The sequence below is a fragment of the Lacerta agilis genome, chromosome 3 (assembly GCF_009819535.1).
Source record: "Lacerta agilis isolate rLacAgi1 chromosome 3, rLacAgi1.pri, whole genome shotgun sequence".
In the NCBI taxonomy this organism is placed as follows: Eukaryota; Metazoa; Chordata; class Lepidosauria; order Squamata; family Lacertidae; genus Lacerta; species Lacerta agilis.
This window is the reverse complement of record NC_046314.1, coordinates 15,169,536-15,313,714: the sequence shown is the minus strand read 5'-3', so window position 1 is coordinate 15,313,714 and position 144,179 is coordinate 15,169,536. Positions and strand designations below refer to the sequence as shown.

Here is a 144,179-nt window from a genome sequence, read left to right as displayed (position 1 = left end):
ATTATGGCCTCCTTTAACTCAAGCATCTGTTTTGATCTGATCGTTACCCAGCCCTTGTTTTGGGATCAACCATGATGCGCCTGCACCACAAATCACAAGCACTGGATCCAGATATATTTGTGTGCTCGCATTCTGATCCACATCACAAGATGCATGCGGCTAGATCGGTGGGTCTCGAATGAGTTTTGCTATGTGGCTGCATCTGAAGCCACTGTCAGAGATGCTGTTGCTCTGTGTGTGGCTTTCTTTTGCTGGATGAGGATGTTGGTTCATGAGAAGGAACTCAGATTATCCTGATATGTAAAGTATCTTAAACAAATGACACTGGCACACTGACTGCTTCCCCCACCCCAAGCCAAAATCTACTTCATTCTATATCAAAGCTTGCACTTATAGGTAGTGTCTGCCTCCATTTCCCTACATTATTTATTATTATTATTATTATTATTATTATTATTATTATTATTATTACTACTACTACTACTACTACTACCCCACCCATCTGGCAGGGTTTCCCTAGCCACTCTGGGCAGCACCCAACAGAATATTAAAAACACGATAAAACATCAAACATTAAAAACTTCCCTAAATAGGGTTGTCTTCAGACGTCTTCTAGAAGTCAGATAGTTGTTTATTTCCTTGACATCTGATGGGAGGGCATTCCACAGGGCGGGCGCCACTACCGAGAAGGCCCTGTGCCTGGTTCCCTGTAACCTCACTTCTCACAGGGAGGGAACCGCCAAAAGGCCCTCAGAGCCGGACCTCAGAGCTGAATGATGGAGGTGGAAACACTCCTTCAGGTATACTGGGCCGAGCCATTTAGGGCTTTAAAGGTCAGCACCAACACTTTGAATTGTGCTCAGAAATGTACTGGGAACCAATGTAGGTCTTTCAGGACTGGTGTTATATGGTCTCGGCGGCCACTCCCAGTCACCAGTCTAGCTGCCGCATTCTGGATTAATTGTAGTTTCCGGTTCACCTTCAAAGGTAGCCCCATGTAGAGCACATTGCAATAATCCAAGCGGGAGATAAGAAGAACATGCATCACTCTGGCGAAACAGTGAGCAGGCAGGTAGAGTCTCAGCCAGCGTACCAGATGGAGCTGGTAGACCGCTGCCCTGGACACAGAATTGACCTGTGTCTCCATGGACAGCTGTGAGTCCAAAATGACTCCCAGGGTGCACACCTGATCCTTCAGGGGCACAGTTACCCCATTCAGGCCCAGGGAGTCCTCCACACCCACCTGCACCCTGTCCCCAAAAACAGTACTTCAGTCTTGTCAGGATTCAACCTTAATCTGTTAGCCACCATCCATCCTCCAACCTTCTCCAGACAGGACATTCACCACCTTCACTGGTTCTGATTTAAAAGAAAGGTAGAGCTGGGTATCATCCGCATACTGATGAACACCCAGCCCAACTCCCCTGATTACCTCTCCCAGTGGCTTCGTATAGATGTCCATATAGTGCCAGTGGGCTCATGAGTTCACTATTTTGCTGCTGATTCATCTCTCAAAAAGTGATCGAAAAGAACGCAGAAATGTTGAGCAAATGGCTGGTCGCTGGCTTAGAATGTTCTGGTTGTGGTCTGTATTAATCTCATTCGCTCACAGTGCAGATAACAAGGCCCAGAGCAAAAGCCCATGCTAAGTTTTTATCTTTATCATTCCTGGCACATCAGCAGACCTGGCCAGTTCTGCATTCTGTGATATAATGGAAAGAGCAAGCATCTACACATTTTTGAACAGCACAGCAGACGCTTTGGATTAGCTTGTTGGGCCATGTCACAAAAGCAGTTCTCTTTGAATGGCTCCCCATCACATGTCCTTGCCAGGAATGTCACTGTTTTGCAACCCGTAAATATGATGGTTCTGTCTGAGCACTGGCAGCTGAGCGTTTGAGGCAGATAGCACATCTTGGGACAATGCTTGCCGCATGTGATTGGCTGTGCATGTGTAAAACTGGAACAGTCATTGATGGGTTGATTTTACTTACATGCAACTTTTCTACAGCAAGCTGTGCCCAAAGTGGTTCACAGCAAACATTCAAAACATTAAAACAGGGAACACTGGAAATACAGTGGTACCTCAGGTTACATATGCTTCAGGTTACATACGCTTCAGGTTACAGACTCCGCTAACCCAGAAATAACGCTTCAGGTTAAGAACTTTGCTTCAGGATAAGAACAGGAGGTCCCATTAGCTAAAGTGGTGCTTCAGGTTAAGAACAGTTTCAGGTTAAGAACGGACCTCCAGAACGAATTACCGGTAAGTACGTAACCCGAGGTACCACTGTACAAATATACAAAATACAGAATGTGATGGTAAATTCAAAATAACAAAAAGAAATGTTTTTATTACAGGAAGCCGATGAAGCTTTGCTGTGTAATCTGGAACTACAGATTGAATCACAGTTCTTGCAGGATGATGTTAATGCTGCAAAGGACAGATACAAAAAGGTAATTTCTGTGAGCTAACAGGGGAGCTTTGATTTCTTCTGAGTTTTCTTTGCCTGCCAAGACGTGTAGACAACAGAGAGTAGGCTCTTGACTTCTGGCTGACAAGGGACCTTCAGCCAATGAACAAAGTTCTATCTCCCGTTTTCTTCCCCCTCTATTTAGGGCACCTTCACAGTAGAGTGGTATGATACAGTGGAAGTTGATCTACCTTCTGGGGCTACAGAGCTGTGGCTATAAATAGAAAATCTTGGTGGAGAAACCCTAATGGGGGGAGGGGGGCAAAACAAGTCAATGGGGACTATGAATGGTCAGTGGCCAAAGAATGCAAGATGACTGATGAAGGAGGGGAGTGGAAAACCAGAAGGATAGATATCTGACAAAAGGTATTCCACAGCGCAATGTTTTGTTGCAGGTCTCACATGTCTAGAACAATTCCTTAATTACCTAGGATGGATCTACACACAGGTGTGTGTGTGTGTTTGTGTGTGTGTGTGCTATACATAAGTCAGAAATTAAATGGTTATAACAAAAGAAAAAAAACCGCTATGTGAAAATCGCTTAGATTTTTCCCCCCTCTTCAGCACTATCCGGTGTTTGCATGTTTATAACGCATTCAAAATTGAGCTTTTTGATTAATGTAGCTGAGTCCCTAGAAACTGCAAGGCTTTTCCTTGGCTTTAAAGGTCTGCAATCCTATTGCAGGTGTGGTGGTGATCTTTGAAACCAAACAGAGCAGATGTCAAGCACAAGCTGTAATGTCAATGTTGGAAAAGCATTGTTGTCTCCCTAGCCCTTTAAGTGAAAGAAACTAAGCAAAGCAATAAGGCCTTTATTGCAAGCAGGACAGATGGATACCCATCTACAAGATGGTGTGTGTGTGTGTGTGTGTGTGTGTGTGTGTGTGTGTGTAAAAATAATAATAATAGGCCACTACTTGCCTCAGACAATACTGAAGTACTACTGTCAGCAAACTACTTCAGCCTAACAGTTGTGTGAAAGAGGCCATTGCATCAGGTACTTCATTGCAAAACACCCTCCTACCCAAAACACAACTACCAAGTATACAGGATCCCAGTCCTGAGTGCCTACTTTTCCATCCTACAGTCAACTCACTCTCCTTGTTTGCATTTGTGGATACACGGTTGTGGCTGGTCAGGCCAGGACATTTGGCTACCTGAAGCAAAGGAGAAGATGTAGAGGTCAACCAGATCAGCATTTGAAAATTGCCTCAACACTGGGTGATGAGACCTGTGGGCAGCAGGCTAGTTTAGAGGATAAAAGGCAGGCACACACAGCTCTGTCTCCCAGCGGAAAGGAACCACTGACATTCTCAGTAGCAAAGGTGGAAGGATCGCCATTTCTTCCCCATATACTGCTTGAGGCAGCTGCCTCACTCTGCCTAATAGTCGGGCTGTCCCACCATTGCGTGCCAAGGCCCTGTGACCCACAGTTCCCTTATGAACAATAATTACATGGACACAATTATTTTGGCTTATGGGTTCAAATAGGCCACAACTTTATTGGTTTCAAATGTGAGCTGTTTGGCTTAGGCCAGGGGTCAGCAAGGTTTATCTTGCCTGGGCTGGATCAGTCCTGCAGAGATCCCTGCATGGGGCAGATGGCGCTCGCATGAGCATGCCCCCCCCCTGCGATTTCTGGCACTGCAGAAGCAATTTTTGGCACTGCGCTGTGGCGGTTTGCCGCCGTGCGAGAACGGGCAGCTCGATTCGTGGGCGGCTCGTGGGCTGGTCAAGCCCCATTGGGGTTGTGGCATGGACCTAGCCCACGTATGGGCATCAGACAGAATCCACACCCCCAGATCCCTTAAACTGGATACCCTTACTGAGGAGGGGCAGGCGAAGGCTACAACCTCCCATCCATCCAAACAAAGGCTTACCCAATGCCTAACCTTACAAAGCTTTGATGATTGCTACCAGGTAGGCGAAAATCAAATGTCTGGTGCCAATTTGCCAAGTGGAAAAAAACTCCTGCCTGGCCCCAACAATATGGCGGCCAACAGCCATCCATAGCAAGGTCATATCAGAGCAGAGCATGAAAAGAGGGTGGGTGAATCAGGAGATCCGGCAAAAGGGTGAGAGAGGAGGTCCTGCCCGGCTGTGCCATGGTTAAAACTCCCACGACCACGCCCCCTCCCGGTGCTGATTGGCCAGCGGGGCCAAACAGAGTGTGGCCCCGCCCAGCACCAGTGATGCAGCTGGGACGACATGGCCGAGGGCATCAGCTCTCTGCCCCCTCTGCCGGATCACAGTTGGATCTTGGATGCCTGTCCCCAATGTAACCCACCAGGAAAGGTGAGCAGACCTAGCCAATAGCAATCTCTGATGATACAGTAGTCTAAACTTTCCCTCATGGCTTTCTAAAGGAGGGGAGGGGAAGAGTTGAGAGGTCGAACGGAGATCCTGCCTTTGATTCTTTCGAATTTAAATCATTTTTGCTCTGCCACAGAACCTCATGGAAATACAGACCTATGTCAGTATTTTACAACAGATCATGCAAACGACTCCTCGCGTATCCACCATTGCAGCTGGAGCCAGCGAGGTAAGTGTTTTATTTCACTGACAATGTTTGTGGCACGTTAAAAGAAATGAGCAGAAGGATCCGATTTTCAAATAGTAGTAAAAGGGTAGAAGAAAAATGGGGTGATCGAGGATTGGTGAAGCAACGTTTGGAGGATGGTTATTCTTGGCGGACAACCATTGCACAGCAGTATATTGCTGTTCTTTTTAAAATAAATTTATTTTTGCATTTTACTCCCTTTTGACTCCCCCACCCCCAATTGTGGATCTTAATGTACTGATTTTCCCTTCTGCATCTCTTTCATAACTCTGTTTGTATAAATCCATAGCTCAACTTTTTACTACAAGTTTTCCACCAACCCTACCAATGTACATTATAGTTTACAGTAGCTTTTTCAAAAAAATTATAGACTTTCCCCGTTCTTTATTAATGACCTCCTCTTCCTGGTTTCTCATCCTGTAAGTTTTGCCACCTCGGCATAATTCGTCAATTCTGTCTGCCACTCTTCTTTAGTCGGAGTTGTACCATCTTTCCATTTCTGGGCTAAGAGAGTCCGTGTAGCCGTGGTCACATACATAAATAGTTTTGTCTGGTCCTTCAGAATCTCTGGTCCTACAATACCTAAAAGAAAAGATTCTGGTTTGTTAGAATATTGTATATGTATATTGCTGTGCTTTTACCTCAGTGCCATCGTCTTTCCCTGCCTTCATCTCCCCTCTGAGTTGAGCTCGCAAATGGGCAGCATCCACCCAATGGCGGAGGAAGGGGGTGGGGGGCGGTCCACCCCAGGTGCCATCCCTGGGGGGTGACATCAACTTTGCCCCCCTGGGACACTCGCCATGGGCGGCACCCCCTGGGCACTAGCCCCACCCCCACGGGCGGCAAGCCACGCCCCCAGGTGCACAGCATGTGCGCCGCTCCAGGTGCCAGAGCAGCTAGCTCCGCCTCTGCTTCCACCAGTCCGAGGAAAGTGACACACAGCCAATGTCTCCCAACCCACACCCACCAGCTCCCACCTTATCCATACAAAAATCAGGTTGATGCAATCCACACGCCACACCACTGAACATATTGGGGATCCATCTGGATCTTCACAAAAGTGTGTACACTATTCTGAAATACGAGCTGCATAATGGCAACGTTGTGTGGCGGCATGCAAAAAAAAAAAATCAAAATAAAATTCAAAAGAACAGCAACCCAGAAATTGTAAATGGCAAGCCTGGAAAGGCCCCAAGCTTGCATTACTTGGCTTTTTCTCTGGCTTCACCTACTGTTGGCCTCTCTGCCTTCCACCTTACGAGTCTGAAGGGGCATTCGCCACCACTATTCATGACAGAGTGATGGAGATCCTAGCCAAACAACTGCTTGCAGGGATTATCTGAAGCAAAGGTGCTCAGATATGTGAACACCCTTGCTCAAATTAGGGGGCCTCTCTTATGCTAAGTGACCCATCCGCCACAGTGTCATCCTTCCCCAGGCTTATTTATTTGTATCCCCCCTTTTCTCCAAGGAGTGCAAGGTTAGGCTGAGAGACAGTGACTGGTCAAGGCCACCCTGTGAGTTTCATGGCTGTGTGGGGACCAGAACCCCTGTCTCCCAGGTCGGTCTGTCCAGCACTCGAATCACTGCAACATACAGAGGAAGTGAGTAGCAGCGAAGGACGAGTTGTGGCATTTTCAAGGACATTTTGTCAATTGGTCAAATATCCCTTCTAGGTTTCCCAAGTTATTGATACGACCAATTGGAAATAAGGCAGTTCCGTGCATCTAAATATGTCCTTCCATGAAATCAACCTCGTTCTGATTCACTTTTTAAGAGCTGCCCTTTGAAATCCTGTAAATATTTCTTGCTTGTACATTAATGGTCTTTTGCTATTCATCATTTCACCATAATGTATATCCCTTCAAATCAAGTGCAATTTCTGAAAACCGTATGACTTTGATGGCACTCCTGCTGGAAGCACATGGCCTAGTCGTGCTTTTTTCACGTCCCTTTCCATGCATAATCAGATTTTCTGTGGTACTTGCACACAATCCAATTCCCTTCCCTCTTTCTGCTTTCATCTTAGGAGAAGCTGATAACTGAGAGGAGGATACCGATTCTTCAAAGCCAGTTGGAAGAATACAAGAGCATCCTATGCCAGCTCCAGGCTCAGAAAATTAAACTGCAGACTGAGGTACTTCCCCCAGAAATACTGTTGTGTTAAGCCTGTGTACACACTCCTGTTTAAACCACTGAGCCTCTTGGGCTTTCCGATCAGAAGGTTGGCGGTTCAAATCCCCACGACAGGGTGAGCTCCCATTGCTCTGTCCCAGCTCCTGCCAACCTAGCAGTTAGAAAGCATGCCAGTGCAAGTAGATAAATAGGTACTGCTGCAGTGGGAAGGAAAACGGCGTTTGTGTGCACTCTAGTTTCCATCACGGTGTTCCGCTGTGCCAGAAGCGGTTTAGTCATGCTGGCCACATGACCTGAAAGCTGTCTGTGGATAAACACCGGCTCCCTCGGACTGAAAGCGAGATGAGCGCCACACCCCATAGTTGCTTTTGACTGGACTTAACTGTCCAGGGGACCTTTACCTTTTTACCTACACACTCCTGTTTACTCTGCATCCAGTATGCCACCAAAACTGGTTTGGGAACCTGTGTACACATGCTGTTAGCCACAAACCATGTCTTCAAGCTCTTTGATCTCCTACTTTTAAGGCTTGCCAGGTTTTGGGAGATGGAGGGTCTGGAATGCTTTCTAGTGACAACGTGTAAGCCAGCTGTTGCTCTGGCTCTGCCTGCTCCTCCTCTCCCATGATTTCCCAACTTTTCCCCTCGTCTGCCTCTGTGCTGTGATAGGGAGGGCTATCAGTGGCCTTTTGCTATTATGGCTGTGCTCTGCCTCCGCCATGCTTTTTGTACACCAGTTTTGGGGAAATCACAAGCGATTGTGCATTGGCATCTGACTGATCTGACTGATCCAGGCTCAATGGGCCACTGGACTGATTTGGCAGGACTGTTTGTATGTTCTTATGATCTATGAGGGTCCTTTGCTTTGCTTTTCGTTTGTGTTTCTTTTTTGGGGGGCGGGGGTACCCAGCCTCATCCAGTCTGGTGTTTGAAAATATATTCCAAGGTTTTAAGGAGGTACACCTTAAAGTGAAATTAAAAGTGGTTTCATCTATAATTTACTCTTCAAGGCTACCTGAGTGGTGCCCATAGAACCTTTTTTTTAAAAAAAGTGTTCTTGCAGCAATAAGAAAGGAATAAAATGTGTTCACAGCAGGCAAAGTCTTTGCTTTTCAAGTGATTGATCGCCACCTGGTGGCAAATTTATATTCCACAAAAAAATGCTTTTTGGCGAAGGATTTTTGCTTCACCAGATTGTCACGTAACCTAATCTGCAAAATACTTGCTTCCTTGTCTCTGAAATTACTACAGAGTGCTTAAATTTTATCAAGCTTCTATACTCATTAAAACAATCTTTAAAAGATAAAATCAGAGAGCTCACGCTGATGCCGTTCGCCATCTTGCCGTTCCGGAAGTCCAAAACTCAAGCATAACCTGTTTAGTGTAAATAGGCAAAGCACAGCCCTGGCTTAAAGTCAGTGAACTTATGACTGAAACAGGCCGACAGTGACCAGCTGAGAGGGTACCAGTGCAAAGTTTTCCAGGTGATAAATGCTCAAAGCCCTCTCTTTCATTTCTTTCTTCTTCTTTTAAACAGACAACAATGCTGGAACAGGCTATTAAAAACACCCAGGAAAGCTATGACGATGAGATTCAGTTGTACAATGAGCAGATCGACACTCTGAGAAAGGGCATCGAAGATGCTGAGAGGACCTTGGAAAAATACACCAACGACTGCCGCCAGCTCTCCATTTATAAGCAGTCTCTGGAGAGTGAACTGGAGCGCTACAAACGTATTATTGAAAATGAAGAAAGCAGGTGAGAGATTTGGGGGGCGCTGGAGATGTTCATGGGTTCAGTATATTGCTGTGTCTTTAAGAAGCCTCTTTCAAACAAACCAACAAACCAAAAAGTTTCCTATGAATTTGATGGTACCTTGGTTAATATTAACACCAAAGCTGGACCGCTCCTGCTATTAGGCAGTTATGTGGCTGCCTCATAGAGATGATGCAAAGAGCAATGGGCAGAGCTGCATCTAGCATGTGCTTTAGGTAAAGGTAAAAGGTAAAGGCAACTATGAGGTTGTGGCACTCATTTTGCTTTCAGGCTGAGGGAGCTGCCGTTTGTCCACAGACAGCATGACTAAACCGCTTCTGGCACAATGGAACAATGACAGAGACCAGAGTGCACAGAAACGCCATTTACCTTACCTGTTTATCTACTTGCACTGGTGTGCTTTTGAACTGCTAGGTTGGCAGAAGCTGGGACAGAGCAACGGGAGCTCACCCCGTTGCGGGGATTCGAACCGCCAACCTTCTGATCGGCAAGCCCAAGAGGCTCAGTGGTTTAGACCACAACGCCACCCGCGTCCCATGTGCTTTACTCATTAACACATCCACAGACTCAAGTGAGTCTGCTGCCCTCAGGTGTGCAGTCAGCTTCTTTGTGCAGAATGGTATTCCATGAGATCTATTCAAAATAAGTGAGGGTTGCCATATTTCGAATAGCAAAAAAGAGGACACATTTGAGCATTTCTACTTTCAACTATGGATCGCTATGCCGAGACTCTAATTTTACATACCCATGAAAAAGAGGACGTGTCTGGAGAAAAGAGGACATGGTGGCAACCCTAAAATCAGTAGGACTGCTTCTGTAACCTGTGAAATATTGCTGTGACGAAAGCATCCTCCTCTGTTTCTAATAATTCTAGCCAGCAAGGTGCTCAGGGAAGTGGGCATTGGAGAACGTGATGTCATAATACTCTCCATGCATTCAGCTTGAGGCAACACAAAAGAATAAAAATAACTTATTTGGAAGATGCCCATACATTATGTAGAGAAATAAACATCCATAATTATGCAGATGCTGTACCTGTTTTGTTTGACTTTGCATAGCCTTCATTCTTTTTCAAGGCGTTATTTCGCTACGCATTTATTATAAGTTGTTTCCCTCTGTTCCAGGTTGAATTCTGCCATTGTTGGAACCCCCGTGACACTATTTTCACAAAGCTACAAAATCACACAGACCCCAACTCTTGGAAGGAAAGGTAATGACCTAAGGCTAGGAATGGGGAAGGAATTAGATTCAGGTGCCTTTCAGGGCAAGCCTATTTATTTATTTATTATTATTAATTTTATTTAAGATTTTCAGTTTTATACATTTCAATAATTTTACAATCATTTTAACATTTCAAAACTCAACTTCCTTCCCCCTCTTTCTGCAGTTCTTTAAATTTGTTTTTTTTAATATATATATTCTGCATATTCCAAATTAGCTTAATTTACTCATATATTAATCTACTTTAAATATATACTCTTATATAACTGCAGGCTATTACAATAATCCTGCCAACATTCCTATCTGTTTACAGTTTATTTGTAAATATTCCATAAAACATTTCCATTCTTTCATAAAAAGTTTGTTATCTTGATTTCTTATTTTTCTGGTCAGTTTCGTCATTTCTGCATATTTTGTGTCCATTCTTCTTTAACTGGGACATATTCTTTCCATTTTGGAGCAAGTAACATTCCTGCCACTGTAGTCACATACATGAATAAATTTCTATACAGTTTGGGTAGTTCTGTCCCTATAATTTCCAAAGTCAGGGCAAACCTATTTAATGGAGTTTCCCTCTCACAGTTGTCCAAATCTCTACCCCTTCACTGCACATGCATTAAACAAACTGCAGAGCATGACAATTGCCTTGGATTTTTTATATATGTAGGAAGGTGCATATTTATGTATAGTGCAATGAATGCTTATGTTATTTGAAATGACAACTGAACATTATTACGGCCTCAGCCCAGTATATCTGAAGGAGCATCTCCACCCCCATCATTCAGCCTGGACACTGAGGTCCAGTTCAGAGGGCCTTCTGGTGGTTCCCTCAATGCGAGAAGTGAGGTTACAGGGAACCAGGCAGAGGGCCTTCTCAGTAGTGGCGCCTGCCTTGTGGAACGCCCTCCCATCAGATGTCAAGGAAATAAACAACTATCTGACTTTTAGAAGACATTTGAAGGCAGCCCTGTTTAGGGAAGTTTTTAATGTTTGATGTTTTATCGTGTTTTTAATATTCTATTGGGAGCTGTCCAGAGTGGCTATTATTATTATTATTATTATTATTATTATTATTATTATTATTATTATTATTTTCTGTTGGATCTCACACAATGGCTCTGTCCATTTCCCCTCCTTTCCCCTTCTCCACAGACATTACGTTGGTTGCTCAAGACATCACCAGTGCAAAGACCAGACAAAGAAGTCTGCCGAAGAAGTTCTCAAGGAGGAAGGAGATCACCACTAAAGACCTCGCCAATGGTGCTCCATCGGAAAAAATGTATGACCGGCCTTTGGAAGGCCTTGATCACGATCAGCTGGATTTCAAGCACGAGGGATTAATGATCACAAGCGAACACAGGCAGGATGAAGTTGAAGATGTGGAGCAAGAGAGGGCTGCAGAGGATGTGCCTGATGGAGCACAGATAAGCAAAGCTTTTGATAAACTGTGCAACATTGTGAGAGAGAGGATCAGATGCTACCAGAGACCGGAACCCAAAAGTGACTTCTATACTAAAGGGCGGTATGTACTTGTCACCGGAGAGGGAAGTTATGATGACCCCTGCTTCTACTCTTCACCCATCCCTTCTGGAGGTGGAATCACTGTCTCTGACAGCGAAGGTACGATGCCCAGTGGAGGTATTGTAGAACCAATATCAGAGCTACCAGAACCTCTTGAGAGCGACAAAGGTGAACTCGAAGCCCAAGAAACACAAGAGGGGCCCAAGATGCCGGAAGACCTGAAATATGAGTATAAACCAGAAGAAGACAAAGCAAAGGAAGATGTCTTTGAACAGTGGGGAAAGCCTGAAGGGAAACATGAAGAGCCAGCAAAACAGCTGGGGATCGAGGAACATGGGCCAGTGACCCCAATGGGTCCGAGTGACCGAACTGAAGCAGGCGTATACATAGGCAAGGAGTATGGCAGGGCAGGTGGCCTCTCTTTCAAGGAGCTGAGCCCACCAAGCACCATGAGTTATGAGAAAGTGGAAGTGGTGGAATCCATCGAGAAATTCTCGGATGACAAAATTCAGACGTACGAAGAAACTGCCATGATTGTAGAGACCATGATTGAGAAGACCAACAAGAAGAAGCTGGGAGACAAAAGCTCTTAATGAGCATCTCCAAAGCAGCCAGTTTGTCCAGCTGTCAGTCATTAATGTGGTGTGCTCCTCAAGGCTTCTTGCTGCTTAAAGTTATCACTAATAAGGTCAATGAAACTATTCCAGAGTGAGTGGGTTTGAGGACTGTAGCCTAAAGGCTATATTTTGCTTGAGTTCTTCCCAACCCCTTTCCGTCTTTGGATGGAATGATAAAAATAGTGGGTTTTGTTGCTTGGAATGAAGCCGGCTTGTCCATTAACAGCAAAATATTGAATTACATTGTTACACTTCTGAGATCTTAAACCTGATTCATGAATTGCCTGCTCTGGTGTGATCTGCTTAGAACAGACCCAATTATTAGCCATGATGGTGAAACATGTACACTGCCAGTTGCACAATGACTTCTCATGCTAACCCTCAATAACAAGAATGGCTCTAACCACAGGAGAAGACAGCCACACCACAGAATGCAAGGTATGAACCCCAAACAACTGGGTCTATTTAACTACCACTGCCACCCAGGTCCTAAACAGTTGTTTTGAATTTAGGTCTAGTACTTTTAATTTCAAGCCAAGTTGCCCCCAATCCAGTATGGGAGAACCAAATGTATCAAGATGGTTATAATCAAAATGTATAATCAAGGTGCCCACCTAGACTCCAGTGAAGTGGATGAATGCAAGGGATGCAGTGAGGCAAGCACAATCTCTTCTATGGATGCCACCAGACTTCTGCAACTGATCTGCACTGGGGCCAGTGTCTTCGATGTCATGGCATCTGTGTGACTGTGTCAAATGTCATTATTGGAATCAATTAACTTCCCTAGTGAAGTGTTTCTTGCGCCATACTGATATCTGTCTTTCTAATTATATGGTACTCCAACGATGTACAGTAGATGGGGACGTGTAGCTGATTTTCATTTAATAAATATTTTGCCTTCCATAGACAGTGTTTTTCAGAGGATGGGTGTTGACATTTAACCACAAAATCAGTATACAATAAGCAGCACAAAAACGGCGCACACAAATCTACCAAACCACTCCACGTATTGAATTCTATATTGGTAGTCCAATCAAAAAGTGAGCAATACAAGAAGACGAACAAAGAAGCCACAAACAGAAAACTCATTCAAGTTAGTACAACAGGACAATTTCAGTCTTTAAATGTCTTTAGCCAGGCTTCTATAGATATTGATGAAAATAGGTCCAGTCAGATGATACGCACAGATGTTAATAGATGAAAGCATCACATCTTCAATATTCCATCTGATTGGACTTGTTTTCATCTATTAACATCTGTGCGTATCATCTGACTGGACTTATTTTCATCAATATCTACAGGAGCCTGGCTAAAGACATTTAAAGACTGAAAGTGTCCTGTTGTACTAACTTGAATGAGCTTTCTGTTTGTGGCTTCTTTGTTTGTCTTCTTGTATTGCTCACTTTTTGATTGGACTACCAATATAGAATTCAATACGTGGAGTGGTTTGGTAGATTTGTGTGTGCCATTTTTGTGCTGCTTAATGTATACTGATTTACCATGAGTATTGGCAGCATAGGTTTATTTTTTCAGATTTAACCACAAAAGGCAGATTGGGGGGGGGGTGCATTGAAACTTATTAAAGCCACAACTAGGCTTCAAACGGCCTTTGTAAATGTTGTTAAGAGACACCTAAAATGTAATCACTGGATATGGATAGAGATGTAATACATTCAGGGGAAGGGGACAGGGCTCCTCTTTTTTCTAGGAGAGGGGCACTCAAATATTTTCAGCTTTAACTAGATGTGGGGGTGGGGGTGTCATACAAACGAGACTGACGTATGTACATCAAAATAGACTCAGATAGACTCACAGCCCTGGTCCAGAGGTGTTCTCACACAATATTGGTGAGGATCTCCCCACACTGAGCAGAGAATTGGTGCTATGAGCAGTGAAGGGAGAAGAGAACTTGGATTCAGTTCTTCCTCCTACCTCTTACCTGCCAAACAAGTGATCGGCACACTTAGACAGCATCAATGGACTGTTCAGCATCGATGATGCAGGAACATCTCTTGCCTATAGGTGGGTTCTAAATTTAGGATTCTTACCAGTGCAAGCATCATGAGTCAGTTTACCAATAGGGGCCACTCCTGATCCTACGTAACACAGCTGTAACAACTGGATTGTGCTGTGTAGCAGTGCAAGGATTAGGTTCCTATTTCCCTGTGTAATGGTGAAAGGATTGGGTCCTCCTGGCAGCACAAGCAAACCATGGGGGTCCACTCTGGTGTGGACACTGTGCCATGCTGCCACTTACAGCAGTGACTGCTTTTGAGTTTGAGTTGAGTAGTTCAAAACAGTTTGTTTGTCCTCTGGATGTGTGAGGTGAGAGCTGAAGAGTCCTGTGCCTTGATATAAGTTCTTACTGGAGGCAAAGTGTTGTGCACACCATTTGGGGTTAATTGTGGAGCACAAGGGGCAAAATGGGCAATAGCTTCACATGGCAGTTCTCAAATGGTGGATCCAATTTCACCCAGGAATATGTGGCCAAGTTGCTAGCAATAAACATAAGAAACTGCCACATATAATCAATCTAGCTCAGCCTTGTTTACACAATGACTGGCCGTGGTTCTCCATGGTTTCAAACAGGGAATCTTTCCCAGCCCTTTCTGGAGATGCCAGGGATTGGGACCATCTGTATGCAAAACAAGTAATCTACCCCTGAGCGATCACCCTTCCCACGGGGCTAAGGAGCCTTCTGTCAGCAAGTAAAATTGACAGGTGGGTCCTGGCTCCTGAGCAGACAAAACGGTTGTGGCGATTTCCCTAGAAAAGATTGCAGAATTCTTACAATTGTCAGGTTGCATTTCACAGGATTGGACTTGTCCCAAAGCTGCACCCCACAGAGTACAATGGCTAGAAGACTGCTCCCATCTTACCCAATGGTCTAATCTAAGGCTTATTAGTGGACAGGGAAGCTCTGATGGCATTTCCTGCCTGCAAAAACCTTCTCCACTTCTAGGGAGGCAGTGCATTTGAATGTGTTTATGAAAAGGGCAGTCCACACATGCAAGAACACTGTGCATGTATCTAATCAAATACAGCCCATGCACACAGCCCAAGGAAGTCAATGGGAAAACTTGACTCAATATGAATGCATGGAGATTTTGCCCATGTCTTGCCCTTCCAGGTGCTCATATACAGGTGAAACTTGAAAAATTAGAATATCGTGGAAAAGTCCATTTATGTAAGCAATTGTTTTCATTAGCTACTGGAGTTTAATGTATGAGATAGACTCATGACATGCAAAGTGAGATATGTCAAGCCTTTATTTGTTATAATTGTGATGATTATGGCATACAGCTGATGAAAACCCCAAAGTTGAAATTGTTAATTTGGGGTTCTCATCAGCTGTACACCATAACCATCACAATTATAACAAATAAAGGCTCGACATATCTCACTTTGCATGTCATGAGTCTATCTCATATATTAGTTTCACCTTTTAAGTTGAATTACTGAAAGAAATGAACTTTTCCACGATATTCTAATTTTTTGAGTTTCACCTGTACGAATGAATTATTGAGAAATTCTGAAAACCTGGTCATAGCATTTGCAAGATCACACCATTCGTATTTTGGGTTAACTAGTTACAGTGCTTGGTTTGCCCATTGGATGTTGTTCTCAATCACTCATTTAACCTGTTTTCTAATCCTTCCAAAATCTTATAAGAACTATGCAGCTGAGGATTGCTAGGATTGCTCCCTGTGTTATTTCCTGATCTATAGGTGCCCTCCATTAGGCAATGATGTACTAACAGGGACCTCAATGAAGCTGCCTATTGTGTTTCTTCTACTACTACTGCTTAGACAGAGTTGTCTGTCTGATTTACATTGAAATATATGTCAACAGTGTCTTCAGTGGAAATTAAAAGACTGCATAAAGAACCTGCTAGTTCTCATTTACATTTTTCAGATTCTTTTCCTACATGCATGAAACTTTGCTCTGAAATAGGGCCAGATCAAAGCTGGTTCAAACACTACACAGTAGCAAACTTGGGTTTGTGACCATATATTCTTGACCAGGGGTTATAGCCAGGAGAGAGATTTTCTGGATCTGACCTAAGGCAGCATCCTGTTTCACAAAATGGTCCACCAAATGAGGACAATAGCCTTCTTCCACTGTTGGGATTCAGAAGCATGCTTTTTTCTGATCCTGAAGGTATCATACAGTCATCATGACTAATAGTCATTGGTAACCTTGAATTTTTATGCCATTCAACTTGCTGGCTGTCACCACATTTTATAGAAGGAAACTCCATAGACTAACCATGTGCAGACTCTCCCGACTCCCTGGCAAGTCCACATGTGTTTGTTGCAGTCACACCTCGGGTGAACTACATATTACACAAGGCAATCCCAACATAGCCCTTAGTGGTATAGCTGGTCTAAAATTAAATTGCTTTTGCACTCAAACTTCTAATGCAAAATATATAACAGTTTCACCACAGAGATACCAAGACAGATGCTGCTCTATATACATTGACAACAGTGACCAATGATGGATTTTGATGATCCACAGAGGCTTCATATGTATATTTTAAAAACCCATAAAGGATGAAATTGAGCCCTCTAGAAATGCATAGGCAAGTGCCATGAGCTCAAGCAGAAACTTCATTGCCACCCTCTGGAACCAACCCTGGAGATAGGAGTGGCATCAATGTATCACTGTGCCTCCTGAATCTTTCCCACTGAGTTTGTCCAGCAAGTGATCATGGCTGATGGTAGTAAATGCTGCTGAGAGATCAAGAAGAATCAAAGGGGCCACATACCTCCCAGCTGTCTCCCAGCAGAGGCCACCCTACTGCAGGGATAGTCAACTTAGTGGTCTCCAGATATTGTTGGACTACAACTCCCATCACCCTTGATCGTTGGCCATGCTGGCTGGGAATCATGGTAACTGTAGTCCAATAACATTGGGGGGGGGCATCACATTGCCTACCTCTGTGTTTGGGTGATCAAGGTTGTTTCAGTTTGGACTCAAACTGAAATGGATCCACATAATCAATTTGTATTTAAGTTATGATCAACAGATTTTTTTTCAAGGAATCTGGGGACACTTTTAAAAAAAATAATTCATGCTTTATTTTAGAAAAGGGTTGCCCAGAGTTCTTGACCTTTTTTGGGGGGGAGAAGCTCATCTACAAACACACAAATGCCCCAAAAAAAAGAGGTTGGGGGGAGAAATCAAGTAAAGGCACTCACTGGGAAAACATGCATTAAAACACACACACAAGGCACTGGCTTCCCATAACCGGGAGACCGCTGGAGGGTGAGTGCAGTCTCTATGGAGATTTAACTGGTGGTGGTGGTGTGTTGTTACCAGAGGTGAACAAACAGCGGACTCACACACAGCCCTACTCACAAGAGAGGCTGCTGGTGCCTGAGGAGGTGTGGAGGGAGGGAGGGAGACTCTGTCTCATGAGAATGCTTCAACCCCCACTCCCAGCAGGAAGGCAGCGCAGCACCACCAGTGACAAGGGGCACCCCAGAGCCTTCCTTGCCCCCCGTTAAACTCACCATCTCCGCAGTGGCTGTTGGAGGGAGAGGAGGGAGAGAAAGCAAAGGAGCCCACCCGCCTGTCTGCCCCCCCCCCCCGTTTTCCCCTCAGCCTTCGTTTTCGCACCTCTTTGTTCCCATGAGAAGCTGGCGCGATGCTCCATCTCCAGTGCTGTCAAGTATCCCGTTTTCCCCGGGAATCTCCCTTATTTCAAGTAGTTTCCCACGGCTATCCCTTATTTTTTATATCCCTTTAATTTCCTGTTTTTTTCAACGGAAGCAGCTCCTCTCCTTCCCCCTGCTGGCCAGGGACTGGGAAGACCTCGCCTCCTTGCAGCCTCAAAGCAAGCGGGAGCCATTTCCTGCGCTTACAGGCGTCGTAGCCCACAGGCAGTGTTTCCAAAATACAGTAAGCCTACTGCGCGCGTTCATACCAGTGCCGCCCACTTTTGCTTCTGGCTCTGCCCACCACTGCCATGTGACTGTCCCCGGGATAGGTGAGGCTGCTGATCCCTTATTTTCAAATCCGAAACTTGACAGCTATGTCCATCTCTCTTTCTCTCTGTCTCACAACGCGGCACAGCTCTTTTCTATGCTTCTCCTCCTCTTCTTCACCACCTCAGCGCCTCACTCACGCGCGCTCCCCAACTCGGACATGCAGAGCCCACAGCAGAAGAGCACCACGGGCTCTTCTGCTGCAGGAGGCTCTGAGCAAGTTCGGAGCAAGCATTGATTGAGGAAGCGAACCGGAAAGGAGCTTTCTGGCTCACGCCTTTGTTTAAATAGTGCCCCAACAGCCAGCGAATTGGCCGCCTGGAACTTTGACATAGCCGGGACCTCCAGTGCTGCTCGCTGCCATGGCGCCCACCATGTTGCCTCACCAGAAGTCCCCAGGCATAAATCCTGGGACATTAATTAAAATCCGGGGACATTTCAGGGACAGATTTTGTCCTGGGACAGATTGGTGAATCTGGGGACTGTGGGGCATCTGGTAACCCTAATTTAAGTGCCTGGAGTGGGACCCACCATATTGTCTCTGTCTCTCCAGGAGCAGAATTTGGTGAACTTTTGTAATATGGCAATGTGTGAGGCCAACATTTGGATCTTCTCCATTAGGGATCTTCTCAATTTTGCACCCCCTCAGCTCAGCACCCTGCTCTCTCTCATACCTTGCCACAAAAGGGAATAGTTGTACTTGAATGTTATTATTACAATACTCTGGGTGCAAATAAGTGTTTTATAAGGAGTAGGTGTACCACCACCTCCTTTAAGACATTGAGGACCACTCCCTGTTTCAAGGAGTCATTAGTCATTGGTTAAGACCCCCTGGCTTGCTGGGCAAGGACTGAGAATCCAGGTGTCTGACCAGACCACCTTTTGCATGATATCTACAGCCCCAGGCCAGATCAACCGCATCTGATCCCAGACCACACAATTAGGCTCCGGAACTTCAGTTTTAGATATTGTTTGCTTGATAGACTTGAAGAGATTGTCTCTGAGCACAGGGAAAGTTTGATAAAGCTTGACTTCCAAACAACCAAAACCAGTACTCATGCATCTGGGCTTCCACACAGCAACTTGCATTCTACAAAGTTAACAAGTGCGATACCACATAGTTTGTGACAAGCAACAATTATGGGATATGCTGCTGTACAACATCTTTTTTTATTTTACTCATATTATAAAACGTTTGCACGAGGCTTTAGAAGTTAACAATGTTCACTGCCTGTAAACAAGCCTAGGACACCCCACTTTAAAATAAATAAATTAGAATAAATGATTATTCTTTTGCATCAGCGATACAACAATAGGTACGCAATTTATTCTCGGTTTCTACTGTGGTGCAAATAATAAAACAAAAAAACCCATCGAATTAAGTCTGTCATATTATATACCATTGTTAGTAATAATATCAAAATTTGCTGTCCCTCCTTAGAGTTATCTTTCAGTTCAGGTTATGAAAATATGTACAGCCATTTAGTAATTTTGCTGCTATATAGGACATTTAATGTTCGAACGGAAAAGGGGAAAGTTACATCAAAGCAATGGCATCTATACATTTTCTTAAATGAAGATCCACTTCATTTAACATTTTGAAGACCATCTAAGATGTAAATGTGATCTTTGCTTTTATCATAAGTACATGTATCTTAGATTATATATATATATATATATATATATATATATATATATATATATATATTTTCTTACTCTTATATACAATTGGGTATGTATATATAAATATATAACATATAATGGGTTGACGTGATATATTACACGTATATACTATAGCTATTGTTGGTTATTTTAGTTTATATATTTAAATATATATGGCCTCGACCAGCAAGGGAGATCAGAACAACTGATGCATCACAATGCTGATCTAGAGGTCTGTCCCACTAAACTTGATGGAGATGCATGAATCTGATGGGGATGAACATCTCCGTGTGGGGTCTCTGCTTTTGTGCGGAAAAGTAGCACTAGAAGCTGGTCAAAGGCCATAACAGCAGAAGCACATTATGCTCTCAGATATGCATGTCCATATGCTCATTTAGGTTTGCTTTGGTTTTCCCCCGGTTTCAGATCAAAATAATAGGCTGACCTCAAAGGAAGTCTTTCATTTACTGGCTCTGGATTCAGCCTATAACCATTTAACTCAAGAACCCCCTATCTACACAAAGGCTTTGTCTTGTTTTCCATCAGGGCTTTGAGCATGTGATTAGAAATAGTCATATGTGAATGGCTGGTGAAGAGGATGGACTACGCCGAAATGGCAAAATTGACTGGGAAAATCAGAAACCAGGAAGAGAAGAACTTTAAAAAGGAATGGGGAAAAATTATAATGTACCTAAGAGAATGCTGTAAACAACTAAAAACTTTGGCAGGATTCGAGTGACGTTTGTAATGTACTAAAAAACAAAAAAAACTAAGGTAAAATTGGATTATATAAGAAAAATAGAGAAAATAAGTGAAGCAGTGGGAATGACCGTTCCCCACATCAAATGGGGTGTACATTTTGCGTGGTCGCATGTAGCCACCTGAGTTCCCAGGGCAGCTCCTGGCAGTTGGGTCTGGCACCACCTTCCCGGGCTGGATACCTGTGGTCTCCACCTACTTCAGCAGCCACCCAATCCTGCCTGGGGAGGTGTTGCCAGGGGGATTGGCCAGGTAGAAGGAGGGAATACACAGTGCACACAATAGAAGTTGAGTCACACCTGGGAAGCGGCCGTTGGCTTCAGAGCTTCCCCACCCTCCGCTCCCCCAATCAACGTTCATTTTGCAGGTTAACCTTTCCTTTTCCACAGCCACACAGGCACGCAGGCGCTGCTATGTCAAGGTCGCTGTTGAAGGGCTGGAAAGGACTTTACTTGCATTGGCAGGTTTCGCCTTTCCTGTAGCAATTTGTCACAACTTTGGCGGTGGCAGGCCTTGGGCGGAATCCTTTAGTCATCTACCTAAAATGGGGGAGGCGTGGGGCAGTGACACCCGCCCCGATTGCGGCGGTGATACCAGGGTTCCCGTTAAAGGGGTATTAGGGGGAGGCATTGGCCCATACGCCCAGAGGTCGTCATTGCCCTCCCCCCTCCAGCGGCGGCGAACAGGGGGATGGGCTATCTGCTTGAACATATGTTCTCCAGAGCTAGCCCAATCCCCACACATGCTGGATAACCCTGAAATTACCCAGAACCCTGGCTGGGGGCTGGGAAGGAAAATGCCCAATGCCTATGCCAAGGTCTCCCTACATCTGAATCTTAACAAAGTTGTGTCCAATTTTAATCCCATAGAATGTAGTCCCGTGTCGTTATTTCCCCCAGGGGCTGCCTGGGGTTTGTGGGGACTCAGCCTGACCACGCAAAAGATTGAAAATGGTAACCATAGAAGTGTGGAGGGGAGTCAAAGGATTCCGGGAATCCTAAAGGAGGATGAGGATGTTTATTGTTTGAATTTAAATTTGCAATGTAAAACTCAATAATTTTTTTTAAAAAAAGAAATATTCATATATATGAAATGCAAATCCGCTCATAGAAGGGACCGGCAGCCTTTTTATTCAAGGTGTTCTGGGTTGTTGATAAGAAGAGTTTTCCTGTGGTTCTTCATGGAACATGGACTGCAGTTATTAAACCTTGAATGTCCATGCATATATCTGAGGTTAGAATTAGCCTCATATTATCCTTTGGTTTGTTTTAAGCTTACCAGCTTAAAACGTTTATACATATCTATCTATCTATCTATCTATCTATCTATCTATCTATCTATGCTTTACCTCTGTAAATGAACAAACAAAAAACCCAGAAGCACTCAAGCAAGCACAGCTCCTGTCAGTCAGTATACATTTCTGAAACTTAATGTGTTCCTCGCTTGTGAAACTCTTTATTACATTCCATGTATCTCCAATGGCTCCAAGACTTTCACAGAGCTCTGTGCATGCAGGGACTTTCCTTTTATTTCTGAGGCATGGGAGAATTTTCACTGTAGAATGTTCAGTGAACACAATGGACATTGTTACACATCACACAAAAAAAGAAAAAAAGAATGAGAAGCTTCTATGCACCGGTTATGTGCGATTTCTTCAGCACAAGTAACTGATATGTTTCTTATATTATCTTCCTGACTAGGTTTAAGCTGCACATTTTTACATATCCCATAAAGAAACAGCAGAACTGCCACTCCGAGTAATTCCAAATTTTCTGGTGTACGTATTCCCTGAACACATGTCTCCACTTATCCTAACCTGGGATCCACAGCCTTCCTAATTTATTCAGACATATATTTAGAGACACCTTTTTAGATATCCAATATTGTACTAAGATGAATTAGACTGTACTAGAACACATTCTGAAGACTTGAAAGAGAAAAAAGGAGCCACGGTTAACAGCAGTGCTATTTTTCTAGAAAAATAGGTGCCGGAACTCACCATGAACACCTCCCTTAGAATGGCAATGGTGCCCATCTGAGAGGTGCCGGAATTGAGTTCCAGTGAGTTCCAGCTGAAAAAAAAGCCCTGGTTAACAGTTACGAGAAAATAATTCATCAAAAACATGCTTAAACTCGTGTGATGAGAAATATGCACACAGTTCCTTTTGACTCTGAGATATGCCTCTGCATCACACCTAAAGCGGGCAAGAAACAGATGTAGGTTTTGCTGGAGTCAAGGCAAATCTCAATTAAGCAATGAGACAACTGGTTTATTGTCAAGATTGCTCCCCCCCCCTTTATGACACATTGGGCAATAGATATAGGACATAATATAGATTTGAATCTCTGGGGGAAACTTTGGAAGAGCGATCTGAAGTTCACAACATGTTATTCTTCGAAGGAGAACTACCTGAAAATGATTTACAGATGGTATTTAACTCTGAGCAGACTTGCTAAAATGTATAAGTCCGAATCAGATAAGTGCTGGAGATGTAACAAGGTTGAGAGTACGTTTTATCATATGTGGTGGATTTGTAAAAGGGTAAGAGTATTGGGAAATGATATATAATGAACTGAAAAAAATGTTTTAAAGTACCTTTCAAAAAAAACACAAAAAACCCAGAGTCCTTTTTGTTGAGGATAATTCAGTGGGAAATTCTCAGGTGTCAAAAAAGACTATTTAAGTATGCTACTACAGCGGCCCGTGTTTTGTTAGCCCCAAAATGGAAAATGAGCGAGGTCCCAACCAAAGAAGGATGGCAACTTAAACTGATGGAATATGCGGAGCTTGCAGATTTAACATCTAGAATAAGAAAACAAGAAGAACATACATTTAAAGAAGACTGGGAAATGTTTACTGAATATATGGAGCAAAATTGCATTCATTTAAAAACACTGGTAGCATTAAGATAAATTCAACAGTGTAAATAAGTTTTGATGGATGTAACAATGGATTACTGAATGGTTTAGTTCATGTAAAATATGCAGGGATGTATGGTATGCAAAATGAACCACGAAAAGGGGAGAAGAGAAGCCATTGATTTAAGGTTGTCTAAATGAATATTTTGAAATGTTATTTGGAAAATTTAATAAAAATTATAGAAAGATTGCTCACCCCAGTTACTACCACATTTTCGGTAAAATACTTTCTGCTGAATCACATCTCTTTGCAGAAGTCTGTTTAAAAGCTAAACTCGAGGAGAGCAAGGATGTGCTTACAGGCCCTACTTCTTCATTGTGTCTCTGTCACCCTCCAAAGACTGAAGGAGAAAACATGCAGTGGGGAGCTGGTGAAGTTTTGGCTTTCTGGAGGTTTTAGAGGAGGGGAAATTCCATTGTCCAAGCAGAAGTCCTTGCATGAATAGGATGACTTTGTTGGATGCAACCAAATGAGCATAGGCTCAGGATGAAAAAGGCAGAAATTTGCCACCTGGTAATGTACAGATTTGAAAATTCGGCTGTTTCAGAGCAGCTCTTACAAGTTGCTCTTTGCTGGAGTCACCCACCACCGTGGTGACATCTGTGTTTAACTTGCTTTTCTAGAAAGGCCAGAGATTTTAGATGATTCAAGTCAGGCTCTTATAAACCGCAAACACTAATATAAGTGGCTGCATGATTTTAATTCCAAGGTCACGTTGCAGCCAAAACTATGAACTTTTAAGTCTGCTTTGTCTCCATGGGAGACATTTAAGCACACGTGTCACTTTTCCCATTTAAATTAATAAGACCCCAAAGAGCTTAAATTTTGGTTGAAGGGTGCCCCAATTATCCCCTCAAGTTAAAAATGAGTTCCCTAATATATATCCCAATCAAAAAGCAACGTTATGAGATGCATCATGATCATGAAATAATGACAGACAGACAGCCTCTTCATCAGTGAAGTGTGTCTGTCTCTCTCATTATTAACATTCAGGTGGAATTTAAACACCTTCCTGTCCACTTTCCTGTCCCTTGATGGCTGAAATATACAGTTTCAGTGGCAACCCTGGCCTTTTTCAGCTCTGAGGATATTTGATTTAAATGTTTTGTATTGTTTTGCTGCTTTATTGGATTATTCCTTCGGCAGCAAAGACATTTATTGACTGTATGGATAACCAAATATGTTATCATTTTTAAATTGCTTTGTCGTACTGAAGCATCTTTGACCATGCTTTTGGGATTGGGTGGCTCCCATTCATTATTCAGTTCCAAAAATTCAGATGAAGTTGTGACTTCATGATAATTCCTAGAATGCAGCACACCAGGGATTGTGAGGCTGCTAAGGACACACAGTCCAATACAAAAGCAGGAGGGTGTGGTTTAAACACCTCTCCACACTGGTATACCAAGAGCTATTGGGATGGGGGAAGGGTATGGCACAGACCACCAAGCTTTGCTAGGATCTCCACACACACACACCGCTGTCGCCACCTACGAAGGTACGGTTGGGCAGTGAGGGGCTGTGCTTTACCTGCTCCCATTCTGGAGCTGCCCTGCAATACCCTAGTAATGCCCAGGGGCTGGGGTAAGAAGGTAAAGGACCCCTGGATGGTTAAGTCCAGTCAAAGGCGACTATGGCGTTGCAGCACTCATCTCGCTTTCAGGCCGAGGCAGCCGGCATTTGTCCACAGACAGCTTTCTGGTTCATGTGGCCAGCATGACTAAACCGCTTCTGGCACAACAGGACACAGTGATGGAAACCAGAGCGCACAGAAACACCGTTTCCCTTCCCGCCGCAGAGGTACCTATTTATCTACTTGCACTGGCATGCTTTTGAACTGCTAGGTTGGCAGGAGCTGGGACAGAGCAATGGGAGCTCACCCTGTTGCGGGGATTCAAACCGAAGACCTTCTTATTGGCCCACAGCCCCATACAGATGTAGAACCGGAGTACCTCAACACCACCCTCTCTGCACCATTCTGGAGCTTTTGTGGAGTGGGCAGTGGCGGACCTACATTTTTGGGGCTCTGAAGCTTGAACTGTTATGGAGCCCTCCTTGCAACCAGCAACGAGGTCTGGGTAACCATTGTTATCTTCTTCATTGAGGTTGTTTCTTGGCAGATCACCAAACCTTTACAACATCTGTGCTACTGAGTCTCAAACTTTGGGATTGTTGAAATATATACAAAAAAATAATTAATTTATGTTGTGCGACTTAAATTGGGTCTACTAGACTCAAAGTTTTTAAGCAATGTGGACTAAAGTTGCTTCTGAGGCCCCTCCAGGATTAGGGGCCCTGAAGCTTAAGGTTCATCATTTTCATAGTAGACCTGCTCCTGGGATTGGGATGGCTTCATAGTTACTCAGCAGTTTCAATCTGACAGCAATTTTGCTTCAAAACTCCCCACTTTGCTCCAATCAATGTGATTATTCTAGAGACAGTTGCTTAATGATTGTGGCTTCTCTTTATTGCACATGCCTTCCTCCCTTCTTCCTAGGAAACTATTCAAAATGCTAGTCTTAAAGGCATTGAGTTGTATTGATATTGGCGATCTTTTGCACAACCTGATCTACCCAAGAGAGCTATGATGAAGCAGGAGAAGACATTTATTCTTTACCAGCCCTGCCCCTCAAATGCAGATGGATGGATTTCTCCAGCTGACAGTGCCACTAAAATACATACAAGGATCTGGGAGGAGAATAAGGATTGGGAAACATATTAGAACTCTGGCTTTGTCCTCAGGTTCCAAACTTTTTTTCCAGTGAATATTCAAAAGTAAGTCCCACTGAGTGTAATGGGACTTAGTCTCGGGAAATCAAGTAGTTGTACCTTGGATCCCTAACATTTTGGTAACCGGATGTTTTGGCTCCCGAACGCCACAAACCCGAAAGTGAATGTTCCAGTTTGTGAACGTTCTTTGGAACCAAACGTTCAACGGAGGTTCCATGGCTTCTGATTGACTATAGGAGCTTCCTGCAGCCATTCAGAAGCCATGCTTTGGTTTCCAAACGTTTTGGAAGTAGGACAGACTTCCAGAACGGATTCCATTCAACTTCCAGGGTACAACTGTACCGGAGTCTTAAGTGCAAAATAGCATAAGGCAGGACCTACACTCTGTAACCTCCTTCAGCTTATGAATCTGTTTTGTTTTGTTTTTGGAACATGTATTGGAACATATATTGGGCCCAACTACGCTATTCACACTTTTTTAAATAAAAAAAAGCATGCTTAAATTACCCACTTTGGGGGGGAAGGAAACAAAGCCACCATGAGGCCCCAACCAGCACCTTTGAGGGCAAATGTTTCTCAGCAGAAAATTGCTATGGGTCCCCAATCTGAATCAGAACCTCACCATTGCTATTCCTCTCAGTCAAAAGTGGTGAATTAAAGCATGCTATTCTTTTTTAAAAAAGCACGAACAATATTGCAGGTAATTTGGTCCTGTGACAACTGGTTTTGTTTTGCCACAATTACAGCTGCCATGGCAGTATTTCAGCAAGTCAGAACTGCCTGTTTTGAACATTCAGCTATCTAAGCAGATAAATAAAATGCCAAGTGATATGTTCTCTGCAAAAACAGTAAGAGGAAAAGGGTCACAGCTTGGTTGGTTGGATACATTTCACATGACATGTGAAACCCCAAATCAAAGATAGTTTAGTTACAGTCATTCACACTTACAAAGTAATTGGCAGATAATAATAATAATAATAATAATAATAATAATAATAATAATAATAATAATAATAATAATATATTTGTGGCTCAGAATTCAAAAGTTTTCACTGTAATTAAGTTATACAATGCAGATAATTGGGGCGGGGGAACCAGGGAGTTAGGATAATGTTCTAAAGACAATAACTGGAATATGCCTAATGTTTAGGGAAGGAAATGGGGGAAAGGATGCTGTCTGACATGCAAAGCAGAGCTAGTTCTTGTTCAATATACTCTTCAAGCTTCTCTCTACAGCTTCATCTAATTCTTCTTCCAACTCTTCCTTCTTGGACATGGCCAATTTAGACTGGTAATCTTTTACTATTTGGTCTATGTAGGGTGCACTTTGAGTTCCGTGTAGCATTAATGTCCACTCCTTGAGGACTCCCTTCTGAGGCAGGAGACCAACAAACCCAACTTCCAGAACCCAAGTACCCCTGGGGTCTTCTCCCCAAGAATGTGTTGTCATGAAAGGCCATTTGTCGAAGCCCACCTTGGAATCATCATCTCTGGGACGCCGACTCAGCAAAATGGATTTCGTCCCCATCGGGGATGTCATGTTGACATTCAAGTCCCCTCTCCTGGTAGAGTTCACTGTTATGACGGCCTGGACGTGTTCAAGGTAACGGACGAAGTTCTCCTTCCCCTCGCAAGCATCAGTCGTAAGAGTCAGAACCAACTTGCCACTGGATGGTATTTTCCTGGGGTGTACAAATAAATGAAATGGTTTTGAATGCCATGTTTTTCGTAGCACGTCTGTTTACCAGAACATATTCAGTACAGTTTTGTGCATGAATACAGAAAGTATTTCAACAAGATCATTATCAACCAGAGAGTGGCACATTTCCATATAGCTAATGGTTAAATGTTGGTTTTTTAAGACTTCAAAACAGATGAGGTTATGTAATGAAAGGGAATATAATTCCTCCTCCCATACTGGGGCATGGCTCTTGCCAACCCCTAAAAGTCATCCATGAATCTTTGACTTTGATTCAGCTACCCACCCTACACACACACACACACACACACACTGTGGGTGTGGGTGGTTGTCATCTTTGGAACAGGTTTTAGCCCCCTAGCCTAGCCTAGCACCATGGGCCAAAGTCTGGGTACAGTTGTGGGATTGTGTCACCGGCCTGACTGGTTGTCAGAATGCTTGGTATGTGTGTGTGTTGTAGGATAATTAATTTTGCCATTTGCTTTCTCAAAACTTACTTAATAAATTTTCTTGTTTCCAGACATAGCACCCTAGGTGGCTAACCCAAAAAAGCAAGAAAACAGAGATAGATGGCTGATAGATGTAGGCCAATAAGATTTAAAAAAAACTTATTCAAATCAAACAGCAATAAAATACCAGAGAGAGAGACCACATTGAAATATTTGAAGATGAGCCATAAATATATCAGGTCAGCTTGACAAGACTGAGGCATGATGGCAAATGGTCATTAGAGGTGAGGCTATTTAATTCATCCTTAGTGCCTGGTGAGCACTGAAACCACCATGATGGTTTATTAGGACAAGCCTGTGCAATAACTTTCCTTCTTCCCACTTAGGGAAAAACATTGCTTGTATGTTTCGTTGTCAATGATGTAATCACACAATCAAATTTGGTTTGCGACCTGGAACCATAATGTAACCATGCTTAATATAGGATCCCTGATTGGTTGAAATCAGGACTCCCTGGTCCTGAATGAGGTAACTGTGCCCCTGAAGGACCAGGTGCACAGCCTGGGAGACATTTTGGACTCACAGCTGTCCATGGAGGCGCAGGTTAATTCTGTGTCCAGGGCAGCTGACTGGGAGTGGCCACCAAGACAATATGACACTGGTCCTGAAAAACCTACATTGGCTCCCAGTACAATTCCAAGCACAATTCAAAGTGTTGGGGCTGACCTTTAAAGCCCTAAATGGCCTCGGTCCAGTATACCTGAAGGTGCGCCTCCACCCCCTTCGTTCAGCCTGGACACTGAGGTCCAGTGCTGTTGGCCTTCTGGCGGTTCCCTCCCTGTGAGAAGTGAGGTTACAGGGAACCAGGCAGAGGGCTTTCTTGGTAGTGATGCCCACCCTGTGGAACACCCTTCCATCAGATGTCAAGGAAATAAACAACTATCTGACTTTTAGAAGACATCTGAAGGCAGCCCTGTTTAGGGAAGTTTTTAATGCTTGATTGCTTGATTGCTTTTTATTAATAATAATATTCTGTTGGGAGCTGCCCAGAGTGGCTGGGGAAACCCAGCCGGATGGGTGGGGTATAAATAATAAATGATGATGATGATGCAATAATGAAGTGGGAGGGAGGGAGGGAAGGAGATACAGAGCAGCATCAGATCACAAAAAAACAATAGCTGAGAACAGATGTGGGAAAATGAATGTCAAGGGGGAATGTAAGCTTTCCCTGCCACATGGGGGATGTTTTCATCCTCTGTCCCACCTCACAAAATGACACTCTACACATCAGAAGCAGAACCACTTGAAAACTCAGCACAACTCTAATTCTTACTATTGTAAACTTAAGGGCACATCTTTAACAGTTCTTACTTTCATAATATACATGGAAACCCCTAATGAATTCTATATAAATAAAATAAAGTAGCATGCTAATCAAACTTTTGCAAACCATTAACAGCTTCATTCTAGAGCTAGATCTCTTTTGTTTCCTATAAAGCACAACCACTTTGGGAAATAACACTGAAAAGGTGAATTGCAGCTGTTAGAGGCATAAATTGTCCATCATTAGGTTAGTATTTCAAATAACTCAATTGAACTTTAGCTGTTGCAGTCAATTAGCATTAATTGATTTGCTTGTTGACTCATTCTGTTTACTGCATGAGGATAATCAGAAAATAATTGGACTGCCTGGCCCTTAATTGGAGATTTAGCGAACACTGAGCAAACAAAATATTTAGTGCTGCGATGGTACAGCATTCAAACACCTTGTATGGCGTTCTTTGAAGTGTTTTGGAGTTATCACCAAATGGCATAATAAATCAATGAAGGATCTAATGAGGTAGGCCCTGTGATCCATTGCCCCCTGTAAAAGAGTCCCAGGGGCCCTTGGATGCATCAGACGTTAAAAAGAGAGGCCTCAGAGTGGGAGATCTACAGTTCCTTCCCCCACAACTGCAGAAACATCTACAGCCCTGGCATGTGAGCTTGTCATGGGCCCCGATCCAGCACTAGTCTCAGGCAACTATTAGTTTATCACCACTGCTTAGCCACCCTGAGTGGTACATGCACACCAGGTCAGGACGGAGATCTTTATATAAATGATGTTGCCAACATTTCAATTTACGGGGCTGAAAACACATACTGTTCCATCTTGAAATGTTCAACTGTTTTATGGATTGGGTTATCTTAGTATGTTCTTGTCCAGCTCAGAAAGCAAACTGAGCATTTGGGCATGTGCTGTGAGCAATGAGCTCTGAGTCAGGTAGTTTTCCATGTTGCCTCAGCACTCCATAGGGAAAGCAAGTTCTTGACAAAATCTTCAGGCATAAGAAACAACTGGGCATGTTGTTTCCAGGGCACCTGTTGCTTTTACTGAGTGCTAAGGTGCCCTGGAAAAGTACATGTCCCTGGGGACTGGGGCACTGCAGTTTCAGTGCAAAGAGGAGAGGAGAGGAGGCTCCACAGAAATGCTTCCCAGTTGCTGCTTCTGCTTCTGCTTCTGTTGCTACAGCCACTGTCGCCATCAGTTTAAAAGCTGCCCTTTGAAACTGATATGGCAGAAAGTATTAAAGACATAAAAGTATGATATGCATAAAATGTAATGTTTGTATGCATTGTGTTTGAAAGCACTTTGCAAAGATAGGTTTGCGTTAGGCACGGGAGGTTTCACTCTGGCGAATGCGGAAGAAAAGGTTGGATGTTTCTGTTAAATCCCAGAAGCCCGAACTGCAAATCTGCAGAACAAGCAAGTTACTTAGGCATCAGGAAACTGCCTTATGTTTTGTCTGCCACCTGACAACCCTGGTTTCATACCTGAAGAAAACTGTCATGTAACTCAAAACCTCGTTACAATATCCACTCCCTTCAAAACAGCTAAAGGTGTCTTCTGAACCACTTTGGACAATATTTTTTGTTCCGAGACAATATGGCAGGTAAGCTTATATTCTGTAGTGACACAATCCCGCCGATTATAGCGAGGCTACACCTGAACTGAGCCCCTCATGTTTGTTATCACTTACTGAGGCTCTTGTATCGACCCACCAACACAGTGAAATCTTTCTGGAACTGTCTTCCAGTCTTTAGCCATCTTAACCATTGCCCCAGCATCAAGGACGCCATAGCCGAACAGGTGGTTGAATTCTAGGCCAACACCGTTTCTTCGCCAGTGGTGAACCTCGTCATGAAGTTGATTCCTTTTGGAGGTGAGCACTGTCAAATGCTGCATGTCTCTCCATGTCAAATCCAGGCTGCAAGAGAGCAATACGGTAAGAGATGAAATCTCTAGGAACGGCTTTTAAGCTCTCTTAATCAATGAAAAACTCCCAGAGAGCTGTCTGGAGAAATCCACAAGTAATATGTTATGTTTATGAGAATCACAGAGGTAATATGTTATATGTTTATGAGGATCACAGAGAGGTGAGCAAGCTTTGGAGATCATCAGATCTGCCCCTGAATATCTGCTGGCTCTCATATTTCCACAAGGACAGCAGGCATTGCTTTTGCATCCCAGAATGCCTTGCTGCAACCTAAGGTCCTTTTTGCACCAAGCATAGCACTGTTCCATTATTACCAGCCATGGCATGAGCAGTGGGACAGAGGTGGGGAGTCCCTCTCCCAACATGGACCTGGCTAATGCTTACTCGGATGGGGCTAGGGTCAAGCAGGGGCCCGGCCAGGACCCTGAAGTTGTACCAAGAGCAACAAGTTGGTGATGAGAAAGGAATGATCATTCCATCTGGCAAGCTGGATTTCATGCCCTGGCAGAACAATTGACATTGTGTGACATTGAATTCAACATCATGCTATGGTTTTAAAAAGGGGTGGGGGGTGGGACCACTGGACAGTTAAGTCCAGTCAAATGAGACTATGTAGTTGCAGCACTTATCTCACTTTCAGGCCAAGGGAGCCACTGTTTCTCCACAGACAGCTTTCTAGGTCATGTGGCCAGCATGACTAAACCGCTTCTGGCACAACAGAACATCATGACGGAAACCAGAGCACTTGGAAATGCCATTTCCCTTCCTGCCACAGTGGTACTTACTTATCTACTTGCACTGGCATGTGTTTTTTCGAACTGCTAGGTTGGCAGGCGCTAGGACAGAGTAACAGGAGATCACTCTGTTGTGGGGATTCGAACCGCCGACCTTCAGATTGGCAAGCCCAAGAGGCTTAGTGGTTTAGAACATAGTGCCACCCACATCCCTGCACATCATACGATGACACTCATTCCATCAGGACAAGCATTTCAGCTTTCCTAATGGAAATTTGCATTTATTTATATGCATCACCAACATATGCAAATTTCATGCAAATCTGTGTTGTCTGGTTTGATGATGCATAAATGGCCAGGGGGAAAAAAAGAGCAACAGAAGATGGTGAGGAAGATGCCGAGTGCATTTACATTAGTAAAATTAATACCTATTCAAGAATAAGCCATTTAATGTAACATGGAATTTTGCGTTTTGGCTCATGCAGCTTAAGAGGTTTGTTTATAGCCATAAATAGGAGTAATTTAAATTCGTAACAGTATAATTGATGGCTGTTTTCACTCACTTTGCCTCCAGTGCCAGTGCAAACACTCCTGCAGCCTCTGGTGCGGCTGCAGATGTTCCAGAGTGGCGCAGAGTACAGTTGCCATATAAATCTGTCGTAGCCTGCAACAAGAATATAGAAAAATTAACCTGGGGGAGGGAGAACATTCCATTCTCCTACAAGCTGGATAGGCAGAAGAAAATGGTATGAAATGTTTTTGCTTAAAGGGGGGGGGGGTTATTTTAATATACTTCAGTTCTTTTCATTTAAAGAACAGCAGCAGAAAGTTAAAATATATATTTTTTAAAAAAAATAGGAAAATGTAATTAACCAGTAAATGATAACCATTTCAGATTCATTCACCAGTTATTCAAAATTCAGTTAGATTATTTGCTTAATAACAGAGACACTGAGGTTCCCACTAGGAGACTAGAGGGTGGGGTGGGGAGGGGAGGCCATGTTTGCTCATTTCCCTTTCCCCCTGAAGACCCCAGTGCTAGCTCTCATACAGTTCCAGAGGGTCCCCCAACGCAATATGAACTCTGGATCCAACCCATCAGGAGCCAACCTAGGGCTATCAATTTCCATTGGCTCACCATCGTAGAAGGCTGAGAAGCTTTCTGTAACACAGTCACTAAAGGTTAACTATAAGCCACTAACAACAACAACAACAACAAATGACACAGAATAACACTTCAAACATTAAAAACTTCCCTAAACAGGGCTGCCTTCAGATCACTTCTAAAAGTCAGATAGTTGTGTATTTCCTTGACATCTGGTAGGAGGGTGTTGCACAGAGCAGGCACCACTACCGAGAATGCCCTCTGCCTGGTTCCCTGTAACCTCACTTCTTGCAGGGAGGGGACTGCCAGAAGACCCTCAGCACTGGAACGATGGGGGTGGAGATGCTCCTTCAGGTATACTGGACCAAGGCCGTTTAGGACTTTAAAGGTCAGCACCAACACTATGAATTGTGCTCAGAAACTTACTGGGAGCCAATGTAGGTCTTTCAAACCGGTGTTATGTGGTCTCGGCAGCCACTCCTAGTCACCAGTCTAGCTGCCGCATTCTGGATTAGTTGTAGTTTCCGAGTCACCTTCAAAGGTAGCCCCACATAGAGCACATTGCAGTAGTCCAAGCGAGAGATAACTAGAGCATGCACCACTCTGGCGAGACAGTCTGCGGGCAGGTAGGGTCTCAGCCAGCGTACCAGATGGAGCTGGTAGACCGTTGCCTTGGACACAGAATTGACCTGCGCCTCCATGGACAGCTGTGAGTCCAAAATGATTCCCAGGCTGTGCATCTGGTCCTTCAGGGGCACAGTTACCCCATTCAGGCCCAGGGAGTCCTCACACCAGCTCACTGCCTATCCCCCAAAAACAGTACTTCTGTCTTGTCAGGATTCAGCCTCAACCTGTTAGCCGTCATCCATCCTCCAACTGCCAATTTGATGGTCTGGATGCCACGTCAAGCTGTGTTTCAGGAACAATGGAAGTGAACATTTTGAACTCCTTGCAGCTGCACAGGAAGGCAGGAGGCAGGCTGCAGCTTCTTCATGTCATGCTAAGCTATGGTTTCTATGATTTTAATGATTGATTGATTGATTGATTGATTGGATTTCTATACCACCCTTCATCCAAGGATCACAGAGCGGTTTTCAATATAAAGTACAAAAATATACACCATAGTAACAAACAAAAAAGAATAACTCCCTGCTCCCACAGTTTAAAAGGCTAAATGCGGCCAAAGCATACCTTTCCAGGCCAGTTTTCCTATAATGAGTCAGTTTTGCAATGATCATAAAAGCAACATAGTCCCAGTCTTCTTACGACCATGTCAATGAAAACATTTTCAGTTACACCAGTTACCATGGGATTATCACTGAAGGCTGATCCCAAGGAAGTTTTTTTTTCTTTTTTCGGCTGGGCAAAAAGTAAAAGTTGGTTTCACCAGATAATAAACATGAAATCGTGTTTTCTGTTTTGTTTTTAAGATACTTCCAAATCAGAACTCACTAGGTCATTTTGAAAATATGGTTTGCCGCTACATGGTGAAGTCTGAACAATGGTAAACTGAACAAGACCAGGGTATAACTTGAGACGAAATATACCGAGAAGTTTGTCTATCTTAGGTCAGGCCTAAACAGGGTAAAAGCTGTTTCAAAACCACTTTTCTCTCCAGGTCCTCTAGGGGTTAAATATCTGCTCTAGTCATTAGATGCTTGCTAGGAACATTTAGCAAGGCCCAGCTGCTCAAAAGATGTAAAGGGGCGTTCCTTCTTGGAAAGGAAGACCCCCTAATGTTGTGAAAAGACAACACTACAATTTGTGATTTCTCTACTTACCACACCAGCTTCGGGATTTCTCTTCCTCCCATTGCTAAAAGTAGAAGCCAAGGTTGAGGAGCAGCTTTCATCATACAAAGCCGTCCGGCCGTCGTTAATAGCCGAATTGATGGAGATGGTCCACATGCTTGATGCATAACCGTCACAGTTGCAGTCATCATAGCTTCCTCCATCTCCAGAGGCCCACACATAGATGCTTCCCTTGCCGCCTCGGCCCTGTGGGAAAGGGGAACTCAGACTTGAACTCAGACTTGTCAGGTTCAGGCTATATACATAGGCTTATGTTATTGTGGAGCTATATTGTGGACACGGGTGGTGCAGTGGTCTAAACCATTGAGCCTCTTGGGCTTGCTGATCAGAAGGTCAGCAGTTCAAATCCCCGCAACGGGGTGAGCTTCCGTTGCTCTGTCCCAGCTCCTGCCAACCTAGCAGTTTGAAAGCATGGCAGTGCAAGTAGATAAATAGGTACCGCTGCAGCAGGAAGGTAAACAGTGTTTCTGTGTGCTCTGGTTTCCATCACGGCATCCCAATACGCCAGAAGTGGTTTATTCATGCTAGCCACATGACCCATGTGAAAGCGAGATGAGTGCCACAACCCCATAGTCGCCTTTGACTGGACTTAACCGTCCAGGGGTCCTTTACCTTTTTTACCTTTTGTATTAATATGGGAAAATGCAGATAAATTCACAGCTACCCAAAGTGACAAGTGCATTGAGTCCTAACACACCTTTGTTTGGGGCAAATCACAGCCATTATTTTGTGCTCAGGATGTTCCCCTTTAAATCTCTATTTTCTCAGTACACAAAAGAATTTCCCAGCAGTTAATAAGACACACATGAGAGAGAATCGATTCCAGGGATAATAGGAAGAGTGTTTTGTTGTGATGGACACAAGTCCACTTAACCTGCTCAGCCCTTTGGTTATCTGGCAGTCAGGCGCAATTAGAGAGTTTATGCTCGAAAGCATCCCTGACTTGTTAAGAAGGCTGAGTAGCTTTGACACACACATGTCTGTTTTGAAAAAGAAAAGAGATGTGATAAAATAACTCTACAATAGACCAGGAGTGGGGAGCTGGATCTGGCTGCCCATCTATTAGCAATCTGACTTCATGCTGATGTTTGCTGGCCTATTTTCATCCACACATTGAAATTCAACTATGTTGGGTGAGTGACACTTTGAAGCTGTGACAATCAGCTGATCATCAAGGCTTCACAGCCCAACTGACAGCTCTATGCAAGCACTGATGATCAGCTGTAACTAAGCCTGCAGCCAGACGTTCCCCAGTGTTGCAAAAGACAAAAATGATGGGGCTCTTTAAACTAGGAGGGGTCCCACAAGGTCTGAGGGACAGTGGACCACCCCCCTGCTGAAAAAGTTTGCTGACCCCTGCTGTAAAGCATGTATGTTCAAATATTTCTCGCTGTCTGGTTTCTGTGACCATTCACCAAACTTTCCGGTCACAGCTTGCATTAGGTTGCCGCTGGACTTGAAACATATATAAATAATTTTGGGTTGATGTGTAGAGAAACTGCATTGAGTTCAACAACACTTAATCCCAGGTGAGTGTGTAGAGAACTGCCATATGAATTCATTTTCATCCTTGCTTCTCAGTGACTTATTCAGTCACTTGCATAGTTCTATGACATTGCTATTCATATTTCCCTACTGCATTTTTGTTCACCTTCTAACAATGACAAATCCAGTTGCTCATAACTACATATAAAGGAAAATGAGAACAGCCATTTATATTGGGTTTTTCCTTCCACTGGAGAACCCAATTACAATGCCTTGATTAGAACATAAATTCTTAATACTTCCCTCCAGGCAATTTCCACCTTTGCAGAATTTTTTTGTGTGCCTTAGGCACAGCCATGTTACTAAGGCAATATAACATTCACTGGCAATGCAGGAAGGAAGGTACAGATGACATATTGCAAATTGTGATGAAGCTCAGACCACAGCCTTAGTTTAAAAAAAAAAAAAAGCTTGGTCTTTTTCCAAGAGTGACTTCATTTTGAAAACCTACTGATATAAAAAGCTAACCACACACACACAGCAATTGGCTGGTTGAGAACTTTTCTCCTTTAAACAAGGATAAGTTGAAACTGGATAAACACTGTTCATGAAGCCACAAATATACAAACCAAGACAATATAAGCAAGTTCAAAGATCTTGGGTGTAACGTTAAAATGGGAACAAAGTTGAAGAATCATAATGCTTACAAGGCATGGTTATCTTCATTCTTACAGAGCATCCTCCTCTAACTTGGTGCCCTATAGATGTTTTAGATCAGGCATAGGCAAACTCGGCCCTCCAGCTGTTTTGGGACTACAACTCCCATCATCCCTAGCTAACAGGACCATCAGGGATGATGGGAATTGTAGTCTCAAAACAGCTGGAGGGCCGAGTTTGCCTATGCCTGTTTTAGATCACAACACCCAGGAATGATGGGAGCTGTCCAAAATATCTGGAGCACAACTTGGCTGAACCGTGGCTTCTTCTGAGCCCCTTCTCGAATACTGAGAAGTATCACTTTCAGTTTAGCAGTGCATTAACATTCCCGATGTGTCTCTCTTGCTCAGCCAACATTTCAGTTCTCATTATTTATTCATGAGTAATCTCCTTTGTATATTAAATTCAAGCTCTGGTTGGCAAAGGAAGAGTCCCCAATGTTTATTCATGTTGGAGTTGTATTAAAGATCCATGACATTTCTGTAGACTAATTACTTTCCTATTCTGAAAATAGTCCTAAATTGGATTTATATTATGCATGTAACAGAGATTTCAGCTCTGCAGAGAGGGAGAAAGAAAGGGGGGGATCACATAAAATTAGAATGTGAAGGGATACGGTTCTTAAAATAATAATAAACTTCATAAAAATACACTACTTCAAAAGTGTGCAAAAAAATACTTGTTTTCAATTATTTTTCTTCTCCAAGGATGCTAAGTGAACTCACCAAAGCTAGATTCCAAAAAAAAGAATAGGACTATTTTTTTTTATCCTATGCAGACAAACATATTCAACATTATACATAGATGGTAAGGTATATATCCTAAGAAGTTGTGGTATTATCCAAAGGTCTACCTACTTCAGCATCCTACTCCCAAATGAGACCAACCAGATGATTTTGGGAATCCTACAAACTGATGCCGTTTGCACCCCCACCCCCGTCCTGCCTTTCCCCCAGCAGCTGCTATTTATCAGCCTACTGTATCCTTTACATATAGAGTTCCCGATGTTTCCTGTCCCCTCCCGTTCTTTGAGAGCATAAACAAGCATGCAGAGGGAAGTGACCCAGTTGACATTGTGTACTCAGACTTTCAACAAGGTACCTCACCAATGACTCCTGAGTAAGCTTTAACAGGAATGGAGGAAGAGGAGAGGAATTAGTTAAGCAGCAGGGAGCAGAGAGGAGGAATAAATGGAGAGTTATCCAAATGGAGAGATGAAGAAAGTGGAGCCCCTCAAGGACTGGTATTTGGCTTTTTAATTGATTCATAAATATTCCACAGTTAGGGGTGAGCAGTGAGGTGGGCAAGTTTTCTGAGAATACTGAATTGTTCAGAGTCGCAAAGAAATCACAATGAGAGATTGTGAAGAGTTCCAATGGGGCCTCTAAAAAGTGAGTGAATGGGCACTAAACTGACTTGGACCTGGTAGTCTGATCCATGAAGCTCACTAAGCCAGTCAGAGTCTCTCAGCCCAACATATCTTACAAAGGATAATGTGAGGATACGGGGAGGTGGAGAAACATGCATGACAGCTTGAGCTCCTTAGAGGAAAGGTGGGGTATGAATGTAAGAAGAAAATAACGAGTTAAGTTCGAGAACCAAGGTACTTAACTCGTTCCGGAAGTCCGTTTGACTCCTGAAACCATTCAAAAACCAAGGCACGGCTTTCGATTGGCTGCAGGAGCTTCCTACATTTAACTGGAAGCCATGTCAGACATTTGGCTTCCGGAAAAAAAACGCTTGAAAACACTTACTTTCGTGTTTTTGACGTTCGGGAGCGAAAACATCCGAGTACCAAGGCGTTTGAGAACCAAGGTACGACTGTAAGGAAAGATGTTTGATTTGGCTGCCAAAACAGGTCACAAGAATCATAAAAGATTTCAGCTGACTAGTTTGTATTCCAGACAATGTTGAGCCCTACTCAAACAGTTGCCTGTATGCTCTACAAAATGGGAGGACAAGACGAGAGGATTGAAATGGTCTTTTCTATGGAATCCTGCACAAAATCTTTGTAATCCAAAAGTTGCTGAGTAAAGCTCTTTCAAAATGGACTGGAGTCCAGAAAGGTTTAGATTAGCTTGCCTTTTAATACAATTTGCAACAAGCGACTTGGGGGAGTTCACGCTGTGGAAGTTGCCTATGCTTCATCCCTGAACCCTCCTTTGTCCTCCTCATGCCCTTGTGGGCTATGTCAGTACAAAACCCAACAACGAGATCATCAAGGAGCATGGAATGGGCTAAGATTTACGACTCATTAGGGCCAAGCTATTAAATATATTTCTGCCATGCTTCGATACTATTCGCAGGTTAAGTTCACCGGGATAGATGTGAAAAGATTGTTAGTGAGAAATCATCACAGACAATAAAAAGAAATTATTCAGGAGGAAAATGAGGAATTGTAAAACAGTTCTGCTAGATCTCCCTAAATTTACTGTGCAGCCTAAATAAGTTGATATACTATCACTGTGACAATTGCAGGGAGAGAAGCTACTCTTAACAGCATCCTAAGGACCAAACCAGAATAACACAATTAGCAACCACATCTCATAATAATAATAATAATAATAATAATAATAATAATAATAATGCCAGGCACAGTCCCTGTCCCACCCAGTTTTCATTTGTTGTTGTTGTTCAGTCGTTCAGTCGTGTCCGACTCTTCGTGACCCCATGGACCAGAGCACACCAGGCACGCCTATCCTTCACTGCCTCTCGCAGTTTGGCCAAACTCATGTTAGTAGCTTCGAGAACACTGTCCAACCATCTCATCCTCTGTCGTCCCCTTCTCCTTGTGCCCTCCATCTTTCCCAACATCAGGGTCTTTTCCAGGGAGTCTTCTCTTCTCATGAGGTGGCCAAAGTACTGGACCTCAACTTCAGGATCTGTCCTTCTAGTGAGCACTCAGGGCCGATTTCCTTGAGAATGGATAGGTTTGATCTTCTTGCAGTCCATGGGACTCTCAAGAGTCTCCTCCAGCACCATAATTCAAAAGCATCAGTTTTCATTAGGAGCACATAAAACAGGCAAAAATCCTCCTGTGTGGAAATTAGAATTACAAAAGAGTTCCCATTTGCACCAATGGTATGGGTTTTTATGTATAATTTACTTTTACTGTATGTTTTAGTGTAAACCCCTCTGAGTTGTCTCAGGTTTTTAAAATTTGTATGGATGATTGTGTTCTGACTGACGGTCGAATAAATTGTTATTGATTGCACCAATGGGAGCTTTCCCCCTCATATGTGCCCATGGGAGCTTTTCTCTCAGTGCTGTCATTCATGGTGGTGGTGTGATTGTTTTTCAGGATTGCAGCCATGAAGGGTTAAACTTCCCCTCCCTGTGTGTTGCAATCTTAATACAAATTAGGGGTCCTATTTTAATATTTTGATGTAAAACAGATGTAATTGCTAATTGTGCTATTAATGTAGCACTTGTTTTAACACTAAGCAAGCAAGCTAATCGTTCTAACGTCATTTTGGTTACCCTTGTGATGGCAATTGCAATGAAGAAGGAAGGGTGAAAGGGAAAGCAGAAAAATCACTAACCAAATTAGTGGAGCAAAAATTCTCAGTGATTCTGAGGGTTGGGTTTATTTGGAGCGGCAACGGCAATCCCTCTCCCTCTCCCTCTCCCTCTCCTTCAACGGCATAGACTTAAATGGAATAAAGAATTAAGTAGGGAAGATCCTTCAGCCAATTTAGTGATATATAAGTTCAAACACAGAGAAGTTCCAGGTTTGATCTTCTCCATTAGTGAATTGGTTAAAGGACCTTCCCTGCTGATGCTTTGTCCCGTTTGAGCTCTTTTGATCACAAAAGGTCAGACATCACAGGGACACGATCAAACCATTTTAAACCAGACACATTACCTTATTCACACCATCTGCCATGGCTTGTAAGGTGAGCTCTCTTGGTCCATCCACAGTCTTACCATTATCGGTGGGGCCCCAGCTGGCACTGTAGATATCTATTATTTGAGGCATGTGGCTGATCGAGGAAGCTTCTATGATGTCTGTCATGAACGGCTGATCCAGCATTCGGATGCCTGTAGATTTAAGCAACGTAAATGTGGACAATGAGCGAAGGAAAGAGGTCTCAAGGTCACAAAGGTCTCTTGACACATGTAAACCCTGCAACACCAAACTTGGCAGAGGCGGGACTTAGTTCTTCTCAATTTTCTGAATGCAAAACTTTGCAATTAAAAAAAAAAAAGGTAATCCAAAAGCCTGGCTGGGTCTTAATGGAAGGTAAGGTAAAGGTAAAGGATCCCTGCACAGTTAAGTCCAGTCAAAGGCGACTATAGAGTGCAGTGCTCATCTCACTTCAGGCTAAGGGAGCCAGCGTTTGTCCACAGACAGCTTTCCAGGTCATGTGGCCAGCATGACTAAACTGCTTCTGGTGCAATGGAACACCGTGACGGAAACCAGAGCGTACGGAAACACCGTTTACCTTCCCGCCACCTATTTATCTACCTGCACTGGCGTGCTTTTTAACTGCTAGGTTGTCAGGAGCTGGGACAGAGCAACGGAAACTCACCCTGTTGTGGGGATTTGAACCACCAACCTTCTGATCAGCAAGCCCAAGACACTCAGTGGTTTAGGCCACAGAGCCACCCACGTCCTTAATGGAGCAGCATAGCCATGACTCCATCCACAGGCCCATCACTGCACTATTTAGGCAGCTGGTGTGGGGTGCAATGTGAGGAGGGGGGAAATGCTTCTTTGCTATGGCAGATCCCAGGCTGGTGCAGGAAAGAGGATCAGATTGAGCTTACTGCTGTCAAATGTCTGAAGCAGAGTTAGCTCAAGATCCATTGGATCTTTGTGCTAGTTACGAGAGAGAGAGAGAGAGAGAGAGAGAGAGAGAGACCACACACACCCATTTGTTTCCCACTGGCTACTCTGGCTGCTGATATTGTTGGAGGTAGCTTCTTCCTACCCTTGGATGGGCAAATTGGGGAGTTCCTCACAGGGAGGGCTCCCTTGCTGGTCCCCTGCTGGCAGAGGCTGGCAGATCCGGGCACCTTTTCTTCCACCCCCTAGCATGGCAGATGGGATGTTTGGATTGCTCTGCCCAGAATATTCTGTATTTTTTAAAACAAAACAAAACAATTTTGATGCACATGTTTTACTTCAGATCGATTACAGCTGTAACAGTAGATCAGCTTCATGTCGAAATGTGTAAAGTTGGAAAGGAGATGGTCTCTGTTGAAGCTGTTAGACTTCAACAGATGATCTGAAATGCAGGGAAGCCCATTCAACTTGAGGATGGAATTGGAAAGAGCCCAGCTTCCTAGCTGTCTACTGCCATGCTTCTAACTCATTGAACTGATCTATGTAGAAGCAGTCAATGGACCAAGGTGACAGGATTCTGGGCTATACCATTTCAGACTCGATAAGTGGAGGTTCTCTTACCTAGAAACCTGTCTGCATGTAGCAGCACATCAGAAACAAGGTTCCACTCAAACTCTGATGTGCTCCCTTCCTAAAGGGGTTCCAGCTCTTTTGCTGCCCTCTTCCCTTTGAAATGAGCCTTTCCAGCTTCCTTCAAGAGATCACTGCAAACTTTTGCCATTACTGTACAGGTCTGACTGGAAAGAGGGCGAATCATTTGCTACCACCCCGAAACTGACTTGGAAAAAAATCTTTCTTTTTCAGACTTTAGCTGGCCACTTGATGGTGCTGTAGACCTCAACAATAACCTAGTTTGCTAAATGGTGAGCTTGTATGTGGCTGCAGTCATTTCCGTCTGACACATTATCACTCCATCAAAGGGGCAAACGGAGCTGTATTTTATAAATAAAATAGGAAACAGCTGCCTGCACTTACTGGCAGCAGTTTTCCAGGGTTACAGCCAAGGCCCCTACCTGGAGAGGCTAGGGTTCGAACCTGGGATCTTCTGCAAGCAAAGAAAATTCTCTACCACTGAGCTACTGTCTCCATTCTAGATGAAAAATGCCTGTCAATAATTGAAGCCCAAACATAGCTGTCAACCTTTCCCTTTTTTGCAGGAAATCCCCTTTTTATAGCATTGGGAAACAGCAAGGAGGGTTGACAGCTATGTATATAGCCGTGGGGAACAGCAGGGAGAGTTGACAGCTTTGACCCCAAAGCTATTTGTTTTGGATACATTTTAAAGCAGTGGGGGCCTACGTTTGAGGCAGGTGTGCCACACAACTCGACTCCACAGCGTGAGACAATGCCACCACTCGGTTCCACAAACTGCTACTGCCATTTGTGCTGCTGGTGAGATGGAGAAACCTGGTTTACAGCAGAGAAACTTGCAACCTTCCAGAAATTGTAGGACTACAACTCCCATCATCCCTCACTATGGTCCTAGCTGGCTGGGGCAGGGAAGGCGAGGCTTATAGAGAAAGTTTGCAAGGTATTTATCAGGCTGCATCTTTCAAGTAACAATGAGAGATGTTGGTCACTTTGAGCAACGATGTGCAATAGGAGAGCAAGACATATGGTTTTCACGTATCCAGGGCTGCCTTAAGCATATGTGGTGCTGGGATGCAAAGATCCATCCAGTGCCCCTCCCCCCCAGGTTGTCCAGTCCCAGGCGTGCAGGAGGGCGGAGCCGGCCATCCACCTCAGCGTCTCGCTGGCTCGGTCACCCCTGAACTCACAGTGCAGAGCCGCCTGCAGCAGAAGAGCCCGGCACGGTGCTCTAACTGACAGGCAGGCTCTTCCCTGGACTCAACTCTGGCCCCAGACTCTCAGCCTGGCGCCCCTGAGAACCCAGTGCCCGGGTGCCCCACACCCCTATCACCTATGGGTAAGACGGCCCTGCATGTATCATGGGAGGAAGGAAGTGCAGGGTGGAAAAACTGGCATGAAGACTGAAACAACTAGTTATGTTGTGTACACACGCACACACACACACACACACACACACACGGGGATGCACCCCTGCTCCATTCACCAACCCTCTGCCATTCCCCCCGGCATGAACACCCTAGTTTCCCCTTCCCAAACCACATAATTACGAAGCTCGTTTTTCACCTTCCCAATCACTTTTCTGAAAACAGTTCTCTTTTCTATTGTTTAGTTCTGCTTTGCCGCCCTGTTTTCACTTTCACATCCATGCCACACACCCCGCTCCTTCTTGTACACACAAGTCGCCCCCATGGTACCCCCTTGCACCTTCCTCCTCTCACATATTGTGAGTGTTAAGCACTTTTCTCACTTTCCACCCAATTCTGAAGACACCATCACCTCCCACCCCATAGTTCCTTTCATGCCCTTGGTTTGATCCCCACACCTCATGTATCTGCTCCTGCCCCTTGCCCCGTTTTTAGATAAAATTGCACTTTTGCCTCTGAGAGAAACCTCAGTTGTGTGTTCCCCGGTTTATCCCATACCTGCCACTTTTGAATTATATGCCACTCCAACACCACAGATATTGTTGTTTGCTGCAGCAGATACTTCCCCAGCACATCTGGTTCCATGACTGCAGAGAAAGACAGAGATTCCAGTCAAGGCTTCGTATTAGCGTCAGAATCCACAAAAGGCACTGTGTAAAGCTTTTTAGATCAAACAACAATCAAGAAAATGACTTTTTGTTGTGTTTCCTTGAGCCAGAGATCATGATGCACATTTGGACTGAGCACAGTGAGGGCACTTGCAAACTGACCCCACTGCATCTCACCCATTATATAATGAAAACTGTGCTACGGTAATGAAAGATGTACACTTGTCTGTTTCTAGTTCCTTGCTTTGCTTTGCTTTGGTTTCTAGGAAATGCGTGTGCTTTTTCACCTTCCAACGAAGCAACGGGGCAAGGGCCAAACCAGCTTTTTTCCTATTTTGTTTTGCAGGAGAAATTTCCCTTGACAACTCTGGGCTTTATGGTAACTCTATTAAAGAACTGTTGGAGAGGCTTCTATGTTGCTAGGCACCTGCGGTCTAGCATCTGTGGACTGCCTGTTAAGCATAACACAGGTTATACTATTGCCTATCATCTTCTATAGATCCTAGGGCAGGAAGACTGCTGACATCTCAGATGATTTTTGTCTCCCCCAGATGAGTCATCTATTCAGTATGCACAAAATTTACGGCAAGGTTAGGCTACGTCCAGTCTTGATCAAACATTAATTCTGATAGGTTTACGGGGTAGTTGTATGACAATGAGAGTTCGTGCTGATTTTCTTGTGGGGTGTTTGCATGTCTTCTTGTTACAGGTAGGTAGCCGTGTTGGTCTGCCATAGTCAAAACAAAATAAATTTAAAAATTCCTTCCAGTAGCACCTTAGAGACCAACTAAGTTTGTTCTTGGTATGAGCTTTCGTGTGCGTGCACACTTCTTCTTGTTAATCATTCATTCAACCCACATTTTTCAGGACATTTCCCCATTACTTTCCAATAATAATAATAATAATAATAATAATAATAATAATAATAATTTTATTATCCATATCCCGCCCATCTGGCTGGGTTTCCCCAGCCATTCTAGGTGGCTTACAGCACATTAAGAATGCTAAAACAATTGACATTAAAAAAATATCCCGATACAGGGTTGCCTTCAGATTTCTTCTAAAAGTCAGATAGTTGTTTATTTCCTTGCCATGGGCCAGGTTTCAGGAGACTGGAGGTTGTGTCTAACTTTATCCAAATAATTTAAATGTAAGCCAAGGGTAAATGGGATAGGTAAAAAGGTAAAGGACTGCTGGGCAGTTAAGGTCCAGTCAAAGGCGACTATGGGGTGTGGTGCTTGTCTTGCTTTCAGGCTTAGGGATCCAGCGTTTGAACACAGACAGTTTCTGGGTCAAGGACCGCCTCTTCCCATATGAACCTACCTAGACCCTGAGATCATCTTCTGAGGCCCTCCTTCGTGTGCCTCCTCCTTGAGAGGTCCAGAAAGTGGCAACATGAGAACGGGCCTTCTCTGCAGTGGCTCCCCACCTGTGGAATGCTCTCCCCAGAGAAGTTTGCCTGGCACCTTCATTACACACCCTTAGGCTCCAGCCAAAAACGTTCATTTTTAACCAGGCCTTTGGCTGATCTTATTGACATCCAACGCCCTTTTAGAATGTGATGGTGGGGTTTGGGGGAGGGAGTTATAGGGTTAGTGCTTTTGGTTTGATTTTATATGTTGTGGTCTTGTTGTGAACCACCCTGAGAACTCTGGGTATAGGGCAGTGTATAAGTTGAAATAATAATAATAATAATAATAATAATAATAATAATAATAATAATAATAATGTGGCCATCATTACTAAACTGCTTCTGGTGCTTCTGGCACAACGGGACACCGTGACAAATGCCAGAGATCACAGAAACACCGTTTACCTTCCCGTTGCAGCAGTACCTAATTATCTACTTGCACTGGCGTGTTTTCGAACTGCTAGGTTGGCAGGAGCTGGGACAGAGCAACGGGAGCTCACCCCATCACACGGATTCAAACCGCTGACCTTCCGATCATCAAGCCCAAGAGGCTCAGTGGTTTAGATCACAGCGCCACCTGCGTCCCACAAGGGGCTCAGGTGCAAAACAAGTTAGTCTGGTGAGATGCTTGCCCATCCTTTCCCACACCTTTCTGGCTCCACCTATCCAAGTGGGCAAGGACTGGCTCAGCACCTGAATAGAAATTTGTTAGGAGCTCCATATGAGCAATTCTGTGCTTTGTACAGAAAAGACAGGCTGTAAACAAAGGCTAAGAGCTAAAGGACCAACACGCGTTTCAATAATAATAATAATAATAAATATTATTTATTTATTTATTATTTATTATTTATTTATACCCCGCCCATCTGGAAGGGTTTCCCCAGCCACTCTGGGCAGCTTTCAACTGAATATTAAAAACAATACAGCATCAAACATTAAAAACTTCCCTAAACAGGGCCACCTTCAGCGCAAGTCTTGTTGAGCCCCTACTCAGCAATGGCATGCAGGAATCTACTCCAAGCAGAAATATGTCTCATTGCTAGGTGAATATGAGCTTCTGAACTAAAATGGTAAACATTTACTAAGCATAAGTGTCTTTCTTACATGTGCTGTTCCAGACTTCTCTCCTAGACATCTAATTTACTGAATTAGGGCATATAATAGAAATACAGAAGCCCAATGATCTTTGAAGTCCCAGAGTTGTGCAACTCTTCACTAATTAATTACAGCACATTAGCTAAATGTCAGGTGTCATCTCATCTGCAAATATATGAAAACTTCCATGTTATCCTATGCTTCTGGCAGAAATGGCACAAGTACTAACGAGAATGTGCTGACACGTCAGTCATTCTCAAGAGCAACTGCAGGAAGCTGTGAATGCACATACCGAAGTATATATTTCCTTTCATCCTTCCAACGGACATGGAAATGCAACATGTCACTGTGGCCCTGGGAATGAACTGTGTTGGGAAATCTGTCACAAACATCTCTATAAAGATCACGAATTTCGGGGAAGTGGCAATTCTGAAGGGTAGTTGCATTTCGGTTTATGAATTAGGTCCGTTTGCATCAAAATGTGAGCAGGACCACAATTTCCCCTATCCTTACTTTGAACACAATCCAGCCAAAGTTAAGCATTTAAACTAATTCCACTGAGAGAGTTGAGCATTTGCACAAACCTTTTGGCCAGAAATGAATGTGCCTATGTGCCTGAACAGCGCTTAACTTTGGCTGAGAGAAGCCTGGTTCTTCACTCGTTCTCTAAGACAGCAAAGGTCATTGTGCAGAAGAACTTTCATCATGCCAATAATGTCACATTAGACATGCGCTCTCCACATGGATGCCCAATTGTGCAACTGTTTCATGCACTTGATCTTCCGCCTCCTCCTTTTTCTTTTTGGAAGGGAAGAATCGTGAGGACTGGGAGTTCGCTTGGAGCACCTTCATCACCATTTTGAATCTGCTTTCGTTTAAGTCCAGTTGCCACAGCAACTGCAATCCAAAAGTGCATTATTTTCAAATGTATTTTACATAAAATACGCATGCCATCCAAAATACATACTTTTAGATACATTTTAAAAAAAATAAAAAACCAAGAATGATAAGGCAAAATTTGGTGACTTGCACAAACCAAAGAATGATTACTTTCTGATCAGCTTATTCGGACAGGGAGTGAAAATCAGGTTGTTTCATCCGAAGATGTGGACGAAGCAAACTGGCAGAAGACTGAATTGTAAATTCCCAACAAGGAAAAGGATTAGATGTGCTTCTCACCTGTTAAACCAATCATCTGTATAGCGGGGGTACGGATAGGGGTCGTTGCTGCTGAAATCATAGCTGGCTTGAGCATTCTGGAAAACACAAAAAGTAGGACAAATAAGCATTAATAGATATATAGAGAAATTAATGCACATCAGCCATGTTTATTCATTTATTATCTATTCATTTAAATTTATATCACACGCTTCCTTCACACAAAAAATGCCAGAGTGCCAAACACATCTGTCAGGGGGGAAATACAATTAATGTGTTTAAAATAAATAAATAAATAAATAAATAAAAATGTTAAAAACATATTTGAAACAGGAATTTCTGGAACAACAATGGGATATCAGCTCTGTGCAAGGCATGATGGATAACAGCAACAACTGGGGGAAAGAAAGGCATAACATTTTACAAGGGCAGGAAGAAACACCACAGACATCATAATTGCCACACACAGGAAGAACAAGGATATAGTTTGAGTTCCTCACTTGTGGCTTTAATGTGTCAACATGAATAGAAGTTATTAATATTGCCAGTTGTTGTATAAAGGATTATTATTATGACTGGATGTACCTTTGAAGGTGACCCGAAAACTACAACTAATCCAGACTGCGGCAGCTAGACCGGTGACTGAGAGTGGCCACCGAGACCATATAAACACAAGTCCTGAAAGACCTACATTGGCTCCTGGTATGTTTCCGAGCACAATTCAAAGTGTTGGTGCTGACCTTTAAAGCCCTAAAAAAACCTCACCCCAGTATACCTGAAGGAGCGTCTCCACTCCCAGCATTCAGCCTGGACACTGAGGTTCCCACACAGTGAGAAGTGAAGCTACAGGGAACCAGGCAGAGGGCCTTCTCGGTAGTGGCACCTGCCCTGTGGAACACCCTCCCATCAGATGTCAAGGAGATGGGTAACTATGTAACCTTTAGAAGACATCTGAAGGCAGCCCTGTTTACCTGAAGGAGCGTCTCCACCCCATCGTTCAGCCCAGACACTGAGGTCCAGCTCTGAGGGCCTTCTGGCTGTTCCCTCACTGCAAGAAGTGAGTTTACAGGGAACCAAGCAGAGGGCCTTCTCAGTGGTGGCACCTGCCCTGTGAAACGCCCTCCCATCAGATGTCAAAGAAATAAACAACTATCTGACTTTTAGAAGACATCTGAAGGCAGCCCTGTTTAGGGAAGTTTTTAATGTTTGATGTTTTATTGTGTTTTTAATATTCTGCTCAGAGCCACCCAGAGTGGCTGGGAAACCTAGCTAGATGTGCAGGGTATAAGTAGTAGTAGTAGTAGCAGTAGAAGGTCCAGGGATCAATCTCTGCCATGTCTGTCTGAGATCCTGGACAGTTGCTGCTAGTCAGAGCAGACAATACTAATCTCAACGGACAAGCAGTCTGATCTGCTTTCAGGGAGCTTCCGATTAGACTGGAAAGATTAGACAGAAAGAATATCCTTCAGCTGTTTAAATATGTCTGAGGTGCAGACCAAGAGTAGCTGTCTTTTAGACCTGCTGCCTTCTTTTGCCTGAGGCAGGGAAGATGCCGATCTTTGCCTCCTCCTTTTGCAGTGCTCTTGAGAAGCAACCTTGCCAAAAGAAGATCAGAGCTTCCCCTAACCTTTTATGAAAATATTGCGCCATGGTGTGACCAGTAAGCCCAGCTGCTTCTCCACTGTGGCAGTGATGGCACACGCGAAACAAATGACCAAATGTGGATAATTAAATTTATACATTTGCTTTCTCCAGAGGGAGAAGTGTTTCTGAATAAAGAATTAAAAGGAACCCATGTATTATTCATAGGAAGGATTTGAGCAGATTTGAGAGGAAATTAAATCCAGCCTCTAATTCACCGAAATCCCTTTCTCTTAACAAATAGCAGATTTTCACCAAATGTCAGACTCCTTGCCTAACACATCACCTTCAGGTGTACCTCTTCCAAGATGTGTTGCACCCATTATTTCTATCGGTTGTAAGAGGTCCCTTTGCATCACCCTCCACATGTGAATGAGACCTATTGCAGTGGTGGGAAAACTGTGGCTACCCCAGATGTTGTTGTTGTTGTTGTTATTTTATTTGTACCCCGCCCATCTGGCTAGGTCCCCCAAGCCACTCTGGGTGGCTTCCAACAAATATTAAAATACATTAAAATATCACAGATCAAAAAACAGGGCTGCCTTCAGGTATTTTCTGAATGTCAAGTAGTTGCTTATCTCTTTGATCTCTGATGGGAGGGCATTCCACAGGATGGGTGCCACTACCGAGAAGGCCCTCTGCCTGGTTCCCTGTAGCTTTGCTTCTCGCAATGAGGGAACCGCCAGAAGACCCTCGGCGCTGGATCTCAGTGTCCGGGCTGAACGATGGGGGTGGAGACGCTCCTTCAGGAATACAGGGCGGAGGCTGTTTAGGGCTTTAAAGGTCAGCACCAACACTTTGAATTGTGCTCAGAAATGTTTTTGGACCTCAACTCCCATCACTCCCAGCCAGCAAGTCCAATGGTCTGAGATGATGGGGCAGTATCTGGGGGATCTGGAATGGGGCAAGGGTAGGGCAGAGCAGCAGCAAGGGCAGGGTTATGTGACTACACTGGCAGGAATATCAGACTGGCTTCACGAGTGTGCCTTCACGAGTGACCGCCCCCCTTCCACAGTACAGGTAAGCCCCCATGACCCCACTGTCGAGAGGGCAGTGTTTTGGCATTTCCCACCACATCAGCCACTGCTATGGAGGACCACAGGTTCCCTACCCATACTCTATGTTAAGCCTTTGGAATTTGCTTACAACTGCACACTCAACTTGGGAGTGTCTTACTGGGACTTTCTTCTGGGTATAAGTAAACTTTCCAAGGATTCCCCTTCATTTGATGCATTATTGCTTAAATGTCTTCTGCTTGATCTGGATGTATGTCCTAAAATATCAGACCACTGGACTATAGCCCACAAATGCCTGTTCCTGGACTTTGAAGATGCTCAAACTCAGGACGAAAGGGAGAAACGTCACTTGGGAAGACAGGCGAACTAATGTCAGTGTACTGGAAGAAGGAAAGATCACTAGTGTCGAAGCAATGATTCTTCAGCATCAACTTTGTTGGACTGGTCAAGATGTTCAGATGCCTGATTGTCGTCTTCCAAAGCAACTACTGTACAGTCATACCTTGGAAGTCGAACGGAATCTGTTCCGGAAGTCCGTTCAACTTCCAAAACATTTGAAAACCAAAGCGCAGCTTCTGATTGGCTGCAGGAAGCTCCAGCACCCAATCAGAAGCCGAAGAAGCCCCGTCGGATGTTCAGCTTCCAAAAATAGTTCGCAAACCGGAACAGTCACTTCCGGGTTTGCGATGTTCAGAAGCCAAAACATTCGAGAACTAAGCTGTTCAAAAACCAAGGTACGACTATACAGTATTCCGAACTTAAACATGGAAAGCATAATGCTGGTGGTCAACAAAAGAGGTTTAAAGGCTCTCTCAAGGTAAATCTTTAAAAAATGTAGTATAATCACCGACAATTGGGAAACACTGGCCTGCAAGCGCACAATTTGGAGAACAGCCTTTACCAAAGGTGTCATGGACTTTGAAGACACTTAAACTCAGGACGAAAGGGAGAAACATGCTAAGAGGAAGACACGCTTGGCAAACACTCATCGTGACCAACTCCCACCAGGAAACCTATGTCCCCACTGTGGAAGGACGTGTGGATCCAGAATTGGCCTCCACAGTCACTTACAGACTCACTGTTAAAACCGTGTTCACAGTTTGAGTGATCACCAAAGAAGATTCCTGGGGTCCTGCAACAGGGTACTGACAGTCCACCAAGGCCTTCCATGGGCCCCACAAGAGATTGTGAACCCAATGAAACAACAACAACAAATGGATATATGCAGGCCACACACACACACACACACACACACACACACACACATTCTTCATGCCCAGAGCAGTTCCTCCTCACTCTCTGACCTCTTCACAAAATTTAGACATAACCCCTGCACCTCTGATAGGATGCTGTACCTTCACTGCTCAATTCTAGGTGGAGAAAAGGAGACAATGAGCTGGAATGGATGTGCTTATGAGGAATAGAAAGGTGGGAAAAGGAGATGTGTGAAAGTGGCAGTGCAGACAGAGGAGGCCTTTGGGGGGCACAAAGGAGGGCAGTGCCACCATAACACGAAAACATGGGTCCAAGGCTTGGATGTTCATTGTGTTTGACAAGGGATGACTCCCAAGCCACCATTAAATTAAAGCTGAGATTAGCTTCCATGGATTGCAAAGTAGATACTGCCTATTCCTCGCTTGCCATGGTCACCATGGCACTTGGATTCATTCCAAAGAATTCATATTTTGTGTCACTGGCAATAATGGATCTGTAATTTTTACAGGCCACTCCACGGAGGCAGATGTGATCTGCAATTTGATGGCAGCTTGGGAGAATGTCATGTAAAAACCATGCAAATGGTACAAGAAGATACATATTCTATTTTATTTTTAGTTTTAATGTATTTAGAGTGGGAGCTTGGTTCTCAAATGCCTTGGTACTCAAACAACTTGGAACCCAAACACTGCGAACCCGGAAGTAAGTGTTCCAGTTTGTGAACATTTTTCAGAAGTCGAATGTGTTCCATTTTGAGTGTTATGCTTACGTTTTGAGTGCTTCACTGAGCTCTGTCAGTTTTTGCTATTTATTTTGCGTTTATGTTTCTGCAGCTCTTTTTTGTGTGTGACTGTGTGGAACCCAGTTCAGCTATTGATTGATTGATTGATTGATTGATTGTGTGACTGCAGTACATTGTTTATTGCTTTCATTTTATGGATCAATGGTCTCGTTAGATAGTAAAATTCATGTTAAATTGCTGTTTTAGGGGTTGTTTTTAAAAGTCTGGAACAGATTAGTCCATTTTGCATTACTTTCTATGGGAAAGTGTGCCATGGTTTTGGAACGCTTTGGTTTTGGAAAGGACTTCCATAATGAATTAAGTTTGAGAACCAAGGTACCACTGTACTTAGTTTACATTGCATACCTCAAACAAAACAGTTAACAATAACAATTCCAAAACAACCGAGGTGCTGAGTGGGTTGCATGGATTATTTTAGGGGGTGTAAATATAAGTATGGTTACAAATCATGATTTTGAAATTTCCTTTTGCGGTTCAAATAGTCTTGTTTCCATGTATATGATATGAAGTACCACTGTGTGGCGTTGCAGTGACTCTTCTCCTCTGGTTTCTGCATTCTTCCTTTTCCATGCCCTGTGGCAGCCATTTTGTGACTGGCTCCCAAACCACTTTTTTTAGAATTCCACATGTGCCCACCAGCTTCAAAAGTTAATTGATTCCAATTGGCTTTTTTGTGTTAAACACCAACAGTATAATAATATTGGAGCAGCAGCTGTGGGAGGTGAGGGGGAAATCCTGGAGATGGAAAGGCACCAAAAACAACAACTGCTTAATGGCATACTCTTAACTTAATGGCATACTCATTAATCACCAACATTTTCAGAATCTTCCTGAAGTTAACAAGATTTGCAACCCTGGTTGCTTGTTTTTCACAAAACTCAAAACAAACTAAAAGACGAAAGCCGACTGCTAAGCTCTGATTTTTAATGTGACCCTGACTAATCTGGAAACATGACTTTTCAGAACAGAAAGGAGAACTGATGGTAAAAATGAAGGGGTTTATTGTTAAGTACTCGCTGTGAGATCTTTACTTATTCATTCTAATTGCAAAATTTCTCTATGCCAATTTCTTTGCAAGCTGGTTCAGTTATGCAGGTTCTTTCATGCCCCTCTAATCACCCTTGTCCAAACGCAGGGCTGCCAATACTGTATGCATTTACTTAGGCTGTTACAGTGCATACCTGCTGTTTCCTGAAAGCTCAGAGCAGATCACTCCAGCTTTTCAACTGCCCTTACAAAAAATACAAAAACCCTGTGTCCTTATCCATCTCTGGACCCCCCCCCCCCCCCGCCAAAGCCATCTCCCCACAAAAGGTATGACCTGAAGGTACATGAGGCCACTGCTTTGCTAGCTGTAGGTCTGGTCAGTTCCTTGGATGAGTGAGTGACTGCTTGAAAATCATATGCTCACTTCCTAAAATAGATTCAGTGATGGAAGAAAGGCAGGATATAAATCAGGCGTGGGAACATTGGGCCCTACAGGTGTTGGTGAACTCTGACTCCCATCATTCCTGGCCCCTGGCCATCTTTGGTAGGGCAAATGGGGCTTGTATTTCAGCAACATCCAGACCAAACGTTCCCCACATCTAACACAGATGTAAGAACAAAGTAAGATATTTAATGAAGAGCAGCAGCATGGTCCAGAACTGACATTCATTTAGCATTGTTTCCTTGCTGCCGAGAGCACATTATCATTTCTATTTCTTCGATGAGATGCTCTCGGCAAGATTGTGGCCAACATTTCACCAGCAATTTACTGAATGTGTAAACTGACGGAATCCCTGCTACCATTAGCTGACTCGATAAGAGCTCCAGAATTACGTTAATCAGATACAGTGGTTTCTGCAACTGATTCGAGCATCATTCAGCTCCTCTTCTGGGGAAAGGTTAAGAAAACTCATCCATCATTTGGATAAGAAATGTGCAGAAACAGCAGCAAAAACCCTATCAAAGTGGCACTTGTCAACTGAGGCCAGACTGCATGATACCAGGGGCGTACCCAGGATCAAAACTAAGGGGGGGGGCAAGCCATGGTCGTTCAGGTTCAAAAACAAAAACAGCTTCAAAAAACCAAAACAGCTTCAAAAAACAGAAAAACTCCCCCCCCCCAAACAGAAAGCCCCAAATGGCTGAAAAACTCAGTTTCCCAGGATCCACAGTCCTCGCATAGGAACTACTCACCATGCAAAGGAACTCAGTTTGCCAAGCTCCCTTGCAACAATGAATTCGCCCCCTGACACTGCCCAAGTCTCAGCCTGCATCCCCATTTGACTAAGCAGGGTGCAGGCTAGGATCCGGTCTCTGATAGGCATGCCAGCTCTTTGTTGGCATGAGGGAGGGGGAAACAGCCGGCGCAACACACACACACACACACACACACACACACACACACATATAGTGGCCAACTGCCTTGGCAAGAGCGGAAGAGCTCAATTGTTATTGAGATTTTGGGAGGGGGAGAAAGACCAGTCTTGAGCTTTTTTTTTCTTTTTAGTCTGCCGATAACCATTAATATATATATATTTTTTTGCTTCTAGTGGGGGGGCAGCTGCCCCCCCTGCCCCCCGCCCCCGGGTACGCCCATGCATGGTACCCACTGACGATTGGCCCTTTTATTTTAGCGTATGCTGCATCTATTTTGTATTGATGTTTTAATTGGTTTTCTAAATGTGCACAGATGTGTGTTAGTTTGTTTGTTGCCTGCCAACAGGGCCAAGGTAAAGATTGCCAAAGGCTGGCTATTTGCTTCACACCTACATGCTGCAGCGTATTTAGATTTCCTCAAATATAAATTTGGCTATCACAACACCTCCATCAAGTGCTGGAAAGGAATGAGCATTTTTCATGTCTGCAGCGGGCAAGTTAAGACCTGCTTGAGGAGGAATATAAGTGATGAAGCCCTAAGTAACATTTCTATACAGTACTGGTAATTGAAAAGGAACTATTAAAAGCCCTCGACCTTGAGACCTTTGTCAATCATTTTGAAATATCTCCTTGAAATATGCTAAAACATGCAAAACAAAACAAAAACCCCACTCAGAGTATACTCTGGCTAAAACTCTGGACTTAGTTACTCAGTTACTAGTTTAATTTACTGGTTGAAGGATCCTGGTCCAGTCACTATGTGAAGTAGAACTATGGGGATAAAGACTAATCACCATGATTCCATTCATTGTCCTCTCCCAAATATTCCCCCCCTCTCTTTTACACTTTTTCCCTCTTCCACAATTTGTAAACACGAAATCCACAGCTGTTCTCCTCATATTCATCTTTTCAATAGACATCTCTCTCACATTGTGGTATAGCTTTATTATTCCTTCCAGAAGGTCTTTTATCCTGGAGAAGTTTTGCCTGGCAAAATTACCGGCTTTGTGTGTGGAGTCTGAGCTGTGTAGCAAACTGTGGAATACATTATGCTTCGTATTTTAATTATCAGCTCAGAATGAAAGATCCTCTTGACGGAGAAAAATAATAATAATAATTCCATGAAAGTCAAAGCTCCGTGGAGTTTCAGGCTCGGAGAAGAACATTACTTCTTATGTCAAACAAAGCCTTCCCTCTGCTCCATCTTGGAGGAAAGGTAGGATATAAATCTATCCAATCAATAAATAGATCTCTACTCTTACTTTGTAGAAATGAGAACTTTAGGTCTTTGAGCAAATTAAGGTGGTGCGTACTTTTCAGCATGCCCAGCAACCTTGCAGCGAAGTTTTAAAAAAACATAATAAGGGGGAGAAGGGGCAGAAGTTCTGGGGCCCAGTACAAATATCTTGGGGGGTTACCCTCTAACCATGGTCCTAGGAATCCCTATTAGAAAACAAGAGATATAACTCAAAACAATGAGGCTTTCTTTATGAACATGAAAAATGTAATACTACAAGGAGAGTAACTATTATGATGGTGCCAATGTAACCACGCCGGACCTTAATTACCACCCGCACCCAGGCAGCAGTATTCCTTTCCAGCAGAAAATGGACACTGGCATTTAAACCGAACAGCCAAGTGACAAGTTAATGGTTTGATTTAAGTATTAATGATCCAGATGCCACTGCAAAAGACCAATTTCTTTACCAACCTCTGAGCCATTGTGCTGGTCCTTTTGTTACGTTCTTCAAACAAGAGGACAGAACAGAAGCCATCTGTCTAAGGCACCAGGTTACAACTCTGTAAGTCACGACGAGGTTTCAATGAAGTAATTATACAGGTTTGGATTCCGGTTTTATACATTTCCACCCCCACCCATACATACTTGGGGGAAAGTACGTAAGTTGGATAGAACTGAACAGATGGTTGGTTTGGTATAATTGCACTAATGGGGGTACAATATCTGCTTCAGAAATGAAACCTATGTGATAGCCAGAGTATCCTCAGCGTCAGGGAACCAGCAGATTCCTCTCTAAGAATCCTTATGCACTGGGTAGGATGCATGGAGACTTGCTACTTAAGGTAACCTAAATGCAGTCAGGTGCTATTCTGGTCCTGAATTGCTTCTTAGTTCATTCTCAGGCAATGTGAAAGGGTTCCCATGGAATATGGAGGTGGCATCAAAAACCTTCAGGTTTCAGAGGTTCCTGTCTCTGAGCTGAGCAAGAAACTTTGAGCAATTCAGAAGTTTGAATGGTCATTACACATTCACCCTGGGGTCACCAGGCACTGAGAGTGTCAATGGCAAGATCAGGATATTTTGGAAGAAGTTCCTGAGATCTTCAACCACTGATGATTTCTTAGTTTCCTTTGCTATCTAGGAGCTGAATGCTGAGAACCTTGGGAGAAAGCTTCCTTGTTTGAATAAAAGAGTATCATGTAAATAACACACCCCAGCTTGCAGCTTGTCTACAGCAGACCAAACAGCCTGTTAAAATGTGTACCTGTGGCCAAAACCCTCAATTTCACCTAGACTTTGTCATACTTTCTGTGTTTTCAGACACCTCTTCCTCTCTTCTCCTCTTTCCTCCCAATCCGTCCATCCTCCCTGGACTATCTCCACTTTATACAAGCAACAGTGATAAGCCCTTTGATATTCGAGTTTAGATGCATCTATTGCCACCCAATAAACAGAAAGCCAAAAGTCTTTCCCAACAGCTAGGCATCTCTCCTTGTTGGATGGAAAATGCCAAAGAAAGAGAACACTAAGAACTTCTGCTCTCCTTCAGCTCTGGAATGGTGGTTGTGCAACAACAGCTGCATCCATTTGTGGTTGTTGTTGCCTTAGGGTAGCCAACTGTCATGGACTTCCCCCAAGGGAAGAAAGCTAAGAGTTGGGGGGTTGGTGGTGGGATAACCATGAGTGGTCAGAGGGAGAAGAAGAAGCTAACTGGGAGGAGCAGGTGTCAGAAGCTGAAGAGCTAACAGGGTTTAGTCTGTGGCAGAGGAAAGTCCAGAATCAGAGGCAGAAACCGAGGTTTGGGGGTGGGGGCAAGAGGCAGAGATGAGGCAGGCTGCTGAAGAAGCCAGGGGGTCTCCCTGTCCTGCTGTGACCAGCTCCCCCCCCCCCGCCCCGGTCTCCCAGAATCTGCAGAGGTATGGAGAGGGCAGAGCAAATGCAGGCAAGATGAAGGAGCCTCATATTGCTTGGAAAGGAACTGGGGAAGGAGAAGACTTACTGAGCTGTGGGATGGCGGGGACCTTCAGTCCTCACAGCTGTCTCATTGGGGCAAGATGATGATGATGATGATGATGATGATAATAATAATAATAATAATAATAATAATAATAATAATAATAATTTATTATTTATACCCTGCCCATTTGGCTGAGCCTCCCCAGCCACTCTGGGTGGCTTCCAACACAATATTAAAATACAATAATTCATCAGACATTAAAAGCTTCCCTAAACAGGGCTGCCTTAAGATGTCTTCTAAAAGTCTGGTAGTTGTTTATCTCCTTGACCTGTGATGGGAGGGCATTCCACAGGGCAGGTGCTACTACCGAGAAGGCCCTCTGTCTGGTTCCCTGTAGCTTGGCTTCTCATAATGAGGGAACTGCCAGAAGGCCCTCGGCACTGGACCTCAGTGTTTGGGTAGATCGATGGGGGTGGAGACGCTCCTTCAGATCTATTGGGAAGAGTTGCTGTGCTCACTAGGCCTAAGTTGTTTTGTTTTTTGAATAGAGTTGATTTCACTGACACCTTGCGAGTTCATGCTGACCTGCTCCTGATACCCACCCTGACACCAACATATGCTCTCCATGTGTTGTCAAATCCATTCCTGGCCATTTGCCATGCTAACTGGGGCTGATGGGAGAACACCACTCCATAGAGCAATCCCTGCCTTACACCACATTGTAGATCACCACACTGGCAACACCTGCCTTGACCAAGCTGGGCTTTAGGTCCATCTAGCTCCATAATGTCTAGTTTCATGACAGTAACACTGCCTCACATAGGGGTCCTTCCCAACTGCCTGAGATATTTTGACCAGACATCTCAGGGACTTGAGCCAGAACTTTCAACATGGGAAACATGCCTTTGACCACTGAATTATGCTTTTCAAGAGTTAGAATATATCCCAGTGGCTACTGAATGCTCTCAGCCACTGGTACCTGTTGTAAGAATTCCATTCTATGCATCTCCCGAGTATAATTAAAAGCCATCTTTACATTACTACATTCTCCTGTCATCTTTATTTAGAACAACCTATTATACATCTTGGCACACCTCCGGTGTTGCTAGAGGGAATTCAAAAGGGCAATTCTAAATGTCACCCATCCTGTACAATATTTCACCAGCTCTATTTCCAATTTTCTTCTCTTGGCTGTGTGCGCCTTTTCTTCCCACTCAACAGAAGGTTTCTCATGGGGCGACTTCGGAGCTGTGTTAAATCATGGCAAGCATGACTCCATCTATCCTCAGCCTGACTCATTGCAGCAGAGAGCCCTACTGTGCAGCTGACATCAAGTTTGGGAGGCTTATATATGGGAATTCATAAACTTTACAAACTGCTGGACCATCTATCATAGATGAGAGGGTAACTTAATCATGACAGACCATCTCCCTTTTCTAGGTACGTTTCTTATCTGTTCTATATATTCTGATCGCTTGCCGATCAGAAGGTTGGCAGTTCAAATCCCTGCAATGGAGCAAGTTCCTGTTGCTCTGTCCCAGTTTCTGCCAACCCAACAGTTCAAAAGCACACCAGTGCAAGTAGAGAAATAGGTACCGCTGTGGTGGGAAGGTAAATGGCGTTTCCGTGCGCTCTGGCTTCCGTCACAGTGTCCCATTGTGCCAGAAGCTGTTTAGTCATGCTGGCCACATGACCCGGAAAGCTGTCTGTGGACAAATGCTGGCTCCCTCGGCCTGAAAGCCCCATTGTCGCCTTTGACTGGACTTAACTGTCCAGGGGTCCTTTTTACCTATCCCATTTACTGTACCCTTGGCTTACATTTTACTTCTTCAGATAAAGTTAGACACAACCTCTAGTCTCCTCAAGCCCAGCCCATGGTATAATATTTCCTTCCCTAATGTGAAAAAAATCTTGAAATTGCTCCTATGCAACAGGCGATTATTCTGCAAGTATGTATGAACTGTTGCAAGTTGGCATAGTTCTCTGCTGTATTCCAGTCCACATATGACTCCACATCTAAAATCAAAACAATCACACTCTCCAAAGCCTATATACTACCGGTAATCTGCTCCTCCAATCTCTTCCCTGGCATCAATCTAAAGCAGTCAGACTTCGCTCGGTATACTTCTGCTCTTGCCTGCAATTACTCAGACTCCAACACTGTTTTGAAGGACTCTTTTGTGATGTCCGTATGCCTTAATTTCCCAAAGTAAACAAAAGCCCTGCATCCCTGTGGGATGAATCCATATCTAGACGCCTCGTTCATTGTGTGCTTGGTCTGAAGCCAAGCTATGCAAGCAGAATGACACAGATTGACTCTTTTTTGCTTTCCTCCCCACCTCCCTTTTAGCTCAAAAGGCTTTGAAACGGGTTGTTATGTGCCTCAGTCTTGTTATCAATGTTATCAGGCCATTCACACTGTAAGACCTATCGCCAAGAAGGCCTTGCTTGGTATTTCATGCAAGAAGAAATGGCACTGTTGCATCTCAACTAATGATTTAGGAGAATGAAAAATGGACCGTCCTGTATCGTAAGTGCATTTGAATTCCCCTCATAAATATCTATATGCCATTTTAATAATTATTATTTTTTAATTGCCAGGATATTGCCAACTGACAAGAAGGTGTTGGTTTGAGGTGCTCTTGTTTTTTTAACAGAAGCTTAATTTGAGGAAATCAACTTTTCATGTATGAGAGCATGATTACTTGTAACATCTGTAGACTTAGCATCAGTTGGCAACCCTACCCATATTCCCTTTTTGATGCATAATTTCATTCACTTTCTGAGATTATATCTGCAGCTATTTTGTGCCAAATCATGCCATGGATTCATTTATACCTTCTTCCACCAAAAAGGCTTCCAGAGCAGATGGGGAGGCTTGTGGCCATCCAAATGTTGTTGGACTACAGCTCTCATCATTCCTCACCATAGTCCACGCTGACTGAGACTGATGGGAACTGGAGTCCTAAAAAACATCTGGAGGACCACAAACTCCCCACCCCTGTATTAGATCAATAACCAATCTCTGCCCACAGGCTTGCAATCTAAAAGACACAACCTCCCCACCCCACCCCACCCAAAAAATGGTGGTGGAATTGTTGCATACAGTAAACTTGTTTCAACAAAAAGGGTATCTGATGGCAAATATGAAGAAGCAGAAACTGATAGTGATAGCTCAGGAAATTATATATATGTATTTCCATGTAGTAGTCATAGAGTCTTAGATCATAGAGCATAGAACTGCAGAGCTAGAAGGGGCACTGCTGGTTATCTAGTATAACCCCCTGCAATACAGAAATAACCACATCCAAAATAAGCTGTTTACCTAATTCCACTCCTCTTTTTACCATCACTGCAGGTCCATTGAGGACACGTGTCTTTGGCTCCCCAGGAGAGAGACCCTCATCAATTTTCCAGGTTTCTTTCAGATTCCTCACATTTTCAAATTATTATTCTACCATAGCTTCCCAGTCATCCTCCACTCTCCTTATTTCTTCCAATTCATATCACACATTTTGGGGGACTATCACGCTTGCAACCACATCATGAAAGCTGAATTAGGAAATAGTTGCGGAAGACACAATTTCCAATGTTGAGAATGAAAGCTCATTTAGAGCTTGGCAACAACGTAATTTCCCCCTTCCTACATATGTCACTGTTTTGTTCCGTGCATCAGAAGGTCACAGAGGTGAATTTATCCATACCCACCATGGACTTTTACTTGCTTTATGACCCAGTCTTATTCATCGTCTACATCAACAGCATAATTATGTGGCAAACACACCCAGTGGGTAAATATCTCCTCTAAAAAGAATGCCCAGAACGACATAGAACATTGTGTACTCACGTAGTTTGAAGCCAGATCTGGATGAAGGTAATCAATGCCTGCCAAATAGATAAATAAAAGAAGGCAGATAAAACAAAATTGGCACATTACAAATGAAAATAGCAAAAAAAAGTGCGTACTTTTAATCCTTTGTTATTTAGACTACTATTAAATGTTACATGTGAAGTTACATGAATTCAGAAATACCTTTGGGATCTGAAACGGAGGTTAGGGCTTTAAGAGCTACGGATTAGATATACCAATGGCCATAACAACCTCTCAAAGGGACATGTTGACAAGCCACAAACAATTCCACCAAAGCTGTGGGTAATATAATGAATTGAAAAAGATGTTTAAAATAACGTTTGGGGGGGGGGAACAAAAAAACCCCGAAGCTTTCCTTTTGGGAATTTTAGGAACAGAACTAATCATGCTCTAATCAGCCAGGATGGGCACGGGTCAAGGAGGCAAGTAGTGGGCCTTCCAGCTCGGAGGAATCTGTCTACATCGGCAGGGAGTATCCGATCGAAGTGGTCCAGTACTGGACCCGAGGACAGTCGAGGGGCCTCCAGTTCTGTTACTGTATCCAAATTGGCAGGGAGGTCACAGCAGAGCAGTAAGACTTTCTCCGCAAAAAAACAAGCTCTCAAATGCCTCACAGCTATGAGTCAAATTCGTATTTAAATTTGATTGTCCCTCTAGGGACGTTAGAGACCTGATTATCCTAAAAATTTGTGCTGGGCAAAGAACTAATAAGCCGTGGGTTATAAAATATATAGCAGATGAGTTTGCAGAAAGCCTAGATTTGAAAGCTTCACACCAAAGTCATCATGTATCGGAGAGCCACAAAAGATACTCCCATGGCCACATCATGATTCCAGCAGCAACACGATTGCCATTAATTGTCCCTGTTGCTTTTCCAGAACCATTGCCTCTCCGGTACCCATATCCATTTCACCCTTTCTTATTCCCTCATCTCATATCTTCCAACATTCCTCATGCATGCACAATGAGATTTATCTAGAACTCGTGTTCCATTGAACTTACATGTAGAATGTTTGATGTTTTATTTTATATGTGTTAGAAGCCTCATTTGATGGTGCTCATCATTTAGTGGGGGGGTAGAGGTTGCCTTTATTAATGTTTCTGGGTGAGCATTTTAAGTTGCATTGTTCACTGTTTCTGGTTTTATATTTCTTACATGCATTGCATTTTACCTTCTCAAGTCGCTTTGAGACTCTATTGTATAAAGCGAGTGCTTATTACAATGAATAATAATCATAATTCCCCACATTTATGCATCAGTTGATGAATTTATAAAGAATAATTGGTCAGCATTTTCATGCATATTTCTCCCAATAAGCATATATTTTCAAGCTGTTCCCCTAAGATAAAACATTTTTTTCTGTTCTTTTGCTGCTAATATATGTATTTTTATGCAAACTTTCACTTAATATTCTCATTTTTGTGCACATTATTTGGCTGCAGAAGAGCATAAAAAAATCAGAGAAGCATGAATTTGAAGGATAGCTATGTTTTGGTTCCTATAGTGCAGGGGTCAGCAAACTTTTTCAGCAGGGTGCCTGGTCCACTGTCCCTCAGACCTTGTGGGGGGCCTGACTATATTTTTTTTGGGGGGGGGAATGAATGAATTCCTATACCCCACAAATAAGCCAGAAATGCATTTCAAATAAAAGCACACATTCTACTCATGTAAAAACACCAGGCAGGCCCCACAAATAACCCAGATGCATTTTAAATAAAAGGACACATTCTACTCATGTAAAAACACACTGATTCCCAAACTGTCCGCGGTCTGGATTTAGAAGGCGATTGGGCCGCATCCGGCCCCCGGGCCTTAGTTTGGGGACCCCTGCTATAGTGCTTTGGTAAGCATGAATTAGATAATTTTCTATTACAATGTAAACCAAACTAAAAAAAATTCTGCCATGCACCCCTCAGCAGTAACAAATGGCATGGTAGGGTGGAAAAACTCACCTTACCTCCCAACAGCCAACTTGCTGCTGCCTACCAGGAGGGAGAGGGACGAGGTGGCATAGTGTAAATGTACCAGCAGAGCCAATCCAGTGTTCTTGCCAGTGTGTTTGCACTGCACAGACCTCCCTGCCACCTCACCCCTTCCCCTGTCCTTCCTGGTGCGCAGCAGTGATCCAGTGGTTGGGAAGCAAGCCATACACTGCTGCCACACCATATAGGAAATTCACCGAAATTGAATTCTTCAAATGTTCCTACTTTTAAAGCCCTAAATGACCTCGGCCCAGGATACCTGAAGGAGCGTCTCCACCCCCATCGTTCAGCTCGGACACTGAGGTCCAGCTCCAGGGGCCATCTGGTGGTTCCCTCCCTGCGAGAAGCGAGGTTGCAGGGAACCAGGCAGAGGGCCTTCTCGGTAGTGGTGGGTGCCCTGTGGAATGCCCTCCCATCAGATGTCAAGGAAACAAACAACTATCTGACTTTCAGAAGACATCTGAAGGCAGCCCTGTTTAGGGAACTTTTTAATGTTTGATGTTTTATTGTGTTTTTAATATTCTGTTGGGAGCTGCCCAGAGTGGCTGGGGAAACCCAGCCAGATGAATGGGGCATAAATAATAAGTTGTTGTTGTTGTTGTTGTTGTTGTTGTTGTTGTTGTTGTTGTTGTTGTTTTTGGGGGAGGAGGAGTTTCGATCAGCAATGTACTACAGAAATCATGTTCCTTATCTGAAGCAAACAGAATTTAAAGGTTGCTAGAGCCATGCCCAGGATTTTCTTGCATCAGTGAAATTGGTTTAAATCTATGGTTTGATTATTAGATCGCATGAATTACTATTTCAGATTCTGCTTGCTCCTTCCAGTTAGCCAGGTCACATACATACCACTTCTGTGCTCAGTCACTGAAACGTGACAAGTCACTCTGTGGGCCCAAGTAAAATGAGCCAGGGAGCTCCAAGGCATATGCAAATGGATGGGGTGATGGTCAGACAAAAGGAGCATCATTTCCCCTGTGGTGTATCTCTATTAACAATGATAGGTCCCTGTGGTTCTGTTCCAGCACAGTTACATGGTTACTTATTTTTAGCAGAACGATAGAACACTTACAGCACAAATTTGAAATGCCCTGTAATGTACAGTGGGGCAGGTATTAATGTATCTCACATGTTGCAATATAAATGGTAACATGTGTGTTTGTGTGTATAGTTCTTCTAAGTTGCCCTAAAACTGCAGAGCAGATTTAATGACACAATTTCCTCTTTGAAACTCAACTTCCATTTCAGTTCTTCTGGGCGAAACAAAATAAGCTGACAGCTGTTGTACCTGAACTGAAATAGCACTACCCATGGCACATTTTTGAGAATCATAATTATCCATGAATTGTAACCCAGGGGAGCTTTCTGTAGATGTCCTCTTGGCTGAAGTGAATCTCTTACAATGTTCTCATTAAAATATCCATGTTTGGAAGTTATGCCTTATTTTTAAATCAGATTTCTCATGTGATACGCACGGAGAGTCATGATATTTTAGTTCACTTACCATCATCCATAATTCCTATAGTTACACCTTTCCCTGTGTAACCCAGCTCCCAAGCTTCAGCTACATTCAGATCGAGTCCCGGAGTCCCATCTGCTTGCCCAGTGTTGATCTAATGCATAAAAAAAAATTAGAAAAAGAAAGCACAAGAGAATTATTTGCTTGGCACAAAACAGACTGTTTACATCCACTGAGAGTCTACTTGATCCATCTGCCGCAAGCTAGCCTTTGTTTGCTTGGGAAGGAGGCACTAAATCCAGGAATGCTGGCAATAAAATAAGAGAAGGTTAAAAAAAAAAAAGATTCGGATGCAATGGGACTGATGCATTCCATTGCTTGGTCAGAACCAGAGGTTTGCTCTTAAATCTGGCTTGAGTGACAGATCACAGCCAGTTATCATGCAATAATAAAAATGATTATGCCTCTGAACATGTCAAAGGTTAACTTGTATCAAGCCAGACCATTGGCCTATTTAACTCAGTAAGGGACCCCTGGACAGTTAAGTCCAGTCAAAGGTGACTCTGGGGTTGTGGCACTCATCTCTGCTTTCAGGCCAAGGGAGCCAATGTTTGTCCACAGACAGCTTTCCAGGTCATTTGGCCAGCATGACTAAACCGCTTCTGGTGCAATGGGACACCGTGACGGAAACCAGAGCGCATGGAAACACTGTTTACCTTCCCGCTGCAGCAGTACCTATTTATCTACTTACACCGGTGTGGTTTCGAACTGCTAGGTTGTCAGGAGCTGGGACAGAGCAACGGGAGCTCACCCTATCACAGGGGTTCGAAGCACTGACCTTCCGATTTGCAAGCCCAAGAGGCTCAGTGGTTTAGACCACAGCACCACCCACATCTCAGTATTGTCTACATTAACTGACAGCAGCTCTGCAGGGCTATCTCTGTCTAGGCAGGGCTGTCGTTGGCAAATCGTCCATTCAAAAGAGCTTAACTTTAGCCTCATCGTGTCAAAAAATAATTGGAAACAATAGGGTGTGTTTGCTATATTGTTCCATACCAAGACATGCTGGAGGACCATAGAAATCTGAAATTGCTTTCCTGATGTGTGCATGGAGGGGGATGGAAGTTCACGGTTGCTTACCAAGTACCACTGCTTTGTAAATAAAGGATCGTTCATGTTGATGTCTATTTCATTGATATCTCTGTATCCTCTCTTCCTCCTCCCAAAGCCTTCTTGCTGCACAGCCTTCTTCACCTGCAACAGTAATTTTATTAAGAGGTTATTACCATATCATTGGTATTTGTAAAACAAGAAGGGTATTGCCTTGTTGCTTACCATCTTGTTTTTTTTTTTAGTGTGGGGTGGGACTTAAACACATGAGCGGAGATGGAAAAGGAGCACCTCTCTTCCCTGGGTCTATGCTGCACCCAGGAGATGTGTGGAGGTAGCTTCCTCAGTGCTGACCCAATTTCACCAGGACGCAGCTCCATTCATGGATCTGGCCTGACCTGGGGGCGGAAGCAGCAGAGAGGAGGAGCTGTGGCAGTGGCATTGCTGCGCCTCTCCTCTGCTGGGCTCCAGCACGCAAAGGAGGCGATGACAGCCCCTGTGGGGAGATCCTCCTCACACTGCTGGCTATGTCGGCAGCTCCTGCAAATGGTGGGCCAGAGTTGCTGGGTTGGCCACATCACTGGGGGATGCGCTGCAGTGATGACAGCCTCTCTTCTCCTGCCCACTGTCCAGCAGCTGCTACAAGCTGCAAAAGGGTGGAGGCCGGCAGTGGTGGCCATGGAGAGGCTTGGCCAGCTCATCGTCCTCCCAGAACTCAGCAGCAGTTCTGGAGGGGGGGAAAGCAGGAAAATCTCAGATCCAAACAGAAGTCAGGAATGCTTCTGTGAATCCGAGATGTCCCAGTAAAATTGGAGCTGTCGGGGATCTGGTCTTCCCGTTTTCTGTTCTGGAGTTATCTCAATGAGTATTGGTGTCCAGTTCCATTCTGTTACTGATCTACATCCATCCATTCCCAATACCCCCTTCAGGAAGTCATATTATACCAGTTACACCGTTAAATACTTGGCTTCTGCACGCACACGCTTTTACCCTTCCTCTGTGTTTGAAGCACAGGTGGGCTACCACCACCTCATCAATCCTTGTGTTCAAACACAGGGAGTGAGTGGGAGCAATTCTGGGTAGAAAGGAAACAGTTCCATAGAACAGCAATGGCCAACCTTGTTGTGCTTGGGATTTCCATATTAAGTGCTCTCAGGCTTCGTGCGTTAATAGTCAGCAGAAGTGGGATGGCATAAATAAATGGAGCACCAGATCATTAAGAGGTGATTCATCTACAAGCCCCTGTTTGTGCTCTTTGAAAAAGGGGTACCCAATTGAATTAAAACTGGAAAACCTACAGCTGGCGAAAGAGAACACGGTATTTTCAGAGCACCTAATTAACCAGCGGAACATTACTATGTCACAAGGCTTTATTGAGGTGGAGCGCTAAGAAGGATTCGGAAAAAGGATTAAAGCTTAACATGAATGAGGATTTTATGACTATGGTGAACAAGGTAGAGAGAGAATGAAAGTGCAGCTGCCAGGTTGGGCAGAAGCCAACTGTGGATGGTTTTAAAACGGAGCTGTATCAGGTAAGCGATGAGGTTAATGCACGTGACTTTTGTGTCCATAGTGTATTCATTCTGATTTCTTTCTCACCCTGCCCCAAAGAGTTAATGCTGAGATGTCAACAGGCACAAAAAAGGGGGACGTGTTTAACAGTGCATAAGCCATGGCAATGTTCAGTTGACAAAATTCGAGTTGAGCTTTATATCTGATGAAATAAAAAATTATTTCCAGTAGCACCTTAGAGACCAATTGAGTTTGTTCTTGGTATGAGCGCATGCACACTTCTTCAGATACACAGATAAGTGGATTGTAGAGGGTTCTTAATTCTAAGACCCTTGGGTATAATGTCCAGGTTCCTGCATTTGGTTAGAAAGAAGATGTCTGTCTGTACCTGTGCCAGTTTCTTGGTGAGGTTGATGGACTTCCATTTCATGTGGCTCAATGTTGTGCCTTCCATAGTTCCAGTTACAGGTGGGTAGCCGTGCTGGTCTGCCATAGTCGGGGGAAAAATTCTTTCCAGTAGCACCTTAGAGACCAACTGAGTTTGTTCTTGGTATGAGCTTTCTGTGTATCTGAAGAAGTGTGCATGCACACGAAAGCTCATACCAAGAACAAACTCAGTTGGTCTCTAAGGTGCTACTGGAAAGAATTTTTTATTTCAACTATGGCAGACCAACACGGCTACCCACCTGTAACTGGATTTATATCTGATGGTGCAGGTTTGTTCCCCCCCCCCTCCCCACACACAATGGAATGTCTGGTGGGCCACAAATTCCCGATAAGATTTGTGTCTATTGGCATCTATCCACTTATCTGGTGCCCTCCAGATTGTTGAGCAGTACAACTCCCATCATCCCTGACTAGCCACGTTGGGTGAGGTTGATGAGAGTTGTTATACTTGGGGAAGGCTACCGTCCTATTAAGTGGGAAATCTTTGAAACAACGAGGCCATCCAATTCCCTGGCAGGCTTTCAAGGATAGCAACAGAGCTAGTTTAATTTATTTTTAAAATCTGGGAATTGGTTTTGTTGTCTTTCATACGCTTTCCTTGCTGCTTGCATTTTTGTTCTTCTTTTCCAATTATGTTCTGTTATTATTGTTGCTGCTGCTGCTGCTTTAAATATTGTTGGCCAGATGGCAGGATGCATTAATAAATAAATAAATTAAAATTATGCAATGAGATTGGCTCTGTAATTTGAGTTGAATCCTTACAGTGTGTGTGTGGGGGGGGGTGTCTCATACTGTACACATGGCTGCTGGGCTATGTTTCAAAGTGAGGAGGAAAATGCCTTAGGGACGGAGCCAGTGGAAGTATCTCTTAAGGTATTTGCTCCACTAGGAACTACCTCTGTCTCTGTGGACTCCGCTATACAGCTGCAAATAAAACATCTTAGGTGTGTTGTAAAGTGCAATATACAAATGTGACACTAGATGTCAATGGTGAGCTATGGGGAATTCAATATTTTTTCAAAACTTTTTTTTTTAAAAAAGCATTTTCACAGCATTTTTTTTATATGTGTGTAGATTCCACCTGTATGTATTATTTCATATTTACAAGGTATGAATTACTGTGAACAAATAAATCAACAGAACAGAACTCAAAAGCATACTTCAAAGGAGTTATGGGGTTGTGTTGACCTTCAAGTGGTAGTACACTTGCAAAATCCCACTGACAATGCAGAGCTTAGGGCAAGATTTGCATGGACGTAAATTGTCTTTTTTCTGCTTTGGTTGTGTTGCTAACCCTATACTTTATTTGATGTTTATGGTTTGCAGATCAGAAAAAATGAATCTGGGAATACATTACTGTACTAAGTAAGTGAGAGCTGTCTATCACCCAAATCACATGCCTCTGCCCTTGGGGAATTCTCAACAAAGCATTGGTTACATTAATCATTAAGTACTGCTATAGCTCCTGGGAGAATATCCTTCATTAGACTCAGCATTTTCTGATAGTCCAGGATGATATATGAATGTTTCATCAAAAGACAGGAGATGTTTTCTTGATAGCTGGGAATCTCCCTCTAGCTTTTGGGCTGTGAAACCTGCTATGATCCTGCAGAAAGTGACAATTGGTAGGAGAGGGCTGAGAAACAGCATGGGTCCGGTTTGCAATATGAATTTAAAGAGAACCAAACGGGGAAGCAAGAGGTGTGGGTTGGTTAAAGCATCTCCAGATTTACTTGCTCTCTTCGAGACACAATTCAGGATTGTTTGTTTATTTATTTTATTTAAATTTATATACTTCCCAAGGAACCAAGAAGACCAAAACTTCAACAAAGAATGGGGAAATTTTATAATTTATGTTGGGAGACCATTTTAAGCAAGATGAAAACGCTAGCAGGATTGCGATAACACTTGTAACGTAGCAAGAACTATGGAGACAATAGAGTTATATAAAACATGGAGTATTGAAAAAGATGCAGCAATAAAGGTTTGATAATGGTACCCATGGGGGGGGGGAGTCCAGAGATTCAGAGGAATCTCTTAACTGTTGATTTGTATGGTTGTATTGTTATAATTTTGTATATGTAAAAGCAAATAAAAAATCTCTCTCTCTCTCTCTCTCTCTCTCTCTCTCCTTTCATCTAGAGATCAAAAGGAAGGGTTTATGGCATAAAAATGCAAAATGAAAACAAAACAAAATTTAAAAAAAACACAAAACAAGCAATCAAATAGAAAAACCAATAGCCTTGGCGAACACCTTGATGGTTAAGAGCAGTTCCACAATAGAACCAGATTTTTGGAGGAGTGATGGGCTCTCACGAAGGAGGAGGAGGAGGAGTAGGGGGGGGTTGGATTTGATATCCCGCTTTATGACTACCCTAAGGAGTCTCAAAGCGGCTAACATTCTCCTTTCCCTTCCTCCCCCACAACAAACACTCTGTGAGGTGAGTGGGGCTGAGAGACTTCAAAGAAGTTTGACTAGCCCAAGGTCACCCAGCAGCTGCATGTGGAGGAGCGGGGACGCGAACCCGGTTCACCAGATTACGAGTCTGCCATTCTTAACCACTGCACCACACTTACGGGAGATCTCCAAGCAAAGAATGCACCAGCAACAGACGGGGTGGATTTCCAGCATCAAACAGGGGGTTGGACTAGAGGTATGTTTGTTAAACAGGAGAATGGACTCTAGCATGTTTATTAATTCTTTATTCTCACATCAACCCTGTCAGGTGAGTTGTTTTACAACATAGCAGCTGACTTCAGATCAGCTGAGTTTGAATGTGGTCAAAGGCCTAGGTTATCGACACAGCTCCGTTAAGAAGAGTACACTTGTATGGTACACAGACAATGAGAAATAGCCAAGTGATTTGCAAAAATATGGGGGGGGATCCTTAAGGCAACAACAAACAATACTACTTTTTAAACACAGGTAGTAAAATTCAAGATGTTTAACAATGGACATTGCATACTTGTGTTTCTACACTTAAAACATCATAGATAGATGTATGCCTATTGCTATGCCATTTCTGTTTAATAATGTAATCTGATTCACTATTGCAGTCCCCATATTTAGAGCTCTCCTTCTCACCCATGCCTAGATCATTAACAAACGCCTTGCTGTGACTCCATTAGAGAAAAGGCTCCACGTACTTCAGAAGATAGCCTCGTGATTATAAAATACCAACAAGGAAAAAAAAATGACAACTAAGTATTGAGTTTTAATATACTTCCACTTAGGCATGGTGCATAAAATAACTGGGATGCTAATAAACCAGCAGGACAGTGAGGCAGAACAAATTAACAAATTCATCTATCGACTTCATGACTACTCCGGGGGGAGCGCAAGTATCATAACATTGTAAACTGAAAGCATGCTGTGCGCTCCGAGGAATGGCAAGAAAATAGCCTCTGCATCTTAATGCAGCAACATGAGCAGGGCTGATGAGCAGGATTGGCGAAGAGCACCATCCTTGCTGCCTTCAATGTGCTGCACTAGGGAGGATGATTCCTTCCCCAACCCGCAGCATTATTCCCTTGGCTATCTTCACCCAAGCACCAAATCCGAATCCTACTCTTTTATAGCACATGACGAAAGAATAGAGAGAGAGATCCCCATCGGCACTGTTGCCTGGGATATGTGTGTGAGCTTGCTTGTGTAAGACCATAATGGGCTCTTGAGCTCTTGAGCGGTGGATTCAGGAACACGAAGAGGCAAAAACCATGCAGGTTCAACAGGATTTATTTTGAGTTACATATGTAAAGCAAAAGGCACAATCCAAAAGTTGGACTGAGCACTGAGAGACTGGCGCGTACTCATTATAAAGGCAATACAGAAACCGAAAATAGAAACCGAAAATTGGCTCAAGGTTCACATGTTCCTTAGGAGTACAACCTCCCAAAGCCTCCCCAACTCGCTCTCCCCAGTCTGGGAATGTCCTGGCAAGCCTTGAATATACTTGGCAGACTTCCCAGAAATATAGCAACATCATTCAGTAAGCAACAAACAGACCCCTATTGTATATCTATTCATAGGGCATGTGTGTGTGCCTAATCAGCAAGAAAGCATAACTTCAATTAACCGGCAATAATACTTGTTGCATTAGATAGGAAATACAAAAGCATAAATCAATAATACCCTTGCAGGGGGATGAGTCTACTAACTAGGAAATACCTTACATCTTAATGGACTGAATACAATATTAATACAGGTGGCAGGAGCCAACTCCAGCTGCATTCCTCCTGTCTGCTCAGAAAGCGCATACATCCCGTCCAAGGCTGAGAGCCCCCCTTGCTCACACAACTCAGAGCTGCCCCTCTCCCAAAGACCCATAGGAACATTACACAAATATGCAATCAATACATACCAATACATGTAAGGATACCCAACTCCAACAAGCCTGATGCCTCCAGTATGATCAATCAACAAGACCAGCTCTTAAGCCCATTAAAGGCTAACCACAATTAACGGCACATTCCTTAAAATGGGCTTTCCGTCCCCCTCTCTCGTGATGGTGTTTCTATGGTAACAGCCAAGGTGCTATTTCTGTATTAACAGGCCATTGTTTAATTCCAGACCGTACACCGTTATCAAAACTTTGAAGCTGCTGGCCAGTTTTTGGCTGATTTCCCAGAAATAGTTGAAGAAGCAACATTAGGCACATTCCTTTGTCTCTCTTAATATTACAAAAATACAGAAAATATATTAATGCACAAATGCTGTGAATGATACACAAATAGACAAGCTTAGAAAGCAATTAAGGCATTCATAATCAATATGGGATATTTAGCTATTTGAACTGTCCCCTTCATTCCCTCCTTTTCTCTTCAGACAACTCGGACTTTCCAAGTACGAGTTCGTCTGACGGATCCTCCTGAGCCAAACTGCGATACAGGGCCATTTTATAGGGATCAGTTATCCTTTGCACAGAATCAGAAATACACTTTTGGACACATTGGGCTAAACAAGGGGCCATGTAAATTGATAACAAAATAACAAACAGATATGGTCCTCGGCCATGGAGACCAACTGTGAGCCACTATCATGTAGCACCTCCTCTCCATTTATAGGGGTAGTAACATCATTAACTCTTCCGCAATGGTATGCATGTTCGTATTTAAAGGCAGTCAGGTTCAATGGGATGGGTAGCAAAGGCATTTCCACCCTTTGCATCTATGGGGCCTGACATGCGTACCGAGCAATTTTCCTTTGGGTTCCTCCCCACAACCTACGCTCCTGTAGGTGCCTCAATAGGAAAAGAAATACCACCACCATGTAAAGTATAGTTAACATGATGCTAACACCTAGAAAACTCAGTGTATTCTCTCTTTGCGTGGTGTTCTCGTGGGGCATCATTTCTCTGCTCTCCACCTTTGGGGATCAACGTATAGGCCACACGTACCACAGGAAGATTTCCTGCTGTTGGAAGTATTCCAAGCAGCTTAACTACTGTTTCTTCCTGACCCTGGGTTCCTGGAACCTCCACCTGAGGGAGTGACCCTTCCGTTTAGTGACGGGGGGAAACTGACTTGCACCGTACACACCTCCTTTCTAATTCCTGACTCAGATGGTTCTGGTATATCACTTGGCCCCTGTGGCTATAGCGATTACTGTAGAGCAATACACCTCGTGTGTGATGCCCACCTTCCGGATTAGGAGGAACGGTCTATGGACCCACTCCTATTCCCCAGTGGCCCTATAGGCCCTGCTTTGACTGGTTGGACAAACCAATGGCAGCACTGTCCTACTGTCCAACTGTCCTGATACCGTTCAGCTGCTGATGTTTCCCAGTTTCTTCTGCCGTGCGTAGAGGTGCCAGCTTCCCGGGTGTGGCACCAGCAGGGCTGTCGTCTCGCGGACATCGAGAAATAATCAGGAATCACTGTCCAATCTGCTTCAACTTCCTTCACACGCGGACGGTGGACCCACGGGATGGTACCGGTAACTTTCACTGTCGTTGGAATAGACAGGAGAACAGTACGCTGCCCTCGCCAGGCCTCGCAGAATGGGGCGGTATGTTGACCCACACTCGGCTCCTGGTTCGATAGCGGCAACGGTTCCACCAGCACACAAGGCGTTCTAGCCTGGGTCCACCTGTTCAAAGACAAAAATCTGAGACAGTGATTGCACATCATGCTCAATATCTATAACATTTCTCGAAACAGCTGAAACCATTTCCGTTGTCTCTTCAGCACAGGATACTTCAGCTGCTTCTTCAACTCCTGAAGTTTCTTCTCTAGCTGTAATTGCTTCTGTGGTTACTTCTTGCTGCACTGGAGCTGCACAAAGTACATCAGCACCAGCAAGTTCAATTTTTCCTGTTGATTTTTTCTGTTTCTGCTACTAGCACCTGCTTCACTTCCTTCTGTGACAGAACTCTTTCCTTCCTCTGATAAAGCACCAGAGTCCGAGATGAGGGTGCCTCCACCTTTGGTCTTTACTGCTGCAGTTGCTACCATTCCTGTGAATTTCGCTTCAGTAGCTAGCTCTATGCTTCCAACCTTTTTTTTTTTTTTCTTCTTCTCTTTTTTTTTTTTTCCTTCTTCTTCTCGGGGGATCCACAGTTGACTCACTTTTCACAGTGTCATCCTCTGTTAACTCGGCCTTAGTGCGTTTTGGTCCCAAAGTAAGTGCACCTTCCTTGCCATTCTGCAAAGATCCTTCAGTTGCAGTTACAAGCGTGAAATCCTTCGGTTCATTACTTTCTGGAACATCAACTGCAACTTTCTTCCGTGCCTGCCCATCTCAAGGTATGGCTGGCACCTGCTACATCCATTTGGATGACATTCACTACCTTTTGATCAGGTGCCGAGACTGCAGCTACTCCCCTTTCCATAGATCTCTCAGCTACAGCTTGCTCTGTTGATGTTTTTAGGGCAGGATCATCTTCTACTTCATTCATTGAAGGCCCCTCAATAACAACTGCATAAACATCTTGCATTTCCCTCTGCTCAGGAGCTTCAGTCCTGTCACCAATTACAGAGGCTTTATCAGAATTTACCTCAACACATGTCGCCAGGGAGTCTGAAGTATCTTCTACCTCAGAGTTGAAACCGACCTCATTCTCCACATTCTGCAGGATCTCCTTTAGTCCTGGCTGTACGGTGGCTGCGGCTTCCGCTTCCATAATTCTTCTGACTGTTCTGAAAAGATCTCCTTATGCACCTTCTCAGGAGGAAATTTCACTTCCACTATGCGCCCTCCTTCTCTGCAAATACCTTCACACCAGCCTTGAGGGCTGCCTTCTCTATGGGGGCTTCTGTTTTCCTTTCCTTAAGAATAATATCACCTTCTGCTGTTTCTATAGAGGATGCCATCTTCTTTGCTTTGTGGAGTCCTCTGCCTCAACGTCTTTGCAAGAACCTCGCTCCACCATTTCCCTTGGCAATCTCTACAGCAAACTCTATATCCACCTTCTCTGCAGGTGTTTCCATATCTAGCCTTTCATCTGGCCGATCTGATGAGGCCACTGTTTCTGCCTTCTCTGCAGGAACCTCTGCTTTCACCTTTACATCTGGCTTCCCCGTGATGGCCTCCACACAAACAGACACATTTGATTCTTCCGCCTTTGTGAAAGGCTCCAAGTTCTCCTTTAAGTCTGCTGCCTCTGCTTCTACCTACTCTGGGAGGAACTTTATTTCCACCTCTTTGACACGGCCATCCGTTTCTATTCTCCACACATGGATCTCAGTCTCTGCATTCTGCTTGTAGACCTCCACTTCCACCTTTCTTGTGGGCAAGTCTTCTTCTACCGTCTCAGCACGGAGAGGTTCAAGTTTTTCATTTACCATTGCCTTGCCTTTGCCTTTGCCTTTGCCTTTGCCTTTGCCTTTGCCTTTGCCTTTGCCCTTGCCTTTGCCTTTGCCCTTGCCTTTGCCTTTGCCTTGCCTTTGCCTTTGCCTTTGCCTTTGCCTTTGGAAATACTGGTTTCTGATTTCAACTACAACATTCTCTGTGCTTTCTGGTAGTAAGCCAAGTGCGGCATGTTCGGCCATACCTAGGTCACTGACTTCATTTGCTGCATTCTGCACTGGAACTGCAGTTATCTTGCTTTGGATAGGTGCCTCAAACACAAAAACTTCGGCCCAGGGAGGCTCAGCTTCCTTTTGCTGCCCCATCGGCCACCCTATTCCCTTGGGTCACAGGTTCCTTTCCTCTCTGGTGCCCTTTGTAGTGCCTCACGGCTATCATCTCAGGGGTCCAAACGGCTCCCAACAGTTCTGCTAGCTGGTTTAGGCGTTTCACATTGCGCCCATCTGATTTCAGCCACCAACATTCTTTCCATATAGCTTCATCCTCGTTAGTGTGAGGAAAGCATACTCAAAGTCTGTATAGATGTTTACAGTTCGTACATTGGCCAACCATAGTACTTGGGTGAAGCCACTAATTCAGCTGTCTGAGCTGACGTTCCCGGATCCAAAGGACCTGCTTCAACTGTTTCATATTTCGCTAATCTCCTCCCATTCTGAACAAAGCTGCTTTTATCGGAGAATGAAATTTAGGCTTGCAGCTTTGTAGGAGATCTCGACCCAACAAAGGGATGGGACACTCTGACATATTTAGGAATTGATGGGTCAGCGTTCGCCCCCAATCACGCATTCCATGGGTTGTAGAAAAGGTTTTACTTGACTGGTCCCTGTTGCCCCTGTAACTTTGATTGACTGCATGCTGATAGCTGTAGTTGCCACTGGAACTACCGAATTCTCCATAAAATTGACCACTTGGTTCCCTATTTACATCTGGGCCATGAGTTCAGGGGAACCCTAAAGTGAACCTGGTCCTCCCTATTGCTGGTTCTCAAAACTTTGCCAGCCCCATGAGTACTGGACCTCCTTGTCCGCTATTCCATCGGTCTGTATGATAGGAGTAGCGATTTTTCACCGGTTCCTCTTCTTCCTCGGCTTGGTTCCCCTTGGTTCCAGCCTTCGCCCGTTCTCCTGTTCGGGCCATCCCTTTTCCAATCCAATGGCCTTCTCGGCTGCACAACGCACACTGGTTTCTCCCTAAACCAGTTTCCGCGCTCTCTGCCTCTTCCTTCAGTTGCACGTCCTCTTCCCTCAGTTGCACGTCCTCTTCCCTTCCTCATTTCCTCTTCTCCTTGTTGCTTCTCCCCTATAGCCAGTGCCAACATATTCAATTTCTTCTTTCTGTACTTCTCTTGTTTCCTTTCCTTTTCCTCATCTCTATTATCATATACACGCTGAGCAGTTGCTATCGTCCACTCCAATGAATGGCCTTCTAAACCACCCTTCTTCAGTATTTTCTTGCGGATATCTGGGGTTGATTGGGCTATGAAGGTAGTTTTTAATAATATCTCATTATTCCCCTCCTCTGGGTTTAGGGGTGTCCAGATTCGAAATGCCTCCTTCAGTCTTTCCAAGAACATGGCAGGACTTTCATCAGGCTTCTGGATAATTTCAGAAACTTTTGCCATATTGGTGGGCTTTCGCGCATCCCTAATGAGCCCTTGGATCAAAGTGCTCCTATAAGATTTGAGCTTCTGCCTGGCATCTGCCTCATTGTAATCCCAGTTGGGATCTGTGGGGGGATATTGAAGCAATCTTTCTCCCTCGTCTACTTTGTCGTCTGCCAGAAGGCGACGAGCCTCAGTACGTACTCTCTGCACTTCTTCGCTTGTTTGCAATTTCTGCTGGCAATCTTCCCAAGTAGGGGTAGTATTCAGGTCAGTGGTAGAAAGTGGGATATGCTGGAAAGTACTAGTTCTGGGCAGGGGTTCCCCTTCCCGTGGGGCAGGCCCAGGCGCATCCCATGCCTGGCGGAGCGGCATTAAATTAGACGTTATTCCCTTCACTCTTTCCATTTCTTTTAGTCTCCGCTGTTCCTCATAATTTAGCACCAGCTCGCTTGTGCTCAGGAAGGCTCTTAAATACTCCTCAGATTCTCTAATTTTTATCTGAGCCAGCCTCAAAAGCCCATCAGACCCACCTGCAGCAGCCTGCCACCTCTTCATGATCAGCCTAGCCCTTTGGTAATTTACTGCAGTGTTCTCTGGGGTTCTGGCATGGATGCCAGGGGTACATGGCAAATCCTCTGGTTGTTGGTTTAACTCATGGGTGGGATACACACTTTTCTTAGGCATTTGAAGAACTGCCTTGGGGTCTGTTGCCTCTGTCTCTCCTCCTTGTTCCTCTACTGCCCTCGGAGCCTGGCCTCGCGGCGATTGACTCGGTGGGGGTTGGAATGGAGCACTGGGAACATAAGGGGTTGTCTGCTGAACAATGTCTACATCTGTTCTGTCGAGATCACTTGCTACTTGCAACTGTGCTTTCTCTCCAGAGCATGGCATTATCTTCTTTTTGCATTGTTCCTTCGGGTTCTGGTCTATACACCCTTTCCATATATTTACATATGGAATCTGATCCAAACGTGTTTGGATTACTGCTGCCCACAGTGGGTTCACTTTCACAGGATCATAGGATCCTTCAGATGGCCATCCGGTGTCTAGTGTTGGCCAATCCACTTCACAAAGACTTCTCATCTTTTCCTTGTCTAGCTTGATATCATAGTTATTGCCTTTGTTAGCTAACTTCCAGTTGTTCAAAATGCACTGGAGCGGGGTCAGTGGGGTTGAAAAACCTCCCCCCATTTCCCGCGCCTTCAAACGTGCTTGCACACAGACACTCGCACCCGGGGTTCGTGGCCTGGGCAGTCTCCTGCACACAGGAATCTCACTACTTGCCAGTCCCGTCTCTGCCAAGGCAGAGATCCACACTCAGTTTTGGGTTTCCTCTACGGTCCCCCACTCATACACTCTTTACAACCACACAGGCGCCTCACACACCACCTTCCCAACCTATCTCTGGTTCCCTTCTGGACGTTTCACCTACGTCCAACCCTTTTTCCTCCTTTGGGAGCAGCGTTGGGTCACGTCTTATACCTGTGCGTGCCCACTAGCCCTCTCCCAGTTTCTAAGACATCCAAGACGTCCTAGTTCCCTTTCCTCTTTTGAGAGCAGCGTTGGGTCACGTCTTATACCTGTGCGTGCCCACTAGCCCTCTCCCAGTTTCTAAGACATCCAAGACGTCCTAGTTCCCTTCTGGGTGTTCAAAACGTCCACCCTTACCCTAGGGAGTGGCTTTCAGTTGTCTTATGGACTGATCGGGTCCACTCGTACAAACCTATACCACCTCCCAGAAGAATGATCAATTCTTCTTTCCCTATCCCCTCTCCCAGGGGGATTCCTTACTTACACTTCCCGCGGGTTGCCCTTCAGCGCTGCTCCTTCTCCTGTTCCTCGCGTCTGTTCCTTTGCGGCAAGGCGGTGGCCGCAGCAACGGCTTTCAGTTTCCCAGCCAAAGCTAGCCGGTGTGCACAGAAACTTTCAAGTGTTCCAACGACCACAAGCCACACCAGAAAAGGCACAGACCTGCCTTCATGTCAGCATCCAACACTCAAAGAGCCCTGGCCCACCCAGGGACGCCAAATGTAAGACCATAATGGGCTCTTGAGCTCTTGAGCGGTGGATTCAGGAACACGAAGAGGCAAAAACCATGCAGGTTCAACAGGATTTATTTTGAGTTACATATGTAAAGCAAAAGGCACAATCCAAAAGTTGGACTGAGCACTGAGAGACTGGCGCGTACTCATTATAAAGGCAATACAGAAACCGAAAATAGAAACCGAAAATTGGCTCAAGGTTCACATGTTCCTTAGGAGTACAACCTCCCAAAGCCTCCCCAACTCGCTCTCCCCAGTCTGGGAATGTCCTGGCAAGCCTTGAATATACTTGGCAGACTTCCCAGAAATATAGCAACATCATTCAGTAAGCAACAAACAGACCCCTATTGTATATCTATTCATAGGGCATGTGTGTGTGCCTAATCAGCAAGAAAGCATAACTTCAATTAACCGGCAATAATACTTGTTGCATTAGATAGGAAATACAAAAGCATAAATCAATAATACCCTTGCAGGGGGATGAGTCTACTAACTAGGAAATACCTTACATCTTAATGGACTGAATACAATATTAATACAGGTGGCAGGAGCCAACTCCAGCTGCATTCCTCCTGTCTGCTCAGAAAGCGCATACATCCCGTCCAAGGCTGAGAGCCCCCCTTGCTCACACAACTCAGAGCTGCCCCTCTCCCAAAGACCCATAGGAACATTACACAAATATGCAATCAATACATACCAATACATGTAAGGATACCCAACTCCAACAAGCCTGATGCCTCCAGTATGATCAATCAACAAGACCAGCTCTTAAGCCCATTAAAGGCTAACCACAATTAACGGCACATTCCTTAAAATGGGCTTTCCGTCCCCCTCTCTCGTGATGGTGTTTCTATGGTAACAGCCAAGGTGCTATTTCTGTATTAACAGGCCATTGTTTAATTCCAGACCGTACACCGTTATCAAAACTTTGAAGCTGCTGGCCAGTTTTTGGCTGATTTCCCAGAAATAGTTGAAGAAGCAACATTAGGCACATTCCTTTGTCTCTCTTAATATTACAAAAATACAGAAAATATATTAATGCACAAATGCTGTGAATGATACACAAATAGACAAGCTTAGAAAGCAATTAAGGCATTCATAATCAATATGGGATATTTAGCTATTTGAACTGTCCCCTTCACTTGTACAACATATTTGCATGTGCAGACTTTTTTTCTTTTCCTTTTTTGCCGTAACAGAGACAAAATAAATTGTTTGTTTGTTTGTTTGTTTGTTTGTTTGTTTATTATTGGATTTATATACTGCCTTATACCCAGAGGTCTCAGGGTGGTTCACAGAATAAAATCAAGATATAAAACCACTGCAGAGAAGGCCCATTCTCGTGTTGCCACCCTCTGGACCTCTCAAGGAGGAGGCACACAAAGGAGGGCCTCAGAAGATAGAATAGAATAGAATAGAATAGAATAGAATAGAATAGAATAGAATAGAATAGAATAGAATAATAATTTATTGGCCAAGTACATTTTTCAATATACTCGGAATTTGCTTTGGCTACATTACAATGTAAAATACATTATACAAACAATAGTAATTTACAGAGCAAGATCCGAGGCTGCCCTTCTAGGCGCCTCTTAAGCTGTGTTGGTGAGTGTAGGCCCGCCTCCTAGGCCCGATGGAGTTGGCCGGAGGAGGGAGCGGTCTTCCCAGACACTCACAGCAGCAGCAACAACAGCAGCAGTATTCCGGAGGCTTCTCTGGAGCCTCTTAAGCTGTGGCGGTTGATATTATCTCAAATATCTCAGGGTCCGGGGAGCTTCATATGGGAAGAGGCGGTCCTTGAGGCATTGTGGTCCTGAGCCGTTTAAGGCTTTATAGGTCAAAACCAGCACTTTGAATTGGGCCCGGAAACTAATTGGTAGCCAGTGCAGTCGGACCAGGATAGGATGTGATGTGCTCAAACCCTCCTGCTCCACTGAGCAGCCTGGCCACTGAATTCTGCATCAGCTGAAGTTTCTGAACCATCTTCAGAGGCAGCCCTACGTATAACACATTACAGTCATCTCACCTTGAGGTTGCCAGAGCATAGACAACAGTAGTTGGGCTGTCCCTGTCCAGATAGGGGCGTAGCTGATGGAAGGCACTCTGGGCCACTGAGGCCACCTGAGCCTCGAGCAACAGCAAAGGATCCAAAAGTATCCCCAAGCTATTTATTAAACTTATTAGTTGATTGCTACCTAAAAGGTCTCTGAGCAACTTACATTTAATGCATAAACATAAGCGGATTTTTTAATGACAGGGAAAAAATTGCTCCGGAGAATAACTGTTTCACAACACATCAGGAGACTAGGTGAGCAAAGCAGAAAGTCTGGAATGGAAGAAGCAGACACCAAGCTATCTAAGAAAAAAAGATAGGGTTAATGAAATCATTTCATTTCAATAATTAAATCTCACTGGCTTAAAACTTGGCTAATATTCCTGTCCCTCCATTTCCATTTGCTTCTTCCACTGTTCCCCATTCCCTCCAAACAATGTCCAGGGTCCGGGGAATGCTGATCCCCTCCATTTTTGAAGCCTCTCTGTGCTAAAATATCCTGGCCTAAACATGCAGCAGATGGCGTAGCAGAATGGAATGTGACTCTTCACACTATGGGTGGAAGAGACCACTTTTCAGTGCTCCTCATGCTAAAAAACAAACAAAGCCTTCTTGGAAACAGAAAACTAAAACATAAAAGAGAGAACAGTGTTTTTCCAGCCTTTCCCCTGCTGTCTCTGCACTCAAAAATACAAAAATAAAATCGCCCATGCATTCTAACCTCCCACTGCAAAATTCTTATCCCTAATTTCTGCTGCATGGGTAGACCGGGTGATTCTGTGGGCTCAACATCACCATCAATCCATTTCTGAGAAGGATAAGAAGCTCTGCAATACCACAGGCATATACACAGACTTTAATGGAGTTTTAAAGAACTAATCGCTTTTATAAACCCATCCTCCTCCCTGGTCAATTTTTACTTTGTTAAAAGCCTTGTAAGACCCTCAGTCTTCATTTTCTGCAGTTTATTGGTACACTCTGTTGCAGTGCTCTTTGAAAGGCTGTGCAGCCAGCGAGTCTGCAAAAATCAATACAGATCATAAATAGGAATACATTGGAGGAGCAAAAAGTAAGGTAGCAGGCAGCCACTGTTGAGCTGATGTATTTGACACCCAGAAAAAGAGTGTGTTCACAAAATTTCCCCTGCCGCACTGCATGCAACCTGAGCCAGACTATGGTGAACCATAAATATAGACAATTGGTTGTGTCAAGGGGGGAAGGGTAGTTTAGTCATGTCACCAAAAAAATAGGAAGTTACATTGCTTTGCAAGCACAATATCAGTGTTCAAAGTCTGAACAAAAAAGCTGATGATTTGCTTTTATTCTTTTAAAGCAGACCTGCAGAAAGCATGACCCACTAAAGGTATAAACAAACAAACAAACAAACAAACAATAGGTAAAGGACCCCTGGATGATTAAGTCCAGTCAAAGGCGACTATGGGGTTGTGGCACTCATCTCGCTTTCGGGCCGAGGGAGCCAGCGTTTGTCCACAGACAGCTTTCCAGGTCATGTGGCCAGCATGATTAAATCACTTCTGGCATGACGGAACACAGTAATGGAAACCAGAGTGCAAGGAAACACCGTTTATCTTCCCACCGCAGTGATACCTATTTATCCACTTGCACTGGCCTGCTTTCGAACTGCTAGGTTGGCAGGAGCTGAGACAGAGCAATGGGAGCTCACTCCGTTGTGAGGATTCGAACCACCAACCTTCTGATCGGCAAGCCCAAGAGGCTCAGTGGTTTAGACCACAGCACCACCCATGTTCCACCAAAGGAAACACGGCTCACCTCCAGCAACATAAGGCAGCCCTCCAGAAAGCTCAATAGACTTCCTATTTTGGCCGATTCCTGGGCAGTCAGAAATAGATTTATTCAATTTATGTATCCTTTCATGCAAAATGAGCCCCAAGGCAATTTACAGGGAGAATATGCAATGTAAAGGTAAATATACCCCTGACCGTTAGGTCCAGTCGCGAACGACTCTGGGGTTGCGGTGCTCATCTCGCTCTATAGGCAGAGGGAGCCGGCGTTTGTCCACAGACAGCTTCTGGGTCATGTGGCCAGTATGACTAAGTCACTTCTGGCGAACCAGAGCAGCGCATGGAAATGTCGTTTACCTTCCCGCCAGAGCAGTACCTATTTATCTACTTGCACTTTTTGACATGCTTTTGAACTGCTAGGTGGGCAGGAGCTGGGACTGAACAATGGGAGCTCACCCTGTCACGGGGATTCGAACCGCCGACCTTCTGATCAGCAAGCCCTAGGCTCTGCGGTTTAGACCACAGCGCCACCCATGTCCCAATATGCAACGTACAATACAACAAAATGAATGTACAAAAAGTGCTCACACACACGCACACACAATCACCCAACATAATTTTACATCCCAACCACAGAGGCTGGCTATCAAGAACTGGGAATGCCAGAAGAACATGGAAATATAACCACATGGGTAGTGATCACCTGTGACCAGTTAGGGCACAACATTTGAAAGAGAGCCCTGCACAAAATCCCATCTCCAACTGTGGGCATCTTTCTGGTTTAGAGGAATAAAGTGGAAGGGGGGACATAACATGTTTGCAGGGGTGAAAACCCTATTCCTTCTGACCTAAAATACACCAATGAGACATGCAATAAAAATATAACCCATAAATAGGGTTTCTGCTTTGGCATATCATAAGACGACAAGAGGCTGGCCAGTCAGGCAGAGACCTACCTAACTGTCTCTTTGACATAGCTACTGCAGAGAATTGTGAGTTTTGTGACTCAAATTAAAAACTCAGCCAGAGAATAATAGAGGCCAATGCAGGTGCCACGGTTCTCACTTTCATATTGAAGGAGTGCATCAGGAGTTGCTGAAGTTCGGAATCAGAGCCAAAATGTTATCTGAGCCAAGATGTTACAAAATTCCATGACACCATTAAAAACACTGTAGATAGTGCTCATCAATTAGACAGTAAGGGAAAAAACCTTCGATAATAGAAATGCAATTACTGTATTATTATTTTGATCAGCTAATGGAAACTAACTAGGGAGAAGGCCAGAATGATTTTTGTGTGAAGGAATGACACTTTCCCCATTATTTTACATGCAGCTCCTTGCTACAAAAAGGTTGCTTCTCTCTCCCCCTCTCTGCTTTTTTTCTTCTTAGAGGCTGTTCTGACAATCCAAGGCTGTTCTAAGGGAGAAAAGTTGCACAAGAGGAAGTCTGTTGCACAAGTGGAATGGCAATGTTGGATACAATTGACTGTCGTGTTCTAGAAAAAAAGGCCTAAGAGCTACAAATCCTGGAGCTCTTTGGGTAATAATAATAATAATAATAATAATAATAATAATAATAATAATAATTTATTTATACCATGCCCCTCTGGCTGGATTTCCCCAGCCACTCTGGACGGCTCCCAACAAAATATTAAAAACACGATAAAACATCAAACATTAAAAACTTCCCTAAACAGAGCTGCCTTCAGATGTCTTCTAAAAGTCAGATAGTTGTTTATTTCCTTGACATCTGATGGGAGGGCATTCTACAGGGTGGACACCACAACTGAGAAGGCTCTCTGCCTGGTTCCCTGTAACCTCACTTCTTGCAGTGAGGGAACCGCCAGAAGGCCCTCAGAGCTGGACCTCAGTGTCTGGGCTGAATGATGGGGATAGAGAAACTCCTTCAGGTATACTGGCCATCCTCTACCTCCATCCGCTGAAGAACCAAACTGGGAGAATGGTGGCAATTTTGCCTATTGCACTTCAGGGCCTCCCTTCCATTTCTTCTGCCTGCAGGTCAGTGCTGTAACATCTGAACCTCACTTTTACAACATGCCTCCGGATGTGAACCTACATGCAGTATAATTTTATGATTATGCCGTTCATTCAAGAGAAGTGCACTTTATCGGTTTCTACTGGATTTTTCCTCATGCCTTTCTCAGCAATGTCAATCATTGTAAACTGAGGTAGTTTAACATGTAACCAGTTCATATTTAAACAGTGTTGCCTCCTAACCTTTCTGCAACCTCTCCTTGTGACTTCCCCGAGACTTTATTTCTGCCTGGTAAATTACAGGAGCTTTCTTAGAAAAAGAAAACAAAAGCTATGGGAAGAAATCGATATTTTTCTCCATTTAGTTAGCCTCTCACTGTGTTGAGCATAGATACAAGGAATCAATGTGAACTATGCTGCTGAGAGGAGTTTTCATTCTGTTCAACTAAACATCAATAGCATGCACCTAATCATGTCTTCCAAATTCAAAAGAACTGGTTATGCTGGAACCTTCAGAGTGGCTGAAAAAGAGTTGTTTTTCCCACTAGGCCCTCACATTCCTTGATGCACAAAAAATATGTTTTCTTTTTCATATGATCAAGAAAGTAGATGATTTCATTAAAATGAGGGCCCAGAAGGCAAGTGGCTTGTCCAATAACTGCATTGTCTAATAACTCCTCCCAAAGATTGATTCTACTTTATTTATAAAAATACTTCCATATCACCATAATCACCCAACACTAGGGAAGTGGCAAAACCAATAAAACATAAAACACCATTAAAAACAATACAAGGAATCAGCTTCAAAGGCCTAGGGCATTAAAAAAAGTCTCCAAGTGAATCTGAAAGCCAAAAGTAAGGATTCCTTTCCTGGTTCTGTGGAGGAGCCCACAGAGCAAGACAGCTGCAAGGCAGGTCAGTTGTCAACAGCACCATGGACAGCTCCAAAGAAGAAACTTGCTAGGACCAAGGGCTGGAAATGAACAGAGCCTTTTTGAGCATCTGTCTACAGCACACCTCTGCTAAGCTCTGGCCTGTTTTGGAGTTCTGGAGTCTCTTAAAGGACCATCCCTTTGCCTGAAAACACCTACTTTCCAGCATTTCATGGTCTCTCACCCGATGTGCTTCTTGGGGACGTTGAACATGAGAGGTGCTGTGAGAGGCATTCAGTTGCTCAGGCCCAATTCTATGGGCCTTTGTGCTGTTGCATTTGGTTCAGTGGACCCCTGTTTACCAGCATCAGTCTCAGGAGTCAGGATCATGGCCTGCTTCTTTAGTCAATGATAGTACTGTCTCAGATGGCGTTGTGGTCTCTGCTGGACTCTGGGGTCATAACAGCTGGAAGTCAGGGATAGGGGGAACTTCTTCCAAAAGTGAAATGCAATCTTGAATAGTGGAAGGGTCAGAGTTTGTTAGTGAGCTGTGACTTTCAATATTTTTGGGAATTAATATGAAAATGTCAGGCTTTCTTGAGTTATGAACTTTGTTTCCAGCACTGATATTTCCAAATAAATTGTCACAGAATTGGTATTTTGGTAGATTTCTGTGGTAGAACCTGAGCAGCAGCACAAATCCAAATTTGAAATTGCTAGGAGACTGGGTAATTGGTGTGCCTTTTTTTACATCTGCAAAATCCTGGGTAAAACCCAATTTCTAAGTACCTCAGAAATTGATAGAATTCATAACCCTATCAATTCTCCCATCACATTCCTACCCCATGCTGCTCTCAAAATCAATCTGAAAGCAGCAGGAGGCTGCAAGAGTGCCAAAAAAAAACCCCAGAAAGAAACAAGAGGGAAGCATGGCGTTTGGTTGATTAGTCTGAATTTCTACATTAGATCTGCAGAAATGATCCAGTTTGCTGTATATACTACCCTGTGCATGGTGAAGAGAAAAGGGAGATGCTCTTTTCCTTTCAAACTCAAACCATGGCTTTTGATCTAAGTGTAACGGCATTCTCATCAGGCAATTAGGAAACCCAAATTTAGCAGAATGCAGCAATGAATTGCACTGTCCAGACCACAGTATTGCACGGTCCCAGACTGGCTACTTAGTGAAGATTACAAGAGTCAGATTTTTGCATAGCTAGATGTCAAGCCTAGCCAAAACTGTATTGTTTTGTTATTGTACCATTGAGTCTTCTTCTTTTATGTAAGCATTGATTGTTTTTTATTGTGATATATTGTAATCTGCCCTGGGATTATTTGGTGAAGGACTGCCTATAAATACAAATAAATAATAAACAAATAAACCCTATGGAAAGATGAATGCAAAGGTATTTTGACCCTTCATCCCAAACTTCTGTCAGCCTTTGTGTTTTTGTTTCATTATAGTTTCTCTTTTTTTGTTATGATTGATTTTGTGGATCTATAAATTAAAAACAAAATTTAGTAGAAATAGTAAGTAAAAAACCCAACAGCAACAACAACAACAACAACCCTACAAGGAGAAAGCAAACCAGTCAGGGAGAAAGGTTCTGGCTCAGCCTTTATTATGTGCAAGTTTTCTTCCTGCATTTTGTGGTGTGTGTATACATTTTTTTAAAATAGAGAGAGAGAGAGAGCAGCATGCAAAATGATAAACCTGCAGATCTTAAAACTGGTGGCATTGTTATTAAGAGTAAGTGACAAAAAATATTGGAGTACAGTATTCCAGAGTCACAATCAGATGATAAGAATTGATCTCTTTCATTGGAACCTTTTTGCATGTTCTGTATTTTCTATTCGGGTTCCATGTCTCTTAAGAAATTTCTCCAACTTAATCATCACTGTCATTTTCTGATCCTAATTTTTAAAATATCCCCCACCCTCACCCACACCCATTTAACCATGCAAATCTATTATAATGGGAAAACAATGGCTCATCTGTAGAAACTGCAACAGGGGCTGGCGACAGTTGATGTGTTTTTGGGGAGGAGTGTTGAAAGTGGAATGAGAAAAGTATCCCACAAGAACATTCAACCCAAAGGCCTAGATGATGCTTGTGTGTTGGGCAAGAGAGGCAGAGTAGGGAAATCCTTGGCACCGATTGGACCTTGCCAACAAAGGTCCGTATAGTTAAAGCTATAGTTTTTCCAGTAGTAATGTATGGAAGTGAGAACTGGACCATAAAGAAGGCTGATCGCTGGAGAATTGATGCTTTTGAATTATGGTGCTGGAGGAGACTCTGCAAGAAGATCAAACCTATCCATTCTGAAGGAAATCAGTCCTGAGTGCTCACTGGAAGGAAAGATCCTGAAGCTGAGGCTCCAGTACTTTTGCCACCTCATAAGAAGAGAAGACTCCCTGGAAAAGACCCTGATGTTGGGAAAGATGGAGGGCACAAGGAGAAGGGGACGACAGAGGACGAGATGGTTGGACAGTGTTCTTGAAGCTACCAACATGAGTCTGACCAAACTGTGGGAGGCAGTGGAAGACAGGAGTGCCTGGCGTGCTCTGCTCCATGGGGTCATGAAGAGTCAGACACCACTAAACGACTAAACAACAACAACAACAACACACACACAGAATTTTCTGTTTTACAATTTAAAATACTCATTTAAACATCCTTAAAATATCAATGACTTCCCTTCTTCTCTTTCCATGGTTCATTTTGCATATCATAAATCCCTGCATATTTTACAAAAACTAAACCATTCAGTATTCCATTACTGCATCCATCAAAATTTATTTACACTATTGAATTTATCTTAATGCTGCCAACATTTTCAGCTGTGCAGAATTCCCCCCCCCAATATATTCAATAAACGATTGGTGCATTCGCAAGGCAGTCTGAGGAAAGGGGCAGAGCTTGATCCCTATTTAAGGGACAAGCTGTCTTACCTCCAGCCTCTCTGTTTGCAGCAGCACCCGCTGTAACCTCCTTGTCTCCAGTGTGCTTTGGGGTCGCCACTAGGGGGCCATGTAGGAATTTTTTCCATTCCGCATTTTGGATCGCAGATTGGTGGGTTGTTGTTTTTTTGCCTACTTCACACTGAATAGCGGGACACAGTGCTAGATGGACTGCAGTGTTGTTTAAATAGGTTAATCTTCTGGATTTGGTCACTTTGGACAGTTTAGGTGTGGGAAAAGAAACAGTTTGGTTTAGCCTGGTGATGACTTTTAGGCACCTCGGGGTCAGCCCCGAGGCTCACTTTTCGGATTCTGTGATTCAGAGCATGAGATATAGGGGCCTCCTTTGAGGCCAAACTCTATCCACCTGGGGTTCTGCAGTCCTGGGGTGGGTGTGTGACAAGGTAAGACCTCCCTTCTCACCTTTAGTGCATGACCCACCCCATAGTCATCACCCTCTGCTGATTTTAATTTGAGGTTTAAATAAAAATGGCCCAGTTCAACCCCAAATTATGTGTCTGCCTCTTTATTTCCCTATTGGGATGCAATCACCACTGCCAAGGGAACTGCGCAGTTTTGGTTTCCTTTAGTTCATGGTGTTTGTTTTTGAAACCCTGTCAAATCAGCTTGACGAGAGATGACAGAGCACCAAAGAAGCAACACTGCAGGATAAAATATTAGGCAAAACATTTATGTCGTGAATTTCAGCTCTGTCTGCCAACTCCAACCAGAAACAGGTATTCCTCACATACACAAACAAATTTTCGGGATGTTGGTGTGACTCATTTTTGAGACAGATTTTTTGCGTGCACAAAGGATATCAATCAGTTGGCCGTGTCAACCTCAGGGAGGCTCCCGTAGTTCAAAACAAAGGTTTTTGTTGTGTTTGTGGCTTTGGTCAGAGTTAGTTCTCTATTTTCAGAAAACCAAAGGTAGGAGCCAAATAAGCCTTTGCTGGTGCTCTTCAGAAGATCCTCCTCCTGCTGCTACTGGTAAGGGGCCATTTGCCAAAAGCTACTCTCTCACACACAGATGCACAACACTTCAAAAGCACACCAAGCACCACCAAACATCATTCAATCCTCTCTCAGTCTCATCGGAATGACTCTTGTTTGTTTTCCTGTCTGACTCATAACCGCCCCCTTCTTTGTTTGCAGTCCATCCCGCACCATCCAAGGGCCATCTGTCACTCAAGGAGAGCGAACCTTGGTGCGCTACTCAGGCAGGCAATAACTCAAAGAGCATCCCTGTTTTTCTCAGGCCTTGGATTTCTATTTCTGCATCTCTGCATTCTGCATTGGGCAGGGAAGGGAAACTGAGGCATGGCAGTCCTAAAAATGGACCATGAAGCAAAACAAATATCTCAAGCAGAATCCTTTCACCCTAACCTCAGCTTCCAGTCCCTTGTGCTGCTCTCATTTTTCCCATTTCACTCGGTACGTAATTCTTCTCCACTTCGCTTTAATAGACCATAATTCCTCTTGAAACATACTCTGAATAATAGCATGGTACCCACTGAACATCAGTATGAGACGCCTCTGGACCCTGCAGCACTATCTCTTTCATTAGGAATCTACAGACAACAGCCCTTTCCTGAGGTTTTTCTGGTTCTGCTATAATTGACTGAAACATAATGGGTGTTTTAAAATGTCCATACCTTTTGGAAACGGTTTCTCATAAAAAGCAACAAATGCTTCCATGCAGCTAACATTAAACATCACAATAGAAGTAAATCGTTGTGGTGGAGCTCGTTTCCAATTCATCCTGATTGTTTTAGGCTTAAGAGCTCACACTTCATTTCCCAGCAGCCTGACTGGCCTCTGTACTACTGAAAGGAATCTACCCATAAATAGAGTTGGGCTCCATTTGCCCTTGGATTTTAGTAGACTCAAAATTCCTTGTCTTCTAATTGCCTTCATTTAGCTGGGACAGTCTTGATTTTCAGAAGTCTTTCCAGGAGAAAGACTCTTTCTTTCTTTCTTTCTTTCTTTCTTTCTTTCTTTCTTTCTTTCTTTCTTTCTTTCTCCAAGCCGTTATTAGGCCATCTTAAAACATCCATATACAAAAATTTTCAAATATATACAAAGAAACAGTCATATAAGATATATAGTAACAGAAATTTTCATTGGAGTGTCTTCCCACTAAATAGTGCCATTCACCACTCTATAATAATAATAATAAAACTTTATTATCATAGACCACCACTCTAAGAGATACTATTGACAGAAGCTCAGCCACACATGCAGTTACCTCCAGGTTAATATCAGACAGGTAGAATCTGATATTTTCAATGTGCCATTATCTTAAACTACTCAAAAAGGGGATAACCCACATTTACGTAGCTGGTTGTACAGTGGACAGGAGAAAAGAATACGTTCTACAGTGTCTACCGCATTCAAATAACATCCACAATGTCTATCATTTCTAGGGATGTTTCAATATTTGCCCTTAGCAAAAGCTTTCAGTCGAACTAACATAAAGGCCCCTCCACGCAGAAAGCTGAATTATTTGCAGCATTGATAATTTTATTGTTTGGTAAAAAGAAGAAGTAAATATTGTGTGCAACAGGAGACAAACGAATGACAGTAATTAGTAATAATGGTTAAACTATCGGATCTGAATCTGTTCTTTTATTTTGGGTATGTCAAAGGATTGCTGTCTTAATTAGAGCTTCACAGTGGCACAAAGGCAAAATAAGACAAGTCTTGCAGATAAGCTGTTTGCTAGGAGCTAAAGACAGTTCGCATAGCATGGTGGTTCCCTGGCCTCACATTTTTTTCCACAAAACACTGAGGTAGATTAGGTTACAAGACAGTGTCAGACCCAAGATCACCCAGTGAGTTCCATGGCTGAGTGGAGATTTGAACCTGAGTCTCCCATCCGTAGACTAAGACTTAGCTTTCATTACATTGCCTCCTCCTCTGGAGCAATGTGACTATGTAACAGGTAGGGATTATGGAACCTGTCAATGTCAGGTTCTGTCTCATTTTCTAATTTTAAATTCAGTTCAGCACATTTCAGCATCAGTTTGTGAATTGTCTTTTGGAAAAAGAGTCACCACGAAAAATTCCCATCATCGTGGTCTGCATTTCTTTCAAATATACACACAGTTTTGTATGCAATTTTGCCTACATAAATTACCTCCAATATAATGCAAGTCTGTATTTTCACCAATACAGACAATTTTATGCATGCTTTCCCCTAATATATACATTTTGCTCAAAAAATTATAGAACAGCACTGCAAAAATTGGAGAAGAGCAAAATTGAAATGATAGTTGCATTTTGTCTTGTGCATTGTATTGGGAAGTCTGAATTGGGTAAAAACAAAATAAAAAATAAAAAAAATCATTCCAGTAGCACCTTAGAGACCAACTAAGTTTGTTTTTGGTATGAGCTTTCATGTGCATGCACACTTCTTCAGATACACTGAAATAGAAGTCACCAGAAATGATTTTTTAATTTTTTATTTTGTTTTGACTATGGCAGACCAACACGGCTACCTACTTGTAACTGAATTAGATAAGTACGTGTTAGAATGTGAACCAAACCAAATTTCTTTTCTGTGAGTCCAGAACAAAATCTAAGGTAGTGTTCCAAAGAATGAAGACCACATCCCATATCTGATTCCTCCTCATACTTCTTCATTGGAAGATACTATGGATTCTGTAAGGAATACAGAACTTTGTCCAAAGGTATCATGAAACCTTGCCTTCTTTTTTATTTTGCTTCAGTAGTTTTATGACAGAGAGAGAGAGAGAGAGAACTTTAGGAGAATTCATGTAATGAAAAATTCAAGTTCAAGCAGATAGAAATAGTGGTTGGTGCTAGAAGGCAGATCCCACGGAGCAGGTTAGTGGTCTGAGATTAAACAGTTGTGTTCAATCATGTCACTACTTACAAGTTCAATTTCTCCAAACCCACTCAGATTTCAACTTTTCGTTGCCTGTAGTATTAAGTGCAATATATATTGTTATGAATCGTGGGGGCAGGCTCCCAGTAATCTCTACATTCAGCGAAGAGTCAGAGTCTGAGCAAACTCAGGGATTCCTGAACTTGGCAAGGGCTAACTTCCTCATAAGGCCAGTCTGGTGATGGCGGGTCGTTGAAGAAACAATGGTGCTCGTTGCCAACCATAAGCCCCTCCATGGAAGTCATCGACCAGGCAGAAGGCTCTGCCAGGCACAGAAGGAGCTTGCTAGGGCAACAGGAGGGGATGTGTTGTCACTGCAGTAAAAAAAGGTGTTCTTTTTACAACAGATGTTTTAGGAGCAGGGGTTTCTGGGAAGAAGGGGCAGAAAGTGGGCAGAACTTCATGGAGAGACTGAAGGGGCAGCAGACAAGAGGGTTCCACTTAAGTTGCCTCTGAATCCAATGCTTCGCTGCACTGTTGAGAAGGACAAGCCCCTCTTGGGCTGTAAATGCTGTGAATTCTCTCTCTCTCCATGAACTCAGCTGTAAATGTGTGTGGATAAAACATATTTCTAAGACACCAAAGTCTCCACTGTGCCTTATTATTATTATTATTAAAAAATTCTTTTCAAGTTTATAGTAAAGGTAAAGGGACCCCTGACCATTAAGTCCACTCGTGTCCAACTCTGGGGTTGCGGTGCTCATCTCGCGTTACTGGCTGAGGGAGCCAGCGAACAGCTTCTGGGTCATGTGACTAGCATGACAAAGCTGCTTCTGGCAAACCAGAGCAGCGCACAGAAACACTGTTTACCTTCCCGCCGGAGTGGTACCTATTTATCTACTTGCACTTTGATGTCCTTTCGAACTGCTAGGTTGGCAGGAGCTAGGACTGAGCAACGGGAGCTCACTCCGTCGCGGGGATTCGAATTGCCGACCTTCTGATCAGCAAACCCTAGGCTCTGTGGTTTAACCCACAGCACCGCCAGTGTCCCTCTTTCAAGTTTATACCCTTCACTAATTTTATACATTTCACTAATTTTACAATCATTTTGACATTTCAAAACTTGACTTCCTTGCCCCTGTTTCTGCGGTTCCTTAAATTTGTTTTTAATATCTTCTGCATATCCAAATTAACTTAATTTGCTCATTTTTTCATCAACTTTAAAAATATAAACTGCAAGTTATTACAATAATCCTTCCAATGTTTTTATCTGTTTATAATTTATCTGTAAATACTCAATAAACCATTTTCATTCTTATATTTTAAAAAATTGTTATCTTGATTTCTTATTCTTTCGGTATGTTCTGCCATTTCAGCATATTCCATAAGTTATATTATGGAATATGCCTCATTTTCCCCAAGAAAACACAAACCCTGGTTAAGTGCCAAGACCTCTGGTATCTCTTGTTACTGCTTGGCAGAGATTGGGGTGGTCCATTCATTTTCCTTTTCTTTCTTTCTTTCTTTCTTTCTTTCTTTCTTTCTTTCTTCATATCTACATACCTACCTACCTACCTGTTGTTTGCATCTGTCTAAAGAGACAAAGGAGTGTGCCTCTGGGGGTGAAGTCAAACCACTGCATTAGCAGAACCAAAGTGACCTCCCCAGGGCACAAGCCTGGGCAGCGTCTGTGGAGGTGCATGGTTGCCCAGACAACAGGACCCCACTCAGCCTCACTGATGTGGTCCCAAGGAAAGCAGAGCAATACATTTGGCACCAGCTTGACTGCAGGAGCTGCCCAAAGGAGGCGTACAAGGTGCTATCCAATCATCTAAGGGACTCCACTTTGGATTTGTATAGGGTTTACTCCTGAGTTTTTCATCTCCCACAAGGCAGTGGAGGGGAGATTAGAGAGATAGAGATAGAGATAGAGATAGAGATAGAGATAGAGATAGAGATAGAGATAGAGATAGATGGCTGCTAAGCAATCAATCAGAAACAACAATATTGACCAGTAGTGGCTGTGTTTTATTTTGTTTTTAACTGCTTCAAAGAAACCCAAACTTTAGTTAAGGAAATACTTGCAGATTCTCCCTCAGAGCAAATCACGCATCCTGTTACAACTGAGAATCAATAGACTCCCATAGGGAACATTGCTTTGCTCCAATAGCTTTTAATGCTGTGTGTGGCTGTGTGTACAAATTAAGGCACCAACAGGACACAAAAATGGAGATACTGAGAGTTATGCTCATTCATGGTTCTTAACCCACAAACTCTCTTTTCCGAAAAGTGAGACCAGCTAGCAGAGAAATGCTCGGCTCTGAACTTGCAAGACAAGGCAGCAGGTGGAAGGACAATTCAGAAGCAATGGCTGCACATCTACTGCCCACTTTTGATCAGATTATTTATTTATTTATTTATTTATTTATACCCCGCCCATCTGTGTCCCCATCGTTCTCATTGTCCACTGCAATTTGGCCCATAGGAAACAACCCCCCCCCCCCCTTGGATTATTTCATCCTTCCAATATAACAGTCAATTGGACTGATAAATATTTTGTGCTGTCTGCAAAAGGTTTCCTGCAACAATAAATGGACCTGGGAGTGTTGCCGGTGCTTTTTCCAGCTCTTCCCAAAACATATCATGTGGGCCTTCTTATAAATCAATAAACATTTTCAGACCAAGGGCCACATTCTATATTGTGGGGGCCACGCGGCAGAGGCAAGAGTGGTGAATTTGACCTTTGTACATTAGGCTAGCTTCTACAGACACATCCTTCCCCATCCTACATCCAGGCAGAAAAAGGCATTGTCTGAGTTTAATTTCAGCCAGGCAAGACAGATAGAGATGTCTAGAGAGCCACATTTGACCCAATGGACTGATGTTCCATACACTTATTCAGGGTTTTAGACATGGTGCCTTTTCCAAAACCCTGCCTGGAGATATTGAGGATTGAACCTGGGGTATTCTGTGTGCAAAGTAGATGCTTTGACACTGGGCTTTGGCCCTTTGCCACCTGTTGTTATCATGAGATAAAATAGCTTGGGTTCTCCTCCCCTGCTTCTGGCCACACAAGCAAATCGAAGAAGCAAGACTCAGGGGTGCCAACTTGAATAAAATATTGTGGAGACTCAGGTAAGCCCCACCCTGCATAATGACACAGAGCACACACACCATTTGAATGTGAATGCCCATCAGCTTTGTAGGGGCCCATCACATACACAGCCCAACAAGACAACAACAAGAATCCGCCGATGCATACGAATCAATCTAGCTAACCTGATCCAAAAATACACAGACACACACACCCCACTCACACACAAAAACAAGTCTCACTGCAGCCAACCAACGACAACCAACCACGTCCTAGGCCAACCCCCCAACCTCTCTCGCCACCAAGGAAATACAACAAGCGAATAGTAAGAGAACGCATACAAGTGATGCTGACACAAAAGCCCACACATAAACTAAGTAGAAGAATAGAAACTTTGCCACCCCACCTCACCATTCCCCCCCTCTTTTCTTCCTAACCTAACACTGTATTCAACACTAATGCCTCACAACAAATGAAACTGATCTGTAGAAAACACAACTTGAAGGAAGAGACAATGCATGTATTTTTGTAAACAAAGAAATCTTTAATAAAAATATTTTTTTAATTGTAGGCCCCCCAAAAAATATTTCATTGTTGGGGCCAAAGCCCCCAGGGCCCCTCAGAGTTTGCTCCTATGGCAAGATTAGAGTCCCATTCTCATCCAAATTAGCTTTAGTTCCAGAACGTGTGTGTGTGTGTGTGTGTGTGTGCGCACGCGCGCACACACACACACACACACACACAGGACTAGAGCTGAACTGAAGTTGCATTGTGTTTTGTTTATTTGAAGATTAGAGGAGGGGTGCTGGATGAAGCAGAAGTAGAATATAATTTGTATGTGGAGGTGGGAGGCATTCTATATAATTTCAGAGGGCAGGCACTAACCTGGGCAAAGAACAAGAACCGTTTGCAAAGCACTTCCCAGAGTTAAAAAGATAGGAAGAACTGGGTCAAATGTATGTTGGAAATGTAGGGAAAAAGAAGGCACCTTTTATCGTATGTGATGGACATGTAAGGTAGTAAAAGAATTTTGGGGAACCATTTATAATGAGTTGAAAACAATGTCTAAAATAACTTTTTTCTCAAAACCCCGAAGCTTTTCTTTTGGGAATTTTAGGTGCTGAAATCCCAAGGGAGCAGGAAAGACAATTTTTGTATGCGGCCACGGCTTTGCGGCTGTTATTGGCCCAGAGATGGAAAGAAGATAAAGTCCTTACCAGAAAAGAATGGCAGATTAAGTTGATGGACTATGCCAAATTGGCAAAAATGACCGGAAGAATCAGAAATCAGGAAGACCAGAATTTTAATAAGGAATGGGGGGGGATTTTATTTTTTCTTATAAACCACTGTAAACAGTTAAAACTGTTAGTAGGACTGGGATAACACTTGTAGTTTAATGGTAAATTTTGGACATAATGGAGATGTAAAAGATTTGGATTATCATAAAAGATGCAGGAGAAAATGATTAGCAAAAGGACCCACAAAGGGGAGGAGGGAAGTTCAGGAGATTTTTTGGAATCTTGTTTTTCTGTTGTATATTGGATATGTGATTGATCTGAAAACCAAACAATTTAAAAAAAAGAAAGATAGGAAGCTGCCTTCTCCCAAGTCAGGCAACCATTGGGCCCATCTATGCCAGTATTGTCTACACTGGCTGGCAGGCCTCCCTGGATATGTCGGGGATCGAATATGGGACCTTCTGCCTGCAAGCCAGATGCCTTACCATAGAGCTACAGTCTTTCCCCATAACTGCTACATAGAACATTTTCTTAGCAATCCTATCTACAGTATATCCATCCTCCCCATAATATAGGTGTGGGTTGACTTGAAAGAATAATGGCTTGCCTAAGGCTCCCTAATGAATCATGGCACAAGTTATGGCTTTAAGCTAGAGGGCTTGCTGGCTCATAGCTCTGCTCTGTCCGTTACCCACTTCAGATACTTCCATCTCCTAGGCAGAGATTCCATGTTTCATCTCCTTAAATTTATAATCAAAGCGTGTGAAAATCTATGAAAACAGTCCCCAACGCCCCAATTATTAACACTTGTCTTGGTGCATCTGCGTGGAATGAGGTTTTTTTCTTTTAAAAAAAAAATCCCTGCAAAAACATAGCAGAATCATCACTGTGAGTTTCATCTGCCACAGCATTCAGTATGTTACATCCAGATCAGAGCCCTTGTTTTCTGGTAGGGCAAATCACTGGGTCAGGCTGTTCACTCGTGTTGGTTGTAGAAGAACAAGGGAGGAAATAAAGAGTTAGCCCTCTGCTCAAAAGGGATAGGGTGGGAGGGACCCAGCGACTCTTCGGCAGAACACTGCAGTGTTATATAACACCCCAGCCAAATAGTTATCAGCTGCCTTATTTTGCGACAAGACCTGTAGCATCCAGATATAATTATACCTGGGGATACTCAGTCCCCAAGCGACTTCAGGTTTGATATCGTCTGCACATACCTTTCTTGCCATTGCAGAAAAGTAGCGTGAATCAAATGCCCAGAGACTAAGTATTTAGGTCAGGTCCACAACATTTCAAATTCAGATTGTGGCTGCAGTTCGAGGGGTTTTATTTCCCTCTTTTGTTCTCCCATCAGCTTCATGACAATGCTAAGCAGAAATAAGTCACACACTGACTAATGCATTCCTGTTCCATGCAAAAGGAAGGTAAACATTAAATATTGAGATTCGGAGCAGCACAAACAAAAACACTTTGCATGTTGATTGTATGGGTGTAAAGTTAAGACTGTGCTGTTAAGCTTTCCCACACTAGTCAGTGCACCTGACAACAAAATAATCTCTATGGTGCTTACTAGCAATAATTACTCGATCCAGAGCTTAATTGTGGTTTATTTTGAATTTCTGACTATTTTAGGGCCTGAGCTTGAAATGAAACCAGGGCATATGTACGGCAACTGTAACCATATACTAAATGTATTTTTTTTTTCCCTTAACCATGCCGACTCTCAGATATGATCAAATGTGAAATACTTATCACCACATATTGTCAAAAGCTGTTTGAGGCCTGCAGGGGCAGCGCAGAGTCTGTTGGGGACCAACCTGAGCCACACTTAGCTCTTCTATACTAGTGAAAGCTTTGAAGCAATCCCAGATCACTATCGGCAATGTTGTCAGAGCTCACCCTCCCAGACCTTGAACCTGATGTTTCTTCAGTCAAGGAGCTGGTGAAGCAAGACCTTCCAGTAGATCTCCCTCCTGCCAATTATCCCGAGAAGCCACCAGACTTGGGTGGAATCTATACACATATAAAATATGTTCTGAAAATGCAAAGCGTTTTTTAAAAATTACATTGAATTTTCCATAAGGCTCACCATCACCATCTAGTGTCACATTGCATACTGCACTTAAAACACACAACGTTTGATTTGCAGCCGTATAGCTGAGTCCCTGGACTCTCCTGGCTTGGGACTGGGGGATCCACACACAAATTGTCTGGGTTCCTGGCCAGCTTTCAGACACCCCTCGCCTCTTTCAGGGCTGCAGGAGCAGAGGAGATGATGAACCAGGCAGGAACTTTAGAGCAACTGCCAAAATGCCCGGCTAGCTACTTGTGGGACTACTCAGGAAAAAGGAAAAGCACCTGGGAACACCTGCTGAGATAGGGTTTAACTGAGAGCCAGGAAGGGGTGGAGCCTCCAGCTGAAGCAACAGCTCTTATGCAAGCTCTAGGGCAGGGGTCAGCAAACGTTTTCAGCAGGGGGCTGGTCCACTGCCCCCCAGACCTTGTGGGGGGGCTGACTATATTTTGAAAAAATAATAATGAACTAATTCCTATGCCCACAAATAACCCAGGGATGCATTTTAAATAAAAGGACATATTATACTCATGTAAAAACACACTGATTTTTGGACCGTCCGCAGGCCAGATTTAGAAGGAGATTTGGTCGGATCTGGCCCCCGGGCCTTAGTTTGCCGACCCATTCTCTAGTGGAAGAACCCTGCCAGAACCTCACATCTCCTTCCCAAAGTCCATGCCTCTCTTACCCAGCTTTGGGGGGCAGCTCAAGGCCTGGGGGGGTGTCAAATTTTGGCTTTGCACAGGGCACTATATTACCAAGGTGTGCCCCTGGAGCTCATCTCCCTTTCTTTTCTGACATGTATATTTCATAACAGACCCAATGTGTTGCAACTGTAGAGGAATCTCCACTTTCTACACATTGAGAACCCGACCAAAAAACGTCGCAGGCAGGCCACCATCGCCCTAAGTGCAGGGAAAATAAATGCTATTTGCAGAGGGAAATTTGGCGATAAGGGCCCGAACCACAGTTCTCAAAGACTACAGATGGAACATGTCGCTAACAGAAAAGGTACCTAAGAGAAAGGGGGAAAATAAACAAAACACCACAGAAACGGAGGCTCAGATACACAGCACTGCAGTGGCAGCAAAATGACACAACTTTCCCTATGAATGCATTGCGGACTGTCGACATAACAAATATGACAACAAAACAAGTTTTGATTTGATCAGTAGGCTAGCAGTAAACATTATACCACGCCGCAAAGCAAGGCTTTCTGATCTATAGGCAAGCAAGACTGTTCTGCACATAGCTTGGCTCCCTCACCCTTATTCAATATTGATTTCAATTACTTTACTGCTTAATTCTCTCTTTTTAGGGTTGCCCCAGTGTACAATTTGTGCCGCTATTCAGCACTAGGTGGAAATGAGCTCCAAGTCACGCCTGCCTGTGATCACCGTGAGATGAGCCGTCCTAGCGAGATCTGTCTTTGGTTATAGTTTGGACCTGATTCTCGAAATGTACCTTTTAAAATACAAAAACAAAACAAGACCCTGACATGGAGGGGGGGTAAATAAAACTAATGATCCGGGGAAGCAGCAATTGTTTGCTAAGTATGGCTGTGTTTTCATCAGAAGTCACCATTATGGAAGTACAAACCTGTGCATTTTAGGATAAAATGGATATAAATCTTTCGTGGTAAAATGCATGCATAAATGCATATTTTGTATTTTAAAAGCATTAAATATAGCACGAACTTTCATCTGTGTTTTGGGGGGAGATGCAAGTGGCACTGTGGTCTAAACCAATAAGCCTCTTGGGCTTGCCGATCAGAAGGTTGGCGGTTCAAATCCCCGTGAGGGGGTGAGCTCCTGTTGCTCTGTCCCAGCTCCTGCCAACCTAGCAGTTTGAAAGCACACCAGTAGAAGTAGATAAATAGGTACCACTGTGGTGGGAAGGTAAATGGCATTTCCTTGTGCTCTGGTTTCCGTCACGGTGTCCCGTTGTGCCAGAAGCAGTTTAGTCATGCTGGCCACGTGACACAGAAAGCTGTCTGTGGACAAATGCTGGCTCCCTCGGCCTGAAAGTGAAATGAGCGGTGCAACCCCATAGTCGCCTTTGACTGGACTTAACTGTCTAAGGGTCCTTTACCTTTTACCTTTGCAGATTGATGCAAATAAGTTGTCAATAGATTGATCAGTCCATGCCTGAACTAGACATATACCTCCCAATGCACATAGATTCATGTGAACTGAAAAGTGGAAAAAACCAACGTTGCGGATTGCATGTACTGAGCCAATGCGTATTGGGATGTTTTGCATCGATCATCTCCTGAACCACTAAATTTCCAATGTGGAAGTCGATAGACACAATCCCAACACATGCACACAGATGCAGGCTTTCATCTGCACACACATGCAGAATGTCAGCATAAGGCTAGGAGGAATGGGAAAGCTGTTTATGAATAAACTGGCTTCGGCTTACTAAAAAGAGAATGATCTTCTGTGAGGCACAAAGAAGGACCATAGTTCAGTGGCAGAGTATCTGCTTTGCATGCAGAAGATCCCTGGTTCAATCCTCAGCATCTCCAGTTAGGTTCTGAAACCCCGAAAAACCATCGCCAGTCATTGTGTCGATAATGAATGGTCTGACCTGGCACAAGGCAGACTCCTATGTTCCGAAGGTCTTTCAAATTGACATTCAGTTCTCGGCTATTTCCAGGAAGATTGTGTTTTCTATCCACACACACCCCAAAATCATAAAAAAGCAATTTTAAACACATTTGCACATTGTTAACTTTTGTGTACGTATTGCAATCATGTAACAATACAAAACAGAGCGTGCCTCGGCAGGAGACTGTTTGCTAGCCATTCTAGCACAAAGAGTGTGTATTAAAAAACACCAGGTTTTTCCCATTTTACACTTAAGTACGGGTGGAGGGTTATTTGGGCAAAAACGTTTCTTTGCAATCAAATTGTAGCTCCTTTCCTATTGGCAAGAGTTTATGCTGAGTCACTTTAAACATCTCAAAGCACAGAAAAATAAGAAAATGACAAGAAGGTCTCTTGTTACTGGAATTCTTTAGCTTGATAATCCAAACTTGCTTGGCTATTTGTATATCCTGGTTATTCCCCATATGGATGCTTCATACACATGCAGAATCAGCCTGCTAACTATTGTTTCTACAACTATTTGAATTAAGCTCTCTATATTGGACAAACAGGCCAAACCCTACGCCAAAGGATAAATGGACATAAATCTGATATCAGGAATCACAAGACAGAGAAACCAGTAGGAGAACACTTCAATCTCCCAGGACATTCTATAAAAGATCTCAAAGTAGCTGTCGTAATACAAAGAAATTTCAGAAATAGACTGGAAAGAGAAGTGGCTGAATTGCAACTAATAACCAAACTTAAAACCATGGAGAAGCCTGGTCTGAACAAAGACATTGGATTCTTATCTCATTATACATGACAAAGCTATATTTAGCCATCTCACCCCTTGCCTTTCCCTGCAAGACTAATTGCAGCCGTTAAGAGTCGTCAACAGGTTTTCCACACCTATCAGCTGATCACCCATTCCCACCACCCTCCTGAGTAATACCCCTCCCCACTCCCTCACTATATTTAAGGATCTGGTGACATCTGTTTCAGTGTATCTGAAGAAGTGTGCATGCACTCGAAAGCTCATACCAAGAACAAACTCAGTTGGTCTCTAAGGTGCTACTGGAAAGAATTTTCTATTTTGCTTTGACTATGGCAGACCAACACGGCTACCCACCTGTATTTGAATTAAGTTCCAATTCATTTAGCAAAGGACAGATTCTGAATACACCCATCCACAACACACCCACCCACACAAATGTCACTCTCACTGGTCCTCCTAACATGCTACTCACAAGGAAAACCGAACAATGGAATTCAGTGTAGTCCTAAGTAGAGTAAATGCCTAAGAATAAGATCCACTTGCATAACAGAACTTTCCCCCCTGTCAGGAATGCGTGCAGGAGCCAGGCCCTGGGACCAGCAGGGCTTCGCAGGACTGGGGACCTCTTCAGCTTGTTCTGGAGAGGCAGGGCACGGCCCCACAGGTGAGGCTGCTTGGTAACTCACTGCACCTGGTGGCAAGAGCCGGCAGGGGATATAAGGCCAGCTTTTTCCTGCGGCTTTTTGTCACAGCAATGCATTCCCTGCCTTGCTGCGTGCAGCCTTGCTTCTTGACCGTGATTTCGTGCTTCTGGTGCCTTGACCCTCGGACTGTGACTTTGTGCTTCTTGTGTCTTGACCCTTGGACTGCGACTTCATGTTTCTTGACCCTCGGACTGCGACTTTGTGCTTCTTGCTCTTCAACCCTTGGACTGTGACTTCGTACCGCTTGCTGCTCGACCCTCAGACCCCTGCTCTTCAGACTCTCATTCCTGCCATCTTGCCCCTGGTCCTGACATGCCTTGCTGGGACTTGTTTGCTAACAGCCTGAACCGTGACACCCCCTCTGATGTGGGGATTCCCTCAACCATCCTGAGAAGATGTGTTTTACTGCAAATTTCCCCTAATATAATCTGTATGCAACTTTGGCCTAATACACACATTTTGACAACTTCTCCTACTGCTCATCTTTGTTTGTAATTTTCATGAGTGTATGCAATTTTTTAATGCACACCTTCAGGAGCGGCCTTTGGTAAAACTTTGTCATGTGGTGCTCTGTGCAAGGCCAAATTTTTCACTCACACTGCCCTAAATCCAGTGCTGCACCTTGCCCTGGTTTCTGTGTTTTTGGACACACAGCTTGGCTGGAGAACTAACTGCATTGCAAAATCCGTAGAAGTCCTAATTTCAAGTGACTGACTGTGTTTCAGTTCTTGCATTGTTTCCGAATGTGAGAGTCGGGTAGGTTCACCTCCCAATGTGAACTGAATGAGATTTCTCCCCCAGCCCTAGAGACATTAGATGTAGTGAGGGGCCACACAGCTCCATCAAGTTCCATTGGGCAAGGGAAGGTCTTTGGAACTGTAGCTTTTTAGTTATGTTACATTTTCAGGCAGAGCAGCCAGGTCTTTGTGGATTTCCTGGAAAAGAAATTTGGAGAAAAGGTGCAGGAGGAGGCACACCAGTAATGGACAAGCCAAGGAAGAAAATGAACAATTGATCTTGTAGCATACAGGATCAAATGGCCTGGAGCAAGAGAAAACCACTCTTGTTAAGAATCCTCTACGGAAGCTTGTGGTTCTTTGTGTATTTTGTTGTATTTTCATTTTCTCTAACTCCTCACAGGAATAGAAATGCCAGGTGATATTTAGCTCTTCACCTCCAATAATGGCTTTTGGTTATTGTAAAAGGAATAGAATTATCTTCTCCTGTCTAGTCCAATATTAAAGCTGTATAAATCAGTGCTATGCAGTCTCATTGTGCCTCACTGCTGGAGAAGTGCAATAGTGTGAATTTCTAGCCTTCATTTATTCCCTGTTTCAGCTTCGGCATTGATTATTAGTTTCTTTTTCTTTCCATGGAAGTATCATGTGTAAATTATGGATCCAGTTCCATCATGGCCCTACGGACCTTTTCTCTGCATGCATCATTTATTTTATGCTTTCTTCTTTTCCACGTAAATGTGTTGGAAGAAATGCAAGAGGAAAATTTCTAAGTCTCAAACTCAGAGATTCGACAAAGTCACTATTCCAGCTATTATATCCCTGACCTCAGAGATATTTCAGTCTGCTTCTGAAGAGGGGTAAAAAAAAACCCACCTGGTATAATTTTATATTTATTTTTCAATCTTGAAATTGTATATGTTATTGGGAAAGGATGCAGGCTTCATTAAAACATACCCTGTTGCTATCAAGCATACCTGCATTTAAGCCAATTTATCTGTGGCTTTCCTTTGTATGGAATTAATGAATTTAATTGACTGCCAGGGACTTAGGTTGGTAGAGCAGTTGGTTAGAGGCGATTCTAAATCTCATGTTTGTGGGTTCAAGCTCCCTGTTGGGCAAAAGATTGATTAGATGATCCTTGTGGTCCCTTCCAACTCTACAATTCTATGATTCTATGATTGTTCAAATTATACAATTCAAAGGAGAGAACTAGTCTGTGAGAACATATGCAGATCAAGCTACAGACATCAGAACTTATGCAATAAAGATCAGCTCTGGATCTTGAATGACCTAACATAAATAACCATATGTGAGAATATTTGGTCTCACCTGTGACTTTCCTTTTTCTGGGATTGATTAATTTAATTGTGCTCACATCAAATCTTTAAACAGATGACCAAGTGATAATGAAATAGTAAATTGTTACGGGGGAAAAAACAGGTATGTGAAAATAGAATCAATGGCTCCTGTTCGGGAGATTCTTTAAGGGACAAGTGCTATGCTGAGCTACCCTTCACAATTCACTCTCAATTCCTTTACACAAGTTCATTCCCAGGGAAAGAGAGTAGTGAGTCTTCAGATCTACTCTATGAAAGGTATTTTAGTATAAACCCAGTTCTCTTGACAACAGTGATCTTCCACATCCATGAGCATTCTGCCACAAATCACATTTTGTATCCATGAGGTGAACTCATGGAACAATTCATACACAGGAAAGTGTTTAATTGGAGTAGAAATTGGCTTACCAATGACCCTCAGAACCATCCTATTAAGGATTCCAAACCCATTAATGACCCATTCTGTCTATGAGTGACCCATTCTGACAATGGACATATCATGGAGTATCTTCTTGTTATTGGTAGCATTATGCAGCTTGAACCTTTGTAGAAATAATTACTTAAGACTGTCAAGATGGCCACAATTAAAGGGCAGTTTTCTTAGACCAAGATAGTCTGAGCCAATGTGGTGTTAGGCTGGAGAGATGCAAGTTCAATACCCCACTCAGCCATGAAACTCAGTGGATGACCGTTGACCATCTCCCAACAGAACCATCCTCGCAAGCTGGTTGTGGGGTTAAAATGGAGGAAAAGATAACCGTGAAAGTTGCCTTGAGCTCCTTGGAGGGGAAGGAAGGATATCAATGTCATAAACGAAAGAGGATATTTACATAGATGAAGTTGTTGTGGATCATGGAGCAGATTTCTTGAATTATTATTTTTTAGTTTTTTATTTATACCGATACTTTTCAAATTTATACATTTCATTGATGTTACAATCATTTTAACATTTCTAAACTTGACTTCCTTCCCCCTCTTTCTGCTGTTCCTTAAATTTATTTTTAATATTTTCTGCATATCCAAATTAACTTAATTTGCTCATTTATTCATCTACTTTAAATATATACTCTTATGAAACTTCAGGTTATTACAATAATTCTGCCAATGTTCTTATCTGTTTACAGTTTATTTGTAAATATTCAATAAACCATTTCCATTCTTTTATAATATTTTTTTTTTTTTTTTTTTATTTATTTTTACAATACCTAATCGTACACTCATCATACTGGGTATAAAAAATATAGATACAAAATCAAAAAGCAGAAAAAACAAAAACACAAACAACACAACAATAATGATATAACATAAGATACCAGCCATGAATAGCACCAGTAACAGCGTTAACGCATAACAACATATAAAGAATTATATAAAACGACTATTCTATTATTTTATACACACACACACACCCACCACCACCCCCACACCCACACCCACCAACATTACAATTCTTCTTTAATTCTTAACTTAAACATAAGTTATTAACCTTAACTAAACTTTAATTTCATACATAAAAAAACACACATATGCACACATACAGACTTCCTGTCTTTCCTGATAAGCATTCCTTTTCTGCTCTTGAAAGTACATAACATTTTCATTTATCCTTTATTCAATTCCAAAACCTTCTACAAAACCAAACACAGCTTCTTTTTCTGACTTAGTGTATTTTCCTCCAGGATCATTCAAAGGCCACCACGGACTTTATACCATTTTGGATGCCTTGCAGGTATTTTGTATATCTCTCCCATTTTTTCACAAATGCCTGTCTATTATTTCCTCTCAAGCTACTGGTTAGCTGGGCCATCTCGACATACTCTTGAAATTTATATTGCCATTCTTTTACTTTTGGTACGCACTCCCCTTTCCAGTTTAATGCTATCAGCGTTCTTGCAGCTGCCGCTCCATACAGAAAAATTTCTTTTGAGCTCTCTGGGATGTCATTCTCAATGATACTTAGGAGGAATGCCTCTGGTTTTTTAAGGAAAGATACTCCTAAAATTTTTTTAAGTTCTTCATATATTAGGTTCCAGAACTCCTTGATCTTTTTACAGGTCCACCACATGTGGTACATGTCTCCGTTGACTTCTCCACAACGCCAACAATTGTTAGCTAGATTTTTATACATTTTGGAGAGCCGTGACGGAGTCAGGTACCACCTATACTGCATTTTTAACATATTTTCTTTGATGCTGTAACATGCAGTGAACTTCATTGTTGTTTTCCACAGTTTTTCCCACTGATGTAACATTATGGGGTGGCCAATATCTTGAGCCCATCTGACCATGACTTCTTTTACTTCTTCTTCTTGAACCTTCCATTCTAAGAGGATTTGATACATCTTAGATATTATCTTAGTTTTAGAATTCAATATTTCCGTTTCAAATTTTGACGATTTTTCGGCGAATCCAATTTTTTTATCTTTTTTAAAAATTTCGTATAACTGATAATAGTCAAGCCAGCTCGTAAGGTGTTCTTTTATTTCCTCATAGTCTCTTAGGGCTATTTGGTTGTCCTTTTCTTTTAGTAGCTCGTTATACTTTAGCCAATTCCCTTTCATGTTCTTCTTCTTTAATACAATAGCCTCTTCAGGGGAAATCCATTTAGGAGTTTTGGATTCTAAAAGTCCTTTGTATCTTTCCCAGACTTTAAATAATGCATTTCTTATTATGTGCCCCCTAAAGCCTTTATGTACTCTTACTTTATCGTACTGTAAATAGGCATGCCAACCATAACGGTTGTCATGCCCTTCTAAGTCTAAGAGTTCCGTATTTTCCAATTGGCACCAGTCTTTGATCCAAGAGAGGCACGCAGCCTCATAATATAATCTGAAATCTGGGAGCCCAAATCCTCCTCTATTTTTGTGATCTATTAAAAGAGTATGTTTAATTCTTGGTCTGTTTCCAGCCCAGATAAATTTGGAAACTTCCTTTTGCCAGGCCTCAATGCAACTTATATTCCCTATAATAGGGATAGATTGAAAAAGGAACAGTAGCTTGGGTAGAATATTCATTTTAACCACTGAGATGCGTCCCCAAAAGGATAATTTCAGCTTGCTCCATGTTTCCATGTTCTTTTTGATGTCAGTCCATACTTTCACATAATTATCCTCATATAAATTTATGTTTTTTGTGGATATCCAAATTCCCAGGTATTTTATCTTTTGACATACTTTAATTTTTGTTAGTTTTTCAATTTCCTCTTTTTCTCCAGGTGACATGTTCTTAGCCAACAATTTGGTCTTACTTAAATTCAATTTAAATCCCGCAACTTTTCCAAATGATTTTATTATTTCCAACACTTTTATTAAACTTTCTTTAGGATCCTCAGTTATTATAATCAGATCATCGGCAAATGCCCGTAGTTTGTAAGTATTTTTTCCTAAGGTTACTCCCTTGATGGTCTTTTCATCTCTTAATTTCTTATTTAACACCTCCATGACCAAAATAAAGATAAGAGGCGAGAGAGGGCAACCCTGTCTGGTTCCCTTGTTTATTTCACAATCTTCTGTAATATTGCCATTAATTATAATTTTTGCCCTCTGCTTGGTATAAATAGCTTGAATACCTTTACTAATTTCTTCCCCAAATTTCATCCTTCTTAATAAAGCTGTCATAAATCTCCACGAAACATTGTCGAATGCCTTTTCGGCATCGACCGCCATTATTGTAGATGGTTTATCAATATGCAAGTCCAAATATTCCAAGATGTTAATTATGCTCCTAATGTTGTTCTGCATAAGGCGGCCGGGAAGAAACCCCGCTTGGTCTTTATGTATAATTTTTTGTAGAGCTTTTTCCATTCTTTTTGCCAATATATAAGCGTAGAGTTTGTAATCGTTATTAAGTAACGAAATGGGTCTAAAATTAGTTATTGCCAACATGTCCGCTCCAGGTTTCGGAATCAGTGTAATGAAACTTTCTTTCCAGGATTCGGGCAAATTACCTGTCTGCATAGTATTGTTCATAACTCTTTTCAAAGGCTCCGACAGGGTGTCCTCCAATTTTTTATAATAACTTGCTGGGAGCCCATCTGGTCCCGGCGTTTTCCCTACCTTAGCGTTCTTAATTGCCTGCTGTATCTCAAATATTGTAATTGGCTCATTCAACATCTTATTTTGATCTGGTGTGATTTCTGAAAGGTTGTTTTGATCCAAGTATTCCTTTATATCCTCTGGAGTTTCCTCTCCCTCTCTGTATAGATTTCTAAAAAAGTTAACAAAACTCTTTCCAATTTCTTTCGGATCCGTTATTATCTTATCCTCTATTTTGATTCTGTTTATTATTCTGTCACTCTGTTGTTTTTTTAATTTCCACGCCAACAGTCTTCCTGGTTTATTCGCAAATTCAAAATTCTTCTGCTTTAGCAATTTAATTTTCCATTCAATCTCTCCGTTCAATATCATTGCAAACTGCGATTGTAAGAGTTTAATATTTCTCTTAATGTCCTGGTCCTCTGGTTTTTTATAAAGTTCCTTTTCGTTTTTAAGAATCTCATTTAAGATTTCTTGTTTTCTTTTTTCCTTTTGTTTATTTCGTATTATGTTCTCTTTTATAAAAAAACCCCTAAGGACCGCCTTACCTGCGTCCCAGACCATTTTTATATCAGTACCTTTGTTTAGGTTTAACTCCCAAAATTCCTCCAATGTTTTTTTAGCTCTATTTAATATATTTTCATCATATAATAAGGTCTCATTTAATTTCCACCTTCTGTTTCCCTTGCCTTTTTCTTGTAGCCAAAGAAAGACTGCGTTGTGATCTGATATTGTTTTGGGTTGAATTTCAACCTTATTTATTTTTAATGTGAGATCTTTGGGTATCCAAATCCCATCTATTCTCCCTGCGGAGCAATTAGGATCTGAGAAATGAGTATATTCTCTCTCCAGAGGGTGTCTAACTCTCCATGCATCGTTTAGGTTATGAATATCGCAAATTCTGAAAAAAGGGGATGGCAACTTAGATTGCTTATTTCCTATGCTCTTTTTGGTTCTATCGAGTTCCGGGGTGGTCACCCCATTAAAATCTCCCAGCATTATGATCTTCTCTCCCACTAAGTCAATTAATTTCTTTTCTAATGAATCGTAGAATTTCCTCCTATTCGTATTTGGGGCATAAATTCCCACCACCTTAATTTTTTCTCCCTGCACGCATATTTCTATTATCACTATTCTTCCTTCCGAATCTTTATCAATCAACTTTGGTTCCAAATTCGATCTTGCATATACTACAATTCCTCTTTTTTTAACTTTATCTGAAGATATGAATTCCACCCCCAGTTTCTTATTTACCAGAATCCTTGCGTGGTTTTGCGTAACATGCGTTTCCTGCAAGCATATTAGATCCAGCTTCTGTTTTGTTAGAATGTGTTCCACTCTATTTCTTTTTACCTTGTCGTTAAGCCCATTCACATTCCATGTTAAGATTTTTAGATTCATCGTAAACTTTATTAATTAAACACTCAGCCTACCGATTTAAATAAATTCACTTAAAATAAATCCAATGTCAATTCAAACAAAATTCAAGCAGAAACAATGCCTTATCACAGACAAGTACTTAACAAAGAAGTTATTTCCATTCTTTTATAATAAATTTGCTAGCTTGATTTCTTATTCTTCCAGTAAGTTTCGCCATTTCTGCATATTGCATAAGTTTTTGTATCCATTCTTCCTTTACTGGGACTTCTGCTTCTTTCCACTTTTGGGCAAGTAACATTCTTGCTGCTGTAGTAGCATACATAGATAAATTTCTATACAATTTAGGTAGTTCTGTCCGTATAATTCATGAATTTGACATGTAGGGTGATATTCCCTCCATATGGAAATGAGGCCATATTTTTCATGTAAAGCTGCCTTATGTTGATGGGCCAATTGTCTGACTCTAACCCACCCATTCAAATTGGCAGTGGCTCCTCAAGGCTTTGGGCACAGAGGGGGGTCTTTCACTGCTTTACAGCACATGTCAAACATTTAATTTCAAATTGTGGCTATAAGATGGAAAACCATTAAGAGACAACTTACCCTGGGGTCTTTTTCTAAGCGAAGCTGGTGCTGAAGGCTGCGCCGCCTCCGACCCTTGGACATCCCGTTGTGGAAAAAATGGTACCCATCCTCTACAAAGGGTAGCTGGGGAAGATTTTGAACAGTTAAGTATTAGATAATATGCTCGTACTGACCATCATGATAATCTACAATACAATCTCTATAAACAATGGGTCGAATGGGGCTGGGCAACCTTAGACCTGTGGGATCTGTCCTTGGGATGCTCCTCACACTTCCCCACAGACCATGACCCTCAATGACCCTGCTTTGCACCCTCCTTGGGTGTTTTTGCCTGGCTGGAACGTTGACCTTGAATTCTGATCATGCCTCTTGCCCAGTTGTCTGGGTGGAGGAGAATAAAGAGGAATTTATGAGTACAGTGGTACTTTGGTTCTCGAACTTAATCCATTCTGGGAGTTCATTCGACTCCCAAAACTGTTTGAAAACCAAGGTGCAGCTTCCGATTGGTTGCAGGAGCTTCCTGCACTCAAGCAGAAGCTGCGTCGGACGTTCGGCTTCCCAAAAACATTTGCAAACCAGAACACTTACTTCCAGGTTTGCGGCATTTGGGAGCCAATTCGCTTGACAACTTAGCCATTCGAGAACCAAGGTACCAATGTATGTGCAGAAGCTAGCCTAATGCACAAAGGCAATGGTGACATTTGTCGTTCCACCACTTTTGTCTCTGGCCCCACCCACAAATGGCATGTGGTTCCTCAGCACCAGATTTAGGGTGGTATGGGAGCTTCCCCCACACAGTGCACTGAGCCAAGGGGGTGAAAAATTGAGATAACCCATAATTGAGAAGATCCATTTGGGGGCACCAATTTTTTTGCCTTGCACAGGGTGCTATATTACAAAGGTCCGCCCCTGGGTTGTTTAGGGGCCACCCCGAAGGGTATAAAGCTCTTGGGTTGAGAAGCATTCTCTGCCTCCGAAGCAAAACATTCAATCCCTCAAAGAATCTTGCATATTATAACCCAGAGAGCGAAGCAATAAAGCTAATATCATTAAGACCAAATTGAGTCTTCGACCAAGAATATCACACTTGTGCATGTGTAGCTGTGGCAACATAAGCAGCAGCCTGCTTCTACATATCCACAGCAAATTATGGTTATGTATATAGTACCATCCATGTACATTTTCCTTCACAAATACAGAAGAAAATGTTACATCCCTGCCTTGAGGAGCTTACAATCTAAAATTAAAAATTAAAGAAAGGCAAGGAGAGCTCATAAAAGTCTAAATCAGTTAGAATTTTGCTTTTAAATGAATGCCTAGTTCCTGACTATGCTAGAAATATGGCGACATATAAATCTTGCATGGCATGGCCCGTTTCGATTTTCCACCAAAGGAAATGAAATCCTCCTCTATCCTGCTCTGTTTGTCATAAAAAAAAAATAGTACATGGATCCCACAGGGCACCTTGAATGTTACAGATCATTGGGAGCCAGGTCTGCCCAGCATTGAACATAAATCTGAAAACTTTTTCGTTCCGCTCACAAAACACAGCCAGATGCCTGTGAAAACTGGACATTCAGCGTGGCTCTCAACAATTTCCTTGGATGGAAAGAAGTGTTGACAAGGGCTTTACCTTTACATAATGAGAGACTGGGGAAATGCCTCACCACCCCATTGCAATTTTTAAAGCCTCATCTTGCACCATCGTAAAGCTGGGACCGATAGAGGCGATGAGATCGTGCTTTTTCTCCCTGCTTCTCTGCAAGACTAGCATACAGGAATGAGAACATTCGTTTCACGGAGAAAAAGTCACGCAAAGGGTGGCTCTTGCTGCTTAGATGCACTGTCCAATTTTCACGCAAAAGATGTGGAATTAAATCTGCTGTTCTGCATGCCCCCTTCAGAACTTGGAGTTCCTTTGTAGTCACGTGGCAAAATACGCCAGCTATATCTATTGTTAGGGGAATTACAGGAAATTATTGTAGAGGATCTAGGAAATCCACTCAGAGTAGTTGGATTACCATCTCTCTCACTCACTCGCTGCCCACAATTAAATATGATGTAATGAAAGTCTCCTGGCAAATAGAAGGGGAAGAAATGGAGGCAGTGAGAGATTTTACTTTCTTGGGTTCCATGATCACTGCAGATGGTGACAGCAGTCATGAAATTAAAAGATGCCTGCTTCCTGGGAGGAAAGCAATGACAAACCTAGACAGCATCTTAAAAAGCAGAGACATCACCTTGCTGACAAAGGTCCGTATAGTTAAAGCTATGGTTTTCCTAGTAGTAATGTATGGAAGTGAGAGCTGGACCATAAAGAAGGCTGATCGCCGGAGAATTGATGCTTTTGAATTATGGTGCTGGAAGAGACTCTTGAGAGTCCCATGGACTGCAAAAAGATCAAACTTATCCATCCTTAAAGAAATCAGCCCTGAGTGCTCACTGGAAGGGCAGATCCTGAAGTTGAGACTCCAGTACTTTGGCCACCTCATGAGAAGAGAAGACTCCCTGGAAAAGACCCTGATGTTGGGAAAGATGGAGGGCACAAGGAGAAGGGGACAACAGAGGAGGAGATGGTTGGACAGTGTTCTCGAAGCAACTGGCATGAGTCTGACCAAACTGCGGGAGGCAGTGGAAGACAGGAGTGCCTGGCGTGCTCTGGTCCATAGGGTCACGAAGAGTCGGACTCGACTGAATGACTGAACAACAACAACAAATGAAAGTCTGTGTTTGTGGAAAGGTATGACAAAAAATAAATAGTTTGAGATAATAATAATAATAATATTTAAAATAATGTTATTATTTATACCCCATCCATCTGGCTGGGTTTCCCCAGCCACTCTGGGTGGCTTACAACACATAAAAAATGGCAAAACATTAGACATACAAAATTTCCCGATACAGGGTTGCCTTCAGATGGGAATAGGCACAGACAGAGTAGAGTTTTGAGTTATGTGAACTCAAAAAAAGGCATCTAGGAATGCAGAATCTCTCAATCTCTCTGTCTCTCCAAGGTGAGGAAGCTTATCTGATGCCTGTCACAGCAATTAAAATGACTTGTGCAGCACGTTGGCGAAATATATATATATACACGTACAATTGTTTCAAAAATACAACATTTATCAATTTTGTAAACAAGAGACAATTGCTAGCAAGATGCCACAAAAACTTGCAAACTACCCAAACTAAAATAAACTTATGATGATTGATTTAGCTCAGTTCTTACAGATGCTTGGCTCTGTTTTCTGTTTTCTTTATTTTATAGGTAAGTTCATAAGGATGTTGTTCACAGTAGCCATGGGGTGCTGTTGAAGTTGTACAGAAGACAGGGTGCCGGCGTTCTACCCATGTTTCACCCTAGCAGTCCAAGTAATTAAGAGGCCACTGTTTCGCCCCAGATGGGGCCAGCTTGCTGGGGTTGGCAAATAGAGCACTCCCTGGGTGGTTTTCTGGGCTTCTTCAGTGGTCTGGTCTCAAAGCATTGATGCATGTACTAATATTAAATATCATTGAAGATACAAATTCTTGGCTTAAGCTTAAGAGACTGGATTGCTTAGCAATTAAGCTGTGTGCTTCCACCTATGCTCGGTGTCTGTATATGTAAACAAAGTCAAATGTCATAAGCCTCCAGTCAAATGCCATAAGAAATGCCATAGATCTTCACCTGTTTAGTGAACAGGGCCAGCCCAATATTTTTTACAGCCTGAGGCAATGGGCAAGATGTCATTCTCCCCATTGCATGTACAGAAATTAGCCAGCCTGGCAGCTGAAACTTACTTCAACACTGATGGCCTGACAGCTGCCTTTGGGTTTTTATTATGATTTCATCATCATCATCATCACCACCACAATGAAACATTAAACATTAAAAACTTCCCTAAACAGGACTGCCTTCAGATGCCTTCTAAAAGTCAGATAGTTGCTTATTTCCTTGACATCTGATGGGAGGGCATTCCACAGGGCGGGCACCGCTACCAAGAATCCAGGGGTTCCCAAACTGTGGTCTGAAGACCACCAGCTGTCCATGTGCTTCATACAAGTGGTCCACAGTGTGTCTACACTAAATATTAATATTGACCATTAATTACATTTTCATTCCTTCTTTTACTTCTTATATTGTATTTTTGTTTTAATTCTGTGGAATTCAAATTGGGATGCAATCAGATACAGTGTAAGAAACACAAAAAAGCAATCGAAAACCAAACAGCCCATCACAATTGCTACAACAGGCAGTAAAATCATTAAGTGGTCTGCCAAGACCCTCGGCCACTTTTAAGTGGTCCGTGGAGGTGGGGGTTGGCACTAAACAATGTAATTGAAAACATTCTGGGGAAATGCTAGCCTGGAGTACCCCCCTGCCCCCCCCCACACAAAGAAACTAGCTATCTGTACAAAGAGAGAGTTTTTTTGCTCTATGGCAGCCTTCCCCAACCTTGTGACCTCAAGATGTTTTGGGCTCCAGTTCCCATCAGTCCCAGACAGCCTGGACTAATCTTCAGGGAGCTGTATTCCAAAACATCTGGATGGCATCAGGTTGAGGAATGCTGATCATCATTTACAGGATCTATCTTTCTCGATTTGTATGTACTAGGAAAAACAGTTGCATGAACCCACTCTAAGCCAGTCTCTCTTGGCTTTTCAGCTATTTAGATGGCTGCTGAAAAAATACCCTGAAATTCAGCCAGACTGCTAAGACTGAGATAAATGGCACATATATTCCTCCTCACTGAGGCTGCTGTTATGGAACATTTTCAATTGCACCGCACGTCTCCATGCTATTTCTTGCTCAGAATAATTCATAACCGTCTGGTTAGCGACTCATCTGCATTTTCAACCCCATTTTTATCAGTGTTATCGTGCTACCCTCTTTCAAATTACAACAATAAAAAAGGACTGTGACCTATTTGGCTAGTTCCTAACAGAACACTTCTGATCTTTTCTGCACAATGAGAAAAGTGGAAGACAGGGTGTAACATGATTGCTTGCGATTGTACAAAACGATTAACCTTGAACGATGCATTTTCACACCCTTCTGGCATGTCTGAAAAGCCACAGGAGCCATTTTAGCATTTCTGTCTGTTTCACTAGCCTTCCAATTTCTTTTGAAAACAGAAATCCTCCTCTTTAAAGGTTTTGTTCTCTTAGGTAAAGAAGGTAAAGGTACCCCTGACCATTAGGTCCAGTCGCGGACGACTCTGGGGTTGCGGCGCTCATCTTGCTTTACAGGCTGAAGGAGCCGGCGTTTGTCCACAGACAGTTTTTTCCTGGTCATGTGGCCAGCATGACTAAGCCGCTTCTGGCATAATGGAACACCGAAACCAGAGCAGCACACAGAAACACCGTTTACCTCCCTGCCAGAGCAGTACCTATTTATCTACTTGCATTTTGGGGGGCATGCTTTTGAACTGCTAGGTTGGCAGGAGCTGGGACTGAGCAATGGGAACTCACTCCATCGCGGGGATTCGAACTGCCAACCTTCTGATCGGCAAGCCCAAGAGGCTCAGTGGTTTACACCACAGCACGACCCGCATCCCAATCAAAAAGTAGCAACTTGCTATACTCAGAAAGGGATAGGCAACAGTACAAATGAGTTAATTGGTACTAATTACTTTAGTCATTTCTATATTAGCATGTGCTTGTCTATTTTCTTAAAAACAGATGGCCTTACAGCAGGTGTGGGGGAACTTCAGTCCTCCAGATGTGACTAAACTACAATTCACTTCATCCCTGGCCATTGACCATGCTTGCTGGGGCTGATGGGAGTTGTAGTTCAGAAACATCTGGAATGCCAAAGGTCCCACAAGAACTAAGGCCCAACACAATGAGAAATCCTTAAAAATAACATGGCACAGAAGTCTTGATTCAGCTTTATCACACATTACATTTAAAGAATCTTTTGCCACTTCCACAGTCATGGTATCCTGGGAACTGCAGTTTGCCAAGGGTGCTGGGAACTGCAGCTTCATGACAAACTACAGCTCCCAGAATTTCTTAGAGGAAGCCGCGTCTGTTAAATTGGTATAATGCATGGTGTGAATGGGACTTTTTTGCAGTTGACAGGAAGGCATTCGTGTAGCCTCTGTCGGACCGTCAGTGATGTCACAAATCAGCTTCTCAGTGGGTGATGGAAGCAGAGAGAACGAAAACCAGCACCCTGCTCCCTCTGCTAAACAGCTGATCACCTTACTTGGCTTCAAAAGGTGTGGGTTTTTTTTTATTAACCATAATCACTAAGTTTCAGAGGCAAAATATCACTCAATGTTAATCACTTCAGTAGCAGCAGCAACAGCAGCAGCAGCAGCAGGAAAGACTATTGGCTGCATCACAGCTGACTGAAAGTATTTGCCTGTCAACTGTGGGTGATGGGAAGCTGGATTCAATGGATCTTCTGTCTGATCCAACAGATTTGGTCTGATCCAAATCTTCGTAGACTTTTATTTGTACCATTGTCGGTTTCTTGGCTGGTGGCAACCCTGGCAGCTAGATTGTTGGAGAGATGCATGCCCAGCCTTCATTTCTCAGGCCCTCCCTCAGCTTCCGCATGCTTGCCTGAATGTTATAAGGATATTTTGTACTTCCTTTAACTAAACGCAAATAATTTATAGGTTGAAAAGCTTCCTTCGGTGCCTAAAACCAGAAGACTGAAGATTCATACACATTGTCTGAGAGTGACTCCCCCAGTTTCAGCTGCATTGATTACTCCTTCCTAAGGATGGCAACAATTAAGCTCTAATTGAAATCCACACTTTTTATGATCAGTGGTTAATGGCTTAATTAATCCTGTCAATCAAACGAATAGCATTTGCTTCATGTTTAAGGTTTTAAGGGCTAGCTGCCAGGCTATTTATCCCTCAGAACATCGGGAAGCAAGTTAAAGCTCACGCCGAACAAAGCTTTGTGGGTTCTGTTATTCGCCCACGAAAGAAAGGTCACAGCATCTAAAGCACGTCAAGGATTTTGCAGAAGAAGAGAAATATTTTTAGGCACGAACAACGTGGACTTGAAAATGCTTTACATTTCATCATCCTTGTGTACCGCAGATGATTTTCATGGACGGAACAAGTTGCTCGCCCCTGTGAAGAAAAATTTGCGCCTGGCACTCGGCTAGCACTATGAAAAATGTTAGGCAGTGGTGGCAGCAATAACAGATGGCTGCTGGTGCTTTGCAAAAGTCATACATTCTGATGTTATCAACATCATCCATTATACAAGCAAAAATCGGTAATGGCAGAGGAAGAATAACATATTTAGGGTTATTAGGTATGTTGTTTCGGTGAACAATTAACAAAGTCAGGGTGTTGTAGTGCTTACCTAGTCACATAGCTCCAGAAGAATGACCATTGTAGTGGGAGACAGGACAGTGTTTTGGCTAGACTAGCAATAGAGAGACCCAGGTTCAAATTCCCATTCAGACCTGACATTCACTTGACCTTGGGCACTTTACTGCATCTTAGCCTAAACTACCTCACAGGATTTTTATAAGCATAACAGCTGGCAGCGGGGGGGGGGGGGGAGAGAGAGAGAGAGAGAGAGAGAGAGAGAGAAAGGATTTTGTATGCTACCCTGAGTTCCTCGCAGAAATGTCTCCAGAATTTTCTAGACATATACGGAATATTGCAGTCTGGGCGAAAATCAATGAAAATGTCTGGGCAAATCTGGATGCCCATGTTGGCAGTGTCGTTTTTGCCAATTTTCCATTAAAAAAAATAGCTCCAAAATGGCGATTTTGCACTAAACTGAAAACTTCACACACACCCAAAAAAGAATTCAAAAACTTTGCCAACTTTCCACCTGGATTTTCACTGTTTGAAATATGGCAACCCTGGCTACTGTACAAAGATAACAGCCACCACCATTGCTCCAGCCACATCATCATCTAGTCCAAGTTTTTGTCTCTCACTCTGCTCACCGTGGCCCTGCAGCCCCCTGAAATTTGCACACAAAGGAATATGACCCTCGAGCTGCAAAACATTCCCGAAACCATTTTAGAGATTTGTGTGACGCATGCCTGAGAGCGAAAGTAACCAGCCATAAGAAGAGGAAAGATGTGTGAGCATATGAAGGAGCCATTTTTAGCACCAGCAGCATATGGTTACTGAGAAAAACGAAATGCCACCCATCACATTCCCTCTGCCGAGTGGCTCCCTACCAACAGTGCTGCACAAGGAACATGCTTAATTATTTAGATAACTAAAGTAAATATAATTCCAGCAGCAGATGACATCCTCCCTGTTCCCCCAAATGAGGCTGATATTTTTTATTGGTCTTATGCATCCTCCTTCAAAAGCACCCAGCAGTGAGATGAGAAAGGATCTGGATGACTTCGTGCATGATGTTTCTCACTCAAGTCGTGAGCTGATGGCTTCTGTATATAGGGAAAAAACATCATACAGCACAAATGCCGCATGGCATACAGACTTTTCCAGCCTGATCCTCAATAGGAAGTGGCTCGTGTCAGCTCCAGGTTTTGGAGGACTCTTGGACAAGACAGAAACCCACCCATTCTCCCCAGCTACTCCTTGCCTTCCTTGTCACTGCTCCCACTTGTGAGGCAGAGAGCCAACCAGCTGTCAGGGACCATGCTGAGGAGGCTGCACTGAGGAAGAATGGTGGGAGACACCCCCTCCCCCTGATCCTGATCCTGAATCTTCCCAGAAGCAGCAGGACAGTATAGATTTGGAACAGTGGTTCGCAGAGGGGTATAGTTCAGAAGGCAGAAGCTGGGAAATACTGGATGTGGAACAGCTAGGAGAAGAAACACTGGAAGAGAGGGGGTTAACAGATTCACAGTGTTTGGAAAGCGTTCCTCCAGTGCCCTCCCCAAGATCGAGAAGAGCTCGGAACAGAAAGCGCAGAGGGTACAAGCTCAAATTACAAGACATAGGAGTGACGTAGATTAATAGGGATGGAGGGGGGGTGAGCCTTAATTGGGAGCACTGTCATTTTAGGTAGACAGGTTATTTGTCTCTCACTGTGATTATTAAAGAATCTAACTGGTAAGACATCCCTTTCGTTTGATCTCTTCTTATTTACTGCCACGGGGGAGGAAGCTGATTCCCGAAAGACTGACACCAGCAAGCAAGCAGCACCCACTCCTCCTCCTCCCCACCACCGCAGTTGCCTAAGCCAGAGCAAGAGGCAAGAGAGTAAGCAAAATGGGCAATGGGAAGAGAAGGAGCATGGTCCAGGGGGCTGCTGCCAGTGGCTCTCCTGCTCAGATTTGGGCGCTCAGCAGGCACATGATCACGTGACACCAGCCCTTGAAGTATGTATGTATGTATGTATTTATTTATTTATTTATTTATTTATTTATTTATTTATTTACTGCCCTCAGGGCAGATCTCAGGGCAGTTCACAGAAAAGATCACAACATATATAATCAGAATAACAACAACAACAACAACCCCCCAAAGAGCCACATTTTAAAAGGGTATAGGATGTCCATCAGGTCAACCAAAGTCCTGGTTAAAAAGGAATGTTTTTGCCTGGCGCCTAAAGGTGTATAATGAAGGCGCCACGCGAACTTCCCTGGGGAGAGCATTCCACAGATGGGGAGCCACTGCAGAGAAGGCCTGTTAAAATGTGAGAAATGGGACTCACAGTACTCTCCTGATCTACATCCCTAAACTAGTTTGGGCATTCAAGACTCAAAGCTCAAGATGAATTCACTTTCCTAGGCATATCATAATGGGTATCCTGTGAAGAGAGTGCTTGAATACTGTAGCCAGAATAGCGCCCTCTGGATATTATAAGACAGTTCTCATTATCTCATTGAAAGAGGTGGGTTTGCTTAGTGTGGAGAAGGGATATTTAAAAGCGAAACATCAAATACCACATACTAATATTACTATGGAAGGAACATCAGCATGCTGAAGGGTTTTGTACCTTGGCTGTCCTTTGAAAGATGGGCCCTGGGAGGCAGGAAGGGGAGTGACAATGCAAGACTTTACCCTCTCCAGAGGGCATGCTTAATGCTCCCATGGGAAGTTATCAAGTGCCTAAAAAGAACGCCCTTTACCAAGGCATGACATCTTATTAGTTTTCCTTTTCCTAAAGTGTAAGCAGAACCCACAGTCACTTCCCTTCACTGTTACAAAACAGTGGGTGGAGTCATAAAGATGCCCAGAAAATCTGAAGCCTTTAAATTATTCCCAATCTTAATCTTTTAAATGTTCCCTAAGACTGCCATGGAGCATTATCAGGACAGAACACAGGTGCTGATGAGAAAGTCTACTTACATCTCCATCCACTTTCTCTCTCACCGGCTGAATGATCAAACCAAAGGAGATCTCTATGCCTCTAGAGCCCTAGCGACCAAGGAGCCAGCAGAGGGAGGTGTCACAATGAAGGGCGTGTCACAAGGACCTCCGCAACCTAGCAACCACCAGCACTGAACTGACACTACTCTCAACTGACACTACCAAGTTTGCTTATATGGCTTTTAATCCATGTTCAGCTTTTTACAAGTATGTAAAATGAAATTTATCCCTATATTCAAGCTTCTCTTGTTCCTGCACCTACTAAGCATTAGCTATCTAATCTACCTCTCTGCCTCTCTGGTGCAACTGCCACACACCAAAAGGCTATGGAAAGGGCCCCGTGTCTTCGACAATTCACAAAGTGATTCATTGCAGCTCAACAGCATCCCTCTCCTTCTTTTCATTGTCGTCCTATATTGCTGAACAGTGGAAAACCAGATACCACCCCTTGTGTGTTTATTCGTTTTATTACCCTCCTTCACTAGCAGGCCCCAGGGCAAGTTACAACCATCTAAAATTATTATTGGTGTTGTTATTAATTAAATTTGTATACCGCCATATACCCACAGATTCCAAGGCAGTTCACAGGATAAGATCACAATATAAAAATACAAAATACATAATAAAAACAAGAACAACCTAATAACCCCACCCCCCCAACACATCTTAAAAGGGCATTTGATGTCAATCAGATTGACCAAAGGCCTGGTTAAAAAGGAACGTTTTTTGCCTGGCACCTAAAGGTGTACAATGAAGGTGCCAGGCAAACTTTCCTTGGCAGAGTATTCCACAGATGGGGAGCCACTGCAAAGAAGGCCTGTTTTCATGTTGCCACCCTCTGGACCTCTCAAGGAAGAGGCACACGAAGGAGGGCCTCAGAAGGTTATCTCAAATATCTCAGGGTCTGGGGAGGTTCATATGGAAAGAGGCTCCTTGAGGCATTGTGGTCCTGAGCCGTTTAAGGCTTTATAGGTCAAAACCAACACTTTGAATTGGGCCCGAAAACTAATTGGTAGCCAGTGCAGTCGGACCAGGATAGGATGTGATGTGCTCAAATCCTCCTGCTCCAGGGAGTAGCCTGGCCGCTGAATTCTGCACTAGCTGAAGTTTCTGAACTGTCTTCAGAAGCAGCCCTACATATAACACATTTAGTTCCAAGTCACTGTGTGATGAATGTGCATGTATGATCCAAACTTAAGCTGAAAGAAAGTTCAGGTAAGTTGTGGTTTCTTTGTAGTTCTGAAGGAATTACCCAGACAGGGTGAAAGCAAATCACTGCATTAGGCAACAGCAAAACTTGAAAAGAAGTGTACACCGTTAATATTTGATTCCTGTAGAATCTAAAGGCCTGCTCTTGATCCTCACAAAGATGGTGTCAGACTTAGAGAAACCATATTCCTTGCAGGCCAAGACTTCTGTTCATTTGATGGTTCTGAAGCAGGAGAAGATATTATTAGTATTTCCATCCTCCCATCACTGTGATAAAAAGGGTTGCCATAATGCTTATTATCCATGCTACTATTGAAGGAACTAAAATCTTGTCTTTCTTAAAATGTGGCAATCATTCCCGTAAGACTGGGTGCCTGTCCAACAGCCTGAATCCTACACTATCAGAATGCTGTTGTTGTTGCATCCCCAATTCCTCCAATAAGGAAAGACCGTCACTCAACTGAACTGTGATAGCTCTACATTGCAGTGTATTTTTAACACCTCCAAGTAGTTTATCCAGTCCTCTGCATAGACTTCATTATCATGTTTATCATCGTAGCTATTCTTCAAAGGAAACATGCTTTTCTCCTTCATAGGAATAAAATTCTGTTTGCAAAGGGTGGGGGTGAGCAAAACAAAGGGACGCAATTCTCTGCTGAATACCGTACAATAAAATGATGTTGGTGGGTGAGGAACCCAGCTCCTTTGATGACCACACAATTGCTCTGGTACCAGAGATGCTCTGTAACATATTCAAGCAAGACCCTAGCCCCCAGTCTCCAATGCAACACAGAAGACAATGGCTAGGGCTGGTTAGATGTCCTCATGTCACCCCATTCTGTGATTGTTCCATACGCTGGCTCTGACTCACCATCTACTTTGTTTGCCTCCCTGTACATCTTGGAGATTTCCTATAATTAATTTCAGAATGGCTACATGTACAGCTTGCTGCCATTTCCAATTTGTGTCTTTCCCCCCTTCAGACAGATGAGCAAAAGTGCATACACATATTGCATCAGGCAATTCCTACTTGCGCTGACTTTGATTCAATCAATACAGCTCATGCATGTCTTGTCACTGATTTGATTACAATGCAAAAGGAATCTTGCTGCTTTTGTGTGATTGCACGGCGATTCCTTTTGGCTGCAGTGTAACTATGCCTTGTAAAGATTACTTGACCACAAGATCAGTTAATCCCCATACATGGAAAGAAAATCAAGTCAGGATTTTTATTTTTATTTTAATTTTTGTCAGCATCCTTAAAGATTTCTATTTGCATGTGTTGGTTAATCCATTAACACTCTTGTTTTGAAACTAAAGCATATGCAATGGAGCAAAGGCCAAATGCTACGAATGGATCGTTATTCATTATTCTTCCTAGAGTAGCACCCAAGCAGCTTTCCTGCTAGTGAGCACTCAATAAATAATTGAAACAGGCTTGAATAATACATAGGAGGCTTTCCATTTCCTTTGTTTCAGTCACATCAGTCTCAATGGAAATTCGGAAAGTTTATCGTTATGGATCTTAATGTTGACTACTAGTGTACATAACAAAACAACAGCACATTCTCAAAGCAAATTGCCAAATGTTGACGTCTCCGTTCCCTGTTTTTACAGTTACAGCCAAACACCTTAAATATTTGCTCAGAAAAAGAGAGCTAAATCTGGAGCATATCACTTAGGCTCAGAGATTGCAGCACCTTACAGGTCTTCAGCTAACCGTCTTTTTAAATAAATAAAGGGTCAGACATCGACACATCTGCGCAAGCTATTTAAAAACATGGCTTCCTGTGCCTTCAGTTGCTGATCCACTGAGAGACAACTGCTCTGGGCTCTTTGTCAACTCTTACCAATCTGAACCCATTCCATCTCGCTGCAAAGCAGAGGGAAAGGAGAAAAGCAGATTGTTCCACTGACTTTGCTGACAGACCTCTGACCTTTGTCTCCACCTCAGAAGTCAGTAGCCACTCCAGCAAGCTATCTGAATTCTCTCAGTTCCAGCTATAAGAGCTGTAGCTTTAATAACTGCTGGCCAAGCTCACTCCCCCCCCCCTTTCCTCTTTCCTTTTGTGTCCTGTCTTTAAAAATCTAAGCCTACTTTTTATTAAGCAGCTACACTGGGTGCTGTTTTGGCTGAAGAGCAAAAAGCATCTTGGAAGATTGAAGGTGTTAAGCGCATGCTTGCCTCTTGGTACTGCAACCATGCACAGTTCCCTTTAAATCTACCAAAGTTATGGAGTGGGGGAGAAGCAGCATTTGCATCGCTTCATCCATGACATTTCTAGGCTATAACTTTTCGGAGGGGGCCGTTATTTGAGAAAATAGTCTCACAACTCCAAACAAGCAAGGTTGCTGCTGTGAAATCTTCTAAGGGGCAGACGGGGCTTGTCAACCTGGGAAGGTAGCCCATCTAGGAGAAGAAGGAGATACAGTTTTACCTTGGTTCTCAAATTTAATCCATTTCAGGAGTCTGTTCGACTCCCAGAACAGTTTGAGAACCAAGGCACGACTTCCAAGAAACCTTGGAAGCCGCAAAAGCCACACTGGATGTTCGGCTTCTGAAAATCGTTCGAAAACCGGAACACTCACTTCCGGTTTTCGATCGTTTGGGAGCCAAAATGTACGAGTTTCAAGGCGTTCGGCTTTAGAAGTTCCACTGTAAAGCAAAGCCAAAAAAATGAGCAGGCAAAAAGAAATAGGCAATTCCACAACAACACAAAGCCAAAAAGTTTTATACTGTCAGTTAAAACAGCACAATTTTTGTTTGTTTGTTTTTAATCTGCATAAGGAAAGCCAGATGAATAGAGGCTGAGAAAAAAAAATTAACCAGCATTCTGCTGTGAAGCACAGTGCCTCAAGGGATGTATTGCGCTTCTCCTTGTAACACAGATCCTTATTCAGCACTAGCTTTGGTTTTTTAAAGAAGATTTGAGAATATTTTGCCTCTGTGTCAGAGCAGAAGAGCTGCAGCGAAGCATGGGTGAGCAGACCAATGATTTGGAGCCTCCACTTCCTGCAGTGTGCATGCACACGAAAGCTCATGCCAAGAACAAACTTAGTTGGTCTCTAAGGTGCTACTGGAAGGAATTTTTTATTTTGTTTTGTTTTGACTATGGCAGACCAACACGGCTACCTACCTGTAACTGCAAATATTTTTGGAGACACATTTCAAGGAATTATGGGAAATTTGTAGCTGTGGTCATTGGCTAGGGCTGATGGGAACCGGAGCACAACAGGAAATGGAGGGTCACAGGTTTGTGGAGAGGTCAGAGCTCGTCATGGATGGAGAAGAAGAAGAAGAAGAAGAAGAAGAAGAAGAAGAAGAAGAAGAAGAAGAAGAAGAAGAGGAGGAGGAGGAGGAGGAGGAGGAGGAGGAGGAGGAGGAGTTTGGATTTGATATCCCGCTTTTCACTACCCAAAGGAGTCTCAAAGCAGCTTACATTCTCCTTTTCCCTTCCTCCCCCACAACAAACACTCTGTGAGGTGAGTGGGGCTGAGAAACTTCAAAGAAGTGTGACTAGCGCAAGGTCACCCAGCAGCTGCATGTGGAGGAGCGGAGAGGCGAACCCGGTTCCCCAGATTACAAGTATACCACTCTTAACCACTACACCACACTGGAGCTCATACCTGCATTGACCATTCATGCCCTTGCCAAATAAAGGCTTTGTTTGTAGTTAATGCCAATCAATGAATGGCATCTGTTTCTTGGCTAGCTATATTAGAATTAATCTTCAGTATGCTGATAAATCATTGTACCTTTATTACATCAGTCAAGTAAAACAAACACATCATTTTAATGTGTTTTCTAGGCACTAGTTTTTGCATTGTGCTTTGTCTACTGAGATGCTGTGCGGTTCATTTGGGATTACAATCATGTCAAAAATTGGTAGTATTCATTTCAGAGGAATGGTAACATTAAAGAAAGAGATAAATAGGTAGAGGAAATGAAAAGATTCTTTACTCATTTCTAACCTCTTTACCTTCATGTAACTACCAAACCATAGTCTATCAGTACATCTGAATGTAGCCAAAGTCTATGCAGACATAACAAAAGCCTATTCACAGATTTAGGACACACAGTGCATCCCTAGGAGAGAGTACAGAGTGGCAACCCAGCTCCCTCAGCTTCCTTGACTCTTGGAGAAGCAGCAGTGGGGGAGAGACAAAGGCAGAGGGAAGCGTACAAAAGGCTGGAGTGGAAATGCAGCTTCTGCCTGTGTCTGGCTCCATCTCACGGCTATGTCTCCATCTGAGTTCCACTTGCCGCCTTTGGCTATGCTGGCCAGGGATGGTGGGAGTTGTCTTTCATGTTAAACAGCACCTGGCAAGCCAAAGGTTATGTACCTCTGCCATAGCATCCAGGAGAGGGGTGGGGGAACTCAGGCCTGAGGTGCGGGGAAATGCCACCCTGTGGCCATCTCTCTATACATACACAAGTCGCACACCTTCACCAGGCCTTCTCTACTCCCTCCTCAGGTGCATAACAGAGGCAATGTCTCTTGCTTGCCCAGATGGAAAGGAGTGTGGATTGTGTATGTACAGAAACTTCAGCTATTCGCAGGGCTGAAATGCCTCTTGTACACAGATAAGTGTTCTGTCCATTGCTCCGCCCCCTTTTGCCTCTGGCCCCGCCTACTCAGAAGGTTTCCCATGAGGGCACAGCTGCTTGATTGGCGCTCAGAAAGCACCACACCAAAGAGATTTATATTATTATTATTTGTCACAGCCAAGGATACACACAAAGAAACTCCAGTTATTGGCAGCTCTATAGGGGTAGAAGGAAAGCATATGCATATTAACACATCACAATCTGTTTTAACAACTGAGATTCTTTTAGCAATTAGCAAAGCATTATTTTGCAGTTAGGATGTACACAAGTGGTTTTCCCCGCTCCCTCCTTAAGAGTGATATTTTTCTCTCTCTTTTTTAATTAGAATGGAGTGAATCATGCCAAATAATTTGCTTCTTGTATTATTGGCTTTGTGTTTGTGAGTAAGCTCCAATTATCTCAAACGTGTTATTTTTTCTTCTTTTTGACATTAAGAAGCCAAAATATTTTTCCCCAAAACAAAATTAGTTGTGTGGTGCCTGTACCAGTGTGAAAATGGGTTCGAATGAGAGAGAGAGAGAGAGAGAGAGAGAGAGAGAGAGAGAGAGAGAGAGAGAGAGAGAATGCAACTTGATAAATTTCTACCGTTGGTAGTTGTGAAAGACATGATTTAGGAACTGAACAAAAGAAGACTGGGTTTAATGGCTTGTTGTGGATGGAATGAAACAGGTCACATTAAAGGTCACTTTTCTCCAGATTAATGGGGATCTGGTGGCTCCCACAGAGAAATCCTATATTTGTCTACTCAAAAGTAAACCCCATTGAGTTCAACGGGGCTTACACCCAGGAAGCTGGGTACAGCATTACAGTTGGGAAGGGCCATAGCTCAGTGGTAGAGCATCCGCCTTGCAAGCAGAAGGTCCCAGGTTTAATAATAATAATAATAATAATAATAATAATAATAAATGTATACTCCGCCTATCGGACTGGGTTTCCCCAGCCACTCTGGGCAGCTCCCAACAGAATATTAAAAACATAATAAAACATCAATCATGTGTGTGTGTGTGTGTGTGTGTGTGTGTGTGTGTGTAAATATTGTTTAATATACACAATTAATATATTTAAGGGTAAGCACTCCTAAACATAATGAGACCTACTCCTGAGTAAGTATGCGCTGAATCAGGTTGCCAGACTGAGATCCGTACAACAGGATTGCAACTCCATGTGCACTGACCTGAGATGAAGCCGTGCTCCGGTCAAAATGCAGGGCAAGCCTTACTTGTGCCTAAAGGTAAAGGTAAAGGACCCCCGACAGTTAAGTCCAGTCACAAACAACTCTGGGTTCTGGTGCTCATCTCTTTTTACAGGCCGAGGGAGCTGATGTTTGTCTGCAGAGAGTTTTTCCGTGCCATGTGGCCAGCATGACAAAGCTGCTTCTGGCGAACCAGAGCAGCGCACGGAAACACCGTTTACCTTTCTGCCAGAGTGGTACCTATTTATCTACTTGCACTTTGATGTGCTTTCAAACTGCTAGGTGGGCAAGAGCTGGGACTGAGCAACAGGAGCTCACCCCATCACGGGGATTCGAACCACCGACCTTCTGATTAGCAAGCCCTAGGCTCTGTGGTTTAACCCACAGCGCCACCAGCATCCACAAAATACTGAAAGCAATAATAATGTGTCAGTGCGAAAGAGGTATTTTCCCCACAGTGGTATTGAACAACTGGATACCTCGCTGCATATATTCAAGACTGCACCCCTGTTACAATATGCATTTACCTGGGAGTAAGTCTCAATCAAGTTAACAGTGTTTGCTTATGAGTAGGCACAAGAGGGATGCGGGTGGTGCTGTGGTCTAAACCACTGAGCCCAGGGCTTGCCGATTGGAAGGTTGACGGTTTGAATCCCCGCGATGGGGTGAGCTCCCATTGCTCTGTCCCAGCTCCTGCCAAGCTAGCAGTTTGAAAGCACGTCAAAGTGCAAGTAGATAAATAGGTACCGCTCCAGCATGACAAATATTAAAAACATAATATTAGAATATTAAAAACATAATAAAACATCCAACGTGTGTGTGTGTGTGTGTGTGTGTGTGTGTGTGTGTGTAAATAGCTGTATGCCAGCTCCCTTGGCCAGTAACGCAAGATGAGCACCACAACCCCAGAGTCGGACATGACTGGACCTAATGGTCAGGGGTCCCTTTACATTTATATATACACAGAGCAGTTCTGGGTCAGGTTAGAGGAAGAGTAGAGGGAGAGCTGGCCCGTTTCGCCTCACAGGGTCTGAGGAAGACACAAGTGCCTTTGCTGTTTGTTTTCATGTTTGTCTCACAGCAACAACAAAAAACTGGCTACTTGAGCCGCTTTAAGAAGTCCTGAATGTTGCCAAGGGCCACCAAAAATAGCCACAAGGGCTGAATGTGGCCCCCAGGCTACATGTTGGACCATTCTGTTATAGAGGTTGCCGGGCAGCAAGTTCCATCACCCCTGACCATTGGTCATGCTGGCTTGGTCTGATGCGACCTGCAGTCCAGAAACACCTGGAGCGCCACAGATTCCCCACCCCAGTCCTACAAAATCGCATCCTGGGTAGGTCTAACCACACTCAGCTGGAAATAAATTGCATCGCTTTGGGTGGAATTGATTTGCACATAATGATATGCTGAGAATCACAGCCTTTGATTCCCCCAAACAAAAGACGTCTTGTGAAAAATACCTCTTTTGTTCCCTATACCAACTGACAAAAGCCCAAAGAACGGGCTTTAGAAACACGTCTCTTTTCTCTGAGGATGTAGGTTAGAAGGAGATGTTCTGGTGCTTGCGAGTGACTTACGCATCTCACATTGGTTCTAGCACATTTCCCAGACCAGCTATGTGCCTGGAATATTTGCGGTGGTACATACGAAAGAAAAGGGCCTGAAAGAGAAGCAGTGAAGAGCTGCTCCACTGTGCTTAGAGTGGTCACCAACAGGGATGATTGTGACTAAGGGCAAGGGCCTCTACAGGGACTCCTGTCTGAAAACTGGAAAACCAGTTCCAGTCAGACAGCCTTGAGCCAGATGGACCAATGGTTTGACTGTGCACACATCACCCCCCCAAAAAGGGAGGGAGGGGAGGGAGGGGGGAATGAAGGTACAGATTTGCATAAATAATAATAATAATATCATTATCATAATTTATTATTTATACCCTATCTGGCTGGGTTCCCCCGGCCACTCTGGGTGGCTCCCAACAAAATATAAAAAATATGATAAAACATCAAACATTTAAAACTTCCCTAAACACGGCTGCCTTCAGATGTCTTCTAAAAGTCAGATAGTTGTTTATTTCCTTGACATCTGATGGGAGGGTGTTCCACAGGGCAGGCGGCACTACCGAGAAGGCCCTCTGCCTGGTTTCCTGTAACCTCACTTCTCGCAGGGAGGGAACCGCCAGAAGGCCCTCAGAGCTGGACCTCAGTGTCCAGGCTGTACAATGGGGGTGAAGACACTCCTGGGCCGAGGCTGTTCAGGCTTTATTGTCAGCACCAACAATTTGAATTGTGCTCAGAAACGTACTGTGAGCCAATGTAGGTCTTTCAGGACTGGTGTTACAGTATATGGTCTTGGCGGCCACTCCCAGTCACCAGTCTAGCTGCCACATTCTGGATTAGTTGCAGTTTCCGGGTCACCTTCAAAGGTAGCCCCACGTAGAGCGCATTGCAGTAGTCCAAGCGAGAAATAACTAGAGCATGCACCACTCCGGGGAGACAGTCTGTGGGCAGGTAGGGTCTCAACACTTACTTATTCAAATTTATGTGCATAGCTGCAAATTAAGAGCTAGTAATTGTAATCTAAATAGAAACCGAAGACATCTCACCATGGTGGAGAAGTCTGTGGCCAACTCTGGTGCCCTTGCTTTCCATTTTTTTTAGAGTTAGAGTTGTCTAAATGTTAGAGTTCCATCCCTAGCTCTGTCAACTTTTGCATCTGGCCCCTCCCGTTGCTGATATGCGGCTCTCAGAAAGTTGTCTTTGAGGCAATGTGGCCCCTGGGCTGAAAAAGGTGCCCCCCACCCCTGATGTAAAGGAAGTGATAGGCTCAGTGTAGCTGTATATTTTGGAGTGGCTAAAGATAGGGAGCTTTGCACCAAACTTTCTCCCTCTGTTTCCTTAACAATTCAGGCGGGGGGGGGCAGTAGGGGACATCCTTTGCCTTTGGGAAGCCTCAGCCTTAATCCCTGACACCTCCAGTTAGAAGGAGGAGGAGGAATGAGAGAGCCTCTGCTGCTGCTGCTAGTCAGAGCACACAGTACAGAGCAAATAGTCTGACCAGCTCCAAGGCAGCTGTTTCTATTCACCAAGACAACATCCACGAAGCTGAAATAGGAATAAAGGTCATAAAGTATAATGACAAATGAAACTGATACGGAAATTAAAAACACCATTGCCAATTACATTACTGCTCGGCCTATTGTTCTCAAAACGTGACGTCTGTCTCCCTAGGGATGTGAATGGACATTAATAATTGGCAAAGTGAATAGAGAGGCTCTTGCTGGAACCGCTGGACCCTTTCCGCATCTGTTTGTGTTTGCAATGCGATAACTGTGTTGAACATTGCGATAGCAAAAGGAAAGTTGGGGCACAAGAGCTCTACTTTGAAAAGCCAGCTTAGCATTCACATCCATCTGGGAGAGGTGTATAGAGAAAAATATAAAGAGCCTTTCTTTCTTTCTTTCTTTCTTTCTTTCTTTCTTTCTTTCTTTCTTTCTTTCTTTCTTTCTCTGGAGGATGGAGACATTGCATGTGAACATCACATTAACCCAAAGTACCTCCACCCAATTTGAGAGTACTACAGATAATTTAGGCTTCAAGTCCCTTCAACCTTGGTCAGCATGGCCAATGGATTTTGGGAGTGGTCAGCCAAAATGTTTGAAGGACCCCAAGGTTAGGAAGGATTGGCATAACTGGCTATGCAGATGTCATTGGCCCAAAGATGGAAAGAAGATAAAGTCCCTACCGGAGAAGAATGGCAGGTCAAGTTGATGGATTATGCCAAAATGGCTAAAATGATTTGAAGAATCAGAAATCAGGAAGACCAAAATGTTAATAAGGAACAGGGAAAATCTATAACCTATCTTAAAAACCATTGCAAACAGTTAAAATCGTTAGTAGGATTGGAATAACACTTGTAGTGGGACACAATGGAGAGGTAAAAGATTTGGATTATTATAATAGATGCAGGAGGAAATGATTAACAATAGGACCCACAAAGGGGAGGAGGGAAGTCCAGGAGATTCTCTGGAATCTTGTTTCTATGATGTATGTTGGATATGTGACTGTAAAATTTTAATCTGAAAACCACACACACACATTGTTCTATAGCTGAAATGGGGCTAATGAGAATCAAGAGGGAGGTATCAGCACACTGGCATGAAAGCCAAAGTTTCCATAAGTAGGTGGGGGACTTAGGGGGAACAAACCTAACGCCCACAGAGATTTAAAAAAATAATAATAATTCTGAAATGTCCCAAGGACAGGATGAAGCAGACTCAATGGCCATGGTATGCTAGCTGAATGTTAGAGTGGGAAATCGAAAACAAGGAGGGGAGAGAAATGGAATGGACAGATGGCAGCCCATGGGTAGAAGTGAGAGTGGTTAATATTCTCCAGAGCCAACTGTTACCACTGGTCTTATAAAGGACCTGTGAGTGGGCTAAGAGGCCTCTTTAATGCTTGTTCTTATGCAGAAAGAAAAGAATCAGACTGAACCCCGACCAAAGGCCTGGCCGAACACCTCTGTCTTGCAGGCCCTGCAGAAAGACGTCAAATCCCACAGAAGAAGAAGAAGAGCTTGGATTTCATATCCTGCTTTTTCACTACCCAAAGGAGTCTCAAAGCGGCTAACATTCTCCTTTCCCTTCCTCCCCCACAACAAACACTCTGTGAGGTGAGTGGGGCTGAGAGACTTCAAAGAAGTGTGACTAGCCCAAGGTCACCCAACAGCTGCATGTGGAGGAGTGGAGACGCGAACCCGGTTCACCAGATTACGAGTCTACCGCTCTTAACCACTACACCACACTGGCTCTCCACACTGGCAGGGCCCTGGTCTCTTGTGAGAGAGCATTTCACCAGGCCAGGGCCATGGCCGAAAAGGGCCTGGGATCTTCAGGGTGTTATCATTTGCAGACCTTAAGGTCCTCCGTGGGGCATACCAGGAGAGGCAGTCCTGTAAGTACGAGGGTCCTAGGCCGTATAGGGCTTTAAAGGTTAAAACCAGCTCCTTAAACCTGATCCTGTATTCCACTGGGAGCCAATGCAGCTGGTATAGCACTGGATGAATGTGCTGCCACGGCGAGGACCCTGTAAGGAGTCTCGCCGCAGCATTCTGATGGGAAATTGTTTCCTTGAGTGAACGTGCATCATTAGAAAGTGCTGCTCTTCCCAGTGAAACTGCTGCAATGACTCTCAAGATTTGGGTATACAATATACAAAGTAACCAAGTGACTGATTTAGTTGTATGCAGCCCAGCCATTCATGAAGGCCCTGGAAAAATTAAGAGAGCATGTAATCTTCCATTTAAGCAGAACAAGATTAATGTACTCTAAGATATATTTTGATATGATATGATCTGTTATTTTTACCCTAGTTTTTTTGTCCATGGACTCACAATGTGGCTTGTGGGATTAAAAACAACAAAACATAAATAGCAATCATGAAAACAAAGGCTAAGATGGCAGCAGATCAAAAGCGATAGATTCTTCCCCACCAAAGCTGTTGTTGTTCATGGTCCAGCTCAGCCTTGGTTGAGGACTTGTTTCTAGAACTGAAGCTGAGCTGAAAGACTTGACAAGACCACCTCCCAGCAAACCACTATTCTAGGAGTAGTCAGTATGGTGCCCTACAGGTGTTTTGGACTACAACAGCCCCATCATAACATGGCCATTGGTCCAGAATGATGGGGGCTGTAATCCACAATGTCTGAAGCATTTGAGAAGCATCTTAAATTATCAAGCTTGCTAGGTTCCCTTTAGCCATTGGATGACTGTGAAACCATCTATGTCCAATTACACGTGTGCAAAATCACACCCTTCATATCTGAGAAGCAACAGCAACTTTTTGTGTTTCCACTGGAAAGGCATAATTGAGAGGTGCTTTTTTAAAAAGTTGTTTTCCTTTTTCCACCAAGCCCTTCTTCATTATCTAGCTGTTCAAGGGAGTCTCTTTCAAAATGGAGGGAATTAAGCAGTGAGATCCCTCAAGGATCTGTATTGGAGATGTGTGATTTAACTTAACAGTGCAATCCCCACATGTTTATTCAGAAGTTAAGTATCATTGTGTGCTTAGGATTGCGACCTTATTCATACATTATTTGGAGTTACAAGAACAAACAGAATGGTAGCCAAAGTTGCTCTCCAAAGCGGATGGACGGGCAACAAATCAGCAAATGAGATGCAAAGTTAGCAGAAAGTCAAGTATGTTGCACCAAGAAACATCTCCACATATACACTCATTTGTATGTGTGCATCTATAATATTTGTGCCTGTGAAAAGTTGTGCATTGGGTAGCTGCACAGATGGACAAACAGCTATATTTAACATGGTCTACACACTACAAGGAATCTCATCTCCTTGAAGAAGGTGAGGACAGATGGATAGGTTGTTCAGAAATTATAGGATGAGCTATTTGGGAAGGAGTACTTGGCATTATCTAACGTGGGTGGTGCTGTGGGTGAACCACAGAGCTTAGGGCTTGCTGATCAGGAGGTCAGCAGTTCGAATCCCCGCAATGCGGTGAGCTCCTGTTGCTCAGTGCCAGCTCCTGCCCACCTAGCAGTTCGAAAGCATGTCAAAGTGCAAGTAGATAAATAGGTACCGCTCCGGCAGGAAGGCAAACGGTGTTTTCGTGTGCTGCTCTGGTTTATCAGAAGCAGCTTTGTCATGCTGGCCACATGAACCGGAAGCTGTACGCCGGCTCCCTCGGCCAGTAACACAAGACGAGCGCCGCAACCCCAGAGTCGGACACGACAGGACCTAATGGTCAAGGGTCCCTTTACCTTTTACTTGGCATTGATTTAAATATAATCAGTATTTATATAGCTGCACTATGACAGGAGTCGTCTGAGTACCTCTCAAAGCAAAAGGTACAGCAGTTGGGGTTTTACAGATACTTTGTTATATAGAATCCGGATAGTGTCTTGATAAATCAGAAAATTATTCCCCCCTCCTTTTAATATGGACAAGATTTATGAATAATCCTGCCATCCACCTTAAGTCCTTAAGATGAGTTGGTCTAAAATTCAGACAGAGAGACCGCACTCCATTAATTATGAAGTATACTGTGGGCCTACTTATTCTCAGGTGATAAAGTTTGCGCACAGTGCCACTTTTAAGGAAGCATTTCTCTGAAACAATCCCCCAAGAGAAAACTGCCAATATTACTGTGGGATAGGGGGGAGATGCTAACTGAAGTGTTTTATAAACTTCAGGAATGTTCATGTGGCAGTAAAGTCCCATAGACTTTAGGATGTCAAAAATAAATGGATGTACATCTTGGTCCTTTATATGTATAAAACAAAGTGCCCATAGCTTTACAGTATAAACCCACACATTAACCTTATAAAAGGTGCTTTATTATTAAGCATAAATTTCACGGAAACTAAATAAAATGTGAAAATTACTGAGCTTGCCCAACTGCAGCTGAAGTTAAATACATGCTTAAATGTAGGCAAAACAATTCCCTTTTCAGGGGAAGGGTTTTTTAAAAAATATATATCTCAAATACAGTATATCTTTTCTCAGCTTACTCCTATTAAAATCAGTTCAACATACAATGGCAAAACAGCATTTATGAATCACAGAGAAATGGGCTTTTAGATGGTCTCCTTCCCTTCTGGAGTGCATCCCAGCCCACCATTGGCAATTCTGAGAATGTGAAGGCAGTGGACAACTTAAGCTTTCAAATCTCCAAGCCGTACTGGGGGGGGGGGGCAGACTGAGCCTGCTGGGAGATCCTTGCAGAAACATGTTTCTCAATAAGAACTAGAAGATAAAGGAGTAGGAATTTCCATAGGCAGTGAAGCCAGCCCTGCAAACCCATCTAAGCTACTTATTCCCCACAGAGAGGAGAAACCAAGGACTTACTGCTGAATTTATTCTCCTACAGCAGAAAGCAAATGCACATCTTGTAAATAATGCATGGTGGTTTTCTTTTTGTCCTTCAAACAGGGTGTGTGGGGATGGGAAGAAAGGACACATAAGGAAGAGATGTGCTGCTTCCTAGCAATTGCTTTGTAGTTGAGTCTCACCTAGCTCAATGGGACCAAGTGCAATAAGCTTTATAGAGCATGCCACACACATCTCTGTTCATGGTTGCTGTAGCTTTTCACTCAAAAAGGTCATCATCAAAACCCTATACACGTCCACACTAAAAATAAGTCCCATTGACTTCAGTGGAGCTCACTCCCAGGGAACTGGGCACAGAGTTGCCACCCAACCCTTAAAGAAAAAAGAAACTAATTCCATGGCCACTGTTCGTTACGTAAAGAGGAAATGGTGCTCTGATAAGATATTGCTGCTCACAATGGAAGGAAATGAATTTGCACTCCCGGCTCCTTGTGCGAAGGCAAACGGGAAGAGGCTGACATTCACTTGGGGTTACACCCTTCCAATGGGCAGAATAATTTTGTGGATCCAGGTACACATCTGGAGGATTGTTTGTTTATTTATTTCCCTTCCCCTTCCCAGACATCTACCTTGCCTCCACTTATTTCACCTAATAGTTTAGAAATCTCCTGCGTCTGGTGTCCATTTCATTTACCGGGGACTACCATGAAGAAAAAAGAGTCTGACAAACTAGCTGTGCAAGGAGCTGCATCTCTGAATCAGGATGTGAAATGAAAGTAAGGGAAGGGCAATCTGGAAAGAATCTGAAATATGCATTTGGCAGAAAAGCAGATCTAAGGAGTCTGACCCAAAGAAACTTGGCTTTTTAAAAACAGGGGCTTATGCAGAGAATCTCTTCCCCCAAAGCTCTAGCAACTGAACCACATCGCTATTTAATAGAAGAGAAACTTTGGCAATGCTAAATACCACCTTATCTATCAGACAGCAATGGAATTAAGCCAGGGTCACCATGCATTTTGCTTTCCTTCTCCAAATGACTCCTCTGTTGAGCTGAGGCACCTCTGGTCTGCATGCCACAAGTTAGGCTTACTTATTATGCTACTTTGATGTGATTTCCCTCTCAGCCTCCCCCGCTCAATGCACACACTTTCAAAAACCTGATACAATTCCCAGTGAACAGGGGAACACCCATTAACCACAATGGAAGTTAGATCAGGTCTTTCTTGCATAACTGCCAGCAGGGTGGTGGAGTGGAAAGCAGCAATGCACATATTTATTGCTCTATTTTTCTAGGGACTTCACAGGAGCTGTTCTGACCAGGAACGTTTCGTAAGACCAAATGCTGGGTGTTTAGCAGTCTAGATTAATCAAATGCACAGCAGTCTCTTGATTTACATAAAGAGAGTGATAGCTTGGTTTCAACTTCAGGAGAACCAGAAAGGAGATGTTTGAAAGGCTCTTTGAAGCCATAAATTAGTAGCATGCATATATTCATCAAGCGGGTTTTTCTTTCCTTAAGGTCCCTTGCTCCTCTTCTTAGACATGACATTTCTAACCTTAGCTTTCAGCTTGTTTCAGCTTGTTTGTTACAGCCTAGCATTTCATTTTTATTACATTCACACTGCAATTGCATGAAATTTAAATTTTAATCCCAGGTGCAAACTCTTTGTGTCCAGCTGTTCTTGACAGAAATGTTTTTAAAGCAGGTCCCATGGCTAAAGGCAGTTTCATCTCCGGATTTGCATGCACAAGTGAGTTCCTCAGTTATGATTAGCATTCTGGTTACCCAGGAAAAATTGCCTCCTGCAGACATTTCAGCAGGAGAGTGAAACCAGAGGGCGTCTGTGTTTTGCCAGCAATTATAACAGGTTACCAAACTCACCAGGTGAAGCAAGCACCAATTGGCACTGATCTTAAACCCTACAGTGCCATGCTTATCTGGCAGTGGGGTCTTTGAACAGTCACTATCTGAACCTGCTGCAACTGAAGAGGCAGAAGAATTAGCCATGAGGATTTCCTCCGCCTCCCCTTCTAACTTGGAGAACATAATCACAGAAGTGCGTGCATTTGGCTGTTAGTGGCTACAAGAACATAATGTGCATCCATCATTCAAAAGACTGCAAAAAAATGGAAAATGAAAATCTAGGCAGAGCATTTGGTTTCAGAGCAGCCATCCACCGATAAGAGTTTCAAAGAACTCTGTCTTTAAAAATACCCCCTTTGCTCCTGTAAAATGCATGTACAGATCTCTCCAACTTTGCAAGGTGATTCTATCAGCATCATGCACATTTTTTTTTGTTTTTGTTTTTAGAGGGTGGGTGTATTTTGTAATAAATAAACAAACAAATAAGCACGAGATAGAGGACCTTACCTTTCTGACCCCATTAAAGCCATATTCTGCAGCAACTTGCTTGGCCTCTGCTTCTCCCCCTTTGTGAAACTCAACCCAGAAATGATTCGTGTAGATGGGTCTTTCGGAGGCAGAGGCAAAACGAAGAAGCCCTATGAAAAAGAGGCCGGCTGTCTTCCAGTGTGGAGCAGCGTCTGCCTTCATGGCTCTTTCGGACAAGGAGTGCAAGGGAATGGTGGCTCGTGGCTGAGTATGAGAACTGAAATAACGGGTAAGCAAAAGGAAGAGGATATAAATAATATAATGCCGACTTTGGGGTGGAGGGTGGGGGGAGGCTGATCAACGGGCGAGCTGAAGGCAGCAGATCAACCGGTGCTGTGGCTTAGCATGTCTGTGCCTGGAGAAGAGGGGAAATCCGATGGGGCTGGCAGCTCGTGAAATTATGCTGATGTGTGGTGCGTGTGTGTGTGTGTGTGTGTATGTATGTGCGCGCGCGATGCCAGATCTGCATTTTTCAGCTCCTCCTCATCTCTAACACAGCGAGGCGGCTAAAAGAAAGCACCAACCCGAGCGAGGTGGGACTGCGAGGCTGCCAATCGCGGCCAGGCAAGAGGGTGTGCGCTCCTCCCTCCTCTGCCTCCCAGCTGAACGCGCTGGCTGGAGGGCTGGCACCCAGGACAGGCAAACCTTCCTAGCGGCGGCGACTTGCCTGATTCAGCACCTTGGAGAATTCCTCCATTTCTCCAAGCCCTGCGCGAGAGTAAGGAAAAGCCTAAGCAGGGGAAGGTGAAGCCCAAGGAGAGGGAGATAGGTATGCCCTCCAATTAGCATCCGTGCTGTCACTGTTTTGCCTCCGAGGGAGGCGATGCTGAAACAACAGCCACGTTCCCATCCAGAACCTCCCTGAGCTTATCCCGGGCTAACGTTACATTCCTGCGCGATGAGGGACTCCTCCCTTCCCCTTGCAACAAGGGAAGCTCTCTCTCCAAAGGGCTTTCCCAGACTAAATGGCCTTTGCCCGTTCTTCTATTGCAGGGTTGCTGAGCTTTGATTCGGAGGGGCAGGGACGTTTCCAGAATCCTCTGCTGAGCTTGGCTGGGGTAGGAGATCTCTCTAACAACTGGTGGATCAGGGGGTGTGGGTCGCTTTCCCACATCACCATTGAGATGAAAGTGTTGCAGCTCAAAACACTCGATTGATTCGTCAGCTATGTAATTTGAAGATCCCGTTAGCTGGCCAAAGGGTGAAACTGATAGGCAAATCAAGGGGAAGCATTTATAAATCAATACCCCACTTCCAGATTCTGAATGGAGTGCATGTGTGAGGCGAGAGGCTTCCTGTTAGTCAAGAGGAATACTGTGGAAAAACATGACAAGAACCTGCTAGATCAGGCCAAGAGGCAATATTTTTAATAATAATAATAATAATAATAATAATAATAATAATAATAATAATAATTATTATTATTTATTTGATTTTACACGTGTAGAGTTATAACAATACCAAATACATATAATTATTTAGAGTTTTTTCTGAATCTCCAGACTTCCCACCCTCCCCTCCATGGGTCCTATTGTCAACATTTTCAACTGCATATTATTTCATAATCCATATTTTATATCTCTCCATATTGTCCATAATATTTGTTACATTACAAGTGTTATTAGAATCCTGCTTACAGTGGTCTCTTAAATAAATTTTTCCCCCCCATTCTTTATTGAACTTTTTGTCTTCCTGGTTCCTGAGCTTTCCAGTCAGTTTTGCCATTTCAATGTAATCCAACAGCTTGGTTTGTCATTCCTCTCTGGTAGGGACTTTGTCTTCTTTCCATCTCTGGGCTGGCCAAGAGGCAACCTAGTCCAGCAACCTCTTCTCACAGCAGTCGACTAGATGCCCATGAGTAGAACTTTAGTGCAACAGCATTCTCCCCACTTCATACCCAGCAAACTGATATTTAGAGGGAGAACACTGCTATATCTACAGCACCTTCAAAGCATTTAACATTGTTTCATCCTGCTCTTACCAAATCTCAAAATGTGAACTTGGGCAGGAGATCAGAGCAGATGCAGTATTTCTTCCCTTGTATTTGTGGCTTGACTCACTTGGTTGAGCAATCTCAATTCATTTGCTCTGCGACGACCGTGTGAGTGCAGTTGTTTCCTTCTTGTGGCAGAGCCCATCATGGAGCAGTTAATAAACTGATGATATGGCAGCTGCAGCATCAATCAGGCTGGCTTTTCTGAAGGACTAGTCCAAGCTGAAGTTGCAAAAGATGCAGAATGGTACTGTTCAGGTGTAATGTTAACATTAACGTGTGACCAGCAAACTCACTTCCAGGCCCCCTTCTTTTCAGCACCATTTGTGTTTGGACAGCTCCAGTTGAAAAGTTGTTATGTCCGTTGACCAGACTTAAGACAAAAAAAAATAGCCTTATCAAGCTCACCTTTGATAGAGAAAGGATGGAATCCAGCAAAGATAGTCAAGGCTAATTCTTACTGAAATGAGTGGGACTAGTTAGCATAATTAGATGTTTGATTCCTATTTATTTCACTGAAAATTATTCATGACTGACTGTTACTGGGTTGTGTCCAATCCCAGTTGAAGGAGGGGGAGGCAAGACATTTTAAGGGAACTAGCTCAACCATCAAACAAATAGATTTCATTTGGTTTACATCTCTTGGGTGAGTGCAAAAGAAGTTTAATAGTAGAGAATAATTATTTAAAGTTATATAACCTTTGTTGTCCTGTTAATGGAAATGTAACACTCAAGAGGAATTGAGAAATATATCTTCCTTCTGAGATCTCTTTGGAGTAGACAGGCAGGACTCTGTTGTAAGTGAGTTACATAATCAGCAACATACTGACTATGAGGAAATCAATGTATTCAAACACACAGGTTACTTCAAGTAATTGTTGTTGCTGTTCACAATATGCACGCAGTGAAAAGACAAGTTTGAATTCAGATGGGATTATACAGAGGTTAAATGAGGAAGTTAAGAATACATGCCAGTGTAGCACACCAAACATCAATCTAATCCATAGGGTCCCTATGTCTAAGTGGGGATTTGAGTAATATATTTCAAGCAAAACTGAGCTTTAGCTTTAGCAGGCATTAAAAGCAGATTGGATTGTTGCAAAAGATGGGAGGGAAAACCACTGGGGGAAACATCAGCTATTTTTTAAAAAATTGGCTTCCTCAAAACCCCTACAGATATTTTGCATGAACAATACTCCAAACTCACCTTCAATAGGATTAATTCAACATTATCTCTAAAGCACCAATGTTTGCAGCACAACTGGGTTCTCAAGGGAAAGACTGACATGAAATTTTCCTCACATACAAGTTACTAGCCTACAAAGCCCAAGGGCATCATCCAAACCTATTGGAGGCAGCAAAGAGGCAAGAGCTAGTTACTACTGAGCATTTTTCTTTCTTCTCTGGCTCAGCACCATCTCCAGCCATAAAAGAAATGGCAAGCTAGATCTTATAGCAGGAATAGGCAAAGTAGTTGCCATCCAGATATTACTGGACTACAGCTTCCATCATCCTCACCAGCATGGCCAATGGTTGACAAGATAGTCTTGGAAGTCCAGGAATGGGAACTGGGAAGGTGTTTAAGGATTCATCTGATCATGTATTAGGAACACATAGTATCCAGATGTTGGCTAGAACCTGGGGCCATCTTGAGGCAATGCATGGCCTTGGGAGCAGTTGTTTTTAGAATAATCTCCAGGAAGGACATGTAGATTGGACTGTCGCTTGAAGACATAAACCTAGGGGCTTGTAAGAATGTGACGAGGATCAAAATCAGTTCCAGGATAGAAAAACCACAGAC

General features: G+C 43.3%; 2 protein-coding genes across 2 annotated transcripts in view; one reads left to right on the top strand and one right to left on the bottom strand.

Moving 5' to 3' along the window:
• The window catches only part of BFSP1 (beaded filament structural protein 1), a 22,387-nt gene extending 9,233 nt beyond the window's left edge, over positions 1 to 13,154 (top strand). Inside the window, exons 3-8 of the mRNA XM_033142900.1 lie at positions 2,362 to 2,457; positions 4,924 to 5,016; positions 7,064 to 7,171; positions 8,707 to 8,927; positions 10,070 to 10,155; positions 11,319 to 13,154. Coding sequence (XP_032998791.1) covers positions 2,362 to 2,457; positions 4,924 to 5,016; positions 7,064 to 7,171; positions 8,707 to 8,927; positions 10,070 to 10,155; positions 11,319 to 12,280 — 1,566 coding nt within the window. The 3' untranslated portion in view covers positions 12,281 to 13,154. The remainder of the gene's footprint in view (positions 1 to 2,361; positions 2,458 to 4,923; positions 5,017 to 7,063; positions 7,172 to 8,706; positions 8,928 to 10,069; positions 10,156 to 11,318) is intronic.
• A 14,221-nt stretch (positions 13,155 to 27,375) lies between these two features.
• On the bottom strand, positions 27,376 to 140,602 carry PCSK2 (proprotein convertase subtilisin/kexin type 2). Its single transcript, XM_033142899.1, has 12 exons — positions 140,365 to 140,602; positions 112,894 to 112,998; positions 67,447 to 67,560; positions 66,352 to 66,460; positions 62,844 to 62,881; positions 48,783 to 48,859; positions 44,988 to 45,076; positions 41,491 to 41,666; positions 35,394 to 35,609; positions 33,071 to 33,171; positions 31,537 to 31,764; positions 27,376 to 28,050 (listed from the first exon to the last, which is right to left on the bottom strand). The coding sequence occupies exons 1-12, from the start codon at positions 140,545 to 140,547 to the stop codon at positions 27,564 to 27,566; spliced, it is 1,923 nt and encodes a 640-aa protein (XP_032998790.1). The 5' UTR covers positions 140,548 to 140,602; the 3' UTR covers positions 27,376 to 27,563.
• Positions 140,603 to 144,179: the final 3,577 nt, after the last annotated feature.

What these genes read in the sequence shown, in the direction of transcription:
- PCSK2 (XM_033142899.1), bottom strand. Translation starts at nt 140,547, where the DNA reads ATGAAGGCAGACGCTGCTCCACACTGGAAGACAGCCGGCCTCTTTTTC. An exon ending in GCACTGGCACTGGAGGCAAA is followed by an intron (nt 31,765 to 33,070) that starts GTGAGTGAAAAC and finishes GCTCTCTTGCAG; the next exon opens with CCTGGATTTGACATGGAGAG. An exon ending in GGGTCGATACAAGAGCCTCA is followed by an intron (nt 28,051 to 31,536) that starts GTAAGTGATAAC and finishes TGTACACCCCAG; the next exon opens with GAAAATACCATCCAGTGGCA.